Raw genomic sequence first — 142601 nt, forward strand, 5'->3', positions numbered from 1 at the left:
ATGTCTGCAATGACCTTATTTCCAAATAAGGTCACAGTCTGTGGTACTGGGAGGTAGGACTTCAAGGTCAGAATTTCAGGGATGCTATAGACTGAATATATCCCCCGAAAGTCATATATTGAAATCCTAACCCCAATGTGATGGTATTAGGAGGTGAGGCCTCTGGGGTGGTGATTAGGCTATGAGGGTGGAGCCTTCCAGAATGGGATTCATGCCCTTATAAGAAGAGACCCCAGAGAGCTCTCTCATCCCTTCTGCCATGTGAGGACACAAGGAGAATATGGCCATTTGGAAGCAGGCCCTCACCAGATACTGAATCTGCTGGTGCCTTGATCTTCCCAACCTCCACAACTGTGAGGAATACATATCTGTTGTTTATAAGCCATCCAGACTGTGACGTTCTGTTCTAGCAGCCTGAATGGACTAAGATTATGAAGAGACACGATTCAATCCATAACAATTACTCTGAGTCTCAGTTTCCTCCTTATAAAATAGGTCAAGAATTGTGAATGGGCTAATCTTGATGAAGTGATTATGAAATAAATGAGCACTTTATCTTTTTAAGTAAACACTTTAAATAGTGTCCCACACAAAGTGGGTCCTCAAAAAATGTTGGGCTAGCGAAAGACATGCCAAAGATTTCCAGGAGGAGTCCAACGGTGGGACAGGACGTGGAGAAAAGCCCATCACTATATCAAGTCCCTACTGGATAACACGGAACACACTGTAACCAACTTTACTGAGATATAAATTATCTACAATACAAGGCATACATCTGAAAAGTACAGTTTGATGACTAATGTATATACCACATAACCACCACCATCATCAAGATTCAGAACATATCCATCACCCCAGAATTCCCTTGTGCCCCTTTGCTGTCAACACTCCCATCCCTATCACCAACACCCCATCACTGTCCCCAGACCTTCACCGATCTGTTTTCTGTCACTATAGATTAAACTCATCTATTCTATAATGTTACATAAATGGACTCATACAGTATTTCCTCTTTCGTGTCCAGCTCCTTTCATACAACATAATGCTTTGAGATTCATCCACGTTGGTCTGTTTATCAGTATCTGTTCCTTTTTATTATATTAAATTGTATGGCTGGACCACAGTTTGTCCACTCACATGTTGATAGACATTTGGCTTGGTGCCAGTGTTTGACTATTACAAAGAGAGCTGCTGTGAACAATCACATACAAGCCTTTGTGTGGACATGTTTCCATTTATCCTGGGTAAATACCCAGGAGTGGAATTGTCAGGTCATAAGGTGAGCATACATTTAACTCAATAAGAAGCTACCACACTTTTCTACCAGCAGTGGGCACGTCACTCCCCAGCCTCGCCAGCAATTGGTATCATCTATCTTTTGGATGATAGCCATTCTAGTGAGTGTATAGTCATATCTCACTGGGGTGCTCATTTGCATTTCCCTAATGGTTAATGATGTTGTACAAATATACATGCATGAATGAGCTCTAAAGAAATAAAGGGTTGCCCAGGAGTCAGAGAAGAGACAGCTGAGAGTCAGGAGGTAGGCATGTGACCTGGTCCTGAAAAAGCTTGTAGAGCATAATGATGAGGGAGTATTAGGGGCTTTACTGACTCTGCAAGGCAAGAGATGAGGCCTAATGTCCTTAGTGAATAGATGAATAGGAATTGACATTTTCTATATAGAGCTGGGACTCAGGTAGGACCACACCCTAGGGAATAGGTACCAGGAAAACTTTGTCTACCAGCCCAGGGAGAATAAAAGGAAGCTTGTCTCTTCCTTGAACATAAAAAAAAAAAATTTTGATAATATCCAGTGTGGGCTAGGATGTGGAAAGACACATTAATTCATGCTGTTCTGGGGGTGAATATTTTATAACAGTGTTGGGAGGGCAAAGTTATACTAATATTATTAATATTTATATTGTTAAAATGTTATTTAAAACCTAAACATGCATGCTTATATTTATTTATTATTTTTGAAGTGTGTAGTATAAACTAACTAAAGGTAGCCTAACCAAAATGATGATGATGATGATGATAAATGGGAAGGGACATGCCATACCTCATATAATGCAAGGTCAAGCATTCCTCTCACAGGAACTAGGACCAGTCATCAAAAAACCATCAGAGAAACTAACACTACATTGTAAAGCAACTATACTACAATAAAAATTGATTTTTTTAAAAAGCCATCAGAACCTGGTAGTTCTTCAATACCTACACATCAGCTTCAATCTTCTCACTCTGCATCCATCCATATATTCATGCTCAATATTCTTTGAGCTCCTGCCATATGACGGCAGAATATATAGCACTGTGGTTAGCTATGTGAGAGGCAAATCTGTCTCTGCTTCTTTCTGACTGTGTGCTCTTGGGCAAGGGATTTAATCTCTCTGAGTCTCAGTTTTCTCATCTGAAAAATAGGAATAATCTTGGGACTTGAATTATAGGGCTGGTGTGAGAAAATGAGATAATAAATGCAGAGTGCCTGGAACACAGTAAGCACTCAAGATAGTTGGTGATTATTATTTTCTTTTTCTTTTTCTTTCTTTCTTTTTTTTCTTTTTTTTTTTTTTTGCGGTACGCGGGCTTCTCACTGTTGTGGCCTCTCCCGTTGCGGAGCACAGGCTCAGCGGCCATGGCTCACGGGCCCAGCCGCTCCGCGGCATGTGGGATCTTCCCGGACCGGGGCACAAACCCGCGTCCCCTGCATCGGCAGGCGGATTCTCAACCACTGCGCCACCAGGGAATCCCATGATTATTTTTTTCTTGCATGCAGTATGTTGGGAAAGAAATAAAAATGATCCCCTTCCCATTGTGCTTTCCAATCAAGGGACCAATGGCTTAAACCAAAGAATCGTTTGGCCCCAGTTCCAAAGGACAGTAAAGGCTCTGAAGTAGCCAGTTTGAGTGAGATACACTTCCCAAGCTAATCAATGGTGGCTGGGGAAGTTAGGAGGGAGGAGCAATCACATTGCACCAACATGGCTTCCTGGCCCATTCCTTTGGATGGGAGAATGATTCCCAAAGAGAGGGGTGGAGGTCATTGGGTTGTAGACAAGTAGATACTCCAAAAGATATCCACTACAATCACCATTTTCTCAACATTTCATTTCTAGTGTTTACCCTAACCTAGAGAGACAATTGCACAAATGCTCAGAACAGGCTTGTATCAGTTACCTATTGTCATGATAATACTGCATAACAAATAAGCACAAAATATCAATGGCACACAACAGTAAGTTTGTTGCTCATATGTCTGGGGTCAGTTGAAGATCAAATGGTTTTGCTGATCTTAGCTAGACTTTTTCACAAGATCGATGGTTGGCTGGTTGACCTTGGGGTGACAAGGGCAACCTGGCTATGCTCCACATGTCTCTCATTGTCCAGCAGGTTACCCTGGGTGTGTTCTCATGGTGATGGCATTGGTGCAAGAGTAAGTAAGCCCAGTCAAATACGCACCTTTCATGCATCTTCTTACCAACACTCCATTGACCCAAAGCAAGTCATATAGCCAACCCCACAGTCAAAGTGATAGGATGCTACAAAATTAATGGCAAAAGGTGTGGATACAGAGAAGCAGGAAGAATTGGTACCATTTTGGCAATCTAACACAAGCAGTGCTTGTAACGGCAAAAAAAAAAAACTTGAAGTAACCTAAATGGCCACCAACAAAAAATATGTTAAATAAATTATACCACAACATGGAATGGCATCTATATTAGTTTCTTATTACTGCTCTAACAAATTACCACAAACTTAGTTGCTTAAAATAGTATAAATGTATTGTCTGAAATGGGTTCCACCAATCTGAAACCTAATTGTAGGCAGGGCTGTCCTTCTCTCCGGGAGCTCTAGAAGAGAATCTATTTCCTCACATTTTCCAGGTTCTAGAGATGCATTCTTTGCATTGCTTGCCTCATAGCCCCTTCCTCCATCTTCAAAAGCAGCAATGTATCACCTTCAGATACCTCTCTCCCCCTGCTTCCATCGTCGCATTGCCTTCTGTCTCTAATCTCCCGCCTCCTTCTTATAAAGACCCCTGTGATTACATTGGACCCACCTGGATAATCTGGAATATCTCCTCATCTCAAAATCCTTAACTTAATCACATCTGCAAAATCCCTTTTGCCATATAAGGTAATATTCACAGATTCAGGGATTAACTCAGTGAAGGAGCATTATTTAGGATACCGCAGCATCCTCTGCAGTTGTGAAATAAATGCATTAAAATCACAAGACATCCAATATATCTTATGAAGTAAATAAAGCAGGTAACAGAACAGTATGTACAATATGTTCTAACTTTGAAAACTAATAGTAGTGTATACTTCTTTTTTTTTTGACTACGTTGGGTCTTTGTTGCTGCACGCAGGTTTTCTCTAGCTTCAGCGAACAGGGGCTACTGTTCATTGTGGTGCGCGGGCTTCTCATTGCTGTGGCTTCTCTTGCTGCAGAGCATGGGCTCTAGGCATGCAGGCTTCAGTAGTTGTGACACACAGGCTCAGTAGTTGTGGCTCACGGGCTTAGCTGCTCTGTGGCATGTGGGATCCTCCAGGACGAGGGCTCGAACCTGTGTCCCCCGCACTGGCAGGTGGATTCTCAACCACTGCGCCACCAGGGAAGCCCAGTAGTGTATATTTCTAAATAAATGTTTGAGAGGATTAATTGCAAATGACTAATATTAGTGAGCTCTTGGTGAAAGATTAATGGAGATCGTCACCTTCCAGTTTTTGCATTTCTAAAGTGTAGTCTTTCTTTCAATGTGTATAACTTTTAACAGTTATTAAAAAATTCAAAGGAAGATGAAATAGGGCTCTTTTAATCAGCTTTATTCAGGATAGTGTTGTATTTAGCCAGTTGAGGTCAAGATTATAAACCTTTGCTATTCTCAAAAAGACAGGAGATAACAAACGTTGGTAAAGATGTAGAGAAAAGGGAACATTTGTGCACTCTGGTGGGAATATAAATTGGTACAGCCATTATGGAAAACATAAAAAAATTAAAAATAGAGCTACCGTATGATCCATCAATCCTACTTCTGGTATATATCCAAAGGAAAGGAAATCTGGATCTTGTTAAGATATCTGTACTCCCATGTTCATTGCAGTATTATTCCCAACAGCCAAGATATGAAAGCAACCTAAATGTCCATCAATAGATAAATGGATAAAGAAAATGTGAAGTTAAGTAAGTGGCCTGAAACTTAGTGACAGCAGCACTGAGCTGTAAGTTTTGTTTTAGAAAACGCTTCCCTGATTTAATGTCACTAATGGAGACTGCAAAATCAACTGATGAGTATTATACTGGAAATCCAGGTGAGTAGGAAGTAAGGGGATAAGAGGTAAAACAGATTTGGCAGTCATGAGTATCTAAGTGATATTTGGTGCCAAAAGGCTGGATGAGCTCCCCTAGGGAGGTGAGGAGAAATATGTGTAGAGGAAAAGTAGGCAAATGGGGAGGGATGGGATAAAGAAGCAACTGAGGACAGCCAAAGGCAGAGCGGGAAAGAGCAGCATCTTGAAAGCCATGGGCTGGAGGAGATCCAAGGCGTGAGCATCAGGAATGCCAAGTGGTAAAAAATAAAATAAAATAAAAGTCAAGGAGGTTAGGGCTGAAAATTAGCCAAGGGCTTGAGCAAATATGAGGTCACTAGCGACCGTGGCAAGAACAATTTGAGAGGAATGGTGGGTCGGAAGGCAAGCAGCAGTGGGTTTAGGAGGAAGCAGCATTGCAGAATGCAGATACGGCTCAAAACAGTTGGCTGAAAAAATGAATAATCCTGCCTGATTGCTGCTGGGTTGTCATGACAACCAGCTAAGACAATGACGATGAATGCTTTTTCTTCAAATGACCATTTTCATTGAGGTATAATTTATATACAGTCAAATTCACCCTTTATTAGTGTACAGTTCTATGAGGTTTGAAAAATGCACAAAGTCATGGAACCATCCCCAAAATCAAGATATAGAAGAGTTCCATCACCCCAAACAGTTCCCTCATGACCCTTTGTAATTAACTCTTTCCCACACCTTCAGTCCATAGCAATCATTGATCGACCTGTCCCTATAGTTTTGTCAGCCCCAGGAGATCATATAAATGGAAGTATACTGTATGTAGTCACTTGATTCCGGGTTCTTTCACTCAGCATAATACATATGAGATTCCTCCATGTTGTTGTTTCCATCCCTATTTTTTTTTTTTTTTTTTGCGCTTCGCTGGCCTCTCACTGTTGTGGCCTCTCCCGTTGCAGAGCACAGGCTCCGGACGCGCAGGCTCAGTGGACATAGCTCACGGGCCCAGCCGCTCTGTGGCATGTGGGATCTTCCCGGACCTGGGCACGAAACCCGTGTCCCCTGCATTGGCAGGCGGACTCTCAACCACTGCGCCACCAGGGAAGCCCCATCACTATTTTATTCTTTTTTATTGCTAAATAATATCCCCTTGTATGTGGATTTACCTTGAAAAGTGTGAAACACTATAGAGAATCGTAAGGACTTCTTACTCTTGGCAAAATATATGCATGCAGGTGGGGAAATGTGTCTTCCTTTGGGCTCTCAGAGGCAGACTCTTAGACACTATTCACTGAAAGTCGTTGATTTTAGAGGTGGTTCCAGGGGACCCAGGAGGGGAATGGAAATTGAGACAGGGAAGGAAGGCAGCCAGTACAGAGCATGTTATCAAGCAAGTTACCACAGTGGGAAACTGGAACTCAGTCTCTCTGGGAGCCTCTGGGAAGCAGCATAGAATACAGATCTCAGTATTTTCCAACTGAGGAGCGAGAGAGCTGGGGTATTTATCCACCACTTCCTACCAGTCACTGGTTGACTGTACTTACGGAAGCTGTTTTTCCCTGGCATTTCTGGCCTGACTGTGTAGATCACAGTGTGTGCCTCAAAGGCCAGAGAAAGTCTCAGACAAGTGAATGCAGATGCTGGCCTTTGGAAGTTGGGCCAGGGTGTGATGACTGAGGATGAGAAGAGAAAAACTTGGCATTGACAGCACCTACGATAGAGCAGATCCACAGTCAGATCATGAACTATCTTCTCTTAGTTTTCATCTCTTTCTTGAGCTGTAAATATCAAATACTTTTATAGCGACTCAAGATGCTTTGCATGAAGACCTTCTAAATCATCTGTACGTCCTCTAATTGGGCTTGTCGCTCACAGCTAATATTGCTATATTTATAATTACTCGTGCCATATAGGGTCTAAAGGTTTATTTTTGGATCTGTGAGTCAGGCATGCATACCACAATTATGCACATTCATATCACTATTTATCTGTCTCTTTGGAAAAACAGGATGTCATTTCCCCCTTCTTCATTCTCCTTGCTGTGCCTACATCTGACCCTTTTCTGGCAGCCTTCTTGTTAATATTAATTTTCATGAGTATCTTCCATGAAGTTCATATTATTCCAAACATTCATAAATACATTGTTTCACTTAATCCACATGGTAACATGAGGACAACAGGGACCTCCTGACTTTTAAGCATTTTACAGATGAGAAAACTGAAGCTCAGACATGAAAAATCACTTAAGTTCCCACTGGCTTGTTTAGGATGCTTCTGGTTGTGAATAAGTAAAATCTCAAACTGCATTGGACATAAAGAGAAGTACTGGTTGCTGTGGATTGAATTGTGTCCTCCTAAAATTCATATGCTAAAGCCCTAACCCCCAATGTGATTGTATTTGGAGATAGGGCTTTTAGGAGGTAATTAAGATTAAATAAGGTCATAAAGGTGGGGCCCTAATTCAATAAGAAGTCCTAATAAGAAGAGGAAAAGAGAGAAATCACACTGTCTCCATGTTCTTAAACAAAGGAAATGCCATGTGTGGATACAGCAGGAAGGGGGCCATCTGAAAGCCAGGAATAAGAGCCCTCACTAGAAACTTAATTGACTGGAACATTGATCTTGGTCTTTTAGCCTCCAGAGCTGTAGTAAATACATGTCTGTTGTTTAAGTCACCCAGTGGATGATAAACCCAAGCCAACATCATAAATATAATAAATGAAAAGTAGAATGGGTTTTCAAGAGAGGCTTGGTATACTGGCTCAATGATGTCACCAATGGCCTAGTTTCTTCCCATCTCTCTGCCCTGCCATTCATGGTGTAGGCCATCCCTATGGTCACAAGTTGGCTGCCAGCTTCCCTGGAACTCCATGCTTCCTGTTCACAACTGGAGAGAGAGATAGAATGTCTCTGTCCTGAGACGCACTCTGATTGGCCCAGCCTATATCACATGACCACCTCTGAGCCAATGATGATAGACAAGTAAGTGGGTACCCTGAGGACAGCACTTGTGTGAATGTTTGATAGTTGAATTGGCCAGTTTTTTTCATGAACAATGATTTATTTAAAGAACAAATAACACGCTAACTCTGGTGATTCAGACTTGGGTGTTTGGCAGAAATTTTCTCAAAAATGAATGAAGTGGGCCTGCTGCTTCCAGGAAAACAACTGACAGTGATTGTTGCCAGTAATGAAATTTGAGCTTTCAGGAGAAAATTAGAATTTTGGAAGTCATGTATTTGTCACTGTGTTTGACAGTTTTCTAATATTGACTTTTCTGATGAGATTGGTGGTGATATTAAGAAATAGATTTTTTAATCATGTAATGAAATGTGTAGATGTTTGGAAAATCTACATAACTTAGTGAACTAATATTTTCCAAAAGACCAATACATGATGTCATAAAAAGTGCAAGGTAGAGCAATGGATTTTAATAAAGCAGAACCCGTTGAAATGGTGATTGTTCACTACAGCTAACCTTTATGAAACTACTACTCTTTGAATTTTAGTATAGTATAAAAAAGAATTCCTGAGTTCCTGAAAAGGCTATTGAAATGTTTTTTCCTTCCTTTTCCAACTTCATCTTTGTAGATTTTCTTCATAGACTTGGACTAAAACAAAATATCACAACAGAGTGATAAGATAGTTTCACAAATGAGAATACTGATGTCTTCTATTAAGCCTGACATTAAGGAGATTTGCAAATATGCAAAGTAATGCCACTTTTCTCACTAATTTTTTTTTTTTTTTTGGCTGCATCTGGTCTTAGTTGCGGCACGCAGGCTCTTTGTTGCGGTGCACAGGCTTCTCTCAAGGTATAGGCAAGATTGGTTCCTCCTGAAGCCTCTTTTTTTAGTTTGCAGAGAGCTTCTTTCCCACTGTGTCCTCACATGGTCATCTCTCTGTGCATCCACATCCCTGGTGTCTCTCTGTGTGTCCAAATTTTTTCTTATCAGGGCACCAATCAGATTGAATTAGGGCCCACTAAAATGGTCTCATTTTAAATTAATTACCTCTTAAAAGGCCCTATCTCCCAATACAATCACACCCTGAGGTACCGGGGGTTAGTGCTTCAACATATTAATTTGAGGGGGATACACAGTTTAGCCCATAACACAATGGTTTCATTCATCAAATGAAATTTGAAATAATATTTGCTGGCGAAATGAAAAATAATTGATCTAAGACCATCTAGATAATCCCACTGGCATTTTCATGTGTGTGTGTGTGTGTGTGTGTAGTTATATAATTCAAAGAGTACAAAAAGTCCCCGAAGAAAGGGAAAAACTTCTATATGCACCTCACCTTTAATTCTTTCATTAAAGATAATGTATTTATTAGGATACTAAGATAAGGTGCTGTAACATAGAGGCTCCACAATGGAAAGGCTTAGTGAAAATAGTGTCATTTCCCTTGCAAAACAGTCCAGACAGGGAAGTCCTGGTTCATGGGTGGCTCTGCTCCATGTGTCACTCAGGGACACAGATTCTGTCCATCTTATTGCCCTTCATTCTCTAAGGTGTTGTCCTCAATTGAAAGTTTGAAGCTGTCTTCTGGATCATGGGAAGGGGACACAGGGGACATTTCATGTGGCAGATTTCCAAAGATGGCCTCAGTAATATCCATCTCCCATCCCACGTGCTCTTCTAACAATGTCACCTTGGCACTCTTATGTGAGGTAGGATCCATGTCACCCTTCCTTGATCCTAGGTGGGCCTTTGTGACTGCCTCAACCAGTAAGTACAACAGAAATGACCCTGTGTGACTTCCAACACAATAAAGTCCAGGACAATAAAAATACCATGCACTTATGTCTTGTTCTCTTGGGGCGCTTGGTCTTGGAATTCAACCACCATGCTGTAAGGAAGCCTAAGCAGCCACATAGAGAGGTCACTTGTACTGAGCAACAGCCCCAACTGAGGTCCCCCCACAACCCCAACACTCAGCATCAACCACCAGACATGGAAGTGAGACATCAAACTTACAGATGAGTTCAGCCTCCAGCTGTTGAGTCACCTCAACCTTTAAGCTTTCCCAGCTGAGGCCCAGACACCATGCAGCAAAATCAAGCCATCTTTGTCATGCCTGTCCTGAATTCTTGACTCACAGACTTTGATAGCACACAGAATGGTTGTTATCTTATGCCATTACAACTTGAGGGTGGTTCGATAAACGATAGATAACCCAAACTTCCAGGAGTAGAAATTTTCTTATATCTTTTCTCCTCCCTGTGTTCCTACCGTTTTTTTATATACCTTTGCAATAATCTCATCATGGGCAGAACATATGTCCTCACCTCTTGACTTTCAGTTTAATCACATGACTTGCTTTGGCTGAGAGAAAAAGACAAAACAGATGCCCTTCCTGAGCCTAGGCATCAAGAAGCCTTGAGTGTCTCCCCTTGCTTTCTTGTGCCTCTGCCATTGTCACGGGAAGGACATGCCCAGGCTTGCTAATCCATTGGTCCCTGAAAAAGAATGAGAAACATGGGGAGTAGAATTCAGTTGCCCCAGTCAAGGTCAGTCAACCTGTAGAAATAAATGAAAATAGGTTATTGTCATTTTAAGCCCCTGCATTTTGGGGTGTTTGGCTACACAGCATTTTTGGCAATAGCTAACTGATACTGCAGACATTGCATGTATCACTTCTACTTATATCTTGTTGGTGATAACTTAATCATAGAGCCACACCTGGCTCCAAGAGAGGCTGGGAAATGTATTTTGGCAGCCAGGTGTCCAGTTTAACTAAATTATGTGGAAAATGGAGATGGAATTTTGGTAGACATCAGTTGCTGCCATGGGTAGCTGCTCTTAACAATGTGTTATTACTTCAAATATAAAACATCTTAGGCATCATGTCAATTAATTGTTTTGTCACAAATACCAGACTCTGGCTTGAAAACGTGATATTTATTGGAAGGATATTGGGGTCCACAGAATTGACAAGGGCTGAAGAACCATCCTGGTGACACAGGCAGGAGTGAAAAGTACCACCTAAGGCCAATAAGTAGAAGACACAGCAACCATCTTTTTATATGGTCCCCAGACTAGAAGCATCAGCATCACCTGGGAAATTCTTATAAATACAGAACCTTGGACCCCCCCCAAAGATACTGAATTTTAATGAGATCCCTTGGGAATTCATGTGCACATTAATTCTAAGAAGCTGTGTTTTAGCAGACACCATCTGTCTGGGACCCCACTGCTGTCACCACTGTGTGAACAAATTCCCAAGTGTCACTTAGCGTCACTCATTCAAAAGTCAAAGCCCCTTGGCACTTTCCTGGTAGTCCAGTGGTTAAGATTCTGTGCTCCCAATGCAGAGGACCCGGGTTCAATCCCTGCTCAGGGAAGTAGATCCCACATGCCGCAAATAAAGAACCCGCGTGTCCAAAACAGAAACATAGATCAATGGAACAAGACAGAAAGCCCAGAGATAAAGCCCCACACATATGGTCACCTTATCTTTGATAAAGGAGGCAAGAATATACAATGGAGAACAGACAGCCTCTTCAATAGGTGGTGCTGGGAAAACTGGACAGCTACATGTAGAAGAATGAAATTAGAACACTTCCTAACACTATACACAAAAATAAGCTCAAAATGGATTAAAGACCTAAATGTAAGGCCAGACACTACAAAACGCTTAGAGGAAAACATAGGCAGAACATTCTATGACATAAATCACAGCAAGATCTTTTTGACCCACCTCCTAAAGAAATGAAAATAAAAACAAAAATAAACAAATGGGACCTAATGAAACTTAAGAGCTTTTGCACGGCAAAGGAAACCATAAAAAAGACGAAAAGACAACCCTCGGAATGGGAGAAAATATTTGCAAATGAAGCTACTGACAGAGGATTAATCTCCAAAATATACAAGCAGCTCATGCAGCTCAATAACAAAAAAACAAACAACCCAAACCAACAATGGGCGGAAGACCTAAATAGACATTTCCCCAAAGAAAACATACAGATCGCCAACAAACATGAAAAGATGTTCAACATCACTAATCATTAGAGAAATGCAAATCAAAACCACAATGAGGTATCACCTCACACCAATCAGTATGGTCATCATCAAAAAAAAATAGAAACAATAAATGCTGGAGAGGGTGTTGAGAAAAGGAAACCCTCCTGCACTGTTGGTGGGAATGTAAATTGATACAGCCACTATGGAGAACAGTATGGAGGTTCCTTAAAAAACTAAAAATAGAACTACCATATGACCCAGCAATCCCACTACTGGGCATATAACCTGAGAAAACCATAATTCAGAAAGAGACATGGGGCTTCCCTGATGGTGCAGTGGTTGAGAGTCTGCCTGCCGATGCAGGGGACGCAGGTTCATACCCTGGTCTGGGAAGATCCCACATGCCGCAGAGCGGCTGGGCCCGTGAGCCATGGCCGCTGAGCCTGCGCGTCCGGAGCCTGTGCTCTGCAACGGGAGAGGCCACAACAGTGAGAGGCCCGCGTACTGCAAAAAAAAAAAAAAAGAGACATGTACCACAATGTCCATTGCAGCACTATTTACAATAGCCAGGACATGAAAGAAACCTAAATGTCCATCAACAGCTAAGTGGATAAAGAAGATGTGGCACAAATATACAATGGAATATTACTCAGCCATAAAAAGGAATGAAATTGAGTTATTTGTAATGAGGCGAATAGACCTAGAGTTTTTCATACAGAGTGAAGTAAGTCAGAAAGAGAAAAACAAATGCCGTATGCTAAGGCATATGTATGGAATCTAAAAAAACGGTTCTGATGAACCTAGGGGCAGAGCAGGAATAAAGATGCAGATGTAGAGACGGACTTAAGAACACAGTGGGGGAAGGGGAAGCTGGGACGAAGTGAGAGAGTAGCATTGACATATACACACTACCAAATGTAAAATGGATGGCTAATGGGAAGCAGCCGCATAGCACAGGGAGATCAGCTCAATGCTTTATGACCACCTAGAAAGGTGGGATAGGGAGCGGGGGAGGGAGACGCAAGAGGGATGGGATATGGGAATATATGTATACATATAGCTGATTCACTTTGTTGTATAGCAGAAACTAACACAACATTGTAAAGCAATTATACTCCAATAAAGATGTAAAAAAAAAACAAAAACCCACGTGCTATAACTAAGACCCCGTGCAGCCAAATAAATACATAAATAAATTTAAAAAAGGATTTTTTAAAAAAAAAATCAAAGCCCCTCGGTGAGAGCAAAGAATCAGCTGAGCCCAAGTCATGCGATTTTCCCAGCCTCCAAGGGGCAGGAAGAGGGAAGCTACTGGCACCGCCTCCCGTCACGACAATCCAATTTTGGGGAATTCTTCCAAAACAAGAAGGAGAGTTGAATAAACGTTTATTATAGGCTCCTACTCATACGAATCTTCCTATATATTCCTTTCAATTTATTCAGAAGGAACCATATTGAGCCAATTGATCTGCAGCTTGCATATGTTCACATAATAATCACCTTGTGGAACTTTCCAGAATAATGCACACTATGTAGATCTATGTCTTTCTTAAGAACTGCATTGGTATTCTATTGTGTGGAGGTGCCTTAATTTGTTCAAACAGTGTTTAAGGTGTCAAATGATGGACCCTCTCCAGTTTTAATCTACTTCGAACAAGGCTGCAATGAACATTCTTATCCCTGTATCTCAGCAAACTGTTTCAGAAGAGGAAATACCTAGCAATGAGATTGCCAGGTCAATGTATATAATAGCTATCATCTTTTTTTCTCCAGGAAAGTTGCACACCAATTTATGTTTTATTAATAATGTAGAAGTCTACCCATTTCCCCACATCCTCACCAGCACTTGGTATTAGCGAACTTCTTAGTTTTTGCTAATTTGATGAGTAAAGTATTTAAAGAATTCCCCCTGGAATACTGGTAATATTCTACATCCTATCTTAGATGGTGATCACACAAGGGCATACACACGTAAAAACTCACCAAGCTGTCGCTGAAGATTTGCTTAAGTTTACTCAAGAAGAGAAATGTAATCACCATTAAAGCTTCTGCAGAAAGACAAGAAAATCACAGGATGGTTAGAAACCAGGAATGAAAGTCAAGCGTAACTACATTTTGCTAAGTTAAATAAGTCAGTCACAAAAAAGACAAATAGTGTATGATTTCACTTATATGAGGTAGAATAATCAAATTCATAGTGACAAAGAATCGAATGGTGGCTTCCAGGGTTTGGGGGCAGGGAGAATGGGGAGGTGTTGTTTGATAGGGATAGAGTTTCAATTTGAGAAGATGAGAAAGTTCTGGAGATGGATAACGGTGATGGTTGCACAAAAGTGTGAATATATTTAATGCCGTTGAACTTAAAAATGGTTAAGATCGGGCTTCCCTGGTGGCGCAGTGGTTGAGAGTCCGCCTGCCAATGCAGGGGACACGGGTTCGTGCCCCGGTCCGGGAAGATCCCACGTGCCGTGGAGCGGCTGGGCCCGTGAGCCATGCATGGCCACTGAGCCTGCGCGTCCGGAGCCTGTGCTCCGCAACGGGAGAGGCCACAACAGTGAGAGGCCTGCGTACCGCAAAAAAAAAAAAAAAAGGTTAAGATGGTAAATTTTATGCTACATTTATTTTACCACAATAAAAAAAATTCAAGCATCTCTAACCACTACCTCTTTGCCCTGAATACATTGTGTTCTTAATGCTTCTTGGGTAAATTTAGTATTCAGCTAGCCATTCTTTTTTTTAATTGAAGTATAGTTGATTTACAATGTTGTGTTAATTTCTGCTGTGCAGCAAACTGATTCAGATATATATATATATTCTCTTTCATATTCTTTTCCATTATGCTTTATTACAGGATATTGGATGTAGTTCCCTGTGCTATACAGTAGGACCTTGTTGTTTATCCATTCTATATATAATAGTTTGCATTTGCTAATCCCAAACTCCAAATCCATTCCTTCCCCGCACCCCCCACCCCCTTGGCAACCACAAATCTGTTCTCTGTATCTGTGGTCTGTTTCTGTTTCATAGATAAGTTCATTTGTGTCATATTCTAGATTCCACAAATAAGTGATATCATATGGCATTTGTCTTACTTCCCTTCAGCTAGCAATTCTGAACGTTAAATTTCTTCTGGATGCCCTTTACTCTCTCCTAACTCTATGAGGACAGTCTTTTCCTAACCCTAGGGACTGGTTGTCTCTTCCACCTGGAGTGCTCCCACGACAACCACAGAGTATCTCTCAGAAACACAGGGCTGAGTGTCTTGCCAATGGCAGAACATCATGGAATTTCAGCATCACGTGTATTAAGAAATTGAAGAGCAGAAGTTCCTGGCCTTAGAAATCAGTGATCAGCCTAGGGACACATGGCACCTCTAAAAGTCCCCCAATCCAAACATCTGGTCTCAATTTAGGAATCCAATTGGTCATAGCTGAGAACTTTTCCTCCCTTCTGGATCATGAGGCTTTCCAAGTGACACATCGCCCATGAGGACATAGACATGAAGGATACATAAGCAGGGCAACAGAAGACTCTGGGAGGGGGGTTCTTTTTAAATAATATTTCTTCCATTATAGAAGTTGTCTGAGTCCATTTGGGCTGCTATAACAGAATGTCATACATTGGCTGACTTTTTAAAAAAATTTTATTGAAGTATAGTTGATTTACTATGTTGTGTTAATTTCTGCTGTACAGCAAAGTGATTCAGTTATACAGATATATTTCCGTTATCGTTGATAACAGGATATTGAATATAGTTCCCTGTGCTATACAGTAGGACCTTGTTGTTGATTGACTGACTTATAAACAACAGACAATTATTTGTCCCAGTTCTGGAGACTGGAAGTCCAAGATCAAGGCACCAGCAGGTTCAGTGTCTGGTGAGGACCCACTTCTTATTCATAGATAGCATCTTCTCGCTGTGTCCTCACATGTTGAAGGGATGAGAGATCTCTCTAGGGTCCCTTTTATAAGGGCACTAATGCCATTCATGAGGACTCCACCCTCCCAAAGGCCCCACTTCCAAATACCAATACATTGGGGATTAAGTTTCAACATATGAATTCGGAGGGACACAAACATTCATCCTATAACAGAAGAAATACTTACTAACCAGCTAAAATCTAAAAGATATAGAGAAATAAAAGCACCATTTGGGTAGAGAGATACTATTTTTAACTGTGCAACACCCATTACCCCCTTACTTTTTGATAGCTACAGCCTGATTTTCCTTTGGAGAACCACTCACCCCCATACTTTTCTCATTCCGTGTGGTCAGAATAAATCAGGTTGCATCTCTAGCTCCTGGAGTAAGCTCACCCCTCAGGAGGAACCCATTCTCTGGCCTCTGAGATTGGTTCAAGGGTGGGAGGTGACCCAAACGGAACCAATCTGGTAATGCCAGGATTTTGACTGAAACCAGCAGGAAAGAGATGAACTTTATTAATTGGTATGGATAAATTTAGATTTTAAAAGGGAATGTGAAATGATCAGGGTCCAGGATGCCATCATGAGGGGTTAGTCTGCCTGAGAATGAAACCTGAGTGGAAAGATGGAAAGAGATCATGTTTTGACAACATCCTTCAAGTATCTGGGTCCAACTGTGCCTGAAGCTATATCTATCCATGAACGTTTAGTAATGTGAGCTCATTAATTCCATTGTTTTGTTGTTGTCAAAAGCAATACAATTTCTGGGTACCCCCTGGGGGTCCAGTGATTTGGAATCTGTGCTTTCACTGCCGAAGGCCAGGGTTCAATCCCTAGTGGGGGAACTAAGATCCTGCAAGCTGCCAGGTGTGCCCCCCCCCCCAAAAAAGCAATACGTATTCTATTTCTGACCTGGGCAACCAACACACCCATCTTCCAAAGCCAACTACTGTTAACTTCTTGGCATTTTTCTCTTAAGGCTTTTTTTTTCTTTGCACTATTATTTGGGCTTTGTGACCACACTGTATCCATATCTGTGTAGAGCTATAGTTTGTATTCGTTGGTTTTTGAAGCAATCATGCCATGTAACACACAATCCCAAAATTTGTTTTCCTTGTTTACAGGTATGAGAGTCAGCAGGTTGTGTGACAGATTCGAATTTCCACTAAGGATGACCATGCCCCATGTTCAAAGTCAATGGAAAAAGTACAATAATCCAATTCAAGCAAGACTGCTAATGTGCTAATGGCCCAGACCTCAGGAATGAAAGTTTGGGTCACCCCACCAGGTAAAGAACCACAACCACCTGAGATGCTTGCTGAGGGCAAAGAGACTATGGAATGGGTAATAAAGGGTAATTATAAATACCAGCTATGACTATATGACCAGATACAGAAATGAGGACTATAACTGTTATATTTCTTTCTTATTTCATTACAAATATGTTTTGTGCATATATTTAGTAAGCAAACATCTTTGTTTTCTTTCTTTTCTTCCTTCTCATATCCTTTTATAAGATGTATTAACTTCACATCATAATACATAAATATTGTTAACTTTACATCACAATATTTAAGTTGCAGAATATCAAGAAGAGTGAACATCACCCAAGGAGTTTGCATTCTTTTCTGGGGAAGATCTTAGTGCATTTTCAGTTGTTTGCAGGATAATTACAGCATATTAGGCAGAAATACAAATTTATTATTGTCTTTATTTGGATATTTAGTATGGTTTAAGAGATGTATATGGGCGCCAAGTTGTCAAAGAATAGACTGTGATGGTTAATTTTAATGTGTCAATTTGTCTAGTTTATGGTACCCAGTTGTTTGGTCAAACACTAGTCTAGATGTTGCTGTGAAGATAGTTTGTAGATGTGACAATTTACAATCAGTTGACTTTAAGTAAATGATTATTGATAATGTGGGTGGACCTCATACAATCAGTTGAAGATCATAAGAGCAAAGACTGAAGTTTCCTAGAGAAGAAGGAATTCTGCCTCAAGACCCAACATAAAAATACTTCCTGAAGGCTTCCCTGGTGGTGCAGTGGTTAAGAATCTGCCTGCCAATGCAGGGGACACAGGTTCAAGCCCTGGTCTGGGAAGATCCCACATGCCGCGAAGCAACTAAGCCCATGCACCACAACTACTGAGCCTGCGCTCTGGAGCCCACGAGACGCAACTACTGAGCCCGCGTGCCACAACTACTAAAGCCCGCACACCTAGAGCCCGTGCTCTGCAACAAGAGAAGCCACAACAATGAGAAGCCTGGGCACCACAACAAAGAGTAGCCCCCACGCGCCGCAACTAGAGAAAGCCCACACACAGCAACAAAAACCCAACGCAGCCAAAAATAAATAAATTTATTTTTAAAATAAAAAAAATAAATCCTTCCTGAGTTTCCCACCTCCTGGCCTTTTCTACAGATTTCAAACTAAAGACCCTGACTTAAACTCTTGCCTGAATCACTCACTCTTATTGAAACCACTTTATTCTCACATCAAGTGGCAGAGTTGCAAGAGGGGTATGAAGAAAAGTGATTCTGCCCACTCTAGAGGGAGATTCTGCAAAGTCACAAGAGAAACAATGCAAAAGCAGAAACATGAGGGTGTTCATTAGTGTCTGGCTAGGAAAATAGTACTATAGAGCTTTCAAACAAAGGGAGATAAATACAGGGAATTGGTCATGCCTGGGTGACCAATGCCTGGGTGATTGGGGTGAAGGGGGGAGAAGCCAAATGGAGAACAGAGAGGCAACTCAGAAGTTAGCATCAGCAGGAATTGGCTACCACTCTTAGGGCTAGAGGGACAAAGTTTACCAGAGTCCAGAAACAGGGCTGTTCTGTGGGAGCTAATACCACATGGATTGCCCAGAAGGAGCTGGGACAAAGAAAAGGGTGTGCAAGTGGAGCTGGAAGCATGGAGGAGACACCACCACTGCTGTGGAGAAGCCAGAAGACCAGAGGGAGAAAGAGGAGATAAACCCCATCTCCTCCCTTGCCCCACCCTCCAATCTTCTACCACTGCCTCCAATTAGCCAACCTTCTTGGGCAAGGGAACCTGGGAAATGTAGATCCCTGTGACACTGGGCAAAGGGAGGAAGGAATGGATCTCAAAGAAAACAGGTGTTTAACCTTAGGACAAAAATATTAACAAAGGAAAGTAAGAAATGTGTTTCCTTAGAGATAAAAAATTATGCACATCTTGACATGACCAAACACATCTGTATGGACAGGAAACAGAATGTCAGCTTGAGAACTTTGGCATAACTGAAATAATATTGCCCAGCTCAGTTGTATTAGCTGGAATTGGACTTATTTCTCTTTTCTTTAATTTTCTTTTTTTTAAATTATTATGTATGTTTTAGGTGTACAGTATTATAATTTGACATCTATATGCACTACAAAATGATCACCACGACAAGTCTAATTCTCATCCATCACTGTACAGTTAACCCCCCTTTCACCCATTTTGCCCACCCCTCCCACCCTCCTTCCCCTCTTGTAACCATTAATCTGTCCTCTGTATCTATGAGTTATTTTTTTCCATTTTGTTTGTTCATTTTTTCTTCTTTTTCAGATTTCACACTGGTGAAATCATATGGTATTTGTCTTTCTCCATTTGACTTATTTCAGTTAGCATGAAAACTTCAAGGTCCATCCATGTTGTCACAAATAGCAGAATTTCACTCTTTTTTATGGCTGAGTAGTATTCCATTGTACATATAAACCGCATCTTCTTTACCCATTCATTCATTGATGAACACTTAAGTTGTTTCCATATCTTGCCTATAGTAAATAATGTTGCAATGAACACAGGGGTACATATATCTTTTCAAATTAATGTTTTCAAGTTCTTTGGATCAATACCCAGAAGTGAAATAACTAGGTCATATGGTAGCTCTATTCTTAATATTTTGAGGAATCTTCATACTGCTTACCATAGTGACTGCACCAGTTTACAGTACCACAACAGTGTAAAGAATTCCCTTTTCTCCGTATTTTCTACAATGTTTGTTATTTCTTGTTTTTCTTATAAAAGCCATTCTAACCGGTGTGAGGCAATAGCTCACTGAGGTATTCACTTTAATTTTCTTTCCTAATAGAATTTACATTGTTGACTGGGGATGGCTGGGTTCCAACAAAATCCACGCTCCCTTTCCCTAATAACATGGCTCCCCCGTCAAGGACTACATTTCCCAGACTTCCTTGCAGCTAAACTGCTCATGTGACTGATGCTCAACAGTGGAGCAGAAGTGACTGCCACTCCCAAGTTGAGGCTTTTAAGAAGGTGTGTCCTCTCTACGCCCTTTCTCTACTTTTATGGGACTGGAATAGCACCAAGGAGAGCCACTCAAGAAGTCATAGGTGGAAGATGTCAAAGCCACCAGTGGCCTGGGCCCCTGAATGATTACATGGAGGACAGCTGCCCACCCTCCTGGAAGAAGAAATAAACTTCTATCTTGTTTTAGCCATTGCTACTTGGGTTCTCTTTGTTAAAGCAATTTATCATTTACCTTAACACCCTGGAGTAGAACATGGAAGACATAGAATTTTGTTTCACAATTTACATAGCAGACTTCTTATCCTTTTCATAGTTCTACAGAATTTCTGTTAATTTTTTCCCCTTTCTGGGGAGTTGGGAGAAGCCAAATATCCTTCCACCTCCACCTTCACAGCCATGACTTGATGCTAAGTTATAGTTTCCCACATGGGTCTACCAAGAGGCAGTGTGGAGTAGTGGTTAGAGCCTCTGGACTCAGGCTGCCTGCATTCAAACTCCAGTCCGATAGTACTTATTAGCTGTGTCACATTGGATAAGTTATTCAAACCTGCTGCGCCTCTGTTTCCTCACCTATCAAGAGGATATACTAACAATACATACAGTCAATCCTCATTATTTTCAGACCCCATATTGTATACTGGCTTACCCACTAAAACTTATTTGTAGCTCCAAAAACAATACTGTGGCACTTTGGTGTTCATTCCTGAACATGCACAGAGCAGTGAAAATTTTGAGTTGCCCAATGAGCACGGTCCCAGCTGAGGTCAAACAAGGTGATGTTCTGCCCTTTTGTTTCAGCCCTCATACAGAAATGCCCAAAGGATGGAGACAGGAGGGGGCAGTGCAGCATTGTGCAAGAAGCTCTGGCTGTGGGCCCAGTTGGATGGAGTTTGAATCCCAACTCTGGCACTAGTTAGTGGGATGGCCTCAGGCAAGTCACTTAACACTTTTTAGCCTCACATTCACTTTTGTAAAATAATGAAAATAGGCTCTACCAGGATCAGTTGTTTTTAGGATTTAAGATTAGAATCTGTGTGATAGGAGATGTTTCCCTGAGAGCAATGGTTCAGAAGTCACTAATTCCGTGTTTGAGTGAATTCACAGAACATAACTCCTGCAAATAAGAATCAGCTGTACTTCATAGTATTGTGAAGACTGAGCTAATAGGTATAAAGCACTTAGAAGTAAATGCAACGTGTGTTATTGTAAGTATTAAATGAGGGAAACAGAGGTAAAAGCACTTGAAATCTGACAAAATTAAATGCATTAAGTTAAAAATTAAAATCAATTGCATTTTAATACCCTTCTTTCCCCCTTGTTCATATGTTTGATTTTTTTTTTTTTTTGCGGTACTCGGGCCTCTCACTGCTGTGGCCTCTCCCATTGCGGAGCACAGGCTCTGGACGTGCAGGCCCAGCGGCCATGGCTCACGGGCCCAGCCGCTCCACGGCATGTGGGATCCTCCCGGACTGGGGCACGAACCCGTGTCCCCTGCATCGGCAGGCGGACTCTAAAGCACTGCGCCACCAGGGAAGCCCCCTCTTGTTCATATGTTTGACTTCCCCTCTGCTCATCAAAATAGGCACCACAGTGCCAAGCGTGGTGCCTTGTCTTAAGTTGAATCCCTTGGAAGCAGAGCCTGAGACAAGGATTCAAGGGCAAGTAGTTTATCTGAGAGGTAGACACAGGATGCGTTAGTAGGAATATGAAACGGTGAAAGGAAGGCAGCTCACATAGGTGTGTCAATGAGCAGGTTACTACTGAAGGCTGATCCACTGAGAAACTTTGGAAGACAGCACCACTTTGGAACGTGTACCTAAGAGTTATTGCACCAGAGCAATGAGAAAGCTGGGGTATTTATCCTCCACCTTCCATGTATCACTGGAGGGCTGCTCATGGAGGTGTTTACTCCCCCACACATCTAGCCAATCTTATATATGGTTAGTGTGGCTTCCTGTAGCCAGAGAAAGCCCTCAGGTAGAGTCAAAGTTGCAGATAGTAAGAAGCCATTGATATATGTAGGAAAGTTGAAGGCCAAGGGGAAATGTACAGTCCACCCACAGCATCAGTACTCAATAGATACTGGTTGACTGAGGGGTTAATTGCGTAGGATTTTTTTGTCCCTTGTAAAAGTGAGGAGACACAATGATGGTAGAGGCCATATGACCTCAAATTGACTTTTTTTCAATCAAAATCGATAAATGCATAATCATTTTTACATTGGGCGGTTGAGAAGTTAGAGGCTTTGCATCTTGGAGTGGGAGCACCTGGCCCAAAGTATCACCTGGGAGTATTGTGTGTGTGTGTGTATGTGTGGTTTGCATGATTCTATTCTATGTATAAATTTGTAGAACCAGCATCACAATAAAGCTACTGCACTATTTCTTCTCCACAAACTAACTTCCTTGTGCTAACCCTTTATAATCATACACTCCCCTTCCTGAACCCCTGGCAACCATTGATCTGTTCTCCATCTCTATAATTATGTCATTTCAAGACTTTTATATAAATGGAATCATACCACATGTAACCTTTTCAGATAGACGTTTTTCACTCAGTGTAACGTCTTGAGATCCATCCCCGTTGTTCTGAATATCCATGGTTTGTTCTTTTTTTTTTTTTAATTGAGAAACATGGTTTTATTTGTTCTGCAGTAGTGTAAACCTCACACATTTTTCAAGTGGGTTTTCAAACAAGTTAAACTCTGAAACTTTTTTCTCAGGAAAAAAAATACCCAGAAATATAAAAACTAGAACCACGCACAAACAGGACTGCCTTAGCACACCCAAATCTGTCCCTATCTTGTGTCAGGCCCCCAGAATCTTCCTCAGACTTTTTCTAGGGACATGGTATACATTCTGCTGAGATTAAAAATAACATCAGAACAAACTTTAGCTCTAGAATACTGCTTCATATTTTATTGCCAAATAGGATTCCACCTGTGGGGCTTTTTAATCCTTCACACACACCCACGAAGACTACCCACCCTGCATGGGGCTGCTAAGTCCCTGTTAAAGACTATGAGCTTACAGCTATGGTGTTTCTAAGAGGGGTGTGTCATATCCCTTAGGTATGCAGGGTGGTGGGAAGGCAGGGGGGAGGGAGGGACAAAAAACACTGCTTGTTTTAATTACCTCCCCTTCACCCCATTGGTGAGGGAGGGATTCCTGCCCTAGGTTCTGGGCATGGCCAAAAACACAACACCCAACACTCGACAGATGAGATCAACAGCAGTTTATTAGTCACATATACTCACAGCCGGGGGGAAAAGAGGACACTGCATGCCACGCAGGGCCACATGGACATTGTACTCAGGAACAAAGTGAACAGCCAGCAGCTGTGGGAGGCAGACTTAGCAGTAACAAGAGGGTGAGGTGGCCCTTGGCTCCCATGGGAGAATGTGATTGGCTTGTTTGAATAATTCCAGGGGCTGACAGGGAAGTGAAACCCACTACTCAGGGGTAAGCAGGCACTGCGCCTGATCTGTTTGATAAGAAAGGTCTTTTGACCAGAGAGCAGCTTGCGGAGGGAAACTTATGATTAGGTCATCTGATGCCCCCCTGGTTTTGTTGCAGGAAAATGGGGCTCGAGGGGATGGTCATGTCCCAGGTCTCAGGTGAGTCCCTAGGACGGGCTTCCAAGTGAGAGTCCTTGGCTTCGTGCAGGAAAGAATTCAAGAGCGAGCCATAGTAAAATGAAAGCAAGTTTATTTAGAGAGATACACATTCCATAGACAGAATGTGGGCCTTCTCAGAAGGTGAGAGCAGCCCCGAAATATGGGGTGGATAGTTTTTACGGTCTGGGTAATTTCCTAAGCTAACGAGTGGGAGGATTAGTCCAACTATTTTGGAGAAGGGGTGGAGACTTCCAGGAATTGGGCCACCACCCGCTTTTTGGCCTTTTTTTTTTTTTTTTTCCGGTACGCGGGCCTCTCACTGTTGTGGCCTCTCCCATTGCGGAGCACAGGCTCCGGACGCGCAGGCTCAGCGGCCATGGCTCACGGTCCCAGCCGCTCTGCGGCATGTGGGATCTTCCCGGACCGGGGCACGAACCCGTGTCCCCTGAATCGGCAGGCGGACTCGCAACCACTGCGCCACCAGGGAAGCCCTTGGCCTTTTTTGATCGGCCTCGGAACTGTCTTGGCGCCTGTGGGTGTGTCATTTAGCATGTACTAATGTATTACAGTGAGCACCAAGGCCCACTGGAAGTCGAATCTTCCGCCATCTTGGGCCTAACAGGTTCTAATCAGTTTTTCTCGTATCCTCAACAGTTCTGTCATTCTTTTAAAGGTTGTGCCCTGCCCCCTTCCCTCCTTGCCCCCTTGCCTCCTTGCCTCCTTGCCTCCTTGCCAGATGTCAAGGCAGATTTTAGGCATCACACCACCTTGCTTCAGAGCAATCGTTTTGAGAATTTATTATGAAGTAACAGTAAAGAAAGGTAGAAATATTTCTCTTAGGGGCTTTATTCAAAATTGCTGCAAGTTGTACACAAATCAGTATTAGGTACCTGGTTTTTTTTGTTGTTTTTTCTTGTCTTGGAAAACTAAACTCCCAAGGAAGTGACATGAAATCAGAGAGAACTTTAACCTTGCTGCCTGGAGACCATGTTTCTCACTCATGGGGGAAAGGAGAGTTTCCGTGAGGGTTTCCTAAGGCGATTAGGCACCTGGCCGTCGACAATTCCTGATACTTAATGGACAGGCAGGAAAGCATGGGAATTTCCTGGGATTGACAAGCTGAGAAAGGGAAGCTTCAGATCTGTGATATTGTGATTTATAGTAAGAAATATACGTTATTTGATCTTCATCCTTGTTTCTAGCATAGAGCTCTTAAAACCTTGGAATTTCTGTGAAGAGAGTGATCGAGGTGTCTTTTGTTATGTTAGGGAAAGCACCCAAGGATGTGGGCTGGTTGCCAGTAGAGCCAGCCTTGTGATTAGAGGGTTTGAAATTTCACTCCCATCTCCCAACCTCCGGGGTGATTGAATTCAATTACCAATGACCCATGACTTAATCAATCACGTCTATGTAATGAACCCTCCAAAAAAAGTCAAAGATTGGGGTTCAGAGAACTTCCAGGTTGGTGAACCAGAACACTTCCAGACTCCACGAGGACAGAAGTTCCTTTTTCAGGACCTTGCCCTATGTATCTCTCTTCACCTGTCTGTTGAGTCATATCCTTTATTAGCCCTCGTAATAAACCTGTAATCTAGTGAGTAAACTAGTTTCCTGAGTTCTGTGAGCCGCTCTAGCAAATTAATCAAATCCAAGGAGGGGGTCTTGGGAACCTCTGATTTATACCCAGTTGGTCAGAAGTACAGGTAACAACCTGGAATTGTGATTGGTATCTGCAGTGGAGATACCACTGCAGTGGAGACAGAGCCTTTAACTTGTGGTCCCTGACGCTACCTCCAGGTAGATAATGTAGGAATTGAGTTGAACTCTGGGACATCCAGCGTGTTGGAGAATTGTTTGGTGGTGTGGGGAAAAAAGTCACACGTTAGAATTGGTATCAGAATCATTAGATCAAAATGCGTCTTTGGAGAGAGGCTTCCTCTACCTCCTCATTCTAAACCAGGTCCCCCAATTCTATTCCCTCGTCGTACCCTGAGCTTCACCATCAGAGAAACTATCACCATTTGTAATTACACACCATCCTCCTTAAAAGTGAGTGTCAGGAGATGGAAGGCACGTGGAGTTTTTTCATTGCCGTGTCATCAACAGGAGACACCAAGAACTAATACATATTTATAGAACAAATGAATGCATAAATTTAACACACACACACACACTCAACGAGAACACCATATGAAGATGAGGGCAGAGATTGGGGTAATGCTTCTACGTGTCAAGGAACGTCAAAATTTGCTAGCAAATCACCAAAAGTTAGGAGAGAGACATGGGACAGATTCTTGTTCACAGCCCTCAGAAAGAACCAACCCTACCAACACCTTGGTCCCAGACTTCTAGCCTCCAGAACTGTGAGACAATAAATTCCTGGTGTTTAAGCCCCTGAGTTTATGGTACTTTGTCATGGCAGCTATAGCAAACAAACACAGCACTCAGGAAATTAGAAGCATATGTTTGCCAAGCCTTGTCTAACATCTGTATAGATCAGTTTGGAACAATTGGAAAAACCACCGTCAAGTTACCTCTCAAAACACAGTCACTCCTCTCTCATCCTCTCTCTCTCCTTCTCTCGCTTTTTCTCTGGGTGATTTATTTTGATCATTTATTATCATATTCTAAAGCCTAAAGTTTTGAGCTCATATCACATCTGAAAAGTATTTTCCCTCAGAAAGACTCCAGAAAGGGGAAATACTCTTGAATTTCATTCAGCAACCAATAACACACACAACAAAAATCCCATCTGGGGTTTATTTTTCCAGCATAAAACTTCACTTATAAAATGTGACTTTATTGGCATGTTTAGGTTAAAATTTTTTCAGAGTATGGTTTTGAGGGGCCTGCAACAGTGCAAATCCCTTCCTTGGTTCTTAAGGGAGATTGTCACACATTGGCTTCAGGCTTGGCTGGATCCAGGTGCTCAAACTGTGTCAGGAATCTGTCTCTTTCCATTCTTAGCCTTGCTTCCCTTTGTGCTGTCTTCATTAGCTGTCAGGCTCTCCCTGCTTTAGGCAGTTCCATTCTCCAAGCTTAGCCACTATGACAGAAATCGGGGATTAAGTCTCATCGGCTTGAGATATGTGCTCATGGCTGAGCTATGAGCAAAGAGATAAAATACACTGAATGACCGGTCTTGGTCCTATACCCAGTTCTAAAGTTGGGTCTTCTCAAACCACATGGGTAAGAATGGGACAATGCGGGACTTCCCTGGTGGCACAGTGGATAGGATTCTGCACTCCCAATGCAGGGGGCCCGGGATCGATCCCTGGTCAGGGAACTAGATCCCACATGCGTGCCGCAACTAAGAGTTTGCATACCACAACTAAGGAGTCGGTGAGCTGCAATTAAGGAGCCCACTTGCCACAACTAAGACCCACCGCCACCAAATAAATACATATGTTTTTAAAAAAAGAATGTGACAATGATTCCTCAAATGAAAAGCAGAAGAAAGATATTGACAGAAGAAATAGAAATGCATGTTGGACAGGCAAACCCAAACCCAACAAATACCCACTATGCCTATGCTAAGTGAGTCATTAAGGCTTTACTAAAACATAGTGTTCATAAACTTAAAATAGAAATTTACTACTGTTTACAGAGCTTTCTAATTTGGTGCTCCACCTAGAAGTCTGGCTGCCAAATAACACCCCACAGCATCACACACACATGTACACCAATAGTAGGAATTTCCATAATTTCCTGAAGGAACATTTTGTCTTTGTGTTATCTTGAGTAGGCCATGGTTTTCAAATGCTGTTGTTTTTGCTTAGCTAATGATAAATTACTATGGGCTTAGCTTGTTATTATCAATTTAATTTGTCATGGGTTATTTGGCAAATCCTACAGTGTTTAATAACACTCATTTGCAGCAGCTGTACTTTTGGTCTATAATTTTTCAATAAGTAGACTTTAAGTCATGTATGCCTTGAGTGAAAATAGAAATCAGCTCTACTCGTATCGCTAAAGCAGATGTATGCACAATTCCCCAACTTTTAGGATGTGTTTAGGATGATGTGTCATTCTTACCACCCAATTGTTTTCCATTGGAAAGTGGGAACAGGTGGGGTCTTGATTCTCTCCTGGTTGTGATGGGGGACAAAAAAATTTTTTTAAAGCTGATGGCTTAGAGGACTTAGTAGATACCAGTTTTTATTTTTATTATTGAAGTATAGTTTATTTACAATGTGTTAAATTCTGCTGTACAGCAAAGTGAGTCAGTTATATATATATACATATATACATTCTTTTTTAATATTCCTTTCCATTATGGTTATCACAGGATATTGAATATAGTTCCCTGTGTTATACAGGAGGACCTTGTTGTTTATCTATCTATATATAATAGCTTACATCTGCTAAACCCAAACTCCCACTCCATCCCCCCCAGCCCCCTCCCCATTAGAAACCACAAGTCTGTTTTCTATGTCTGTGGGTCTATTTCTGTTTTGTAAATAAGGTCACTTGTATCATTTTTTTAGAGTCCACATATAAGCAATATCATATGATATTTATCTTTCTCTGTCTGGCTTACTTCACTTAGTATGATAATCTCTAGGTCCATCCATGTTGCTGCAAATGGCATTATTTCACTCTTTTCTATGGCTGAGTAATATTCCATTACACACACACACACACACACACACACACACACACACACACACACACCCCACATCTTCTTTATCCATTCATCTGTTGATGGACATTTAGGTTGTTTCCATGTCTTGACTATTGTGAATAGTGTTGCTATGAACGTAGAGGGTGCAGGTATTGTAGAAACCAGTTTCAATACATTGGAGAGTTTTTGTGGTAGAATAGTTGAGTATATGCTTGAAACACTGGTCTTAAATTGTGGAGGATCTGAAAGCTTGATCTAGACCAGGGTTGGAAAACTCCTGTAAAGGACCAGATAATAAATATTTTTGGCTTTGCGGGTTGTACAGTCTCTGTTGTAGTGACTCAAATCTAACTTTGTAGCATTCAAAACAGGCATAGACAGTAGGTATATGAATGGGTGTGGCTGTGTGCCAATAAAACTTTAAACAAAAATAGGTAGCCAGCAAATTTGGCTGGTGAGCCATAGTTTACCAACCCCTGGTCTAGGAGTTTGCACTTCCTTCTGTCGAACCCTTGAGGATGTTGCTTGTGTAAATTTCAGTGCCCAGTTTGGATACCTGAGAGCTGTAACTATTTTTTGGTAACAATTTCATGACTAGTTCAAGCCCCCATTCTGCGGGGGTGGTGGAAACTTCATCTCAGGCAATTTGAGGTGCTCTTCTGCTTGGTGGGGTGCCTTTTCTTGGTCCCGTAGTGCTGCATCTTAGTTTTCTGGGGCTTAGATGATGCCTAGGATGGGGATGAGGCAGGGAGAAAGGTAAACTAAGTTGCCAAGGCACTGTCTCTCCATGATGGTCCCACTGAGGGGCTCTTCATCATTTTGGTTCTTGGTTCCTGGCTGCTATGGGTTGAATTGTGCCCTCCCCCCCAAAAAAATATGTTTAAGCCCTAACCTCCAGTCCCTCCAAATATGACCTTGTTAGGGTCATTGCAGATGTAATTAGTTAAGATGAGGCCATACTGGAGTAGGGTGGGCCATTAATCCAATATGACTGGTGTCCTTTTAAGAAGGGGAGGAGATATACAGAGACACAGGGCGGACACCATGTGACAGCAAGGCAAAGATTGAAGTGCTACGGTTGCAAGTTAAGGAATGCCAAGATGGATTGCAGGCATACCACCAGAAGCTGGGAAAAGGTAAAGAAGAATTCTCCCCCAAAGGTTTTAGAGGGACTGTGGCACCACCAACATCTTGATTTCAGACTTCTAGCCACCAGAACTATGAGGAAATAAATTTTATTGTTTTAAGCCACCTAGTTTGTGGTACTTTGTATGGCAACACTTGGAAATTAATACATTGGCCAGTGCCAGTCACTGCTAGAGCCACCTCTACAGACCCACTGGCTCTCTGGACCCCATCCTTTGTCCCATATCCATTTCCCTCTTCTTCCAAAGTAATAGAATCATAGCCAGGAACCTAGTTGGTTGGCTAGACATTTTCCAGCCTCCCTTGCAGCTAGGTGGGATCATGTGACTGAGTTCCCACCAATGGGACTGAGAGGAAGTGACATGTTCTACTTCCTGGCTTGAGTCTTATGACAACACATACATTTCCTGTGTACTCTCTTTCTCCTTCCTGCTGGCTGGAATTGAGATGTAATGGTGACCTGGTGTTGACCAGAGGAACAAAGCAATGCTACAGGACAGTGGGTCATAAACATGGCTATACATTAAGTCTCCTGGGGAGCTTTAAAAGAAAACACCCATGCCCAGGTCCCACTGCAGAAAAATTAATTCAGAATCTTTAGGGGACTTCCCTGGTGATCCAGTGGCTAAGACTCCACCCTCCCAATGCAGGGATCCTGGGTTCAATCCCTGGTCAGGGAACTAGATCCCACATGCCACAACTAAAGGAGCCTGCATGTTGCAACTGAAGATCCTGCATGGTGCAACAAAGATCCCGTGTGATGTAACTGAGACTCAGTGCAGCCAAATATATAAATAAGTAAATAAATACATATTTAGTAGTGAAGAAGAGTGGCCCCCGCTTGCCACAACTAGAGAAAGCCCACGCACAGAAATGAAGACCCAACACAGCAATAATAAATAAATCAATTAATAAACTCCTACCCCAACATCTAAAAAATAAAAAATAGGGCTTCCCTGGTGGTGCAGTGGTTGAGAGTCTGCCTGCCAATGCAGGGGACATGGGTTCGTGCCCCGGTCCTGGAAGATCTCACATGCCACGGAGTGGCTAGGCCCATGAGCCATGGCTGCTGAGCCTGCGTGTCCAGAGCCTGTGCTCCACAACGGGAGAGGCCACAACAGTGAGAGGCCCGCGTACTACAAAAAAAATAAATAAAAATAAATAAAAATTTAAAAATAAAATGCAATCACAAAGATGATCAAACAACAAGAAATTTGTAGAAACAAATAAAAAGGGGCTTTAAGAGAATTTGTAAAAATAAAAATTTAATTGTTGAAATAAAAATTCAACTGATAAAAAGCAGATTAAACACAGCCCAAGAGAAAATGAGTGAACTGGAAGACATAGCTGAAAAAATAACCTTGAATGTAACACAAAGAGAGAAGAGATATAAAATGAGTCAGTAAGAGAAATGAAGAATAAGATGATTAAATCCAAGGTACATCTAATCAAAGACCTAGGAGGATCAAAAGAGAAAATGGAGGAAAGGCAACACTTAAAAAGATTAAGAACTGCAAATTTTCTAAAACTTATGAAAAACATAAGTCCTCTGATTCAAGAAGCATAACATATAACAAGCAGGATAAATAAAAAGAAATACATGCCTAGGTACATATTGGTGAAACTTTAAACACCAAAGACAGAGAGATCTTTAAAGCAGACAGAGAGAAATCACCTACAAAGGAATGTCAAGTTCAACATAGCAGACTTTCCAACAGTAAAAATGGAAGGCAGGCAGCAATGGAACAATATCATTACAGAGTTAGAGAAAAAAGTCCTTCTCCCCAAAGACCCTTAGCAGTTTTGGTGTCATGTGACCTGAGAAGTCCATTATTGAGGATCACGGATGGGTAGGACACCCATGGAAAGCAAGTAAGGTCCTTCCTACATGTGAGAAATAATGAGTTATTAAAATTAAAGCATTAATGTTAAAGCAGCCTCATTAGTATTCACAGTCTAGTTGGGCCTGGGCTTATTTGCCTCTAGAGTCTACTAATTGACCAATAAACTCTAAATTTTCAAAATAAATTTTGACTCAGATTAAGAGCCAAATGCATTTCCCTGAGATATACTCTAATGCCCAGATGGTAAGTGGTTACATTACTGAGTATATAAACAAGATTCTGAAACAAAGAAACCCAAGAAAACAATAGCACAAATAAGAAACAAGTTTAATTCTCTCTCACTTCAGAATCTAGAATTAGGCAGGTGCTTTGACACGGGCTCCACTTCACAAGATCATGTAGGGACCCAGTTCATTCTATCTCATTGCTGTACCATCTCTAGAGTATGTCTTCATCCACATGCCCATCCTGGCTTACCACCGTGGCCTTATTCCAGCCATCATGAGGAGGAAAAGAGAAAAAGTGAAGGGCAAACATTTATTTTTAAGGAAGCAACACAGAAGTAGCATGGATTGTTTCCACCCATATTTTATTGCTAGCACCTTGGCCACATGGCCTTATATAGCTGCAAGAGAAGCTGGGTAACCACGTACCCTACCAAAACTCAAGGAAGTTCTATTACCAAAAGTGCAAAGGGGAGGATTCCTAGGACAGAGGACAACGCCTGCCATGAAGGGAGGGGGATAAGAGCATGCTGGGGTTTACTTACAATTGTTTTTACTACTAATAATAATACCAGCTAACATTTATATATGATATGCCAGGCACTACTCTAAGTACATTATTTGTATAAACTCATTTAATCCTCAACTTTATAAGGTAGTTAAATACTATTGTAAATCTCATTTTATAAATGAAAAAAATTAAGATCTAGAAAGACTAAACGATGTGACCAGTGACACACAGCTAGTAAGTAGTACAGCTGGAGTTTTAAAACTCTAGCTGAAAGTCTTAAGAAAATCCATTTCCAAAGGTTACTTTGCATTTACGTGCAAAGTAATTATTTGGGGGAATGATAAGGACATTCCTAGGACTGTGAACAAGAAAGCTAGCAGAGCAAGTGATTTAGTACCAATGTTGCTGAAACTCGGCCTCTGTTCACCAGTGCCAAATGGAAACACAGAGACAGAGTTTTGGGTGAAGTAGAAAAGAGTAGCTTTTATTGCTTTGCCAGGCAAAGGAGGTCACAGAGGGCTAATGGTTTCAAGACTCCGTGACCCACCCAGGAAGGGATAGTGAGGAGTTTTATAATGTTCAAGGAACAGGGAATGATTAGCTTGTGGACAAATCTTGGACTGGTTGGCATCAAAGTGAAGTTTCAAGCATCATCAATCTTCTGGTTTCAACCAGTCTAGGGTCTATGTTCTTTCAGTTAGCAGTTTTCATCTGGTGGGGGTCTGTTTCCTGTAAAAACAACTTAGGAATGTGTGTCAGGCCTTTATTTATATCTTTCAGGGAACTGGGAGTTTGGTGATTCTGCTACATGGCAGAATTACAGCCTAAATTGTTACCTGTTCCCCAGCCCAACAGCTATTCTTTGTTTCTACAGCTTCACATTTCCCAATGATTAACTCCTGAGTCAGCCTTTTACTTCAAAAGACAAGGACACAGGGGCTTGTACACGGTTTCACCAAGAAGGCACACTCTTATTGAATATATCAAAAAAAAAAAAACTTTCCTTGATTCATCTCTAAAGGCAAATGCTTTGAGAGAACATAATCCATTCGCCCCTGGGATAAAGTCACAGCAATATCTATCTCAGGGTTTAATCCTTCTGCCAAATATGGGCTCTGTTACAAACCCCCTTGGCTAGAAATCTTCAGGATCCAGAGATGATTCCTTCCTGGTCCCTAACATACAGATGCTGAGAGCAAACATTTGTCCCCTGGGAACCTTGTCAGGGACAAATCTGAGGATGGCTTTTCTGCCACCGAACTACTTTGGGAATGAAGATCATTAAATGCTAATAGTAGCCATTAGGTACTTTGCAAAGGTAGCTAATCAGCCACCCACACGTGGGGAAGTATTCTAAATACACCACTGCTGCTGATCCCGTGGTGACTGCGGTATTATTCATCTCCCTCTTGACCAGGTAATTAGAAAGAACTGGATAATTGCCTTGGCCAAATAGCAGAGGCAGTGATATATCACAACCTGTGATTATCACAAGCTGTGTGGCAGGATCAAAGGTTGAAAGTGCTTCTGAGCTGAGAAACATCACAGTAAAGAATAATGCAATAACAAAGGCTGAAATTCATCAAGCCAGACTCTGGGGAAAGACTCTGATGCATGTGAAGTGGAGATGTCTAGAGTGGACACAGAGATGTGCAGTTGGAGAGTACATTTCCCTGTCTCCCTTGGGGCTAGATGCGGCCAGATGAGTAAGGACTTGCCAATTAAATGTGAGCCAAAGCGATGAGTGGCTTGTCCAAGAATTGGAATGTAGATGCATCTGTAACCCAGTCTGAATCTATCAGATGAGGACAATGCCCTAAGGAATGGCAGAACAACAAGAAGGGAACAAGCAGGATGCTGGAATGAAGATGTGTGGAACAGCTCTGCCCTGCCAACCTAGATGGCTCATGAAAGACCATGATGGGAAATAGAAACATTTGTCCGTGCTCTATGAGCCACTGTATGGGGGGATCCTTTTTGTTACAGCATCTTAACCTTTACCCTAACTAATATAATAGGATAGTTCATTTAATCCTCACAACAATACAGTGAGTTGATTACTTTTATCAGTCTCATTTTGCAAATAAGGAAAGTGAGACTCAAGGAAAGTTAAATAATTTGCCCAAGATCCTAAAACCAGCAAGTGGTGCAAACAGAATTGGAAGCCAGGATTATCATGTTCCAAAGCCCATGCAGAAGGTTCTGATTCAGTAGGTCCAGGGCAGAGGCGGAGATTCTGAGCTTCTAGAAAGTTCCCAGGTGGTACTGATGCTGTTAGGCCATGAATCACAGTTTGTGGAGCAAGGATTTCAACCACTCCACTCCCTTGCCTCTCCTAAGATTTGGGAGCTAAACTTCCAGATTCCCAAATTCTAGTCTCAGATCTCTAAATGACAATGAAGGGCATCCTAAAATAAATGTTTCCGTTTCTGTGCTGTTCCCTCTCCTGGAAATTAGTTGGATTCATAAATTCAGGGTTTTTTAATAGGCAAATTCTATTTCAAGCATGAGATTTCTCTTAGGAAGGTGTCACGCTTCCAAAGAGCAGTCACTATGAAATTGTGAAGTATGATGCCACTTTCTGGAGGTCTTGTGACAGCTGTCTCACCTTCTGTCTTTTCTAACTCTAGTTCTCTAACCCAAAATAACATTCACTGAGGCTGTTTCGAAAAGGTGACATAAGTCATTCTGTGCTCATTTCAACAGGAAACATCGACTACATGAAGGTAGAAGCACCCTCAGTCTGGAAGGATGTTATAATCAACTGCAAAAAACATTTCAGCTCCCAAAACACTTGGGAAATGTATCCCTACTGCAAACCCAACTCCAGCTTGAAAAATCAGCGCATTGCAAAAGTAAGCCAACTTCAGTTCACAGAAGAGAAATATAAATGGCCAGTAAGTGCGTGAAGACGTTCCATATTACTGGTAAATAAATGAAGTTTAAACAAGGTACCATTCTTCACTGGAAAACTAGCAAAAACTGAAAAGAAACATTAACACCCAGTGCTGTTGTTGGTAAGAAGAAATGAGCTCTGTAATTTACTGTGAAAGAGAGTACGTATGGGGAAATCACATGGTTGCAGGTGACAAGATCCTGATCCAAATTGCTTACTCAGAAAGGGAAGGGACAGGGAGATTTATCTATTGGTGACTCTGGGAAGTCCAAGGATGAATCAGGCTCCAAGCATGACTAGGTCCAGGGTTGTCATCAGAACTCACTCTATCTCTCAGATCTGCTGCCCATTGGGTAAGGACCTCCTTTCCTCCCTCCCATAACCTAACTGTGACAGCTATGGGCACATGGAATTGCATTTCTAGAAATGCAATACATCTAGACCCTTTGCATGTGAAGGTGGAATGTCCTCCCTCATGAGTGGAGTGTATTTCCACACTGCATCGACACTGAGCTTGACCATATGGCTTGCTTTGGCCAACAGGATGTTAGCAGATGTGAACAAAGGATTTAAATGTGCCTGCATGACCAACCAATCCACAACCTGAAGCGGGATCACCCAGCCAAGCCTTGAACAGATCAATTCTGAACCAATCTTTACCTGCAGACCCACAAGCATAAGAATAAAAGCTGATTTGCATAAAAAAAGAACGAACTAATGCCATTTGCAGCAGTACGGTTGGACCTAGAGATTATCAGACTAAGTAAGTCAGAAGGAGAAAGACAAATACCATATGATATCACTTATATGTGGAATCTAAATATGACACAGGACTTCCCTGGTGGTGCAGTGGTTAAGAATCCTCCTGCCAGTGCAGGGGACACAGTTTCGAGCTCTGGTCCAAGAAGATCCCACATGCCATGGAGCAACTAAGCCTGTGAGCCACAACTACTGAGCCCGTGAGCCACAACTACTGAGCCCGTGTGCCACAACTACTGAAGCCCAAACACCTAGAGCCCGTTCTCCGCAACAAGAGAAGCCACCGCAATGAGAAGCCCACACACCGCAATGAAGAGTAGCCCCCACTCGCCGCATCTAGAGAAAGCCTGCACACACCAATGAAGACCCAACGCAGCCAAAAATAAAATAAAATAATTAATCAATTTTTAAAAAGTACGACACAAATGAACTTATCTATGAAACAGAAACAGACTCAGACATAGAGAACAGACTTGTGGTTGCCAAGGGGAGGGGAGTGGGGAGGGACGGATTGGGAGTTTGGGAGTAGCAGCTGCAAACTATTATATATAGAATGGATAAACAACAAGGTCATATTGTATAGCACAGGGAACTATATTCAGTATCCTGTGATAAACCATAGTGGCAAAGAATATGAAAAAGAATGTAAAACTGAACCACTGTGCTATACAGCAGAAATTAGCACAACATTGTAAATCAACTATACTTCAATAAAATAAAATTTTTTAAAAAAGAATAAAGGCTTATTTGGAGTAAGCTGCTAAATTTTGGGTGGTTTGTTACATAGCATTATAGTACTAATAGTTGATCAATATAAAAAACATGGCTTCAGGGCTTCCCTGGTGGCACAGTGGTTGAGGGTCCGCCTGCCGATGCAGGGGACACGGGTTCGTGCCCCGGTCTGGGAAGATCCCACATGCCGCGGAGCAGCTGGGCCCATGAGCCATGGCCGCTGAGCCTGCGCATCCAGAGCCTGTGCTCCGCAACGGGAGAGGCCACAGCGGTGAGAGGCTCGCGTACCGAAAAAAACAAAACAAAACAAAAAAACATGGCTTCAGCATCCAGGAGCCACATGGCAGCTGAGTCATTATTCACACACCACCCAACGTTCAATTGCAAGAGTATCATTCATCATTTGCATCCAGAGCTGATACCAACAAAAGAAATCAAATCTCATTTTTAAATAGACCAAAAGAGAAATTAAAATATATATGGCTACTCTCATCAACAGTAGCCCTGCGTTCACTTTGCAAATTTATTTAGGTACTAGTCGTTGTTGCAGGCTACTTCCTATAATTCAGTGGTTTATAACTTTTTTGGAGTCACAGTCTCTTTGGAAATCTGAGAGCTATGGCTCCTTCCTTCCAAAAGGCACATCTTCTCACATATACGCTGTTTATTTTAATGCACTGGAAATTAATTTCCCTCATGGTATAGAAAAACAATGAGTGTAAAGCTATAAGCCTTTCTTATCCATTTTAAAGGCAAGTATTTTTTTGATTGAAGTCTAGTTGATTTACAATGTTGTGTTAGTTTCAGGTGTACAGCAAAGTGATTCAGTTATACATACACATATATATGTTATTTTTCAGATTCTTTTCCATTATAATCTATTGAATTGAATATAGTTCCCTGTGCTGTACAGTAGGACCTTGTTGTTTATCTATTTTATATAAAGTAGTATGTATCTGTTCATCTCAAACTTCTAATTTATCCCCCCCACCCTTTCCCCTTTGATAACCATAAGTTTATTTTCTATGTCTGTGTTTACAGGCAAGTATTAATGAATGCTTTCTAAGATATTTTGAAATTAATTCCAAATTGAGCAGTACAGTGACTGTATAACCACTAAAGAATTACTTTTTCCCCCAGAACCTCACTTTCTTCATCCAAAAAAATGGAGATTATTAATAGCACCTACATTGCAGGGTTGTCATGGGTGATAAATGAATTAATAATGAGTAAAGTGTTTACCACAGTACCTGGCATACAGTGAGTGTAGGACACGTTTATTATTGCATCTCTTTTGAGTCAAAGGTTTAACTACTCATTGTTCTCAAAGTAAAAGTTGGAATGGAACAGATTGCAAAATTCTTATGTCTACAGTTTGATTAATTTTATATATGTACACCCTTCTGTATGTATTTATCTACTTATGTATGTACAGCCACGTACAATCCCCTAGATCAAGTGATAGAAATTTCTAGCACCCAATAAGTCCCCTTCATGTTACCTTCCAGTCAATACCCCAAATTAGAGACAACTCACTATTCCAACTTTTACCACCATAGAATAGTTTTGCCTGTTCTTGAAATCCATATAACCAGAATCTTACAATATGTACAATTTTGTGTCAAGTTTCTTTCATTTTTTTATATTTTATTGAAGTACAGTTGATTTACAACATTGTGTTAATTTCTGCTGTACTGCTAGGTGATTCAGTTATACATATACACACATTTTTTTCATATTCTTTTCTATTATGGTTTATCACAGGATATTGAATATAGTTCCCTGTGCTATACAGTAGGGCCTTGTTGTTTTTCCATCCTACATATACCAGTTTGCATCTGCTAATCCCAAACTCCCAATCCTTTCCTCCCCCACCCCCTTCCCCCTTGGCAACCACAAGTCTCTTCTCTATGTCTGTGAGTCTGTTTCTATTTCACAGATATGTTCATTTGTCTTGTATTTTAGATTCCACATATAAGTGATATTGTACGGTATTTGTCTTTCTCTTTCTGACTTACTTGGCTTAGAATGGTAGCCTCTAGTTCCATCCATGTTGCTGAAAATGGCATTATTTCATTCTTTTTCATGGCTGAGTAATATTCCATTGTATATATGTACCACATCTTCTTTATCCATTCAACTGTCTATGGACATTTAGGTTGTTTCCAAGTCTTGGCTATTGTAAATAGTGCTGCTATGAACATAGGGTTGCATGTCTTTTCTTGAATTATAGTTTTGTCTGGGTATATGCCCAGGAGTGGGGTTGCTGGTTCATATGGTAACTCTATTTTTAATTTTTTGAGGGACCTCCACAGAGGCTGTACCAATTTACTGACAGAGGCAGTTAAGAACCGATGTTTCCCCTCTGCCCGACAACCTTGGAAACCATGTGCTCCATTTGGTACAGCTATAAGATGGAAGAGGGCTGTCCAACCTACTCCAACTGCACACAAGTAAGAGATAAACCTTTATTGTGTTCAGCCACTGAGATTTCAGGTCTTGCCTGTTGTAGCAGCTGCATCGCTTAATCTAACTAATGCCCAAGGAGAATCAGAACTCCGATTAATAGAAACTACCAAAGCTCTGCAAGTTTTTCCCAGCAGTTTCTGTGTCCTCAACTCAGAACTGAGCTGCCCTATGGCAAGGTTCTGCATCACTGATTTCTTAGGTCAGATTTTCCCAGAAGCAGAACCTGAAACAAAGATTCGGGTGCAAGTAACTTATTACGAAGCACTCCCAACATAACCATGAAGGGAGTGGGAGAAGCAGGACAGGGAAAAGGAAGAATCCACACACAAGGGTCCAATGTCAGGTGAAGTCCCAAACTCAGACTGATCCAGCAGGTATATAAATTATACCCAGGCAAAAGAGCCTGGTTTTTTTTTAACACTTTGGTACCACAGACTGAGTGACTTAAACAACAGAAATTTATTTCTCACAATTATGGAGGCTGGAAGTCCAAGATCAAGGTGCCAGCAGGGTGGATGTCTAATAAAGACTGTCCCCCCGGGCTTACCTGGTGGTGCAGTGGTTGAGAGTCCGCCTGCCGATGCAGGGGACACAGGTTCGTGCCCCGGTCCGGGAGGATCCCACATGCCGCGGAGCGGCTGGGCCCGTGAGCCATGGCCGCTGAGCCTCCGCGTCCGGAGCCTGTGCTCCGCAACGGGAGAGGCCACAACAGTGAGAGGCCCGCGTACCGAAAACAACAACAACAACAACAGAAAAAAAAAGACTCTCCCCGGGGGTTGCAGACAGCCACCTTCTCACTGTGTGCTCACGTGACCTTTCCTCGGTGCATGTGGGAAGAGAGAGCTATCTGGTGTCTCCTCCTATTCTTTTTTTTTTTTTGTGGTACATGGGCCTCTCACTGTTGTGGCCTCTCCCGTTGCGGAGCACAGGCTCCGGACTCGCAGGCTCAGTGGCCATGGCTCACGGGCCCAGCCGCTCCGCGGCATGTGGGATCTTCCCGGACCACGGCACAAACCCATGTCGCCTGCATCGGCAGGCGGACTCTCGACCACTGCACCACCAGGGAAGCCCTCCTCCTATTCTTATAAGGGCACAAATCCTATCGGATCAGGGCTCCACTTTTAATACCTCATTTAACCTTAATTATCTCATAAAGCCCCCATCTCCAAATGCATTCACATTTGGGGGTTAGGGCTTCAACACATAAGGTGGGGGGAGGAGGGGACACAAACTTTCAGTCCACAACAGACTCCTAAGTCCATCAGCAATTGGCCACCCAGGATGGGGAAGTGAGACAAACTCCCAGGTACTTCTGGTATTCTGTATGAGGAGCATGGCTCCAGTACTAATGAGCGACCCTCTGAAGGTCACAGGTGTGAGCAAGTAGCAGGTAAGCTTGAAGAAGCTGGGGGATGCACACACAGAGCTGGGGTCTATGTCTAGGTGGCAACAACATTTTATGCTACTCCTGTGCGAAATCAGTAAGAGATGCCTTATAAATCTGTTTTAATGGGGGAAGTAAATTATAATTGTATATCTGCACATTTCTGTCCCTGCACACCAGGCTGCAGAAGTCTCCTGCTAGAGTTTGAAATTTCCACAGAGTTAGCCTCCGATCTCCTCTTACAACCTGGCAACTTGACCAAAAGAATTCCTAGGTTTTTCACAAAATCCAAAATTGTCACCACAGGACCTTGATTTCCCCCTCATTCAGATGGTTCCAAAGTACTGCTGAGCCCTGGTTGATCTCCCTGTCAGATTGCTCTAACAGTGAGAAAAAAACCAAGAAACTTCCTCCTAAAGGCCAATCAAGCATTTGTCTTAAAATCATTTGCCTTGAAATCCAGGCAACTTCTGTGCAATAAGAAAAAAGAAACCATTTTCTGCTTCTATTTCTTGACCAACCCCTAGGAAGAGGCAATTGTTCAAGTCCTGAACTCCATGGATGTCAGTGGTTGGCACAGGAGCAATGATATACCTATCAGTGGGCTGGCAGTCCCTACAGAGGCTGTAACTCAGGATGTCACGAGCCACTCCATCATCCCCCGGAGCAACCAAGCCAGGTGTGGTGCCAAGCATCACAGGTGCTCCTGAGCTGGAAGACCAAGAGATTTCTTCCAGTTGAAGTTAGATTGGCAAGGAAATTCCTCAGTCTTTTACAGATATTGACAGCCTTGTCATTTCCAAAGTGGGGTCAGAAAATGGAAATTCTCCTTGGACGGTGTCCACGGGCACATAGTAGTTGTGCATTTGTTCTTTGCACTCAGAAACGTCTGTGGTTCCATCCAGTTGCACGTGGAACAGAGATGGGGAGCTGCCAACTCCTCCATAACCCTCTTCCAAAACACTAAAAAGAACCGTTAGCAATCCTGTGTTGATGGCAAACACAATTCTTTGGTTTTCTTCTCCTGCTTCAAATCACAAAGCAATTCAACCATTTCTAGGACACATAACTCTACTGGAGTCCTATTCCACGTGCTATAGGAGGGGTCAAGACAATGTCTTGTGTTGGGGCAATGCCAACTCCTTGTAAAGTTTTGCCTTTCTAAATTGTGCTTTCTACACACACACACACACACACACACACACACACACACACACACACAAGTTCAAGATGGATAGACTTAACATATTCAATCTACTTTGAGAGCATCTTAATTTGAATTCCCCCAGAAGCTGAGACAAGGATGTGAGATAAAATGACTATTTAGAAAGTAACCCCTGGAAGCGTCAGTAGAGAGTACAGATGTAAGACAGGGAAGAGAAGGCAGACAGTAAATGATGCATTGGCAAGAGAGTTACTGCCATGGGTAACTAGAGCTTAATCCCTCTGGGAAAGTCTGGCAGCCAGTGTAGAACACATCCCTGAGAGTTATCCCACCTGAGGGGTGAGAGAGTTGGGGTACTGATTCACCGACTCCAGTCAGTCATTTGTAGAAGGCTGCTCCCAGGGGGACTTTAATTGCCAAGTACTTCTGGCTGCCACAACGAAGGCAAAACAGACTCCGGTTGCAAGAGAAGACCTCTGATCAAAAAAAGGCAGGACTTGGGCTTCCCTGGTGGTGCAGTGGTTAAGAATCTGCCTGCCAATGCAGGGGACGTGGGTTCGAGCCCTGGTCCAGGAAGATCCCACATGCTGTGGAGCAATTAACCCCCTGCGCCACAGCTACTGAGCCTGCGCTCTAGAACCCGCAAGCCACAACTACTGAGCCCACGCACCACAACTACTGAAGCCCACGCACCTGGAACCCATGCTCCACAGCAACAGAAGCCACTGCAATGAGAAGCCCGTGCACCATAACGAAGAGTAGCCCCCGCTCGCCGCAACTAGAGAAAGCCTGCACGCAGCAACGAAGACCCAACTCAGCCAAAAACTAAATAACTTTTTTTTTAAAGGCAGGACTTGGCAGCTGGAAATGGGGCCAGTGTTCACTAGAGTGTTGAGGAAGAGGGAAAATCCTCAAGCTTCAGGGGATGAGAATCTTGCCACATAAGCAGCACCAAGCTTTTGTGATCCATCAATTGAATGATAAATAGAAAACTGAAAGGTTCAATGCACCAGGCAGGGTTAATTTAAGGTGGGAAAAATCCCTTCTTTTTTCAATTGTGGTACATCTACATGACATAAGATTTACCATCTTGACCACAATTAGGTGTGCAGTTCAGTGGCATTAAGTACTTCCATATTTTGTGTAACCATCACCACCATCTATCTCCAGAACTCATCTTGTAAAACTGAAACTCTATACCCGTTAAACACTAACTCCTCCTTCCCCCTCCCCAGCCCCTGGCACCCAACATTCTATTTTATGTCTCTATGAATTTGACTCCTCTAAGGATCTCAAGCAAATGGAATGATATGGTGTTTGTCCTTTTTGTGACTGGCTCACTTAACGTATCATAATGTCCTGAAGGTTCATCCATGTCGTAGCGTGTTTTGTTTCTTTTAAGGCTGAATAATATTCTATTGTATGGATATACTACATTTTGTTTATCCATTCCTCCACTGATGGACACTTGGGTTGCTTCCACCTCTTGGCAATTCTGAATAATCCTGCTATGAATATCTAGTACACATTTTGCAGGGTTGGTGTGGGAAGGACCCCAGCTGGAATCTGAAATCCAGCGTTGCACAGGTGCTGAGGCCATGCTTCCCATGGGCTGCCCCCACAAGTGACCGAGCAGGGGAAGGACACTGGGGCAGTCCAGGTCCTGGGAAACCAGAACTCCTCTGCAACAAGCAAATGAGCTCAGTGACCTGGCCAAATCTCTCAGAGCTACCCTGCAGTCTAAACTGTCTCCATCACACCTTCCTTCCTTCCCTCTCTCTTTTCCTCCCTTCCCTCTCTCTGCACATCACCAAGGGCTCCCCCAGCCTCCCTGGCTCCATCCATCTCATTTCCCCACATCAGCATGGCTTCCAACAAATTTCTTACATCGCTGAACTCATCTTGACCTCTGCATCTTGAAGATTCCAGGCTCAAAAGGGAAACCCTTTGACAAATACCGCCATTGACTTCCCATGAGCAAAATTCATGCTTCTATCGTCTTAAAACACACTAGGGTTACAGGATTTATCTGTAACAGCAGCTGTTGTTACCTTACTTAATACAGGAGGGAGTCGGGGTGCCACTTCCCAAAATGTTAAGTTCAAAACCACAACTCCAGGTCTGTGATTCATAGATCGGGAAGCTGCCACTGCAGCTGCTACAATTTCTTTTGAAACTCATAAAGCTAAGGGCTGGACACAGGAATTCTGCTAAGAAATAAAAATGAAAAACCAAGGTCTCACCAGCCAGTCACCAATTATGTTGCCGAAACTCAGCCTCTGTTCACCGGTGCCAAATAGAAACACGGAAACAGAGTTTTGGGTGAAGTAGAAGAGAGTGGTTTTTATAACTTTGCCAGGCAAAGGGCCCACAGCAGGCTAATGCCCTCAAGACTGTGTGTCCCACCCTGGAGTGGGTACTGAGGAGTCTTATTGTGTTCAGGGAGCAGGGTGTGGTCAGCTCGTGGACATTCTTCTGATTGGTTGGTGGTGAGGTAATGGGGAGTCAACATCATCAACCTTCTGGTTCCAAATGATTTGGGGTCTATGTGCTTGTGGGCAGCATACAGTTAACATCTTCCACCTGGTGGGGGTTTCAGTATCTGCAAAACACCTCAAAGGACATGGCTCAGAAGATTATCTATAGTCCTTGAGGAAGTACTAAATGTCCTTGACTCTGTTTAATGGCTAAAGTATTATTGTTTTGTTTTGCTTCACTGTTTTTCTTTCTTTCTGCATTTTCTCAATTCTCTGATTAAATTTATTCTTTTTTGTGTGTGTGTGATACGCGGGCCTCTCACTCTTGTGGTCTCTCCCGTCGAGGAGCACAGGCTCCGGAAGTGCAGGCTCAGCAGCCATGGCTCACGGGCCCAGTCGCTCCGCAGCATGTGGGATCTTCCCGGACCGGGGCACGAACCCGTGTCCCCTGCATCGGCAAGCGGACTCTCAACCACTGCACCACCAGGGAAGCCCTAAATTTATTCTTTGACTAAAGTTTTTCTACAGACAAAAGGCAGTCAGAGAGGCGGAGTCAATACGGTGTACTAGGAGGACAGGGAATTCGCATCTCCTCACAGCTAGGACACCTACCAGGCACTGGTGGGGGACCATGGACACCCAAGTGGATGGGAGGAACCCCCAGCGACTGGTGAGCTCTCCTTTTGGCTTCTTTCCTCCCCCCACCACCTTTTCTCTTTCTTCTGTTGTGGCCTTATTTTACCTTGATGCAGTTGTTTCAATTATAGTTTTATTTTTCCTAATATATTTTTTATCTTTCTAGTTTTATTTTGTGCCTCCCGGAGGTCCTCATCTCAGCACCAAGATCCAGCTCTATCCAATGGCCTGCAAACTCCAGTGCTGGATGTCTCAGGCCAAACAACCAGTAAGACAGGAATACAGCACCACCCGTCCAAAAAAAAAAAAAAGAAACAACAAAAATAATTGTTACAGGGCTTCCCTGGTGGTGCAGTGGTTGAGAGTCCGCTTGCCGATGCAGCGGACATGGGTTCGTGCCCCAGTCCGGGAAGATCCCACATGCCGCGGAGCGGCTGGGCCCGTGAGCCATGGCCGCTAAGCCTGCGCATCCAGAGCCTGTGCTCTGCAACGGGAGAGGCCACAAAAGTGAGAGGCCCGCATACTGAAAAAAAAAAAAAAAACTGTTACAGAAAAAGGAGCAAGGTAAAAACCTACAAGACCAAATAAATGAAGATGAAATAGGCAACCTACCTGAAAAAGAATTCAGAGTAATGATAGTAAAGATGATCCAAAATCTCGGAAACAGAATGGAGAAAACACAAGAAACATTTAACAAGGATCTAGAAGAACTAAACAGCCAACAAACAGTGATGGACAACACAGTTACTGAAATTAAAATACTCTAGAAGGAATCAATAACAGAATAACTGAGGCAGGAGAACGGATAAGTGAGCTGGAAGGTAAAATGGTGGAAATAACTGCCAGGGAGCAGAATAAGGAAAACAGAATGCAAAGAATTGAGGACAGTCTCAGGGACCTCTGGGACAACACTAAACGCACCAACATTCGCATTATAGGGGTCCCAGAGGAAGAAGAGAAAAAGAAAGGGTCTGAGAAAATATTTAAACTGATTATAGTCAAAAACTTCCCTAACATGGAAAAGGAAATAGTCAATCAAGTCCAGGAAGCACAGAGAGTCCCATACAGGATAAACCCAAAGAGAAACACACCGAGACACATATTAACCAAACTATCAAAAACTAAATACAAAGAAAAAATATGGAAAGCAGCAAGGGAAGAGCAACAAATAACACACAAGGGAATCCCCATAAGGTTAGCAGCTGATTTTTCAGCAGAAATTCTGCAAGCCAGAAGGGAGTGGCAGGACATATTTAAAGTGATGAAAGGGAAAAACCTACAACCAAGATTACTCTACCCAGGAAGGATCTCATTTAGATTCCACAGAGAAATTAAAACCTTTACAGATAAGCAAAACTTAAGAGAATTCAGCACCACCAAACCAGCTTTACAACAAATGCTAAAAGAACTTCTCTAGGCAGGAAACACAAGGGAAGGAAAAGACCTACAATAACAAACCCAAAACAATTAAGAAAATGTTAATAGGAATATATATATTGATAATTACCTTAAATATAAATGGATTAAATGCTCCAACCAAAAGACATAGACTAGCTGAATGGATATTAAAACAAGACCTGTACATATGCTGTCTACGAGACACCCACTTCATACCTAGGGACACATACAGACTGAAAGTGAGGGGATGGAAAAAGATATTCCATGCAAATTGAAATCAAAAGAAAGCTGGAGTAGCAATTCTCATATCAGACAAAATAGACTTTAAAATAAAGACTATTACAAGAGACAATAAGGACACTACATAATGATCAAGGGATCAATCCAAGAAGAAGATATAACAGTTGTAAATATTTATGCACCCAACATAGGAGCACCTCAATACATAAGGCAAAAGCTAACAGCCATAAAAGGAGAAATCAACAGTAACACATTCATAGTAGGGGACTTTAACATCCCACTTTCACCAATGGACAGATCATCCAAAATGAAAATAAATAAGGAAACACAGCTTTAAATGATACATTAAACAAGATGGACTTAATTGATATTTATAGGACCTTCCATCCAAAAAAAACAGAATACACTTTCTTCTCAAGTACTCATGGAACATTCTCCAGGATACACCATATCCTGGGTCACAAATCAAGCCTTGGTAAATTTAAGAAAATTAAAATTGTATCAACTGTCTTTTCCAACCACAATGCTATGAAACTAGATATCAATTACAGGGAAAAAACTGTAAAAAATACACACACATGGAGGCCAAACAAATCACTACTAAATAACTGAGAGATCACTGAAGAAATCAAAGAGGAAATAAAAAAATACTTAGAAACAAATGACAATGAAAACATGATGACCCAAAACCTATGGGATGCAGCAAAAGCAGTTCTAAGAGGGAAGTTTATAGCAATACAATCCTACCTCAAGAAACAAGAAACATCACAAATAAACAACCTAACCTTACACCTAAAGCAATTAGAGAAAGAAGAACAAAAAAAAAACCCCAAAGTTAGCAGAAGGAAAGAAATCATAATAATCAGATCAGAAATAAATGAAAAAGAAATGAAGGAAACGATAGCAAAGATCAATAAAACTAAAAGCTGGTTCTTTGAGAAGATAAACAAATTGATCAACCATTAGCCAGACTCATCAAGAAAAAAAGGGAGAAGACTCAAATCAATAGAATTAGAAATGAAAAAGGAGAAGTAACAACTGACACTGCAGAAATACAAAGGATCATGAGAGATTACCACAAGCAACCATATGCCAAAAAAATGGACAACCTGGAAGAAATGGACAAATTCTTAGAAAAGCACAACCTTCTGAGACTGAACCAGGAAGAAATAGAAAATATAAAAAGACCAAGCACAAGCACTGAAATTGAGAATGTGATTAAAAATCTTCCAACAAACAAAAGCCCAGGACCAGATGGCTTCCCAGGCAAATTCGATTAAACATTTAGAGAAGAGCTAACACCTATCCTTCTCAAACTCTTCCAAAATATAGCAGAGGGAGGAACACTCCCAAAATCATTCTACAAGACCACCATCACCCTGATACCAAAACCAGACAAAGATGTTACAAAGAAAGAAAACTACAGGCCAATATCACTGATGAACATAGATGCAAAAATCCTCAACAAAATACTAGCGAACAGAAACCAACAGCACATTAAAAGTATCATACACCATGATTAAGGATTCTTCAATATACACAAATCAATCAATGTGATACACCATATTAACAAATTGAAGGGTAAAACCATATGATAATATCAATAGATGCAGAAAAAACTTTGAACAACATTCAACACCCATTTATGATAAAAACTCTCCAGAAGGTAGGCATACAGGGAACCTACCTCAACATAATAAAGGCCATATATGACAAACCCACAGCCAACATCATTCTCAATGGTGAAAAACAGAAACCATTTCCTCTAAGATCAGGAACAAGACAAGGTTGCCCACTCTCACCACCATTATTCAACATAGTTTTGGAAGTTTTAGCCACAGCAATCAGGGAAGAAAAAGGAAAAAAAGGAATCCAAGTTGGAAAAGAAGTAAAACAGTCACTGTTTGCAGATAACATGGTACTATACATAGAGAATCCTAAAGATGCTACCAGAAAACTACTAGAGCTAATCAATGAATTTGGTAGAGTAACAGGATACAAATTACTGCACAGAAATCTCTTGCATTCCTATACACTAATGATGAAAAATTTGAAAAAGAAATTAAGGAAACACTCCCATTTACAACTGCAACAAAAAGAATAAAATACCTAGGAATAAACCTACCTAAGGAGAAAAAAAAACCTGTATGCAGAAAACTATAAGACACTGGTAAAAGAAATTAAAGATGATGAAAACAGATGGAGAGGTATACTATGTTCTTGGATTGGAAGAATCAACATTGTGAAAATGACTATACTACCCAAAGCAATCTACAGGTTCAGTGCAATCCCTATCAAACTACCAATGGCATTTTTCACAGAACTACAAAAAAAAAATTTCACAATTTGTAAGGAAACAGAAACGACCCTGAATAGCAAAAACAATCTTGAGAAAGAAAAGTGGAGCTGGAGGAATCAGGCTCCTGGCCTTCAGACTATACTACAAAGCTACAGTAATCAAGACTGTATGGTACTGGCACAAAAAGAGAAATATAGACCAATAGAACAGGATAGAAAGCCCAGAGATAAACCCACGCACATATGGTCACCCTATCTTTGATAAAGGAGGCAAGAACATACAATGGAGAAAAGACAACCTCTTCAATAAGTGGTGCTGGGAAAATTGAACAGCTACATGTAAAAGAATGAAATGAGAGCACTTCCTGACACCATACACAAAAATAAACTCAAAATGGATCAGAGACCTAAACATAAGACAGGACACTATAAAACCCTTAGAGAAAAACACAGGAAGAGCACTCTTTAACATAAATCACAGTAAGATCCTTTTTGACCCACCTCCTAGAGAAATGGAAATAAAAACAAAAATAAACAAATGGGACCTAATGAAACTTAAAAGCTTTTGCACAGCAAAGGAAACCATAAACAAGACAAAAATACAACCCTCAGAATGGAAGAAAATATTTGCAAATGAAGCAACAGACAAAGGATTAATCTCCAAAATTTACAAACAGCTCATGCAGCTCAATATCAAAAACACAAACAACCCAATCCAAAAATGGGCAGAAGACCTAAATAGACATTTCTCCAAAGAGGTTATACAGATTGCCAACAAACACATGAAAAGATGCTCAACATCACTAATCATTAGAGACATGCAAATCAAAACTACAATGAGGTATCACTTCACACTGGTCAGAATGGCCATCATCAAAAAATCTACAAACAATAAATGCTGGAGTGGGTGTGGAGTAAAAGGAACCCTCTTGCACTGTTGGTGGGAATGTAAATTGATACAGCCATTATGGAGAACAGTATGGAGGTTCCTTAAAAGACTAAAAATAGAACTACCATATGACTGAGCAATCCCACTACTGGGCATATACCCTGAGAAAACCATGATTCAAAAAGAGTCATGTTAAAAAAAAAAAAAAAAAAAGTCATGTACCACAATGTTCATTGCAGCTCTATTTACAATAGCCAGGACATGGACGCAACCGAAGTGTCCATCAACAGATGAATGGATAAAGAAGATGTGGCACATATACACAATGGAATATTATTCAGCCATAAAAAGAAACGAAATTGAGTTATTTGTAGTGAGGTGGATGGACCTAGAGTCTGTCATATAGAGTGAAGTAAGTCAGAAAGAGAAAAACAAATACCATATGCTAACACATATATATGGAATCTAAGAAAAAAAGGTCATGAGGAACCTAGGGGCAGGATGGGAATAAAGACCCAGACGTAGAGAATGGACTTGAGGACACAGGGAGGGGAAGGGTAAGCTAGGACGAAGTAAGAGAATAGCATTGACACATATACACTACCAAATGTAAAATAGATAGCTAGTGGGAAGCAGCCACATAGCACAGGGAGATCAGCTCGGTGCTTTGCGACCACCTAGAGGGGTGTAATAAGGAGGGTTGGAGGGAGACGCAAGAGGGAAGGGATATGGGAGAATAAGTATGCATACAGCTGATTCACTTTGTTATACAGAAGAAACCAACACAACACGGTAAAGCAATTATACTCCAATAAAGATGTTAAAAAAAAAAAAAGAAAAGGCAGGCAGAGGACATGGGTAGGGGTCTATTCTGGGAAGGCCTTATAGGGTCCTTCTCAGTTACAATTAGTCACCAGTACTAACAGTTGAAACAGCAAAGAGTTGGCCTCCAACCCACACCCCCCTTCCAAACCTAGAGTGCTTCCAGTTGGCTGGACCCAGTTCATCTCCAACATTCTAGCTGCAAGGGATTCTTTGAAAGGTCATGTTTTGCTGGCCAGTCTCTGCATTAGATATTAGAAGGGTGTTGGGATGGAGACTAAGTGTAAGTCCACCCATATCGACCTCCAGGCAGAAACTTCAAGACGCTTTCTGTTTTTGACATTTTCCAACTTGCACTGATTCCCATATAAACAAAAGCAGATGGCCCATAATCCTAACAACAGGTGTATTAGTCTGAGTTCCCCCAAGAGCACACTTGAAGACAATTATTTCAATGTGAGCAATTATTGGGGAGGTGATCCCAGGAAGCAGAGTGAAGAAATGTGGAATCAAGACGTAGAAGAGAAGTCAATAAAATGTGTGATACCAAACACTGTATTAATCAGTTATTGCTAAGTCCCAAAACTTAGCAACTTAACACACTTTTTAACCTAAGAGTTTCTAAGCGTCCCAAATCCGGGTTAGGAGGCAGGGATCGTTGGGGATAATCTTCGAGTCTGTCTTCCACAAGCACATCCCTACCCTTAGCAATGAGAGCTCAATCCTTCCAGAGCACTCTGAGAGACCATATAGCAGAGCCCTCAGAACTGACCCCCTGAGGAGTAAGGAAGTGGAATATCTATCCACCAATGCCTGTCCCACATTGTTTGAGGACCACTCCAAAGGCAATAATTTTATAGTATGTATTAGTCCTTTGGGGCATTACAACAAATTACCATAGACTGGGTGACTTATATAGAAATTTATTTCTCACAGTTCTAGAGGCTGGAAGTCCAAGGTCAGGGTGCCAGTATGGTCAGGCTCTGGTGAGACCCCTCTTCTGGGTTGTAGATACTGACTTCTCATTGTATGATCACTGGGCAGAAAGACAGCAAGAGAGCTCTCTGACCCCTTCTTACAAGGGGACTAATCTTATAGACAAGGACTCCACCCTCATACATAGCTATGTCCCAAGTCTCCACCTCCTAATATCATCACATTGGGAATTAGGATTTCAACATATGAATTTGGAATTAGGGAGGACATACATTCAGTCCACAACATCCACACAGGCTGAGGAGAATGGCCTTAGTGTAGTGAATTGAATGATGGTCTCCCAAAAGATATGCCCTAACCCCTAGAACCCGTGAATGTGACTTTATTTGGAAAAAGGGTCTTTTCAGATAATTAAGGATCTTGAGATGAGATCATCCTGGATTTAGGGTGGGCCCTACATCCAATGATTGGTGTCCTCCTAAGAAGAGGAGGTAACACATAGAGACACACATAGAGAAGAAGCCCACATGACAATGGAAATAGAGATTGGAATGATGTAGCTATAGGCCAAGAAATGCCAAGGACTGCTGGAAAACACCAGAAGCTACGAGAGCATGGCTTGTCCCTCAGAGCCTCCAGAAGAAACCAACACCACTGATACCTTGATTTTGGACACCTGGCTCCCAGAACTTACAGATTTCTGTTTTTAAAACCACTGTGGTCATTTGTTATGGCAACCCTAGGAAACTAATGCAGTTAGAGAGCTGAAGGCACTTGTGGTGTAAAAGGGAACTGTTTGCAAGTGACCTCCAAGACAGTAGCGGCACCAATAGTATCTGCTATAATAGAATATTTTTATTTTTATTTTTTTGTCTCTGGAAAATTGTTGCAAATGCAACCAAGAAATTATGAAGGTGACAGCACCTCTTTCCCTCGGGAAGCTGACATTGGCTATATTTCTGGCTACCTGTCATTTAACCTTCCATCTTCCTATGATCACCTTGATCTCCCTTTTATTTTTTTTAATTTATTTATTTTATTTATTATTTTTGGCTGCGTTGGGTCTTCATTTCTGCACACGGGCTTTTTAGTTGCGGTGAGCGGGGCCTACTCTTCCTTGCGGTGTGTGGGCTTCTCATTGCGGTGGCTTCTCTTGTTTCAGAGCATGGCCTCTAGGCTCACGGGCTTCAGAGTTGTGGCTCGTGGGCTTCAGTAGCTGTGGCTCGCGGGCTCTAGAGCACAGACTCAGTAGTTGTGGCGCACGGGCTTCATTGCTCCGTGGCATGTGGGATCTTCCCGGACCAGGGCTCGAACCCATGTCCCCTGCATTGGCAGGCGGATTCTTAACCACTGCACCACCAGGGAAGCCCTGATCTCCCTTTTATGGGGAAAATTCCCCACTGAGAATAGTCTTAGCATAATGGTTGTTCCAACACCAGCCTCCCCTCCTGGGGCAGGAATGGGACCCATGCTCAGTCAACATAAGGCTCATTGTTTTGACTCTTGGATGAGTGGCCCAGGGTCATTTGAAAGTGTTTGAAGGACAGTGGTAGGGTAGCATGTGGCCAGAGCTGTCTGCCAGCTCTATGACCTTGGCTCTAAATCCTCTTGCTGGCCCCCAAGGAGGAAGGCTCATCTAACACAGATGAGCTGAGGATGTAATTCCTATGAACTTTCTGTCCATCAAGAAAGTTCACCGACGTCCCGTGATAATACACAAGTGACCAGGAGAAGGGATGCACTGAGTCCTGCTGGGAACTTCCTCCCTCCCCACAACATGAAGTATTAGCTGGGTAGAAAGAAGAGGAAATCTGAACAGAACTGTGTTCCCAGACCTGGGCAAACTTGCTGTGCCCAACTCCTGTCTCTGGGGCCACTGTCTCTAGGTGACTGGGAGATGTTAAGGAAAATTCCATATGCCAATATTGACACCATTTCTCAGCCCTTCACTCTCAATGTGGGTTCTAATCCAGTAATGTGGGGGCTTCTGCCATGGAATGCAATTGTCTTTGCTTGGGTTCCCCCAGAAGTAGATACTGACCCAAGGACTCGTGGGCAAATCATTTATTCTGGAGGCGAACCCAGGAAACACCAGTAGGTGTTCAGGGATATGTGAAAGAAAGGGGAGGGCACCCGATACTGGTGCACAGATGAGCAGGTTTCCGCTGTAGGCAACTCTGGCCCAGCCCTGCTAGGAAACTCTGGGGGACTGCATTGGACATGCCCCTCAGAGTCATCCCACCTGAGGGCAGAGGGAACTGGGGTATTGATCCACCAGTTCCCATCAGTTGTTAGTTGACGGCTGCTGATGGTGACAGGGGTGGAGATGTAGCTGTTAGCTGTTCATTCCCAGGCACTTCTAACCTGCTGTGCAGGCTTTGGCAACTTTAGAGAAGCCTGTTGGGCAAAAGATACAGACACTAGCGGCTGGGAGTATCTACCAAAGGTTACGGCCATTCATCTTTAGCATCAGCAATTCATAACCCTCACAGTGTCCACTAGACCTCCAGAGAGCCCTCAGTTTCAGCCCTTTCTCCAAGTCTATCTCTACAGCTGTTAGTCAATTTTGTGAGCCTCTGATATTATTTCCATAAAACTCATCCTTTAAAGCTAGTATGCACAGGATCCATTTCTGTTGCATGCAGACAAAAACTCTGACTGCTGTTCCCTGCCCTCCTACATTTGGAGTGAAATAATCTGTAAATAACATAACTGGGCATGTAAAAACTTTTTTCCCAAAGATAATTTTCAAAGTAACACTAAGGAAATTAAAGGAAAAATATTTGTCCAGATTTCAGGGGCACCGCACATACTCAGGTTAATAGTCTCTGTTGAACTGCTACCACCCTGGTCCAGCCTCCACCATCTCCTACCCTGTCTAGTACAGTTGCCTCCTCTCTGGTCTCTGGGTTTCCACCCTCACTCCTCCCATCCCTATCTCCTCCCCACAAGCAGCCAGAGGGCGCTTGTAAGAACTTAAGTTAGATCATGTCCCTCCTCTGCTCAGAACCCTTCATGGCTCCCACCTCACTCAGAGCAAAAGCCAAAGTCCATCTTGTAGCCCACAAGGCCCTGCCTCATCATCTCCCTGCCTTCACCTCCTCCACTGCTCCCCTCGTTCACTCTGATCCAGGTTCCTCGCTATTCCACAAACGTGCCATGCCTGGTCCAGCCTCAGGGCCTTTGCACTTTCTGTTCCTTCTTCCTGGAATGCTCTTTCCCAGGTAACCGTGGGGATTGCTTCTTCACTTCCTTTAATTCCTTCAAAGTCATTGAGACCATCCCAAACCATCTGATCTAAAATTGCAAACAACCCTGTTTTAAAATGTAGATTTTATTATCATTCAGGTATGATTTTATATCATTCAGGTATCAGGCCAACAGATCAAGAGAGGACTGCCATGGAAAAGACACAGTTCCCAGCAGGAGGGAAGGCACACCGTGCCTTGAAGAGCCACCCAGAGAAGCACCAGGATTGGTCAGGAGGCAGGGGGAGCAAGGGGAAACATGGTGGTTTCATTGTGGTTTCTGCAGAAAGGAATGGGTGAGGCACAGTGAGCAGGCTTAGGCATGACTCGTCTGGATAATTTCAGTGGGTTCTGGGCATAGGAACTGTCCTTAGTTGTCTGGGATCTGGCTCTGGAATGATTAGGATAGGTAGATAGTGGCCCAGAGTGTTGGAACTGATAAAAAGAGGTGATTGGGGTGTGGAATCTGGATTGAAGTCCTTTACTAGCTCTAAGCATTGGCTAACCCTGGGAGGGACGGTCTTTTGAGACTCAACCAGGCCCCAGATGTCAAAGCATCAGAAACATGGTTAACGCAGAACCCCACGCCAGCACTCCATTCCCTTTTACTGCATGGTTTTTCTCCACAACAATGAACAATCCGTGACATACTGTGCAGTTTACTTCTTTACTTTGTTGACTGACTCCCAGACTGGGTGTCAGCCCCAGGAAGCACAAACATTTGTCTGTTTTAGTAGTCCCCGTTCTAACGCCAGCACCTAGGACAGCACCTGTCACAGTGAATTGTATGAATGAACTGATCAATATACTCCAGGAGTTATGGAATGATTACTCTTCAGCAGTTGGTAGTGAAAGTCCAGAGCCTGTATAGAATCTTAGTGGTTTCCCTGATTTGACCCTCAAACGCTGTGTCTCTTTGCATCCCCAGCAGAGCAGGAAATCTGCCTAGTATTCACAATCCAGTAATGGGGGAAACTGTATCCTGTGAACATCCACTTCTCAAACTTGATCCGTTCACAGGAGTGGGCATCTCTAGCTGGGTGATGCCCCTAGTTCTGAGCCAGAGGAAGGGGATGCTCCTCCCTGGAGGTGACTCTCGGTCACATTTTTCCTTCACCCCCTCCTCTGTCCTAAAAATAACCAGGATGCTGGAAGCTGTTGAGGCTGCATTGAGCTATTTTTAACCTTAGGATCTAGGCTGTGACCAGGCTGGACTTAGCTGCAGCAAAAACATGTCAGTGGAGAAGGCTCACCTCAGAGAATATTTTGAGCATCCTTATAACGTGCAAGTTACAATATCTGATTTAGTAGATGGTGTGAATTGAGAGTTATTGGGGAAGCAGCAGAAGAAAGAGTGAAATGAAAGAATTTATTCATTCATTCAGTGCCAGGCCTTTTTCTGGGTACTGGGAATACAGTAAGGAAAAAGCAGACAAAAATCTGTGCCCTGGAAATAAATGGGATGAGCTTAGAATATCTACTTGTGTCTGAAAGCAAGGAAAGGGCTTTTAAAGACTAAGGGTTCTGTCAAAAGAACACACAAACTAGCCTGAAGGGGCTCCCCCTGGTCAAAATTGGGATAAGATCCTACCCTGTTAGCCAAAATCCCATGTCATAAAAACCTTGCTTACAGATGTTAAATTCAATTTCTTACAGCTTCAATCAGAGCAATTAAATAAACAGACTGGGGGCTTCCCTGGTGGCGCAGTGGTTGAGAGTCCGCCTGCCGATACAGGGGACGCGGGATCGTGCCCCGGTCTGGGAAGATCCCACATGCCGCGGAGCGGCTGGGCCCGTGAGCCATGGCTGGTGAGCCTGCGCGTCCGGAGCCTGTGCTCCGCAACGGGAGAGGCCACAACAGTGAGAGGCCCGCGTACCGCAAAAAAAAAAAAAATGCGTGACAGGTAACTTTTAAAAATTGTGAATCACTATGCTGTACACCTGAAATGAATATAATATTGTGAATCAACTATACATTAATAAAAAAGAAAGTTCAAACTAAAAATAAAGACGTGTGTATGACTGGAAAACAGCTGGTAGGGCATCCCCACAGTTATCAGGGACCTAAGGGACTTCTAACTTTTCGCTCTCTTATTTTTGGCTTCCATCCTCATGGCCACAGAATGGGTGCTACACCTCCGGCCATCATACACATGCTCCATGCAATCTTAAGAGGTAAAGGGCTAGGGCATACCTGCCAACTGAGTCATCAACATTTGAGAGTTTACTAGAAGTTCCACTCAATAACTTTCATTCATATTTCATGAGGCCACTGCTATCTGCATTAAAGGTTAGGAAACGTGCTTTTAGCTGAGCACATTGTCACTCCCCGTAAATATGGGGAGTTCTGTTAGAGCAAAGAATAGGGGATATATACTGAGGATGCAACAAGCAAGCAATCTCTGACACAATAAGCATGCTGCATTTCCCTTCTTGCTTTTATTTCTTGCACAGGAATTCTGACCCATGGCCCCTTGCTCTTACCCTTCAGCGCATACCAGCCTGTCTTCCAAATACCAGAATGGAAGCTTTTGTTGCTGCTGAATCATGCTTTGCCACACACAAGCCACAGAATTAATAGCCTGGGGAGCAGCCCTCAACCAGTAACTGACAGGAATTGGTGGGTAAATACCTCAGCTCTCTCGCCCTTCAGTGGGACAGCTCTGAAGTGTACATGCCTTATGCTTTCTCCCATAGGTCCCCAAATAGACTTAAGCTCCAGTTGCTCCAGCAGGAAAACACACGAAACACGCCCTTCACTGTCTTCCTCCCCTTCCTCTCTCCTCCACTGGTGTTTCTGGGGGTCACCTCCCAAATAAATTATTTGACTTCAAATCCTTGTCTCAGGATCTGCTTTGAGAGGAGCTCAAACAAGAAAGAAAGAAAGAAAGAAAGAAAGGAAGGAAGGAAGAAAGAAAGAACCGATTCGAAAAGATACATGCACCCCAATGTTCATAGTAGCATTATTTACAAATGCCAAGATATGGAAGCAACCTAAGTGTCCATCAACAAACGAATGGATAAAGAAGATGTGATATAAAATGGAATACTACTCAGCCACAAAAAAGAATGAAATGTTGCCATTCACAACAATGTGCATGGACTTGGAGGGCATGCTAAGTGAAATAAGTCAGACAAAGACAAATACTGTATGATATCACTTATATGTGGAATCTAAAAAATAAAACTAGCTAGTGACTATAACAAAAAAGAAACACTCGCAGATATAGAGAAAAAACTAATGGTTACCAGTGGGGAGAGGGAAGTGGAGAGAGGGAAGACAGGGGTAGGGAATTAAGAGATACAAACTACTATGTATAAAATAAATAAGTTACAAAGATATAAAATACAACACAGGGAATCTAGCCAATATTTTATAATTATAAATGGAATACAACCTTTAAAAGTTGTGAATCACTATGTTGTACACCTGAACCTTATATAATAGTGTACATCAACTATACTGCAATTTTTAAAATTAAATTAAATTAAAAGATCAGGTCTTCCCTGTTGGTGCAGTGGTTAAGAATCCACCTGCCAATGCAGGGGACATGGGTTCAAGCCCTGGTCCAGGAGGATCCCACATGCCGCGGAGCAACTAAGCCCATGTGCCACAACTACTGAGCCTGCTCTCTAGAGCCCATAAGCCACAGCTATTGAGCCCACATGCCACAACTACTGAAGCCCATGTGCCTAGAGCCCGTGCACCACAACAAGAGAAGCCACCACAATGAGAAGCCTGCGCACCGCAACGAACGGTAGCCCCCGCTCGCCGCAGTTAGAGAAAGCCTGCATGCAGCAATGAAGACCCAACGCAGCCAAAAGTAAATAAATTAAATAAATAAATAAAGATCAGTGGCATGTCTACATGTCTGCTACAAAAGGGGAAAAGGTTTTGACCCCTTTTATTACCCTGGTAGTATCCAAACACTTCTCTTGCCATATCTAAGGTACTGAAAGTCACGTCTCTCTCTTTTCTCTAATAGAAAGAATAAACAGTGTTTGGTGTTCACCCATATGTTCTCCTCCATTTCCCAGACCCTCTTGCAGTTAGAACAGACCCATGTGACTCATTCTAGCCAACGGATTATCACTACCAGATGGAGGCAGTTAACAGCTGGTGTGCCCCCTCTATCCTTCTCTTCCCCTCCCAAGGTAGCTTTGGAAGCCTGTGAGAGATGGTGCTGGTGCAAAATGGAGGAAGGTTGGATCCCTGAGTCACTGCTTGGATGCAAGCCCTGCTAACCAGCTTCACAGGAATGAGAAACAGACTTGTGCTGGGCACAGCCACTAAAGTTTCCAGTTTGTTTGTTATCACCACTGAACGCAGCCTTACACTGACTAGTGAGCCTACTTTGTGGACAAAGGGAGAATTCTCAGGGAAATTTTGCAGACGTTACATGTCATTTTCCCCAGCTACAATTTGCATAATTCATTTTCCGAGAAGAATTCACAGACCTTAGTGAAGAACTAAGACCTATAGGCAGCAGTTTGCTGATCCCCTTTTCATGAGAGAGGAGAAATCATTTATTACATAGTGGATGCCATGGGGTCTCTTTAAAGGGGATAGAGCCAAGAGCCTCTCCTAGGAGTGAGGCACATAAATCAGTTCACCCATCTGGGCCTCAGTTTCCCCATTTGGAAGGCTGTATGGGAAAGTCTCTGCAATCCATTCTCCCATTTTAAAAACTTTCCTTGATTTTAATTTCAGTCTGAAAAAAATCTGGGGAAGGGGAGAAGAGAGGAAATTTGGAAATAATTACCCTCCGTATCGCAACCCCTGAAGATCACAAAAAGGTTATAGTGAGCATGGGAGCAAGAATTCTAAAGCTTCTCCACTCCTGGGGAACCTGCTATCCTAAATTTAAACTTGGCAGAGATGTTGGCAACATCCTCAGGCCTCTTTCTGCCAAGAAACTCACTGAAATTAACAAATGGCTTATTTGCTTATGTTTGGTCTGTCCTCAGTACAGGAACAGTTTTCCAGGCACATAACTGATGATATCCAAATTTACTTGCAGTTTTCTCCTCTCTGCAGTTGTGTCATGTCCTCAGTTTGAAAGGTCACGTTCATCAGATTGGAATATGAGAGGTTGGCATGCAGACATCTCATGTAAATGCCTGAATGCCTGAAGCAGGATAAGGAGGAAACAAACTTCTGCAGAAGAAAAATAATAACAGCTCAGGCACAGTCTTAGAGTTGTACATATATTAAATTTAGCAATATCCAACTTTTTTAACCACCTGAGCTCCTTTGCCGTATGTAATTTCTTTTGCCCAGACCATTCCAATAAATTTGTAACCCGTAATAATGAATTTATCATACAAAAATGCAAAAGGTGAAAATGGATGATCTAAAATAACACAAATTGTTAACACCCTGGTCTAAGCCTCCATCATTTCCCACATGGACCAGTGCTGTTGTTTCTGCCCAGGTCTCCTGGTTCCTGCCCTCACCCCTAATGGTCTGTTCCCCTTGCAGCAGCCAGAGGATGCCAGTGAGCACCTGAGTCCAGTCACTGGCCTCCCCTGCTCAGAACTTTGCACAGCTCCCACTTCATTGGGATAAAAGCCAAAGTCCTTCTCACATCCCCCAAAGCCCTGCACGGTCTGCCGCCAACAACTCCCTGCCCTCGCCTCCTCCCACTCTCCCCCTCACCTACTCCCTCCAACCACACTGACTTCTTTGCTGTTGCTCAAACATACTAGGCATGGTCCTACCTCAGGGCCTTTGAACTTGCTGTTCCCACTGCCTAGAAAGCTCCTTCCTCCCAGCTTCCTCATTCACCTGCAACAAGTTTACTCAGTTCTCACATTTCTAACCTACTTCTAACCCCCTGAAACTGCAACTCACTCCCCAGCACCCCCCGATCCACTTACCCTGTTCTATATTCTTTCTTCCATAGTATTTACCAACTTTTTCTTTTAGGAAATAACTTTTTATTTTATATTGGAATATAGTTGATTAACAATGTTGTGTTTCAGGTGTACAGCAAAATGATTCAGTCATACATATACATGTATCTATTCTTTTTCAAATTCTTTTCCCATTTAGGTTGTTATATAATATTGAGCAGAGTTCCCTGTACTATACAGTAGGTCCTTGTTGGTTATCCATTTTATTTATTTTTTATTTTTTTACTTTATTTTTGGCTGCATTGGGTCTTCATTGTGGTGCACAGTCTTCTCACTGCGCTGGCTTCTCTTGTTGCAGAGCACGGGCTCTAGGCGTGGGCTTCAGTAGTTGTGGCACATGGGCTCAGTAGTTGTGGCTCGCAGACTCAGTAGCTGTGGTGCATGGGCTTAGTTACTCCGCAGCATGTGGGATCTCCCCAGACCAGGAATCAAACCCGTGTCCCCTGCATTGGCAGGCAGATTCTTAACCACTGAGCCACCAGAGAAGTCCCTGGTTATCCATTTTAAAAATAGCAGTGTGTACATGTCAATTCCATGCTCCCTAACTATCCCTCCCCTCACCCCACCCCTCCCCTCCCCCGCCGCCGTAACCATAAGTTCATTCTCTAAGTCTTTGAGTCTGTTTCTGTTTTGTAAATAAGTTCATTTGTATCATTTTTTTTATATTCCGTATATAAGCAATATCATACGATATTTCACTTTCTCTGTCTAATTTCACTTAGTATGATAATCTCTAGTTCCATCCATGTTGCTGCAAATGGCATTATTTCATTCTTTTTAATAGCTGAGTAATATTCCATTGTATATAGGTACCACATCTTCTTTATCCATTCCTCTGTCGATGGCCATTTAGGTTGCTTCCATGTCTTGGCTATTGTAAACAGTACTGCAATGAACATTGGGGTGCATGTATCCTTTTGGACCACGTTTTACCACCTTTTAACATACTTTATGTCTCAGGAGGTTTTAATATTTATTTATTTACTTTGGCTGTACCGGGTCTTAGTTGTGACATGTGGGATCTAGTTCCCTGACCAATCTAGTTCCCCTGCACTGGGGGCATGGAGTCTTAACCACTGGACCACCAGGGAAGTCTCTATGTCTCGTGTTTATTATCCACCACCCTCCACTCGAATTGAAACCCCTTGAGGATGGGAGCTTTGTTTATTCACTCCTGTAGCTCAGACATCTAGAAAGTACCTGGCCCATAGTAGGTACACAGTACATATTATTGAAGGAACGGATAAATGAACAAATGAATGACTTGCTTTACAATATCTGACTTATGGAAATTTTGGAATATCTCAGTGTTGACTTTTTAATAGGTTTTGATTTTCTTCTTCCTCCCTATTGTTTCCTGTTTGAGTTCAAATCCCATCCTCGGTCCTCTAGAATACTCTCCACCCACAGGCATACAGCCCCCATGCTCCAACCTTCTGTATTTTTTGTTTGTTTTTTTTTTTTAGAAACTGTTTATTTTCCGTCAACCTACTTCCATTTTAAGAGTTTGTGGAAGAGCAGCTTAAGACCACTCAGTGGTTGTTCCTACCCATTCAGTGGCCTGAGCAGTGGGAGCTGCAGACCAGTCTTCAGTGGCAGGCTGAGCACTCCAGTCAGTGGGGAACTGCTGAATGGGCACACAGGGCAGCTGCACACCTTCGGACCAGTCCACCACCTCAGGCTGAGTAGCAGTGAACTCAGGAGCTGGAGCAGTCCATTCACCCTGAAAGTCCTCCTTGGTCACAGCTTTCTCAGCTGCCGCCAGCTCTTCCTTTTCAGTCTCTTCAGGATCTCTGTAGAAGTAGAGATCACGCATGACCTCCCATGGATGTTCACGGGAGATGGTGCCACGCATGCGCAGAACTTCCTGGGCAAGCGTCCACCACATCAGACCCACTGAGTGAGCTCCCTTTTTAGGATCGTACAGCAGGATACACCAAGTTAGTCTGAAAACAGAAAGGCTAAATAATTCCTGAGAGGTCCAAGATTAAGAAATCATGGAGAAAAGCAGAAGAAAACACAGGTCATCTTTAAAATGTTTTCATCTCTCCTTAAAGCTTTCGTACATTAAGATCATACATTTGTAGCAAGTATTACTATCAAACTCCACTCATTGGGCCAGAGACCCTTGTGGTGTTAGCGAAAAACTTGCCCCTCATGTAGAACACTACCTACACTTGTGAGTTCATCGGCCAGTGGCTGTATTTTTACTAAACCTGAATCTCATGGAATAGTACCAACACCTGGGCCTTTCTGGGGGCATGACAGCTCTGTAGGTTTCATATAAACAGAGATCGGGGTTTCTCAACCTCTGCACAGTTGGGTCCAGATCCTTCTTTGCAGTGGGGGCCGTCCTGCGCATTATAGGAAGTTCACAAGCATCCCTGGCCTCCACCCACTAGATGGCAGTAGCCCCCTCTGACCCCATTCATGACCATTAAAAATGTCTCCAGCTTTATTAAACTCTCCAAGGAGAAAAGGCACCCCAGGTCAAGAATCACTGGGTTAAATGTTCCTCGCAGATTACCAAACCCACAATCCAATAAACTTCCCAGATAGTGCTCTTCGGGTTCATTGTTAAGCTAGCACCATTTTCTTTTTATCCATGTGAGACAAAATCCAAGTGCACACTAGAGCCAAAAAGTCCCCAGCCATACCCAGAGGTGAGCACAACACCACTTCCACAACTTTCGCACCAAAATGGCATTAATCAGGAGGAAACATCAGATAAAGCCAAACTGAGGGGCATTCTACAAAGTACTCAACCTGTGCTGTTGAAAAGAATCAGGGTCATGTACAGCGTGGTGACAAAAGGTAACAATACTGTATTATATATTTGAAAATAAGATCTAAGGGAGTAGAGTGGATGTATGTATACATATGACTGATCACTTTACTGTACAGCAAGAAACTAGCACAACATTGTAAAGCAACCATACTCCAATAAAAATTAATTTTAAAAAAAGAGCTTATGGGGCTTGCCTGGTGGCGCAGTGGTTGAGAGTCCGCCTGCCGATGCAGGGGACACGGGTTCGTGCCCCGGACCGGGAAGATCCCACACGCCGCGGAGAAGCTGGGCCCGTGAGCCATGGCCACTGAGCCTGCGCATCCGGAGCCTGTGCTCCGCAACGGGAGGGGCCACAACAGTGAGAGGCCCGCGTACCGAAAAAAAAAAAAAAAGAGCTTATGTCCCTGGTAATGGTCTGTCCTATTGATAACCTCGGACCACTATCAGTGTTAACATAGATTAAAATATTCTATTGAAATTCTTGATTTTATCTGTCATTTAACAATTGAGGGATTTACTACTTGCAAGGCACTGTGATGGGGTATGGGGAATGATTATAATATTTGCTGAGCACACACTGTATGCCAGACACTAGACAAAGCCTTTTCTGTGGGTTATTTTGTTCAATCCTTACAATAATCTTGTGAGGTAGCAGCTGTCCCACCTCTCCTCACTACATATTACAAATAGAGAAAATGAGATGCGAAGAAGTTAAAGCTAATTTTTTTTTAATTTTAAGTAAAAAAAAAAAAAATCTTAGGGAGCAGATCTGAAAAGTTGTCTTCACAATAAAAAGATTTTTGAACTATGTGCAATGATAAATGTTAACTAAACTTACTATGGTAATCATTTCACGATACATACATATGTCAATAAACAAGGACCTACTGTCTAACACAGGGAACTATACTCAATATTTTGTAACAACCCATAAGGGAAAAGAATCTGAAAAATACACATATATGTGTGTATACATAAATATGTATATATGTATAACTGAATCACTATGCTGTATACCTGAAACTAACACGACATTGTAAATCAACTATACTTCAAAAGAATAAAATATATATATATATATATACATATATCAAATCATCATGTTGTACACCTGAAACTTACACAATGTTATATGTCAATGAAACTGTGAAAAATAATACATGTGTAAATGTATATACATATACATATAAAGACAGACAGAGACATAGGGAGGTGAAAATAACATGGAAAATGTTAATAATTGGAGAGTCTAGGTGACGTGTTTGTGGATGTTCATTGTACCGTTCTTGTAATTTTTCTATAGGTTTGAACATTTTCAAAATAAAATGTGAGAAGAACAAGTTACCTAGTCTATTGCCAAAATTTTAATTAATTCAAGTATGGAATCTGGGTATCAAAATGCCCCCCATGTTAGAGCTTAATAAAGGATATAGAGGAAGAATATTGGAGATTTTCAGAAAATACTTGGTTAGCAATACACATTCGCCATCGATGATGTACATTTTCCAATCTCTACCCACAAGCAAATTGTGTTGTCCAGATTAAAGAGCCATTTTTCTCCTCTGAAAGTAGGAATGCTTTCAAGATTTGCATAAACCATTTCAGGGCCAGGGAACCTTAGGATAGATGCGAATCTTGGAATGTGGGTTGTTAGAATATTTTGAAGCTGGTGAGAAAAAAAAGACAGAATATCTGCAAGACAAAATAGGCATCTGCAACTCCCGGTCAACACAAAGATAAGTAGAAACGTCTCTGCCCTTGTGGGAACAGATTGAGTGGAAGGAGTTGATGGGTGTGAAGGCGATGCTGTCAAAATCCCGAAATAAAGATGTTCAAAACGCCCTTTCACAGCATGTCAGACAAATGCCGCGTGGGGACCTCGACATCCCACAGTGATGGAATGTCAAGCAGAGATTTTGAGAAAATGAGAGAGTGCGGAAGCAATGCATGAAAACATACCCTTTTCCTCTCTTTCCAAATCTGGGTCAAAGTGCCCAGCTGTGGAACCAGGACGGTTTCTCTGCTGTCTGGGAAGCAACACCACCTTATCCAAGTCTATCAGGGTGCCAGAAGAGTTGGGCTTCCTATTATTAATTGATTTGTTTGATATACATTCATGGAGTGCTTACGTTCTAGGTGCTATGCTAAGCTTCGGAAAACACAGAGGATTCTGCCAGTTCCTGCCCTTGGAAGCTTGTAGTACAGTGAGGAGTACAAGAGAAGTAGTAACAAGAGTAAATAGTAACAAAGAGAAGTAGTAACGAGTGTGGTAGATTGAATTACTCGTCCCATTTCTTTACCCCTCCCCAAACCATACCCTGCACCATGGGACTTTACTGTCGTTCTCACGAGAGGTAGAATCCCTGCCCCTTGTGTTTTAAAATAGTGCATTTTAGGGGGAATTCCCTGGCCGTTCAGTGGTTAGGACCCTGTGCGTTCACTGCCATGGTCCGAGGTTTGATCCCTGGTTGGGGAACTAAGATCCCGCAAGCTGCCCAGCGAGGCAAAATAAATAAAATAAAACAACAAAATAAAAATGTATTTTAGAAAGCTTGACTTAGAGTAAGACCAATAGATCAGGAGATGATTTCCATTGAAAAGATAGTTTATTACTCCAAGTTCCCATAAGGAGGGGTTCATGACAAGCCATGTGAGGCCACACACGGATGCACCAGGGTCAGCCAGAGGAAGAGGGAAGGGGGAAGTGTGGGTAGGAGACTTTATTGTGTTTCCCTTAGGAGGAAACAGGTAAGGCTGGGTACACAGACTTGGGATTGGCTAGTTTGAGTACTTTCAGCAGTCTCTGGGCATAGATGCTGCCCCTAGTTGTCCAATACCTGGACTTGAGTTGATTAGGTCAGGTGGATAGTGGCCCTGAGTGCAAGAGCCCAATAAAAGAGGTGGTCGGAGTGTGAACTCAGGATTGCCCGGTTTGCACGTGAAAGGTACATTCATAGGCAAGTTGTTTATTATCTCTAGGAAATGACTAACCCTAGGAGGGGCAGTATCTGCAGGGTCAGCAAGACCCCAGATGTCAAAGCATCAGAATACAGAAAAAAAAAAAAAAAGAAGACATAGTTAATACACGTTGATACTGGGTCATATGCCCTGCTTTGGTCAATGGAATGTAGTGGAAGAATCACTATGACCTTTACAAGCCTAGACCTCAAAAGACCTCATGTGTTTCCACTTGCCCTCTTGTCTCTGTCGTTACCAGGCAGAGAGCTTCCCCCGGGGAACAGCTACTTCTTTGGCTGAGGCCCCAGAATAAACACATACAGAGTAGAAGTGGACCTGGATGCAATCTGCAGAGAAGCTCGTGCATGAATCCAGGCGGGCCGGCTGATCCTCACATGTCTCAGCCAAGTCCCAGTCAACCCTCAGACGTGGAGGCAAGATTAAAAGATAGTTACTTTTGGAACATTCACCAAAGTAGCCCATATGCTAGGCTGGAAAGCAAGTCTCAATACATTTTGAAAGACTGAAATCATACAGAGTATGACCACAGTGGAATTAAACTGGAAATCAACAACAGAAAGATAACTAGAAAAGTCCCAAGTGTTTGGACATGTAACCACATAGCTCTAAATAACCTATAGATCAAAGGAAAAAATCACAGTGGAAATTAGAAAATATTTTTAACTGGATGAAAATGTATCATGTAAAAAGTTGTGGAATGCTGCTAAAGAAGTGATTAGAGAGAAATTAGCTTTGAATGCCTATATTTCAAAAGAAGAACGTTTAAAACATCGTCATTTCAAGATACTGAGTATTGGGGGGTTCTTTTCTTATGCAGCAATAGGTGACTACTACAATAACTAGCATCCACAGTGTATACTAAATATCTTATAGGGACTTCCCTGGTGGTCCAGTGGCTAAGACTTTTTGCTCTCAATGCAGGGGGCCTGGGTTTGATCCCTGGTCAGAGAAATAGATCCCACATGTTGCAACTAAGAGTTCACATGCTGCAACTAAAGATCCCACATGTTGCAACTAAAAGATCCCACATGCTGCAAGTAAAAGATCCCGCATGCTACAACTAAAGATCCTACATGCCACAACTAAAAGACCCTGCAGGCCGCAACTAAAGATCCCACATGCTGCAATGAAGATCCCATGTGCCGTAACCCAGACCCAGCCCAGCCAAATAAATTAATTAAATAAATAAATATTTTTAAATAAATACCTTATAAATAATATATCCATATTTTTATATTATATCTAAACATATTTATATATTTATATAAATTTATTAAAACTTTATAAGTGTAATAGGAGGAAGATACTATTATTTTCTCCTTTTTTAGATGTATGTAAGCAGAGTCACAGAGTTTATGTAAATAGCTAATAAGAAACAAAAGCAGGATTCCAATTCAGGCAGACTGACTCTGGAGTCTAGGTTCTTAGCCACTTTGCTGTACTGCCCTTAGAGGAGAAAGCTAATTATTACCACATTGTGATAAGTACTATTAATTCACAGAGGTGGGAGGGGCCTAACTCAAAGGATAAGAAAAAAACTTCTGGAAAGAAGTGATGCTTGAACTGAGCATTGAGTACAAAAGGAATTACATAGATGACTAAGAGACAGTCAAGACTGATGGAAAAGTTGTGTAAAGGCCCACAGCCATGAAGAACACAGCACAGATTTGGCTGTGGCTTGCCCTTAGGGTAGGCATGAGTGGCAGCAGGAAGTGAAGTTGAAGAGCTAATCCAGACCCAATCAAGAAAGGTCTTGCAGGGCTTCCCTGGTGGCGCAGTGGTTGGGGGTCCGCCTGCCGATGCAGGAGACGCGGGTTCGTGCCCCGGTCCGGGAAGATCCCACATGCCGCGGAGGGGCTGGGCCCGTGAGCCATGGTCGCTGAGCCTGCGCATCCGGAGCCTGTGCTCCGCAGCGGGAGAGGCCACAACAGGGAGAGGCCCGCATACCACAAAAAAAAAAAAAAAGAAAGAAAGGTCTTGCTAAGAGATGAATGGATACAGAAAATGTGATATATATATATCACATATATGTATATACATACACACACAATAGAATATTACTCAGCCATAAAAAAGAAGGAAATAATGCCATTTGCAGCAACATGGATGGAACTAGAGATTATCATACTAAGTGAAATAAGTCAGAAAGAGAAAGACAAATATCATATGATATCACTTATACATGGAATCTTAAAGAAATGATACAAATGAACTTATTTACAAAACAGAAGTGCAGCATGGTCAAAAGAAAACAACAACAACAACAAGACAGTATTCGGGACTTCCCTCATGGCACAGTGGTTAAGAATCTGACTGCCAGGCTTCCCTGGTGGCGCAGTGGTTGGGAGTCCGCCTGCCGATGCAGGGGACACGGGTTCATGCCCCGGTCTGGGAAGATCCCACATGCCGCGGAGCGGCTGGGCCCGTGAGCCAGCCAATGCAGGGGACACGTGTTTGATCCCTGGTCTGGGAAGATCCTACATGCCGCAGAGCAACTAAGCCTGTGTGCCACAACTACTGAAGCCCACGTGCCCTAGAGCCCACACACCACAACTACTGAGCCCGCATGCTGCAACGACTGAAGCCCGCATGCTTAGAGCCCATGCTCTGCAACAAGAGAAGCCACCACAATAAGAAGCCCACGCACGGCAACGAAGAGTAGCCCCTGATTGCTGCAACTAGAGAGAAAGCCTGCGCCCAGCAATGAAGACCCAACACAGCCAAAAAAAACAAAAAGCAAAAAACAAACAAACAAAAACAGAAGTAAACACAGACATAGAAAACAAACGTATGGTTACCAAAGTGGAAAGGTCAGGGGAGGGGATAAATTGGGAATTTGGGATTAACAGATACACACTACTATATATAAAATAGAGGGACTTCCGTGGTGGCACATTGGTTAAGAATCCATCTGCCAGTCCAGGGGACACAGGTTTGAGCCCTGGTCCGGGAAGATCCCACAAGCTACAGAGCAACTAAGCCCATGAGCCACAACTACTGAGTCCACGTGCCACAACTACTGAAGCCCATGTGCCTAGAGCCTGTGCTCCACAACAAGAGAAGCCACAACAATGAGAAGCCCACAGACCGCAACGAAGAGTAACCCCCACTCGCCACAACTAGAGAAAGCCCATGCGCAGCAACAAAGACCCAATGCAGCCATAAATAAATTTATTTTATTTTTTAGTTGTTTTTTAAAAATTTATAAGGTTTAACCTTATTTCTGGATGTACCTTTGGAAGGGGGAGGGGGAGGAGGGAAGAGGAAGGGAGCAGAGGGTTGGGGGGAGGGGAGGGAGGGAGGGGGAGGGGAGGAAAGCTCTTCAAATATATATAGATATAGATGTATGTAGCTATATAGAGAAAGAAATGGAGATGGAGGTAGATAGATAGAGAAATAGATACATAGATAGCTACATAGTTAGATAACTAGATACACAGATAGATACATAGATAAATATTGGGTTGGCCAAAAATTTCCTTTGGTTTTTAAGTAAAAATAAGTCACCAAGAACTTTATTGAACAATGTATTCACCATTTTGTTCCACTACCTTCTGCCAATTTTCAGACAACTCCAAAATTCCATCTTCCCAAAACTTTTTATCTTTTTGAGCAAAGAACTGTTCCAGGTGCCTTTTATAGTCTTCCAGGGAATTGAAATTTTTTCCATTAAAAGAATTTTATAAAGACTGAAATAAATGGAAACAGATACACGGATAGACACACAGATACATAGATAGATGACAGACAGAAGTTCTATTGGTTCTGTTTCACTGGAGAACCCTAATACGAAGCCTATCCTAATACAGGATGACCTCAACTTAACTATTTACATTGCAAAGACTTTATTTCCAAATAAAGTCACATTCTGAGGTTCCAGGTGGACATGACTTTTGAGGGGACACTACTCAACCCTGCACAGATAGTAAATTGAAAACCCAAGGCAGACACTTTTTTGCCCCATGTCCCATGCCCTTAGCCCACCTCTGATTTCAACACAGAAGCGGCATAAGTTCTGTGCATCCACAATGCCTCCCACCTCAAGTACACTCCATGATAACTCCTTTTGCTGCCTCAGAGATTTTCTTAAGCTACAGAAGGCTCCTCTGAGTGCAGGTGCAGCCCAGGAGTACAGGGGAGATTAAGCCCACAGGAGGAAACTCTGAGCCCATGGAGAAACGGAGTCAGTGGATGAATGTCCCAAACTCCCTCCTACACAGGGCCCATATTGAGGTGTATTCTTCACCATGTGCCCGCAGTGATAACCAGCTCAACAATGCAACCTTTATTGGGGTTCCCTTCTTACTTGTCTCCCTCTCCCAGCTTCTCTGCTACTACTTCCTGAAGCCACTTTCCAAATAAACTATCAGAAAAACAAAACTAAGACACAATGGCAGAGAACACGTTTAAAGACGAAGAGTGGTCATGATGTCAAATGCTACAGACAGACCACAAATTATAGTCACAGTGAGACAAAAAAAGAAGAATTGGGATTTGGGGAAAAGAAAGCCATTTCAAATCACTAACTCATCCCAGGGCAAAAGGAGAAGTATTTGGTTCTATTCTGAAAATAGTTAATTAAAAGTTATAGAGAAAGGGGCTTCCCTGGTGGCGCAGTGGTTGAGAGTCCGCCTGCCGATGCAGGGGACGCGGGTTCGTGCCCCGGTCCGGGAGGATCCCACATGCCGCGGAGCGGCTGGGCCCGTGGGCCATGGCCGCTGAGCCTGCGCGTCCGGAGCCTGTGCTCCGCAGCGGGAGAGACCACGACAGTGAGAGGCCCGCGTACCGAAAAAAAAAAAAAAAAAAAGTTATAGAGAAAGTAAATAAATGTTTCCCTCTATCTCTACCTGTCTTATTTCTCTTCTTCCAACTTGTGGGTAAAGGTATTGGAGATATTCAGAAGAGCAGAGTTGCTAAGAAGACATGAAAAAACTTGGAAAACCCTCCTGATATGAGTTCATACCTAGGGACCAACCCATAACACCTGTGCTCATTCTAAGAGCGGGAAGAAAAATACAATTTCTCATCTTAAAAATCCAGGTACATTATGCTAAGCAAAATAAGACAGACACAAAAGAACAAATGTTGCCTGATTCCACTTATATGAGGTCCCTAGAATAGTCAAGTTCATAGAGACAGAAAATAAAGTGGTGGCCGCCAGGGGCTGAGGGGAGGGGAAATAGGAAGTTACTGTTTCATGAGTACAGGGCTTCAGTTTGGGAGGATGAAAGCGTTCTGGAGATAGAGAGCGGTGACAGGTGCACGTGATGGTGGTGATGGGGATGGAGTGTACTTAATGTCACTGAACTGTATACTAAAAACGGCTTAAATGATATAGTTTATGTTATGCCTATTTTGCCACAATTTTTTTAATCCAGGGAGGCGATAATAATTGTTTCAGGCAAGAACCATCATTAGATACTAAAATTAGTGGTCAAAAGTTTGCTGAGAAATAGGATATTTGCAGAATCTCAAAGCATTCCCCCCACAAGACAGTGTTTCATTCCTTTTTATGGCTGAATAATTTTCTATTGTGTGGATACACAACGTTCATCTATTTACCCATTGATAGATATTTGGGTAGTTCCCTCCTTTCGGCAGTTATGAACAATGCTGCTATGAACATTTGTGTACAAGTTTTTGCTTCCAAAGTACCTCTTTCCAGTTCCTTGGGGTGTATACCTAGGAATGGAATTTCTTCTGCTATTTTGGCAACTTATTTTGTAAGGCTGACATTCTTTCCAAATGTTAGAAAAAAATTAATAATCAAAATCCAGGTAGGATTTGTGAATAAAGTCACATTCGTGGAGCAAATTAGACGGAAAGGGTAAATAAAAGAACTCTTTCGGAGACAACGTCTAATATCTGGGTACGGCGACAGATTTCCTGTACCCTCCTGTGGGTGTCATGCGCCAGAATGGGTAATGCAGTTCGAAGCCCAACTGGTGAGAACCACAGGGACTCCAAGCCTTTCAGACACATGCGATCCGAAGCATCCGCCAACGGAGTTCCAGGCAGCAGTGAGGCGAGCAAGTTGGAAGGACATAGCAGGAGAGAGTGCAAACGAAAAGCTGGATGAAGCGACTTACGACACAGTGTCCTTTACACCAATGATTTTGAGAGCCTCCGAGAAGCTGGAAATGTCCTACCTCTGGAAGCTAGTAGTGGTGACTTGGGTGTATACAAATGTAAAAATTCATCGAGCTGTGTGCTTAAGATTTATCCATTTATGGATCTAAGTTATAGCACCAGCAAGCCTTTCCTACCACTGCAACTGTTCCCACCCCCAGCTAGCTGCTCTTCTTCAGTTTCCAAGACTCTCTGTCCACACTTTAAATTTGCCATAATTATATATACCAAGGGTTGATGAGCCTTTTTTTCTTAAAGGACCAGGAAGTAAATATTTTCAGCTTTTCTGGTCAAATGGTCTCTTTCGAAATGACTCAGCTCTGCCCTTGTAGCATGAAAGTAACCATAGACAATAGGTAAACAAATGGGCATGTCTGTGTTCCAATAAAACTTTACTTACAAACACAGGTGGAGGGCCAGATTTGGCCCTGGGGCCATAGTTTGCCAGCCTCTGATACTTACCATGCCTGAATTGCTTCACCTCCTCTATCAAGTGTAACTACCTTGAGGCAAGGGCAAGTTTTTCCATCCCTGTAGCTTCACCATCTGGTCCAGCACCTGACACAAAATAAATGATTGTCCACAAACAAATCAGTGAGTGATTTAATTGATTGTTTACTCAGCTTGCACCTAAATGAGAAGTGGGGAAAAAGCAAAGTGGAGTAATATAAGGGCATGACAGAGGGTGCAGCCCCACACAAGGCATAAAAAAACCTTCCAAGTAACTCCAATATTATGGGGGTTCTGGCTATTACATTCAATTCATGATTACTGAGTACAGAATTTCCTTTAGAGTGATGAAAATATTCTGGAATTAGATAGAGGTGATGGTTGTGTTACCCAAAAACTGAGTTTGCCTCTTGGTAGGCTATTGAGCTAAAAGGCACAACAAAGCCAAAGATGGGAAGAAGGAAGGATTGATTACCTGCAGCAAGTAAGGGGAACACTGGGGATATTTCCCAAAGCAGTGTCTCCCCAAACAGCAATATTGGGGAGGTTTTAAGCTAAGGGTACGTGCGTATTCATGAAGGGGCTTGAGCAGAGGAGAGCTCAGCATAGAATTGGAGCAAAGGTCGACAGAGTCCAAGCTTTAGTTGCCTGAGTCGCGAGGGTCAACATCATCATGCCATCCTCCACCTGGGTGGGAGCTTTAGTTCCTGCAGAACTCAAAGACACGTATCAGGTTTTTGTGGGGTTTTTGCGGTACGCGGGCCTCTCACTGTTGTGGCCTCTCCCGTTGCGGAGCACAGGCTCCGGACGCGCAGGCTCAGCGGCCATGGCTCACGGGCCCAGCCGCTCCGCGGCATGTGGGATCTTCCCGGACCACGGCACGAACCCATGTCCCCTGCATCGGCAGGCGGACTCTCAACCACTGCGCCACCAGGGAAGCCCTCAGGTTTTTATGTATACCCTCGAGGAGGAACTAGGACTCTGTTCTATCACCGAACTATTGTTTCTTGACTGCTTTTCCTGTGTTCCTGCATTCCCTCACTTCCCTGAAGATCACTGATTACTGAGACGTGTTCAAGGGGCAAGCACTGTGTCCAGGTTTAGATCACAAAATGGCTTAGGCCGGAAATGGCTTCACATGTCAGGAAAGCCAGTCCTGGGCACTTCCCTGGTGGTCCAGTGGTTAAGACTCTGCACTCCCAATGCAGGGGGCCCGGGTTTGATCCCCAGCAAGGAACTGGATCCCACACACATGCCACAACTAAAGATCCCACAAGCCGCAATTAAGAACTGGCGCAGCCAAATAAATAAATATAAAAAAAAAGCCATGCCTGGGACTTTCCAGGAGGTCCAGTAGTTAAGACCCCGCATTTCCAATGCAGTGGGTGCAGGTTCGATCCCTGGTTGAGGAACTAAGATCCCACATACCGGGGAGGCGTCACCAAGAAAGAAAAGAAAAGAAAGCCATGTCTGGTTCTCTTTCTCTGGGGACCCCTACCTTATCTGCCTACAGTTGCACAACCCTGTGAATGTACTAAACGCCACTGAATTCTTCATATCGAAATGGTTAACTTTATGTTTTGTGAACTTCGCTTCAATTTTTTAAAGCAAAAAAAATAAGTGATACACAAATGTGAAAACTTTGCTAAAAGGAAAAACAAAGGCTCCCTCTGGCTGCTGTATGGAGAATAGACTCACTACAAGGCAGGAGCAGAAGCTGAAGTTACCTAAGTCCTCCAGCTTCAGTCATGTTACTTTTGTTGGTTTCTGAAATATTTCTTGAGAGACACAGAATGTTTGGTCTCAGTGCTACTGGGACTGCTTAGCTTCTTGGTCTTAGGAAATGCCAAGAAATGAAGGTGCTGCCACTGGGTAAGCTGGTGGAGTCCACAGTTTGACAGTCTCGGACAGATACTGCCCCAGAGTTGGCATCTTGTAGTAGTAGCTAACACCCTTGTTTGTTTTTTTGTTTTTTGCTTTTTTTGGCTGTACGGGCCTCTCACCCGTCGCGGCCTCTCCCGCCGCGGAGCACAGGCTCCGGACGCGCAGGCTCAGTGGCCACGGCTCACGGGCCCAGCCGCTCCGCGGCACGAACCCGCATCCCCGGCATCGGCAGGCGGACTCCCAACCACTGCGCCACCAGGGAAGCCCAGCTAACACCCTTGTTGAGCTTGCTATGTACCAAGTACCATATTAATCTATTTACTCTTGAGCATACTCTTGGGAGCTGATGGGCTGTTTTGTCATCCTTTCTGCAGTAGACCCTCTAGTGCTACATGTCCCTTTCTTTCAGCCCCTTCTGCTTTCAGCCTCAAGGCACAGTTCCTGCCAGCTTCACGTGACCTCTTGCTGACTGTGTCCCATCTCAAGACTATGCCACACATCTTTTCACTTAATCCAGACTTCTCCAACCCTGCAGGCTGGAGGAAAGTGTGGGGTTGAAGACCCCTGGGGTGCAGCTTGTCACGGTTAACATCAACATACCACATCACATGTTCCCTAACAGGATATAATCAAAAGGACTGCCATAAACTTAAAGTCTGTGTCCTTCCAAATTTCATATGTTAAGAGTCTAAGTGCCCATGGAATGGTATTAAGAGGTGGAGCTTTGGGCTTCCCTGGTGGCTCAGTGGTTAAGAATCCGCCTGCCAATTTAGGGCACACGGGTTCGAGCCCTGGTCTGGGAAGATCCCACGTGCTGCAAAGCAACTAAGCCCACGCGCCACAACTACTGAGACTGTGCTCTAGAGCCCACGAGCCACAACTACTCAGCCGGCGTGACACTACTGAAGCCCATGCGCCTAGAGTCTGTGCTCCACAATGAGAAGCCCGTGCACCGCAACGAAGAGTAGCCCCCGCTGGCTGCACCTAGAGAAAGCCCACACGCAGCAACGAAGACCCAACGCAGCCAAAAATAAATAAATAAATAAATGTGGTTTTTTTAAAAAAAAAAGAGGTGGGGCCTTCGGGAGGTGATTAGGTCATGAGGATGGAGCCTTCATGAATGGAATTAGTGCCCTTATAAAACAGACCCCAGATCATTCCCTCAACCCTTGTGCTATGTGGAGACATAGCAAGAAGATGCCGTCTCTGAACCAGGAAGCCCTCACCAGATGGCAGATCTGCCCATCCCTTGTTCTCGGTCTTCCCAGCCTCCAGAACTGTAAGAAATAACTGTTTGTTGCTTAAGCCACCCCATCTATGGTGTTTTGTTACTGCAGTCCAAACAGACTTAAAACAAAGACAATACAACATCACTTCTATGAATTCCTGCCAGCAATGCGTAACCTCATACCTAGAACAGTCAAATCCATAGAGACAAAAAGTAGATGATGGTTGCCAGAGGTTGTAGAAGAGGGGAATGGGCAGTTAGTATTTACCGGGGACAGAGTTTCAGTTTGATGATGAAAAGAGCTCTGGAGATGGATGGTGAGGACGCCTGCACAACAATGTGAGTGGGGTTTTTTGTTGTTGTTTTCAGAGGGGTTTCTGTTTGTTTGTTTGTTTGTTGTTTTTCAGCCCTGCTGAAGTCTTGCAGGATCTCAGTTCCCCGATCAGGGATTGAACGCAGGCCACAGCAGTGAAAGCAGCAAATCCGAACCACTAGATGGCCAGGGAACTCCCAATGTGCGTGTATTTAATGCCACTAAACTGAGCACTTAAAATGGTTAAAATGGTAAATTTTATGCTATACCTATTTTACCACAGTGTTTTTTTTAATTGAAGTACAGTTGATTTACAATGTTGTATTACTTTCAGGTGTACAGCAAAGCTATTCAGATATAAATATATATAGGTATATATATTTATATATTCTTTTTCAGATTCTTTTCCATTATAGGTTATTACAAGATATTGAATATAGTTCCCTGCGCTATACAGTAGGTCCTTGTTGTTTATCTCTTTTACATGTAGTAGCGTGTATATGTTAATCCAAAACTCTTAATTTATCCCTCCCTCCCCCAGCCTTCCCCTTTGGTAACTTAAGTTTGTTTTCTTTGCCTGTGAATCTATTTCTGTTTTATAATTAAGTTCATTTGTATCATTTTTTTAGATTTCACATATAAGTGATATTATATGACATTTGTCTTTCTCTGTCTGACTTACTTCACTTAGTATGATAATCTCTAGCTCCACCCATGTTGCTGCAAATGGCATTATTTCCTTCTTTTTTTGACTGAGTAGTATTCCATTATGTATATATACCACATATTCTTTATCCATTCTTCTGTTGATGGACATTTGGGTTGCTTCCATGTCTTGGCTATTGTAAATAATGCTACTATGAACATTGGGGTGCATGTATCTTTTCAAATTAGAGTTTTCATCTTTTCTGGGTATATGCCTAAGAGTGGGATTGCTGAATCATATGGTAACTCTAGGTTTGGGGGGGGGTTGTTTTTTTGGGTTTTGGCTGCCCACAGGATCTTAGTTCCCCAACCAGGGATCTCACTCATGCCTCCTGCAGTGGAAGTGTGGAGTCTTAACCACTGGCCCACCACGGAAGCCCCTAGTTTTAGTTTTTTAAGGAACGTCCATACTCTTCTCTATAGTGGCTGCACCAATTTACATCCTCACCAACAGTGCAAGAGGGCTCCCTTTTCTCCACATCCTCTCCAGCATTTATTATTTGTAGATATTTTTGGTGATGGCCATTTTCTACCATAACGTTTTTAACTGATTTTCTGGGTGTAGAACTATAATCCTATTTCTACAAGCACTTGTAAAATAAAATAAAATAAATGCATAACCTCATTCTGAGGAAACATCAGGAGGGATATTCTATAAAATACGTGGCCAGAATGCTTCAAAAATGTTAAGATCATGAAAGATAAGGAAAGACTGAGGAACTGTCACAGACTGGAAGAGACAAAGGAGATGTGACACTAAATGAAATGTGCTGTCCTGGATGGGTTCCTGGTCCAGATAAAGCTTTCACTAGTGGAAAACCTGGTGAATTCCTAAGAAAGGCTGTAGCTGAGTTAACAGTATTCTGCAAATGTTGATTTCTTACTTTTGATAAATCTCTGGTTATATAAGATGTTAACCTTCAGGGAAGCAGAGTTAAGTATATAAGAACTCTCTGTACTCTCCTGGTAACTTTCCTGTAAATCAAAAATCATTTCAGGGCTTCCCTGGTGGCGTAGTGGTTAAGAATCCACCTGCCAATGCAGGGGACACGGGTTTCAGCCCTGGTCCAGGAAGATCCCACATGCCGCGCAGCAACTAGGCCCGTGCGCCACAACTACCGAGCCCATGTGCCACAACTACTTGAAGAACGCGTGCCTAGAGCCAATGCTCCGCAACAAGACAAGCCACTGCAGTGAGAAGCCCGCACACCGCAACGAAGAGTAGCCCCCATCCGCCCCAACTAGAGAAAGCCCTCACACAGCAACAAAGACCCAACGCAGCCAAAAATAAAAATAAATAAATTTTTAAAAATTAAAAAAAATAAAATCATTTCAAAATAAAAAGTTTAAAAAGACAGGCTTCAGGTTTTGGCCTTCAACCGATGGAGAACCTGATCCAGTGGATAAGTGTTCCTGCCTTCAGCTTTCAAACAGACATTGTTAGGAGGAATCTCTACCCTGTGGCCCACAGCAGTGACCGCAATAACACACCTTATCTTGGCTTTTCCCCCTTGTTGGTCATAGTCTCCTCACTCATGCTCCCTGGGGTCACTTCTGACAAGGACCCCTCTCTTTGGCCAAACCTTAGTTGGGCTCCTCTGAGCTCTCTCTGGCCAGCCCTTGTTCTTGTCCTTCTGAGCCCAGTTGAGCAAGAATCTCCCCACACTTGACACATAACCAAGTTCCCCTTAGTAACTGTCCATCCACTGATTCCCCCACCCTACCCATTGGTTATAACCTCCCAGCTGCCCCTGCTGTATTAGGAGTTGAGGTCATTCTCTCTCCCCTATTTCCATAGTCTTGAATGAAATCTTCCTTGCTTGTTTTTTTTTTTTTTTTTTTTTTTTTTTTTTTTTTTTTTTTTTTTTTTTGCGGTACGCGGGCCTCTCACTGCTGTGGCCTCTCCCGTTGCAGAGCAACAGGCTCCGGACGCGCAGGCTCAGCGGCCATGGCTCACGGGCCCAGCCGCTCTGCGGCATGTGGGATCTTCCCGGACCGGGGCACGAACCCATGTCCCCTGAATCGGCAGGCGGACTCTCAACCACTGCGCCACCAGGGAAGCCCTTCCTTGCTTGTTTACCACTGTCCAGTGCAATTTTTCTTTGACGCCTTCCAAATATACAACCTGATCCCAAGTCCTTGTCTCAAGGGGACCCAAACTAGGACAATCCCCATTTAACAGATGAGGAAAATGAGGCACAGAAATTAAGGTGTTCTCCCAAGGTCTAACAGTCAGGAAATGGTTGAGATAAGCCTTCAACCAGACAGCCCAGCACCAGAGTCTGCCTTCTTGATGACTCCACTATACTGCCTCTAAGAATTAAAGTATTTTCCCCTTTAAATTTCACTACTTTAAACCCAGGTTTGTATCCCCATGATTCCCTAACACAAACTCAAACACCATTCTCCTGCCAACTTATTCAAATAATGTGTGTAGGGCAGAGAAAAGTGACAGCTTGAAACTACTCTAATTTTACTTACAAATAATTTGGTTGATTCATGCTGTTTTCTCCAAAACCTTCCAAAAAAAAAAAAAAACTGGTAATCTGGTTGGTGTTACAGAATGCCAAGTTTGTCACATACATCTCTCACAACTTCTACAATTCTCCCTCGAAAGCAACACTCAAAAGCAGTCAGTCACAAAACTAGAGTAGTAAACAAGGGATATTCCAAGAGAGGAAAAAGTTAGCTTTCTAAAACAGATGGAATGAGAAAAAAAGGAAGGAGGAGGAAAGTGAAAGAGCAGCTTCTGGAAGAAAGAAACTTCAGTGTTCCGTGTTGTCAAGATCATTAACAGGGTAAAAAAGAACTAAGTTGCTATAACAGACACCCAAAAACATACCGGTATAAAGAATGCAGAAGTATGAACCTTATTCAGGTAACTGTCCTCAGGTAAGTGGTCCTGTTGTGCATAGCAGCTGCTCTCTGTTTGATCACTCGGGACCCAGGTACTTTCATTCCCTTGCTCTGCTATTGTATTAGTTTCCTAGGGCTGCTCTAAGAAACTGCCACAAACTGGGTCGCTTAAGACACCATTTATTCTCTCATAGTTCTGGTGGCCAAGAGTCCAAAATCAAGATGTTGGCATGGCCATGCTTCCTTGGCCTGTGATAACAACATTTCAATCTCTGCCTCTGTCTTCATGTGGCCTTCTTCTGTTTCTCTCTGCAGTGCTCTCTTCTTATAAGGACACCAGTCATATTGGAATAGAGCCCCCTTAATGACCTCTTCTTAACGTGATTGTATCTACAGAGACCGTATTTCCAAATAAGGTAACTGCTGAGACGTTTTTACCTACACTTTTGACACCAAGTGTATTTTTTCCACACCAATAACCTATTTTCCAACTCTCTGGACACCAGCTGGGTGTCCAACAATTCAATTCAGTTCTGACACTAACTACTCAGGGTTCATGCCAGATGCCAAAAGTTAAGGGCTCAGTTCCACCTCATATGCCAATCACAAATCCTGGGCCTCCTGTACTTATGACCAACCATCTATACATCAGGGGCTCGCAGGATCCCCTCCCTGGGTTCAATAATTTGCTAGATCAGCTCACATAACTCAAGGAAAACAGTTTAGTTACTATTACTGGTTTATTATAAAGGATATTATAAAGGATACTTTATACACTTAGAATAACTGAGGCTAGGAAATGATAAAATTTGGTCAAGGTCATACAGTCAGTAAGAGGCACAGGGAGGATTGGAATCCCTGCTTCTCTACTATGCAATGCTGCTTATCAAATATAACAGGACCCTTCTTCATCAACCAAAAACAAAACATTTACCATGTGTCTGCTTATTTATTCAAAAAATTTGATGAGCCAGTCCTTACCGTCAAGAGGTTCACAACTTAAAAAAAAAAAAAATCCCCAGCATCCAATCTCTCTTTATTCCGTTAAGTAATACAACCTCCTGAATTGTAAGGGTATAGATGGCCCCCAGCTAGAAACTACATTTCCCAGGAACCCTTGCTGTCAGGTGTGGCCGTGTGACTACGTTGAATCCCAATGGGATTCAAGCAAACATCAGAGCAATTTGGAGGTCATCTCCTTAAACACAAAACTACTCGCCTTAGACTTCCTCCTCCCCCTTCTGCTGGGAACTTGGATATAGAGGCAAGCCAGCTCCTACTGTGTATCTGAGGACAGACCCTAGGAGCTGGAGAAGCAACAAGATGGAAGGAATCTGGGTTCCTGGATGACATGATGGAGCACAGAAAAGAATTAATACCTGTAAGGCCAACTGGCCCGAGGCAGGGGAACGCAATCAGATTCACAGGTTGCATCAGACCGAAACTCTCCGGACCACCCAGCTCCAGAAACTGACCTGGAGACTTTCCGGACCACCCAGTTCCAGGAACTGACCTGGAGACTTTCCACCCGGCCCAGCCTTCCCGCCTTTCGAGGGGCGGGACTAACGGTCCCGAGACTGATGCAACCGGCACCAGATATTGCCACGATACCCGAAAAGACCACCAAATAAGGAATACCCTGCACCCTCCCAGATTCGCCACAGCCCTTTCCCTTCTTCCCCTATAAAATCTTGCCCAACCCTCGCCCGGGTGCGACTTCTCCGGCCCCTTTCTCTCGGACCAGTGAACCTCGCCCGGGAGCGCTCCCTAATAAAGCTCACTTGAAGCTTTCCTCTGTTTCACGGTGCCGTTTGTTAAGATCCGACCTTACAATACCCAATCCTACATGACCTTATTTGCCCTGTTTAATTTTAATCAAAGACTTGAGTCCACACAAAGTCTGTGGCATGAATGAAATGGAATGACATACTATAAAAGCTTGTTATAAACATTCCATAAAGCTAAAAGCCATGCAACTAATTACGGTAAAATTATTATGTGCAGGAAGGTAGCTGGCGCGGATGCAAACTTCATGCAAAGTTTCCATGAAAAAGGCATCCATTCTAACAGAATTAGAATAAGATGCACTGTCCTTCAACTTGAGGAACACAGCCTAGGCTGGATTTCAGCCCCTTTCCAGCGTCTCAGTCAGGCACAACATGAACAGCCATACACAGCAGTTTATATCTATATGCAGAAAAAGGGGGGTGGGATCTTGTATTTAAATGAATTTTATATAAAGTGAATCGTTTTGAGTGCACTGAGGAAGTTTTCTATTTAAAGAAATCCTGCTGCGAATTCCTTTGCAGAGAATGCTTTCCTAATGGAATTAGTCACCAATGAGTCATCTCTACAAAATTCAGATTCGTGATTTGGCCTTCGCAGGATATGGCCGGAGAAGTCAGATGAATTATAGATATCGGTAATAAATTATAGAGTACACGAAAGCAAAAGAGTTAAGAAAAAAATGGCACTTGGGTGTGAACCGGATGGACACAGGGAGATCTTCAACGTGGTCCCCACCAGCACCCGATCTGGGCCGGGATCCGCCCGCCCGTGGTTGTCATTTAATGGTCATGGGGATAGAAAATCAGCTTCTGTCCAATCGGAAAGTAAATGAACGAAGGGACAACAAAGAACAACTCGGAGAAGCGTCACCAAGTTGAGGTAAAAGGCTGTGAACGAACAAAGGAAGCCTAGGCCTTCAAGTTCTCGGCCCGCCACGCCCCGGTTGCCCTGACAACCGAGCGGGCGTCAGAGCAGAGCCTGGGACACTTGGCCAGCCTCCCAAAGGCCCCGGCGCACTGGCGCTCGCGCATGCGCCTGAGGACTGGTGTTGCGCTGCGGAGGCCGCACCTACCTTGGGCTCCTCAGACCCTGGCTTGGGTCCTGCTCATCTGTGAGAGCCTCGCCTGGCGTGGAAGCGGGGTCACAGGGAGAAGACACCCGCCTTCCAGACCGGCACCTTCCTTCACAGCTGTGAGACCGCACTCCAGGTCCCTGGCTAGACTCAGTTTCCCCATCTTTAGAGTGGGGATTCACAGTTTCTACCTCAGAGACCGAAGAAGATTCATAAAACTGGAAACAGGGCGGGCTCCGTGGTGAGCGCTCAGGGGCCTTCGTGGTGGGAGTAGTAGCGTGAAGGGATGCTCTTCAACAAACCGAGGAGGTGGGCATGTTCTCTTTTTACAGGGAAGGATACCGAAGCCAGAAAAATGAAGTGAGACGCACTCAAGGGGCTCAGCTAGTGCCTGGCAGAACGAGGAGGGGAAGCTGCCCACCCTGGGGTAACCCCCGTTGGAGGATCTAGGGGTGCGATGAGCCTTGTGCCGTGGCAGGAGTGAGCAGGTTGTGTTTAAATGTTGGGGGTGGGAAGTAGGAGCGAGGGCAAGAGATAGCAGCCCCAAATGCCCCGAATACCATCCAGATTATAAACGGGATGGGGAAAGTGATGGATTTAAGAGCCCAAAGATGCTTACCTTTTGAAACAATACCTTTGCTGGCAAATTCTTCAGCCCGCTTAGCATCTCCACCAGGGTCCAGATTCCAGTCTGAGCTCCCGTTTTGGTTCCTGGGCCTGTAGCGCAGCGTTTCTCTACATCAGCACGACTGACATTTGGGGCCGGATCATCCTTTGTGGTAGCGGGGACTGTCCTGTGCACTGTAAGATGTTTCTGTCTAGCAGTATAGCCAGCCTCGACCCGCAAGATCCCGTGAACATGACCCCCCCCCAAGTTGTCACAACCAAATGTCCCCTGGGGGACAACTCTCCCCAGCTGAGAACCACTGACCAGGGCCAAAAATTAAAAGACAGATAAATTTATTCCTTTTTCACTAAGTAAATTTTGAATTCATGAACCATGTTCTATGCCCCGAAGTATATATTAATTCTCGCTCTCTCTGGAGACCCTAAAAATAGCCCAATATTCTGGAAACTGGTTATCCCAATTGCATTATATGAAGTACAATGGATGATTGTAATGGACAGGTCAACTATGGAATAAGCGTTGGGCAAAAATCAGGAGACCTGGGTTCTGTACCAAGTTCTGCCATTACAAACTCTGTGGCCTTTTCACTTAAGCTCTCTGGACTGATTTTCCCGTCTGTCAAATGAAGACAGTGAGATGATTTCTAAAGACATGGAAACGCTCAGATTCTGACAAGATACCTCCCCCAACCTTGAAGTCATTTAAGCCACCCAGCCTCCCTCCAAGTGCCCCCTTCACTCCCAAATGTCTTTTGTTACTTCTCTCAGCCTCCTGGCCTGGTCCCTTAAACACATGTTAAAGAGTCAGTTTGGGGGCTTCCCTGGTGGCGTAGTGGTTGGGAGTCCACCTGCCGATGCTAGGGGATACGGGTTCGTGCCCCAGTCCGGTAGGATCCCACATGCCGCGGAGCGGCTGGGCCCGTGAGCCATGGCCGCTGAGCCTGCACGTCCGGAGCCTGTGCTCCGCAACGGGAGAGGCCACAACAGTAAGAGGCCCATGTACCGCCAAAAAAAAAAAAAAGAGATTAGAAAAGAGTCAGTTCGTCCAGGCTTTTGTTACCACTCAAACAAACTCATTATTATTCCTGATTCTAACAAGTAAATTATGGTGGTGTTTAACACAGCAGTGGCAGGGGCTTGTTTAAGCACAAGACATCCTGATGTTTGCGTGAGGAAAAATTAAATTAAATTAAAACTGGCCTTTTAAAATGGCCCATGAGGGCTTCCCTGGTGGCGTAGTGGTTGGGGATCCGCCTGCCGATGCAGGGGACGCGGGTTCATGCCCCGGTTCGGGAGGATCCCGCATGCCATGGGGCGGCTGGGCCCGTGGGCCATGGTCACTGGGCCTGCGGCGGGAGAGGCCGTGCTCCGCGGCGGGAGAGGCCACAGCAGTGAGAGGCCCGCGTACCGCAAAACAAACAAACAAACAAAAAAAAAAACACAATAAAATGCCCCATGATGTGATGCTTAAATTATAGGAATGTCCCAAGAATCTACGTAAGTTATTCTGACCTGGCTGGTCTTCGTACAAAAAGCCATAGATCATCCCTTTAATTAATTCTCTTCAGCATCCACCTGCCTTTCCATGTACTCTGCAGTTGCCATATTGGAGCAATGGGTCAGAAGATTCTATGACCTAACTTCAAAGAGCAGAAACTTGGAGGAATCAGGATCCTGCTCATAGAAAATGGTCTGCCCAGGATGATGCAACCTGAGCCCACCAGAATGTAAGCTCACGAGGGCAAAGATCGCTGCTGAGGGCCCGGGTTCAGTCCCTGGTAGGGGAACTAAGATCCTGCAAGCTGCGCGGCGCAGCCGAAAAAAAAAAGAGGGCAAAGGTTGCCCGTCTTGTTTATCACTGCATAGACCAGAGCTAGACACCTAGTAACACCTAGTAACCTCTGGTGCTTAGACCAGAGCTAGACACCTAGTAACACTGAATAAATGTGTCAAATGAATGACTGAACAAGGCATATTTGGGTAAGTCATCAATAAAGTCAATCTAAATATTTTGCTTGAGGTTTAAGATTATGTTTCAGCCTTCTAGGAAGTTTTGGTGTACTAGACAACATTTCCCTTTTTTTCCCTCCTCCCTTTTTTCTGTTACCCTCACCAGTTCTCTCATCTGACAAAGCATCTCCTCCCTCATCTGGGTCGGCTCTGTGTCATCAGCACACTTTCGGAGGGCGGCATTCACCTGTGTTCCTGGTCACAAAAGGTGAAGGAATCGATTACCTGGGGCTCATGGTGTGGGGGATGGGGGGCAGTTCTGTGGTCCCTGAGCCTGATTCCTGTGCCCCGCCCCTGCTGTGTTGCATCCTGGTCTTATCCCAAAAGCTTGTTCCATATGCTTCTGGTTCGCTGTTTGAAAACATCACCTTAACGCAGGTGAGTCAGACGGTGGATGCCTGACTCACCTTTTTTTTTTAAGATTTTTGTTTTTATTTATTTTGGCTGCGCCAGGTGTTAGTTGCAACACACAGGATCTTCTTTGCGGGATCTTTTTGTTGTTGCAGCATGCGGGCTTCTTAGTTGCAGCATACAGATTTCTTAGTTGCTGCATGCATGCGGGATCTAGTTCCCTGACCAGGGATCGAACCCAGGCCCCCTGCATTGGGAGCACGGAGTCTTACCCACTGGACCACCAGGGAAGTCCCAAGGCTCCGAGTTCTGAATTTCTCTTAGCGTCTCCATGCTTTTATTAGATCCATCTCAGAAGCAACAAAAGGAGAGACTTCCTCTTAAAATTGTCAATAGTACTCATTTCTTTTGGACAACACACTCCTTAAGGAGGAGAACCATCTGTAGTAAAAGTCTCTATTGGGAATTCCCTGGCGGTCCAGTGGTTAGGACTCTGCTCTTCCACTGCACGGGGCACGGGTTCGATCCCTGGCTGAGGAACTAAGATCTCACAGCCGCGTGGCACAGCCATAAATAAATAAATAAATAACAAATAAATAAATGTCTCCATTTGGCCAAGGGGGTGGTATGGGTAAGGGGGTCCATTCCATTTCTTCCATATTTCAATTGTCTGTATAGAGCAGTTACATCAAGCCTAACTCCCAAACATTCTTTTTTAAGATTTTAATTTATTTTAAGGGTGATATTCTGGACACACTTCTTTTCTTTAGGGCCATTTCTCCTATGGACAGTGTTTATCATCACGAATTGATGGAGTGACTCAACATAGATGTCCTAGATGCAAAAGACCAAAAGTTACAAGTACTGGTTGTCTCATGTCCATTTTGATACACATCAATTCATGTATTCAGTGGAAAGGGGAAAACCTATTTTCTAAGCCAAAGACTACAGAGTCAACATTGGTGGAATCTAGACTAAAGCACCAGGCATCATGCTAAGTGCCTTCCCAATGTTCTCCCATGAAACCTCTTCCACAACTCTGAATTTTAAGGATCATTCTCCCCATCTTGGGGTGATGAAATTGAGCCATACGGTAGTTAACAACTTTGCCCAGGTCACAGAATTAGGAAGTGATGGGGCCCGAATTCAAATCCCTAGATTTGAAGTTAAAATCTTTGTAACAACCAGTAAGCAAAAGATCATGGTCCAAACACAGGACCTCCCTGCATCCTATCCACAGCAGGTTTGCAGCTGCTTTTATCAAAAAGACTTGTAGATCTGAATTGTAGGTGCACTGAAGATAAAGATTTCACCTGTTTGATCCCTTGGACCATGGCTAAGCAAACCATCTGCCCTCTGCCTGATTTTACTTTTTATTCTTTTTTATTTTTGGCTGCGTTGGGTCTTCGTTGCTGCACGGGCTTTCTCTAGTTGTAGCGAGAGGTGGCTACTCTTCACTGTGGTGCGCAGGCTTCTCATTGCGGTGGCTTCTCTTGTGGAGCACGGGCTCTAGCGCACAGGCTTCCATAGTTGCAGCATGCGGGCTCAGTAGTTGTGGCTCGCAGGCTTAGTTGCTCCTCAGCATGTGGGATCTTCCCGGACCAGGGATCGAACCCGTGTCTCCTGCAGTGGCAGGCGGATTCTTAACCACTGCGCCACCAGGAAGTTCCCCTCTGCCTGGTTTTAGAAATACAGTTGTATTGGCACACAGGCACACCTGTTCTTTTACGTACTGTCTGTGGCTGCTTTCATTCAACAACCCCAGAGCTGAGCGGTTGCTACGGAGCTGTCTGGCCCACCAGTGTAAAATATTTACTATCTGGCTCTTTACAGAAAGTTTGCCGACGCTGCCTTAGACTCTAAGGCTTCAAGCCAGGACCGAAGCATGCGTTAGCCCAAATTCTGGCCCACCTACCTGCGACTGATCACAGCACCCTTGTGCTTATTGCCCCCGTGTCCTTCAGATTTGGTTGTCAGAAGGACATTATGAAGTAAACTGCATTTGCGGGCAATTAATGGTAAATAAGGCACCACTGCAACAGGGCCACCAAGAGAGCAGCAAATGCCTTCCTCATGCACTCTGTTGGTACCTCCCCCCAGCCGCAAGCAAAAATGCATTGAGTTATTCCTTAAAAGACTTAAAAAACCAGAAAAGCTATGAGTGTCTCTGCATCTCTGCTTCCTTGCTCTCTCCTTAAATTTCAAGAACAGTAGACTCCAAGAGATTGTCAAACCCTTCCTATGGCACACCAGGTCAACTAAAATACCAAGCAGCAGAGCCAAGAATAGAACCCGCTGCTCCCGAGAACCCAGTTTTCCTAAACCCATAAAGGCGCAGGCCTCCTTTAAAAGTCCTTTGAACCTGGTACAGTAAAAGCAGTGCCTGAGTTAAGCATGTCATTCTTCTTGTTTGGAGGTAGTTTGCAGATGCCATTGAACTCTTCAAGGTCCAGACCTTCTCCATGTTCTCTCTTGCTGATTACAGAGCCACAAAGCATGACGGGGCCTCGTGGCTTCAAGGTGCCCTTCCACCACTGGGAAGGGAGGCTCCCTCTCTCATTTAATCCAATCCTGTCTTCTTCCTCTTTAAAGACAGCAGCCCAGTTAAGTAGCTCTCACTACCCTGCGTGGGCTCAAAGCCCTCTGCATCGCCACACTCCTCTTTTCACACACGAGACGTATTTCTAATCAGATGTTCCTTTTCTTTTTTTCTTATTGAAGTAAAGTTGATTTACAGTGTTGTGTTCATTTCTGCTGTACAGCAAAGTGATTCAGTTATACACATATATACATTCTTTTTTAGATTCTTTTCCATTATGGTTTATCTCACAATATTGAATATATATAGTTCCCTGTGCTATACAGGAAGACCTTGTTTACCTGTCAGATGTTCCTTTTCAATATTTTTGTTTCCCCCAAAGAATTTAACTGCAGAATAAGCCAGGTGTCGTAGCTAACAATTGGAGGTGTGGCACTGAACTTGCTCGTTTTGCAGGTCCTCTCCTGCCCCTTCCTCTGGAGTTACAGGATCATGGCAAGGACACCAAGCTTCCCTGGGTGCCCTGTGTGCTCAGAGCCTGGCCACTGGAGAAGTGGCCCACGTAGGAGCTGGCCCTGTCCTCTCTGTCTTCCAGCTTGCACCGGGAAGAGGATTTGTCCGAGAAACCCAAGTGTTGTCCTGATCTCATCAGGATCTGACAGAGGCAGATATATAGGCCTGTCATTGAGTTTTCTGTTTTGTCTGCAGTTGATTTGAAAATGTGTCAAGCTTCCTTTTGTCGAGTTCTTGATTCTGCCTTTCATTTTCTCTCTGGACTCAGACCCCCTCAACCACCAAATCTGGAACTCTGATACTCCTGGGAAATGTGTTAAGTAACCTGCAAGCACAGCTTCATGTTAAGAGACCCAGAGCAGTAGGATTGCACACAGATCCATCGTCCTGGTTTTGTAGCCCCCTGAATTTCAGATCCTGTTACCTTGTTTTCCATAATCAGAGAGCTTGCGTTATTGACCAGCCTCAGTGCTCACTTGTAAAAGATGATTCATTTGGTTTGGACTTCATTTTTATCATTCTATAGCTATTTCATACTTTGCAGTTCTATCTACAGAATGAATTGTTTGAGGCCCCCTAGTCTTGGTGTCAGTTTTCACAAAAAATGAGGTGAACGATCTGGAGTTTGTAAATTCCACATACCAACACTGCATCTTAGACACAGACATTGTTAAAGTTCTTTTGCTTGCAAGAAAGAGAAACTTGTTCAGATTAGCTTAGTCAAAGAGGAGAGTTTATTTTAGGGATACAGGGATATATCAAGCCACTTAAGAACTGAAAGGTCTTCAGGGATAAGGAAAGTTTTTCTATTTCTTTCTCTGCCTCTCTATTCCTTTCTCTTTCTCTCTCTTTCCCTCTTTATCTCTATTTCTTTATCTCTCTCTTTCTCACCACACGGTTTTCATCTCTGCTTTTCTCTGCACGTGGCTAAAGATGGCTTCCCACTAAGTCCCAAAGTTCTATGTGGCTAAGTTTTGGGCTAAGTCCCAAAGTTCTATGTCCTCAGATTAAGCCACAAGCAGATTCCTGTGCATGTCTGGATCCCAGTTGTAAATTGCCAGGAGAAAATCCCATTGGCCCAGCTTGGGTTAAATCTATACCCCTGATCCAATCAGCTGTGGCCATAAATAGAAATGCTGCAGCACCCTCTGGAGGTTGGACGTTCTCACACAAAGGTAGGGGTGGGGGCTGGACAGGCACCCCAAATAGTTTTGGTCATAGTCACAGATTAAATAGAAAATGTCTAACCTATTGGGCCTGCTTTCTGAGCTGGTTGGTGATTGGGGCATGAAGACAGAGGTAGGCTTGAACCACAGACTCTTAGAGGTGGAAGGGAGCTGGAGGGCTGGCACGTGGAAGAGGGGTCGGTCCTCTGTAGCCCCCGAAGTTAGGAATAGGGCCACATAGTGGGTGCCAATAGCAGGGAAGTGGGTTTCAGTTTTATGTAAAGAACTTCCTGGTGCTTAGAGGTCTCCTCCTCCTTGGTCATTCTGCTCTTGTCCCCCAAAGACACACCATGATCTTGGAAGGCCCTTCCCGGCCCACTGGCTTCTCTCTTCCTCTTCAAACTGTTTTACAAATGCACTGGTAGGCATTTACTGCATTTGTTCCCATGGGCAGGGCTGAGATATCCCACTTTACAGGTAAGCAGACAGAGGTGATGTGACTTGGTCAGGGTCCCCAAGAGCTAGAATCCAGGTCCCTTCCTGTCACCCTGCCCGGCCTGTCTAATTGTCTTCCTCTCCCTGAGCCAGTTCCCTTGGTCCCACGGGAACTGCCTTGCGCTTGGCATCTTTATAGACAGTCTCTTCGTATCCCAGGCTGACGTTTGTTTCCATCACCTGAGCTGTGTTTGAGTAATAAGAGTGAGGCTCGGGACTTCCCTAGTGGTGCAGTGGTTAAGAATCCACCTGCCAATGTAGGGGACACGGGTTCAAGCCCTGGCCTGGGAAGATCCCATATTCTGTGGAGCAACTAAGTTCACGAGCCATGACTACTGAGCCCACGCACCACAACTACTGAAGCCCGTGCGCCTAGAGCCTGTGCTCCACAACAAGAGAAGCCACTGCCCTGAGAAGCCCGTGCACCTCAACGAAGAGTAGCCTCCACTCGCTGCAATTAGAGAAAGCCCGTGCACAGCCACAAAGACCCAACACAGCCAAAAATAAATTAAAAATAAATAAAGGATTTTTTTTAAAAAAAGAGTGAAGCTCTACACGTCCCTTGAAAGCCCAGGGCTCTCACACTTCTCACCAAAATATTACTCACAAGGGAGTATTTTGTGGCTTTTCTGTCACTAGCTCTTCTTTCAGGTGCAAGACAAGGACTCAACCAAAATTCAGAGGTAGCAAGCAAGATTACTGGGGTTTGAGTGCAGCTCCATCTTGTTCCTCAGGATCTGTGAGCATTCCTCTGCCCTGCCCCCCCCTTCCTCTGCCTGGCTTCTCTTTATCCAGCTCCGGTGTCACCCATCACAGGGGTCTTGCTCACCCTCACTTGTGCCCGCTCCCAAACACCCGACCCTTGTTAAAGATTCCTCCTGGTTCCCACAGCCCTTATGTTTAATGCATACAACCCAAAGCAGTGTAGCTCAGAGGTTAAAGGAACAAGGTTTAGTGTCAGCAGATGTAAGACAAATCCTCCACCTTTCACTAGCTGTGTGACCTTGGGCCAATTGCTTAATCTCTCTGGGCCTGTCTCTTCATTTGTAAAATGAAAACAATAGAGTATCCATCTCCTGGAATCAGCATTCCCTGAGGTGATTCATTCAATAGTGAGCACTGGTGAATGATGTCTGGTGAGTAGTGAGCACTCCATAGGCAGCACTATGATTACACGAGATCTGGCTTATGAGAGCTTTAGAACAGGGCCTGGCACCAAATAGTATAGTAATAGTAGCAATCGTAGCAGTACCGGTGTCATCATTTTTCACACTGTCTTCGATAAACTTCCAGTTGACATGCCAGCCTCATCAGTGAGAAAAGGGTGTGTCTTTTGCTCCATAATCCCCACGGCCTGACATATAGCAGGCACCTAGTAAACAGCTGTTGAGCGAACAAATGAACAAACAGATTTTGCTAAACTCTACAAGGCACAAAAGTACATTCAAAAGCCATTGCCCTGTGCAGAAGGTAAAATCAGCTTATCTGAAGGTTCTAAGACAAGGGCTGACCCACTTCTGTAAACGGCCAGACAGTACATTTTCAGGTTCCATGAGCCATAGGCGCTCTGTGACAACCATTCAATTCTGCCACTGTAGTGGGAAAGCAGCTACAGACAGGTAAATGAGTGGGCGCAGATGGATTCCAATAAAATTTTATACACGGACACTAAAATTTGAACTTCATTTGATTTTCACAAGTCATAAAATGTTATTCTTTTGATTCCCCCCCCCCAACCATTTAAAAATTTAAAAACATTTGTTAACTCGCTAGCCATTCAAATACAAGGGGCTGGTTTGATTTGGCCCAGGAGCTGGAGTTTGCTCCACCGCTTCAGCTGGCGAAATCCCGCTCTCTGGAGAGCATCATCAGAAAGGCGGTCCTTGGATTGGGTCAGGCAAAGTGGGCGGGGCCGAGGGTGGGGCATCGTGTAGTGCGCGCAGTTGGGAAGGGCAGGCCCGGATTGGTCCACTCCGGCGGCTGTGAGCGAGCGGCGTGTTCGACATTCAGCCAGTCAGCGCTGCGCTGCCGCCTCGCCCCGCCTCGCGCAGGCGTCCCTGTCACGCGGGGAGTGCGCCACGCCCCCTTACGCGCCCAGCAGGGACTTCCGGGACGGGCGCGGAGTGACGTCAGGAGGAGGGCAGGTAAGTGCAGGCGGGCAGAGGGGCGGCTAGGCCCGGTACGGCTGGGGGTCCGTCCACTGCTTCACCCGGCCTCGGAGCCGCCCTATGGGGTCGAACGCGCCGGGGGCCGCGGGGCTCTGGGAACGTGGGCCCGATGCTCGGAGCTGCCCGCCCCCCAGCCGCGACCCCCGACACAAAACCCCGGGCCCTAGCTGCGACCCCAGACCTGACCCTAGCCCATATTATACCTCTTCAGGTTTTCCTCATCTGGAAAATGGGACAGTAAGCCCGTATTTCTTTGGGTCTTGGTGAAGATTTTTTTAAATGATGCTTGTAAAACGGAAATAATCAGAACTACAAACGTTTAACTCAGCATCAGGCGCTCTTCCAGATACTTTAACTCACTGAGTCTTGACAGCAACCTCATCAGGTTGATACTTGTATAAACCCCATATTACAAATAAGATAACAGGCTCAGAGAGAGAAGCAGTTTGCCCAAAGTCAAGCCGCTAGCAAGCAAAGCAGAGTCGGGATCCAAGCCCAAGCATTATGCCCTGAGCCAGGGGGGTTTATCATTATTCTTGACACCAAGGACCAGAGATTTCTATACATCCACCCTGTAGCCCCACCTGTACCACTCACTGGGGTGATAAAACCACGGTAAGACCCCCAACTCCTGTAAGTGGAGTACTTACTCTGTGCAAGCATTACCCATGTTTGTATGTTATTTCATTTACAGCAACTCCAGAAAGTCCTCTTGCCGTCATCCACTCTTTACAGGTGAGGAAATATAAGCTCAGGGAGGCTCAGACATTGGCCAAGGTTACCCAGCTAGTGAGGAATGGAGCAGGGATTCCAGCCCATGGAACTGTGCCCCCAAAGCTTGGGTGGGCACTTAGCTATTTTGTTGGCAAAAGCATTTTTAGTTTGGAAGTGACTTTAAGAAAATCTGGTCCAGGGGCACACTTTACAGGTGGAGGATCCGAGGTGGAGAGGAGTTTGGGGGGATGGTGGAACACTTTATATCTGGGGCTTTGCACCCTGGCTCTGCCTTCCTATCAGCTTCTGACCCCTGGCACGTTACTTAAGCTCCCACGTCCTCGTTCGTCAACTGGAGATAATACTAACATAGTATAGAGTAAATGGGGCAATGATGTTGGACTCTGTGCAGCAGGTAGTACACAGTAACTATTAGAGAGCGCGCAGCTAAGTTTGCAGAAACAGACTTCCTGACTCGAGCACAAGGAGCCAGCAAACTACACTCACAGGCCAAAACCGGACCACTGCGTGATTTTGTACAGCCCACCAGCAAAGAATGGATTTAACTTCTTAAATTGTTGGGAAAAAATCAAAAGGAGAATAATATTTTGTGACATGTGGCAATCATGTGAAATTGAAATTTCAGGGTCCACAAATAAAGTTTTGTTGGAATGCAGCCACACCCGTTCATTTACATATTGTCTATGGCTGCTTTCTAGCAGTGACAGCAGAGTTGAGCCAAGTTGAGCTGTTGGGACAGAAATTCTGGCCCTCAATCGAGAAAATCTGCCAATCCCCATTCTGGACTACGCTTTAGTCCCTCATAGTGTCTCTCTTTTTTTTTAATTTTTTTTTTAATTTTTTTAATTGAAATACAGTTGATTTAAAATGTTGTGTTAGGGCTTCCCTGGTGGCGCAGTGGTTGAGAGTCCGCCTGCCGATGCAGGGGACACGGGTTCATGCCCCGGTCCGGGAAGATCCCACATGCCGCGGAGTGGCTGGGCCCGTGAGCCATGGCCACTGAGCCTGCGCGTCCAGAGCCTGTGCTCCGCAACGGGAGAGGCCACAGCAGTGAGAGGCCCGCGTACCACAAAAAAAAAAAAAAAAAAAAAAAAAAAACATAAAATGTTGTGTTAATTGCTGCTGTTCAGCAAAGTGATTCAGTTAAACATATATATATATGTTCTTTTTTTAATATTCTTTTCCATTATGGTTTATCTTAGAATATTGAATATAGTTCTCTGTGCTATACAGTAGGACCTTGTTGTTTATCCATTCTATATGTAATAGTTTGCATCTGCTAACCCCAAATTCCCAGTGTCTCTGTGTCACCCACACTGAGTCTTATGGAACCTCAGTCAGTTATCAGAGGTTGATGAAGTCAGCATTTATCAGGAGCTGTCCTGGGTGCCGGAGACGTAGCACGGTGGCCCCTGGCGGAGGAGACAGACTGTAAACAAGTAAACAGACACAGGGTGATGTGGTGGAAGCTCCAGGGAAGAAGTGACTTTAGATCAGGTGATCAGACGAGGCCTCTGACAGGGGTGATGTTTTAGCTGAGACCTGTGAGAAAGAACACTTGTGGGTGTTATCCTGTGTGTTGTAGGTGTTTAGCAGCGTTCAAGGCAGTTGGCCTGCACCTGCTTAGCTTTCGAAGGCAGCCAGGAAGCCAGTGTGACTGAAACAGCGAGGGAGAGGGAGAGGGGTAAAAGGTGGGCTCGGAGAGGCAGGCAGGGGCCCCATAGGCCGTGGGGAGGGGTTTGACTTGATTCTCAAAGCGATGGGAATCACTGGAGGGGTTTAAGCAGGAAAGTGATAGTTCAGATTTATATTTTCACAGATCCTTCTAGCCGTTACGAGGAGAACAGACCGTGAGAGTCAAGGGCAGAGCCAGGAGCCTAGGGAGGAGGTGACTGTACTCGTCCAGGTGAGCGATGATGGGGGCCATGGAGGGATGAGAAGTGTCAGCTGGGAAATATATGTTGGATGGAGAGTGGACAGGACACTCCCTTTCCAGACAGACAAACGCCGCTCCTTGGATGCCTCCTACACCTGCGGAGAGGATCATCTGAGCCGCCGCCACCACCACACACAGCCCACCGCATCTTCACAGAGAAGCCGCGACTGTCTGCCAGGCTGTCCAGGAGGCTGGCACTGGGCAGTGAGTCGGCAAAGCAGTGTCTCATCGTCTTTTCAGATTGGCTGAGTGGCAGCTGAGGACCAGTAGGCAGCTTCCAAGATGGTGAGTAGACAGGCTGTGCTCATTGGGTTTCTCTTCTGATCTTTAGGTGAAGGGAAGGTGTCCCCTGAATAGCCCTTTCCCTCCCCTAAAAGTCTCCTTCCCCACCCCTGAGCCCAAGCTCTCAGGTATTTTGAAACTCTGGATCATGGTCTTCGGGTGCAGTGGTTTTCAAACTTTGCTGTGTACTGAAATCACCCAGGGGGCTTTTTTCTTTTTTTTCCTGGTTTTTTTTTTTCTTAATGAGGTGGAATTCACATAACATAAAACTAACATTTTAAAACGTATGATTCAGTGGCATTTAGTACATTCACAATATTTTGCAATGACCACCTCTGTCTAGTTCCAAAACATTTCCATCACCCCAAAAGGAAACCCTATAACCAACAGCAGTCACTCCCGTTCCCCCACCCCAGCCCCTGGCAACCACCAGTCTGTTTCCTGCCTCTGTAGATTTGTCCATTCTGGACATTTCATATCAATGGAATCATGTACCATGTGTCCCTTTGTATCCAGCTTCTTTCACTTAGCATGATTTTTTCGGGGTTTACCCACATTACAGCATATATCAGAGCTTCCTTCCTTTTTATGGCTGAATAATATCCCATTATATGGATAGACCACGTTTTGTTTATCCTTTCATCCACTGATGGACACTTGGGTTGTTTCCACCATTTGGCTATTGTGAATGGACCTGTATGTACAGGGATGTGTATACACACGTGTTTTCTGGGGTTGCTTTGGAAAAGCCCTGTGTCCAGGCACCATGCCCTAGAGCAGGTCCTCTGTCAGGAGAACCTCTGGGCGTGGGTCCCAGGCATCAGTATTTTAGAAACTCCTCGGGTAGTTGTAACATGCAGCCAAGTTTGAGACCCACTGCTTCAGTGGATCGTTAAGTCAATAAGTCAATTCAGCAGTTGGCTGTCAGCATTTAAAAGAGAGATTCACAGCTGGGTGAGCATTCTTTCCTGAAACATGTGCTTGTGTATTTGGGGTTAAATATGTCTTACCTTAAGTCACAGTCCCAAAATAACTGTGAAAGCCATTTCTCTAGGAGAGTCTAACCCTTGCGGAATTTTCCACAGCGACGACAGTGGGGTTTGTTTTGTTTGTTTGTTTTTCTCTGGCTGAGCCGCTCAGCTTGCCGGATCTTAGTTCCCTGACCGGGGACTGAACCCAGGCCACGGCAGTAAAAGCGCTGAGTCCTAACCAGTGGACCGCCGGGGAATTCCCAACAGTGGGGCTTTTTCCCCCAAGTCACCAGTCCTCGATGGGACACAGAGCCCTGGGCCATCCTCCAGGATATCCCTGTCTTCCTTGTCCAGGTCTCGTCCCTCAAGGCTGCACAAGTAGGTCTCCTGTAGGACCCTCTCTGACTCACGTCTCTCTTCTGCTTTCCAGGGTGAAAGGAAAGGCGTAAACAAGTACTACCCTCCGGATTTCAACCCTACAAAGGTAAGGGGCAGGCTTCCTTCTCCGTGTCCACGATAGCATAGCAACCCCGCCGGGTAGGGGCCCCACGCTCTTCATCCCCTCCTGGAGTCAGAACCACAGCTGCAGAAGCCCGGGCGGCCCCCGAGGTCTCCCTGCCTTGCGCTTGTCACCTGAGTCTTGGGGCAGCCTTCCCTCCCAGGTGGTCAGTGTGACCCTGGTCAGTGACCCATGTAAACACCAGCATGCCCAGTGTCAGGTGTGGTGTGTTTCCAGTGGAGTCCAGGATGAGGTCCCACACACGGCCTCTGGGTCAGATCCCCTCACCCTCCCAGCTCCAGCTCGTCTGGCCTCCTCATTGTTCCCTCTGCCTGGAACCTCTCCCTCCCTCTGACCCCAAGACTCCTTTCCTTCCTTTAGGTCTCTCCTCACAGAGGGCCTCCCTGACCACCCTCTCGTTCTCTATCGCATGACCTAGTGCTTTATTTCTCTCCGTAGCCTTCTTAACTCCTCAATGCGTCACCCATTTATTTGCCTATTATCCATCTCCCCCTCTATTTATTTATTTTATTTCTTTATTTTTGGCTGCATTGGGTCTCCGTTGCTGCACACGGGCTTTCTCTAGTTGCAGCGAGCGGGAGGTACTCTTTGTCGCAGCGTGTGGGCCTCTCTTTGCGGTGGCTTCTCTTGTTGCGGAGCATGGACTCTAGGCATGTGGGCCTCAGTAGTTGTGGCTCGCAGGCTCAGTAGTTGTGGCGCACGGGCGTAGTTGCTCTGCGGCATGTGGGATCTTCCCAGACCAGGGCCTGAACCCGTGTCCCCCGCATTGGCAGGTGGATTCCTAACCACTGCACCACCAGGGAAGCCCCCCATCTCCCCCTCTAGAACGTCCGCACCTCAAGGGCAGGGATGTTCATCTGTCTCTTTGCATCTGTGTCCCCACACTATGGGCGCTCAGTAAGGGGCCAGTAAATGAATCATCATGTCCCAGCTATGTGGTCCCCTGCACATGACTCGGTCTTTCTACACCAGAGTCTCCCCATAGGTCCAAAGGGGAAACAAAACAACGTGACCTCCCAGAAACGTTGAGGGATTAAAGTGAGATGACACACTTAAAGTACCCAGCAGAGGTTTGCTGGTCTTGTCATCTCACCTGATCCCACAACACCTGGAGGTAATTATTATGATCCTCGTCCCCAGTTGACTCATAGGGCTGTGGAAGGCAAAAGGTGAGGTCACTGCCCAGGGTCACACAGCTCTTTTAGCTCCTAAATGGGAGAGGTAAGATGCAGACTCCTGTTTTCCTGATTCCAAGCCTACTTGCTTCACCAACGCCTAAGTGCCTCCCATTTTGCTGTTAACACTCCCAGCAGGACATAAGAATGAGGCCTCTCTCGGCCTGTGAGAGAGGGCCTGAGCTCCCCCAGCTCAGCAGTGCTAATCTGCTCCCTCTTCCTTTCCACACAGCATGGCTCACTCAACAGATACCATAACAGCCACCCTCTTCGGGAGCGGGCTCGGAAGCTGTCCCAGGGCATCCTCATCATCAGGTAAGGCCCTGGCATCACCTGAGGACCCCTGCCCTTTGTGCCACCTGGTGTCAACCTCAAGGAGCGTTCAGCACCCCCTGATTTTGCCCAGTGCTGCAGGGTCTTAATTCCATAAAGCAGAAAGTTGCTGTATCAGTCAGCCATTGCTGCATAACAAAACGATAAGCACATGTTAAGCACTCGTGTTGTTCACGAGTCTGCAGCTCAGCTGGATGCCTCTGCTGCCCCTGGCTGGTCTTGGCTGACCTGGGCTGGGCTGTCTCACATGTTTGGGGGTTGCCTGGCTGGGGACTGGCTGGTCCAGCATGGCTTTGGTTGGTATGACTGGGCTGTGTTCCAAGTCTCATCCTCCAGCTGGCTAATCTGGGCTTGTTCACACAGCAGCAGCCGGGTTCCAAAAGAGAGCCAGCAGAGGCATGCAAGGCTTCTCGAGGCAGAGACCCTGAGCTGGTACCCTGTCACTTCTGTCTCATTGATTCCCCAAAGCAAGTCATGATGCAGGGAGGGGGTGGGCAACACACTCCACCTCTTGACAGGAATGGCTGCAGAGTCATCTTGCAAAGGGCACGGACATGGGGAGGATAAAGAATCACAGCCATTGCTGCAGTCAAGCCAGGACGATGGCTGTTCCGGGGTTCTCCTCTGGCTATTCCGGGGTTCTCCTCGTATTTCTGGCCAGCACCCTGTGGGTCAGCCGTGGCGGGAAGCAGAAGCCCCTCTCTGCCTCCTTCTCTGCCTCATGAACTCTGCCCTCAGCCTCTGGGGTCCACCCTGGGCCTGAGCAGAGCATCCAGTGACAAAACCGTCAGAGGCAGGAACATCTATGGAAAAGTAGTCAAGATGCAAATCTCAGCAGTGGCCCCAAGAGTCACAGAGCTGAAGGTCACCTCCAACTCCCGCCATGCCTCCACACTCCAGAGCCAGCCACCCGCCCTGCCTTCTTTCTGTTTGCCAAGCCCTCATCTCACCTGTACAGTGTCTTAAATTCAGCTCATTATTCATTACTTAATGGTTCTGTTTTAAAAGAGAAGCTCCATTACTGCTGTTAATGGAAATTTACCAGAATTGCACGTTGCAAATAGAACTGGATGAAAGAAACCCAGGGACTTCCCTGGTGGGGCAGTGGTTAAGAATCCACCTGCCAATGCAGGGGACCCGGGTTCAAGCCCTGGTCCGGGAAGATCCCACATGCCGCAGAGCAGCTAAGCCCGTGAGCCACAACTACTGAGCCTGTGCTTGGCAACAAGAGGAGCCACCGCGGTGAGAAGCCCGCGCACCACAATGAAGAGTGGCCCCCGCTCGCCGCAACTAGAGAAAGCCCATCCGCAGCAATGAAGACCCAACGCAGCTAAAAGTAAATAAATAAATGTATTAAAAAAAAAAAAAACCCGGTGTCACTGCAACAACTTAGCTAAACTGGAATCAAACACCAGTGCTCCCTGAAGCCTGCTTCCTCCTCTGCTTGGAAACCTGTGTAGCTGACGTGGTGGGATATGGAAGACAGGGCAGCACCCAGCAGAGACGCTCGCCCAGACGGGGTCAGCTGGCCAGAGAGCCACGTGATGGGCCTGGCCTGGTTGCAGGAATGACCACCGTTCTTTACCCTCCCACTTGCACGCCCTTTGCAATGTGACTGCAGCCAGAGTCGCTGACCTGGAGATCCTGGGAGAGCCCACGTGGACGGGGACAAATGAGCTGTTCTCTGTTTGTGTAGATTTGAGATGCCCTATAACATCTGGTGTGACGGCTGCAAGAATCACATCGGCATGGGTGAGCTTCCGCCCGCTCCCCTGCTCCCCACCCTGACCCCCACCATTCAGCCGCACAGCCAGCGAGCCCCTTAACTGCTGGGCACCGTGAGAGACCGTCCCCGCGGGGGTCCCGGTCAGGAGTCGAGTAGGGGACAGTGGGCTCAAGTGCCTGGTGGGCTGTGGATGCCTCATGGCAGAGCGGTTAGGAGGCTCTGGGTTCAAATCCCATCTCTGCCACTTCCTAGCTGGTGACCCTTGGCAGGCGACTGAGCCACCATGCACCTCGAGTTACCCATCTGTGAAATTCAGGTGGTATGAGTGCCCGCCTGTGTGGCATATAAAGTGCTTAGTGCAAGGAATTCCCTGACGGTCCAGTGGTTAGGACTCTGCGCTTTCCACTGCAGGGGGCGTGGGTTCGATCCCTGGTTGGGGAACTAAGATCCCAGAAGCCGCACAGCGCCGCCAAAAATAAATAAAAAATAAAGTGCTTAGTGCACAGCATGTGGCATGTGCGAGGGCTCGTAAACTCAACCTGCTGCTGCCACTACCCTTACTGTTACCGTGAGCATTCAGACCCCTGATCGTGCCCACAGGTGCGCAGATGGATGGACAGACATGGGTCCGTGGCCCTGCTCAGCAGCCCTGAGGCCTGCGGCAGGTGACTCGACCCTCCTGGCTTCCGTTTCCTCCACTATAGTACAGGGATCCTCCGCCCTTCCCACGGCGCCTGGCCCAGGGCAGCAGCTCGCTCTGTAAACAGGAGCCGGCAGCTCTCGGCAGGAGGGTCCAGTGCAAGAAAGAGGGGCCAGGCCACCCCACTGCTGAAGTGGAATGACTCCCCCCAACACATCCCCTTCATCAGACCCAGCAAGGGGCATCTGCCCCAAAGGCCTCCAGGCGCTCAGGCGACAAAGAGCAGGGCGCAGCCTGACGCCACACATGGGTCAACCTCAGGGCCGTGAACAGAAGCAGCCCCCCAGAAAAGGAACAGCCGGCCAGGCCACACCACCAACCCCCCCAAGCTCTGTTTTTCTAGTTTAAGCTTTTTTCACTCAGTAAGCAAGATAAGAGTCAAGAATATACCATCTAATTAGTGAAAAAGGAACAAAAAACCTGGATTCTCTAGAAAAATAATAAAAGCCAACCTTTTTTTTTTTTTTGGCCACACCCCACAGTTTGTGGGATTTTAGTTCCCCGACCAGGGATTGAACCTGGGCCCCGGCAGTGAAAGCACGGAGTCCTAACCACTGGACCGACAGGGAGGGAATTCCCAAAAGCCAACCCTTCTTGCATGCTTGCTGAGCACCTGGCCCAGTGTTGAGCGATCCGTGGGTATTAATAGCTTCTGCAGTTCTCACACCAGCCCTGTGCGGTAGGCGTCATAGGCATCCCTATCCAATCGATGGGGAACCTGAGGCCAGACGGCCAGGGCAGCTGGCCTAAGGTCGCACAGCCAGTGGGGTGGCGCCAGGGTTTGAACCCAGGCCCTCTGGCTCCATCCAGCCCACCCTCCTCTGTGGCCTGAGCACCCATCCCGCAGCCTAGACATGGCTCTTTTGTGCTTGAATTTCAGTGTCCTCCAGAGGTGTCTCCCCTGCAGGGGAGTAAAATACCACCCCCATCTGCTCCCCACCCCAGGAAAAGACGCTGAGGGTGGCCTGAGCCCTAGCCTCATTCTCTCCCTCTCCTCCTAGGTGTTCGTTACAATGCAGAAAAGAAGAAGGTTGGCAATTACTACACGACCCCGATCTACAGGTAGAGGCAGCCTGGTGGGCGGCAGGGTGAGGGGGCTACAAAGGAGTCTGAGTCAGAGGGAAGTTTCTACCCTCTGCCTGATGATTATTCCCTGGGAGGTCTCCTGGAAACCATCATGGTCTGTCAGGGCACATCCTGCCTAGAACCCTTCATGGTTCCCACCTTCTTCAGAGTAAAAGCCTGAGTCCTCCCCGTGGCCCACAAGGCCCCGCAGGCTCTGCTCCGTCCCCTCAGGAGGGTTTGTTGAATGAATGAACGAACAAACAAATGAATGGATGGATGAACAAGTGAACAAACTCCAGACAGAAGGTCAGTGCCGGGGTGAAGGAACCATATCTGTCTCACCCACGGCTGTCCCCCAGACATGGAGCCCAGCATGTAGCAGGTGCTCCGTGAACACTAGTTGATGACACGCACGGATGGAAGGAAGCGGGCCACAGTGTCCTGACTCTAACCCATCACCCTCCGCCCTGCCAGGTTCCGAATGAAATGCCACCTCTGCGTCAACTACATCGAGATGCAGACAGACCCCGCCAACTGCGACTACGTGATCGTGAGCGGCGCCCAGCGCAAGGAGGAGCGCTGGGACATGGCAGACAACGAGCAGGTGCTGACGACAGGTGAGCGCCCAACGTGGGCTCCGAGCCCACTGCCAGCCCTGAGCCCAGCCCCGAGCCAGGGCCTTGAAGGCCCAGCCCCGCTCTCACTCTCGCAGAGCACGAGAAGAAGCAGAAGCTGGAGACAGATGCCATGTTCCGACTGGAGCACGGTGAGGCCGACCGGAGCACGCTCAAGAAGGCCCTCCCCACCCTGAGCCACATCCAGGAGGCCCAGAGCGCCTGGAAGGACGACTTCGCCCTCAACAGCATGCTGCGGAAAAGGTTCCGGGTGAGCAGGGCTCCGGCCCGGAGTCAGGACCCCGGGCAGGCGGGGGTGGCCTGGCATCACCAGCAGTGCAGCGAGGAGATCAAAAAGCAGGCTGAGACCCAGGTCCAGCCCACTCCCTACCACATCCTAGCTATAGGCAGGTCATTTCACCCGCGGTTTCCCCATTCACCACCACATCCCCACATCACAGCGCCCACGGAGGCATCTAGCCCAGCAGCTACTATTAAGCATGTGGCCCCTTCCCCTGGGGACTCTGGCCCTCACAGCAGACTCTCAAAGGGAAGAAATCCTCAAGCTGGGGCACAAGTGAGTCCCGACACCCCCCCGTGGCCGGGGCAGGCAGAGGCCCAGGAGGGCACCGATCAGCTCCTAACATATTTCATGGGCCCGCTCAGCTGTCCTGAAACAAAATCCATAGTTTGACAACCCACCCCCACGTAATTTCCACAATCATCCCTAGAGTCAAATCCCTAGAGATAAAAAAGGAAATTACCTATAAAATGTATAATGCCTATCTCAACATGTAAATGCTTGGGCCAGACACCTGTACCTGCTTGTAGAGCCACTGAGGGCGCAGGTGCAAACGCAGACTCCCGACCCCAGGGGCACAGGGTCGTAGCTGGAGGACACCCTAGGGCGTTGCTGTCAGTGACACAATGGCTACTACAATTGTGCCAAAAATACTCAGTGGAGCTAAGTCACAGGGAGTGGGGGTCTGGGGTCAGAGGAGTATAATAGACATGGGTTTTTTACCCTCGCGGGCATCCGACAGGGCAGTGGAACGTCCTTTGGGAACATGAGAACTTTTGCCTCTTGCCTCGCTTTGCGGGGCAGCTTACACCCCTGGAGCCTGCAAACAGAGCCCGGGCAGGAGCATCCCGGGCGACCCCACAAGGCACAAGCTCCGTATTCATCATCTTGCCACTCCCATTTTTTCACATCACCTTCTCTGATCATCCTGTGGTTGTTATTATTAGGAGTAAAATTGTGGGTTTTCTTACTAATTATTTGTTACTGAAAGTGTATCTCTCTGGCCAGGCCTCTGCCCAGAGCTGGTGTCCCCTGCCTTGTGGGCATCCCCGAATGGGGTCTAAGGACCCTCAAACGTAACATCCCAAGGAGCCCCATCAGTCCCTAACCTGCCCTGCCTGCATCCTCCCCTTCTCAGTAATGGAAGCATCTCTGTCCTTCCGGACACTCAGCCCATAAAGCCCAGAGTCAGCCTTGGTTCCTCTTGTTATAACCACCACTCCCCTCTCCCCATCTGTCAGCAAATTCTGGCAGGCTCTGACCACTTCCCAGCCTCCATCATCTCCTGCCTGGACCAGCACAGTCCCTCCACCCTGGTCTCCAGGGGCTCATGCCCTGTGTCCCACAGGCTGTTCCCCTCACAGCCACCAGGGGCCGCCAGTGAGCGCCTGAGTGGGATTACATCCCTGCTATGCTCAAAACCCTCCGTGGCTCCCAATGGCCAGAGTCCTCCCCTTGGCCCACCAGGCCCAAATGATCCTCCCCTTCCCCTCCTTACCCCCATCTCCACCTTTCCCTTGCTCATTCTGCTGTAGCCACATTGGCCGCCTCACTGGCAAGCACACTTCTGCCTCAGGGCCTTTGCACAGGCTGTTCCCTCCACCAGATACCCACATGGCTCCCTCACTCAGACACCTTTTCTCAAACATGATTTTCTCAGGATGCTGTCCCTAACTCTCCCCTCTACCATGCACACCACATTTAAAGTTGAACCTGCTGCCTATTTCCTACCCTCTTCCCAGCATTCTTTCTCTCCTCACCACTTTGTCTTGCTCACCCACTAGAATGTCAGCTCCACCAGGGCAAAAGATTTTGTCTGCTCACTGCTGTGTCCCTAGTGTCTAGAACAAGGCCTGGCACCAGAAAGACATTCTGTAAATATCTGTGGAAAGAATGAATGAGTGAAGAACCCAGTGGTACACATACTAATGATTGTGTCTCCTGCTGTTGAACAAATTCTATGTCCCGAGCACTGTGTGAGGCCTTTTCCTCGCATGTGCTTGAAGAGAAGGAAACTGAGACCCTGAACACTGGAGGGATTCTCCCCTCCAGCTCAGAGGGCAAAGAGGCACGGCTTTGACACCCACCATCCCTCCCCAACCCCTTCTCCCCAACACAGGAAAAGAAAAAAGCCATGCAGGAGGAGGAAGAGAGGGACCAGGCCCTGCAGGCCAAGGCAAGCCTGGACATCCCGCTGGTGCCGGAGACAGAGGATGACCGCAGGCTGGCCGCCCTGCTCAAGTTCCACACCCTAGACTGTGCGTGGGGGCCAGGGGGCGAGGGGGTCGGGGTGGGGGGAGATGGGGGGCTGCTCGGGCAGAGGGCGGCTCTGGACCTCCTCCTCCCCCCTCCCTCTCCCCATCCCCAGCATATGAGGACAAGCAGAAACTCAAGCGGACAGAGATCATCAGCCGCTCCTGGTTCCCCTCCAGCCCGGGACCTGGCGCCAGCAGCAGCAAAGCCAGCAGTGTCCTGAAGAAGCTGTCCCAGAACCGCAGATCTGCTCCCACGGGCTCCCCCATCACCGTGGGGCACCTGGGCATTGTGCGGCGGCGGTCCCGGGAGGTCCCAGAGAGCCCTCAGCACACAGCTGAGACCCCCAAGTCTGGGGAGCCACGGGTGCCGGAGGGGACCGCCCAGGACAGGCCCACATCCCCCCGAGACTCTTCTCAGGAGACAGCCAAGACATGCAAGAACAGTAGGCCACCAGGGCAGGAGGAGAGCTGTCAGGACAGGCCCCAGCCCCTGCCAGGCTCCTCCCAGGAGGCAGCCAACCCCCAGGACACACCCCAGCCCTGCAGCCTCAGCTCCTCCCTCGTGGCTGACTACTCCGGTTCGGAGAGTGAGTGATTCTGGGGGCCAGATTCACTCAGGAGGCCAAGACCCACCGAGGAGGCCCCTCACAGGCTGCAGCCCCTTAACCCGCCAGCCCTTGGAGAGCTCAGTGACCACCCTCCCCAGACCTCACCTCCTCACAGTAATGGAGTTGTTATTTATTTGGTCCTGGAGAGAGTGTCTGTGCCTTGTGGGACCCCCAACCTCCCAGCATTAAAACCCTGCTTCTTTGCCTCTGCCTCAGGTTACTAGATGGGCCCAGGAGCTATGCCTGCACCCCTCCCCCCGCAACCCAACTAAGCTTGCCCAGCATCTCATCAGCCAATGCTGATGCTGTGACCACAGCCTGGGTCCCCACCCAGCTTGATGAGAGTTGAAAGGTAGTAGCCCAGGCTGGCCTGTAATCGGTGCCAACTTCCTGGAGGAGGTGGCACAGGCTGGGTATGAAGGATGAAAATGGGACTGGACAGCAGGGGTGCTCGGGATCCAGGCCGGATGCAGAAAGGGATGGAGCACACAGGCGTGGGCTGTTCATTATCCCCCACCCATGGGGACACCCTGGAAGGGTCATGAAAGAGTCCCCAGCGTGTTGCTTCCTTTGAAGGAAACTAGTAAACTGAGCAAAAAAACAGCTGAGCATCCACCAGGTGACTCATGGCCCAGCACCTCCCCCTAAATCCTGGAGAAGGATCATTTCACAAATATTAACGGAGCACTTGCAGTGCACCAGACGCTGTCCTAGCCACTGGAGACGCAGTGGTGAACAAACCAGACATACGGACCTCTCGGGGCTGAGGTTCCGGCTGAATTCTGCTGAACTTGTAATGTGCCCTGTCCGGAGGTAGTGGTGGCCCCCAGCCCGCAGGCCTTTACTCCCCGCGGGGATGGGAAGGTCTCAAGGCAGCAGTAAGAGTCTGTTGGATCTCAGAACCCCCTTCTGGTGCCTTGCTCTACGTGAGGCCACAGGCAGCACTGGCTCTGGCTGAAGAAGTCAGGCACCTGAGGGTACCCACCTGGCACTTAGGAGTCTTGCTATAGCCAGACGCCAAACACAGGGCTTGGCATGCAATAGTTACCCTATAAATAGTGGCACCATTTTGGTTCCGAGGGTGCGGCTAACTGCCCAGGTTTGGCGGAGAAGGTGAAGTAGGACCCGGCGCCTGGTCGGCGGGTCGCAGGAGGCGGCGAAGTTGATGTGCGCACGCTCCTCCTTCCGGGAGAGGTCCCACCCCTGGGGCCGTGGCCTCGCCTCCGGCGCCCTTTCCGGCCCCGCCTCTGGTGCGCGCGGCCAGCTGAGCCCCGGGAAAGGTGGTGATCGCGGCTGCAACAGCATGACTTTGGAGGCGATCCGCTACTCGCGGGGCTCACTACAGATCCTCGACCAGCTGCTGCTGCCCCAGCAGAGCCGCTATGAGGCGGTGGGCTCGGTGCGCCAGGCCTGGGAGGCCATCCGCGCTATGAAGGTGGGGTCGCTCGGTGGGACCGGGGTGGGGGGCTTCCCATGCCTGCAGTCCCTGACGCCCCCATTTCCCCACCAGGTGCGCGGCGCCCCAGCCATTGCGCTCGTGGGCTGCCTCAGCCTCGCCGTGGAGCTGCAGGCGGGCGCCGGGGGACCCGGACTTGCCGCGCTCGTGGCCTTCGTGCGCGACGCTCTGAGCTTCCTTGTCACCGCCCGGCCCACCGCCGTCAACATGGCCCGCGCCGCCCGAGACCTGGCCGACCTCGCAGCCCAGGAAGCGGAGCGGGAGGGCGCCACGGAGGAGGCGGTCCGAGAGAGGTAGAGGGGCCTTGTGCCAAGCGCTGCTTTAACCGGCGGCTATTCATTCTTTTTTTTTTTGCACAACGACCCATGTTACAGATGGGGAAACTGAGGCAAAGTGCTCTTAGTCCAGTGCCACACAGGCAGGGCTGGGGCTCACCACCGGGCAGCCTGGCCCCGAGATCCTTGAACTCAACGCCCTGACTTTGACCTCCCTGAACGTCCCCAGCCCTATCTGCCCTTGGAGGCCCTTTTAAGTGCCACCTCATTTACCTAGTTTTTGCTTTTGAAGAATTTTGTTTCTAGCCCTCGTCCTCTCCCTGCTCTCTTCCCACTCTCTCCCTCCCCATCTGCTGCACAGATACTCTCCATGTTCCTTAACCCCCACCAGGGTCCCTTCTGCCTCAGGGCCTTTGCACACACCATTTCTGCAAGCCAGGTATCCATCTACTTAATCTCCTCTCCTTCAGATTTCAGGTTTGTGCCTTCCCCACCCCCCGTATAATACAGCTCATTCCTGTCCTCTGTCTCCTGACTCCGCTGCCTTTCCCTTCACTTTATTGTCTGTTCATCACCTGCTTCCCCCACCTCCGTGTCAGCTCCAGAGGAGCAGAGATTTTTGTCTTGTTCACTGCTGTGTCGCCCAGCCCCTGACGCACAGGAGGTGCTTAGTAAGTGTGTCTCAAGAGCAAATGGAGTTACAGTCAGGTGGCTGTGGCAGAAGGGTCCAGACCCACAGCTGTGAGAGGCTTTCAGCAGGAGGGCTCCAGGAGAGCGGTGTTGGGCAGGGAGGAGGGGCTGGTGTGGGCCCTGAAGGCTTGTGACTTGTGCTCAGAGTCCCCTGTCGGCCCCAGAGTGATCCGCTGGACCGAGGACATGCTGGCAAAAGACCTCCGGGACAATCAGAGCATCGGGGACCTGGGAGCCCGCCACCTCCTAGAGCGGGCAGCCCCCGAGGGCGGCAAGGTGACAGTGCTGACCCACTGCAACACCGGTGCGCTGGCCACTGCTGGCTATGGTACAGCCCTAGGTGAGTGGGCATCCGCAGGGATAGGGGAGGGCCCTTTTTGGATGCAAGAGAAAGAAACCCAAACCACTTTATACACCCCCCAAAATGTGAATTGATTAGTTTTTGTACAGAAACACTCAGGGGGTTGGCTTCAGGCATGACTGGATCCAGAGGCCCAAATCATAGCATCAGGGTCCATCTATCCGTATCCCTAAGATCTGCCCTCCTCCATGGTGGCATCACCCTCATGCTCCACTCGTCGGCCAGGGTTCAGATCACAAGAAAAAGAGCCTAGGGTCTCTATTCCGACAGTGTTAGAAAAGTCTCCTTGTATCTCGGGGGCTCTGATGGAGTCATCTGTCCATCTAGGATCAGTCACTCGATAGGCCTGGCCTGTGCCATGTGCCTAGAAAATGGGTGGGGGGAGTTCCCTGGCAGTCCAGTGGTTAGGTCTCAACACTTTCAGTGCTGTGGCCCAGGTTCAGTCTCTGGATGGGGAAGTGAGATCCCACAAGCCGTGCAGTGCAGCCAAAAAAAAAATTAAATAGTTTTTAAATAAAAATAAAGTTAAATTAAAATTTAAAAAAAAGAAAGTGGGTGGGATGTGGACTCCAAGAGGACTGAGGGGTAGGGCGTAGCCCCCTAAAGAAAGATTAGGGTAGCTGTGACCAGGACCAGGGGGACTGGGTCCTGGAGTTCAAGGCAGCGGATTCCACCTGATCCTAAATTCTCCAGGAGGTTTCCCTACCTGCCTAGGTGCCACCCGTGGGCCTGGGGACTGAGGCTCTGATGGCAAGACATTCATTCATTCACTCAACAAATATCGATGCTTAGTAAATGCTTATCTCCTGTGTACCCCATCATTCATACATGCATCCATTCCTTCAGTCACTCAACATTTATTAAGCACCTACTGTGTGCCAAGCACAGTTCTAGGAGTTAGGGACCCAGCAGTGGAGAAAGTAGATCAAATCTCTGCCATCAGGAGCAGGAAAATAGGAGGAACAGACACAGGAACAGAACAAATACGTATGATGCATTTGAAGGTGGTAAGTGCTAAGGAGAAAGAGTAGGGGTTGGCAGTGCGAGGGTTGCTCTGTGAGATGGAGGAATCCCGGAAGACCTCACGGAGAAGGGATTCTCTAAACACATCTGTACCAGGCAGAGAGAACAGCCACTGCAAGGGCCCGGGAGTGGGACTGCATGGTTTGGAGAACCATGCTGCTAACCAGTGGGCTGCCCTGCCCATCTGTCCCTTTGCATCTCATCCTCCTGGTGGGCTGGGCACCACAGGTGTGATCCGCTCGCTGCACAGCCTGGGCCGTCTGGAGTGTGCCCTCTGCACGGAGACCCGGCCCTACAACCAGGGAGCCCGGCTGACGGCCTTTGAGTTCGTCTACGAGCAGATCCCCGCCACCCTCATCGCCGACAGCATGGCGGCAGCCGCCATGGCCCACTATGGAGTGTCAGGTCAGCAGGTGGGGGGTGCCAGTCGGCAGGGCTCCAGGCATCCAGGGCCCGGTGGTGACTCCCGGCATCTCATTCCCCAGCTGTCGTCGTAGGAGCCGACCGCGTGGTTGCCAATGGCGACACGGCCAACAAGGTGGGCACCTACCAGCTAGCCATCGCCGCCAAGCACCACGGCATCCCCTTCTATGTGGCTGCCCCCAGCTCGTCGTGTGACCTCTACCTGAAGACGGGCCGGGAGATCATCATTGAGGAGCGTCCTGGCCAGGAGCTGACCCATGTCAGCGGGGTCAGGATTGCAGCACCCGGTAAGCCATCCGCTCAGAGGGGGGCACCATAGGCCTGGGCACCTCTGTTGAGGCACCCTGACCCCTTCACAGGCAGCAGGTGGTATTTGGGGTGTCATCAGCCTTCTGGGGCATGAGGTGCTCCTTCAAGCCATATTTTAGAGCAGACACGTCTTGGAAGTCACATTCAAGGTCAGAAGATACAGCTAATGAGTTGGGAAGCCTTGAGCGCATTGCCTTGCTCTTCTCCACCTCTGTTTTCTCACCTGAATAAGAAATAAGAGTACCACCTGGCCGAGTGCTTATGAAGAGACAGATATTTCTCAGCCTCCCCACACTTCCTGGCTGTGTAGCCTGGTTGCCTAAAATTCATCCCTAAGAGCCCCATGAGCTGTTTTCATGACCTACCTTATATATATACCCGAGGCGGTTCAGTGTAATTAACCCACGTGAAGTGGAGAACAGTGCCTGGCCCTTAGTGCTGGTTAAATAGTAACAAGTATGATCAAAAACCTTTTATAAAAAGGACCAGTTAGGGATAGGGAATTTGGGACTGACGTGTACACACTGCTATATTTAAAATGGATAACCAACAAGGAGCTACTGTCTAGCACGGGGAACTGTATTCAATATCCTGTGATAAACCATAATGGAAAAGAATATAGATAGATAGATAATAAAAATAGATACATTCATTCTGAAAAAATATATATTTTCTCGTGATTTTTTTGGTGCCCCTTCTTTCCTGGAGGCTTAATTATTTAGCACTGATCAAAACCCATAAGACCATGGAAAGCAGAGTTGACAACCCACCGTGTCCCTCCCCCCAAGAAAGCTGGGTAACACAGGCCCGGTGCAGTCTGGGGACCCCGATACTCTGTTCTGGCCAAGGATCACGGGAATGCAGACCCCAGGAGAACTTCTGATTTTTCCAAGAGAAGCCTTACGTTTGTTATATGTTTGAAAGCTCCCACACTTTGAAAGCTGGCAGCTAATTCAGTGGGCTTAAAAAACTGTGAACCAGAGAAAACAGAGTTTGCAGCCTCTTGTGTAAGAGATTGTTATTCATTCAGCAAATATTTTTGAGCACCTGGCCAGTGCCAGGTGACATGATAGGGCCGGGGAAACAGGAGTGAAAAAAAACATAAAAGTCCCTGCCCTCATAGAGCTGACAGTCCAGTGGGGAGACAGACAACAAACAAGATAAATAACAAAATTCCAGTGTACGTTAGAAGGGGGTAAAGGCTGAGGAGAAATAAATGAGGCACAGAAGGATATGGGAAGTGTCTGTGCAGGGGGTGGATTAGACAGGGTTATCAGAGAAGTTCTCACTGAGAAGGTGATATGTGAGAAAAAACCTGAAGGCAGTGAAACATCAAGTCATGTGCATATCTGAGGGAAAACATCCAGGCAGAGGGCACAGCCCATGCAAAGGCCCTGGGGTGGATTCTTGGAGTTTCCTAAAGAAATTCCTGGAGCAGGCACAAGTGGGTGGATGTATATAAGACTTTGAAGGCTTCTTCTTAGACAGTGACAATCCAGGAATGTAGGGGGTCTAAATTCATTACTGGTATCAAAACCCATGCCTTCATGCACTTTTGGGGTGAGGATCTCTAGATTCTCAAGGATTCCCCAATCCCAAAAACCACTGTGAGTGAGACAGGTGACAATAGCTTGAGAACTTTCAATGAGCCTAATACCTGCCTTTCTTGCCTCCCCCCTCTCCCCTGAAGGAATTGGGGTTTGGAATCCTGCCTTTGATGTCACCCCCCACGACCTCATCACTGGCGGCATCATCACAGAGCTGGGTGTCTTTGCCCCTGAGGAGCTCCGGGAAGCCCTAGGTGCCACGGTCACCCTAGATGGACCCCAGAAGTAACCAACCTAGCTGTCCATATCCTGCCCCCATTATTTTTATAATAAACTTATTGAACGGCCTGCCCCAAAGCTGACCTTGTTCCCCCAACCACAGTTCTTCCCAGAACAGAGAAAGCAGACAGGGCCTTTGCATGGCTCTTAAGATCCCAGCAGCTGAAGTCAAGCTGCCTGAGTTCATATCGCAGTTCCACCGCCTTTTCTTTTTCTTTTTCTTTTTTTAATTAACTTATTTATTTTTGGCTGTGTTGGGTCTTCGTTGCTGCGTATGGGCTTTCTCTAGTTGTGGTGAGCAGGGGCTACTCTTCGTTGCAGTGTGCGGGCTTCTCGCTGCAGTGGCTTCTCTTGTTGCAGAGCACGGGCTCTAGGCGCTCGGGCTTCAGTAGTTGTGGCACACGGGCTCAGTAGTTGTGGCTCGTGGGCTCTAGTGCGCTGGCTCAGTAGTTGTGGCGCACGGGCTTAGTTGCTCTGAGGCATGTGGGATCTTCCCAGACCAGGGCTCAAACCCGTGTCCCCTGCACTGGCAGGCAGATTCTTAACCACAGTGCCGCCATGGAAGTCCTCCACCGCTTTTTCTGTTGTGTGATCTTGGCCAAATCACTTCACCTCTCCATGCTTTGTTTTCCTCATTTACAAAATGGAGACAATACTAATACTTCCCTTTTTGGTTGCTCTCAGGGCTGGAATTAGGGTGACACCTCAGGTGCAAAATTTTAGAGGAGGCCCTGAGAAGCTCAGTAGTCAAGATAAAGAATAGCTTCATGCATTACTTTTGAAAAATCAAAATTAATGCAAAAACAATCCATGGTGAACAAAATATAAAGATATTAAATAGAATGAAACCCTGACCTTGCGTATCCTGACCCTACTCCCTTCACTCCTGATACCAGCCCTCGTGCCAACAAAACTTTATTTACAACATCAAGCAGCCAGTCCACAGGCTGTATTTGGACGATTTTTCTTTGTATTAAAATATTATTTTTGAATGTTGAATATATTTTTATCTTGATAACTGAAGTTCGGGGCACCCCTTAAATTTTGCACCAGAGTGCCTCACTTGCCTGACCGTAAGTCCTAGACTTGAAGTTTATGTATAAAGAGCACAAAACAGCATAAGTTTTATAAAGCAGATAAGCACCCAGTAAGTGTTAGCTTATCATTATAACCTTTACTTCGAAATTTTTGCGCAATGCTGGCTATCATCGACCGTCGTGGGTAGTGGTCACTTTAACTCTTTGCCACGTTGTATCCCGTGAGCCATTCCGCCCTCCGGCCCCACTGTATCCCATCGTGCCCTGCGTTTTTCGTCTGCGGCCTCCGACAGCCCCGCCTCTTCCGGTGCATGACTGATCATGGCGCAGGGGCAGCGCAAGTTCCAGGCGCGGAAACCAGCGAAGCGCAAGACAGCGGCGACAGCCTCGGAGCGGAACCGGGGCCCGAGGAAGGGCGGTGAGGAGCGGGCCGGGGACTGGGGGGCGAGGTGGGCCCGAGGTTCTCCGGCCTCACGAGAGCGCATCTCTCCCCAGGTCTCGTTATCGCACCCAAGAAGGCACGCATCGTGCAACAGCAAAAGCTCAAGAAGGTGAGTTCGAACGTGTGAGAGGCCCGGGATGGAGAACTCCCAGTGCTGTGAGCTTCAGTTTCCTCCCTTGTGCAGTGGGTACGGAAACATTACCTCCCAATCAGTGAGACTCCTAAACCCACGAGTGGCGCGCAAAATGTGTTCGGCACACACTGGCTGCTTTCGCTGAAATTGTCCTCGTTAATAGACCCCGAGAGGGAAGGCAGCCTGGGAAAGGGGTTGAAAACCCCAGCTTTGCAAGAAGACAGTGCTGGGAGCAAAGCGCAGTTCCATCGACAGCTAGTATATCTTCACCCTGAGCTTCTTAAAGAAGAAATGGTTGTAGTGATAGCACTTTTCTCCTAGCGTTGTAAGGATTCAATGCCATAGGACACCTGTAAAGCCCTGAGAACAGCACAGGGCTGAAATAAACGTTTTTGTGTTTGTTTTTAAGTGTAGCTTTTTCGTGTGCAGGTGAATAGGGTTGATCTTATAAAGAAGTTGCAAAGAGATTTTTGTTAAGGTTGCAAAGAGAAGTTACAAAGAGATCTGGTGGAGGCAGACCTGAATTCTAATTGTACAACACACACTAACTCACCCTATAATCTTGAGCAAATTGTTTAGAGCCTCAGTTTTTTGTTTTTTGTTTTTTGTTTTGACTGCGCTACACAGCTTTCGGTAGTTCCCCGACCAGGGATTGAACCCCGTGCCCCCTGCAGTGGAAGATGGTATCTTAACCACTGGATCGCCAGAGCCTCAGTTTTCTTAGACCTGGGAACCCAGCAACCTGCTTACCTCCATGTCTCAGCCGGAGGGGGAAAGTGTCTCGTGAGCATCTCAAGCTCAGTATGTCCAGAACCAGGGTCCTGATCCTACCCCCACTGTGCTCCCCGACTCCACCATGATCCTGCCACAGTCTCTCCTTCCAGATACTCAGGATTCTCCCTTTCTCTCACATACAGGTTGGATCTCGTCCTTTTTGCCTTCAGGATTAATCTAGATTCCACCCACTTCCCACCTCTCTGACCCCCCAACCTGGTCCCATCCCATCATCTCCCACCTGGACCAGGGCAGTCACATCCTCCCAGATCTCCTGGCCCCACCATTCCCCATAGCAGCCAGAGGGCACCTGTGAGCACCTGAATCAGGGCACTTCCCTTCTCTGCTCAGAGCCCTCGGTGGCTCCCACCTCACTCAGGAAGAGCCCAGGTTCTCCCCACAGCCCACAGGACCCGGCACGCTCTACTCCTGTCTTTTCCCTGCCCTCACCTCCTCCCTCTCTCCCTCCAGCCTCACTGGCCCCATAACTGCTCCTTGCCCCACCTCAGAACTTTTGCACTAGCTGTTTCCTCCGCCTGGATTCTTCTCCCAGAAATGTACACGGCTTCCTTCCTCCCAGTCAAGTCTGGCTGCAAGCGTTGCTTCTGAGCAGCTATCCCTGATGGCAACCCCACCCCATCCCTCACTCATCATCCCTTGTATTCTTTTCTCCATAGCAGCACTTGTCGTCTGTTATCCTTCAACAGTTGACCAGAGGGACTTCACTGGCGGTCCAGTGGTTAAGACTCTGCGCTTCCATTGCAGGGGGCGCCAGTTCCACTTCCGATCCCTGGTTGGGGAACAAAGATCCCGCATGCCACTGGGCGTGGCCGAAGGAAAAAAAAAAAAACGGTTTACCAGAATTTGTCACTGACAGCTGTGTTGTCCACACGCACTGCATGTCAGCTTCATGAGGGCAGAGGTTTTGCTGTGTCTTTGCTGTTGTTTCCCTTGCACCCAGGCGTGTGGTGACAGTCATGGTTGTCATGGTCATTGGAACTCACAGGTAGGGCAAGGGAGCAGTTTAGGTAATATGATTAAGCTACCAGTTTTGGACCCAAACACTTGGGTTCTGATTCCTGTGCCTTTACTTGCCTGCACCCCTATTTCTCAGAGCCCCAGTTCACCATTAGCAAAGCAGAGACAAGGGGAGGCTGCCCGCCTGGAGGCTGAGGCTGGGGACTCTGGGCGTGCTGGGTTCCAATCTCCCATCACTCACATGATTTGGGAATCCTGGGCAAGTGCCTCCTCGCTACATGTGCCTCAGTTTCCCCAGCTGTAAAGTGGAAATGGGCAGAGGTTTAGAAGCTGAGATCCAGAGATGAGAAGGGGTTTTTTCGGTGTGCAATGTTCCCAGGGTATGGGGCAGAAGCAGGACTTAACCCCCAGCCACCAGACTCTCAGGTGTTGTTTCGGGGGGAGTTGCTGATCCAGCCCCTTGTGAGCTCACAGGAGAAAGGGCAGCAGACCAGGCCCTCCCTCCCGCCTCAGGTCCCAGTCTGATTGTGCCATGGTTGCTCCCTCAGAACCTGGAGGTCGGGATCCGGAAGAAGATCGAACATGATGTGCTGGTGAAAGCCAGCACCAGCCTGCCCAAGAAGCTGGCGCTGTTGAAGGCCCCCACCAAACAGAAGGCAGCAGCCCCCGCCTCCTCCAAGACGCCTTCCTAAGGGGGCACCCAGCAGAGGCCATCGCCACAGCCCTGTCTGTGCTCAGACCTGTGCAGGGAGGAGAGGCCGTGCTCCCCAGAGCCTTGGGTTGCGCCTCAAACTTTACTGTAGCCCTGGCCCGTGAGCACGTGATCAGCAGGTCAGAAGTGCACTGGCTGGTTTCCCAGCGTGCCAAGCCCAGGCGAAGCGCAGGCCAAGGCCAGGAGGATGCCTTCACCAACTTCCTGTGTCCCCCTACCCCTCCCCACATCCTGTCTCCACTGGTTTAACCCGGAGCAATAAACCTGACTTTGTCATTCCTCCCACGGTCACATGCTCCTGTGAGCGGGACGTGCTGGGGCCTGCGGCCAGGTTCCCCGACCAGGTCATCCCCAGCAGTTTCCACAGGAGACTAGCCACGTGCCAGGGAAGGACGAATGGGCTTCTGCACCTCCAGCCTGGGAGCCAGGGGAGAGTGTTCTTTCCTCCTGCCTTGGGTGACTCACCTACATACCCTCCACGGACATGCCTGTGTCACCCCCTCTGCCGGGGACCGGCCAGGCAGCCTAGTGAGTCACTTTCCCATCTGCAGGACAGGTACTGACACCACCTTGTAGAGTCAAAATGCCGATTAAACCAGAATGTGCTTATAGACTTCTCAGTGCCACCTCGACCTTTAAAAAAAGTCATAAGTCATAACAGCAGGTATGAAGCACTGCCTGTGGCCCAGGCACTGCTCTGGCGCTTTCTACACATCACCTCAGTCCTCATGATGCCCAGGTCAGGTCACATTAACATTCCAGAGCAGGGACTTGAACCCGGCACTGGCGGAGCCCCAGTACGTGTTCTCGGCCACCCATCTGCTGCCTCTCTTAACAGACCAAGTTTCTGTTCTGTTCCATCCTGGGCTCCCCTCCCCTAAAATATCTGTGCCTGTGGGATCGGCTGAGCCACTGTCTTTGGAGGGAGGTGGGAGTGCAGTGGCTGTTACCCCGAGGTGGGTGACTGAACTCCCAACATTTTTCTTAAAAGCAAGGGACAGACACTGGAAAACAGTTTGGTGGCTCCTCGGTAAGTTCAGGCTGGAGTTACCACGTGACCCAGCCGTTGCCCACCAGGCACACACCCCAAGGGATCGAACACAGACTCAGTATCTCGTACACGTACGTTCACAGCACCAGTCATGGTCACCCAAAGGTGGTAGCAACCAACAGATGACTGGATAAGCAAAGTGTAGTTTATCCACAGGATGGAATATTATTCAGCCATAAAACAGAATGATACAGTTCACCATGGGTGAACTTGGAAAACATTCTGAAAGAAGCCAGACACAAAAGGCCACATAATGTGTGATTCCATTCATGTGAAATGTCCGGAAGAGGCAAAGCCATAGCGACGGTGGTTCCCTATGGGGCGCCAGGAACTGGGGGAAGGGCAGTGGGGAGTGACAGCAAATGAGTATGGGGTCATCTCTGGGAGGTGATAAGGTTTTGAAACTAGATAAAGTTGGTGGTTGCAAATGTTGTGAATGTGCTAACGGCCACTGAATTATACCCTTCTAAATGGTAACTTTTCCTTGTGAGTTTTAACCCCCGGAAAAGGCAGGAACGGTAATTTCACATGCAAAAAAAAAAAAAAATCCTGATTTACATCTCAAAAACACAGGAATTGTGGCAGCAGAGCCCTAATTTGATGGCGAGACTTCACAGTTTGGAGTTGTCTGGGGCCGGGGGCTCAGGGTTTCTGTTAGGGGGAGGAGAGGGGTGGAGGATGGGGCCCAGGCCCGGGACTGGAGGGCAGGGCTGCCGCTTGGTTCTGTGATGCCCAGGGTCTACCCTTCCTTGAGCCCCACCTACAGGACCTGGACCCTCCTGCCATCTGCCCGCCTCACAGCAGTCTCTCCCCTAAGCAGACAGCGAGTGACTTCTGCCCTTTGATATGGAGTCGCTTTGCACGTTGGGCATCTATTGTGCGCCTACTGCATGCCAACCTCTGGGCTAGGTAGAGCTGAGAACTGACATTCTAGTGGGGAGAACAGAAAGCAAGGAAGCCCCAGGCCACCCCCTCCAGACCCCCGCCTCCACCCAGTCCTGCCCCCTGGCCTTTTTCACCTCCTGTTCCTTCCCCCTCCCAGGTGTCCCCCGCTCCTGGAAGGGGTCACTCTGTGCCACTCTCGTCCGTTTTCTACTCTGCATCTTTGTTGTGTCTCCAGCACCTGGAACAGCGCACAATAGTTGCTCCAGGAACAGGTGTTTGTTGAATGAAGGAAGGAAGGAATTGTTTCTTTCTGCAAGGAACATTTTGCGTCTCTGTAAATCAGTTCTGACCATTCAAAGCGTCATCGCTATACAACACGTCCTTCCCTTCCGGGTTAGCTGGTTCATAACAGCGTCTTTGAACTATTTCACAGCTCCATCCATGAATTGTAAGCAACTGATAGCAATACAGAACCACTCTTATCTGCGCATTGTGGCCCACGCAGCTGAGGTTCCATCGACAGCCCTCCTCCCCTGTGGAAAAACCAATTTGCCTCCATTCGCACATTTATTTACTCAAATAGTCTGATCTGTTGTAAAAGTGCCCGTTTTCCGGACTCTCTTTTGAACCTCCTATAACATCTGCCTGGTTCCCACAGGAGTTCAATACAAAAAATCTTAACACGTGTTCGTCTCTATTTGTCGGTGAGAGCCTTGACTGCACCCGCTTTTGAAAATTATCTTTTAACCTTTCTATCTGGAATCTCGAAAGGGTGAGGGGTGGGACCGGCTGGGCTCTGGGCGCCATCTGGCGCTTCCCTCAGCCACCAGGAGGCGCCTCCAACCCGGGCCAAGCCCACTGCCGCTGGCGGCGCCCGGGCTGGCCAAGGACTCCTGTAAACTGGCTCCCTTTGTCCCTCTGACGCCAGCCCCTTTGAGGGGGACCCCAGGGGTGAGGAAAGGCATTCAGGTGTGACAGGTTTCGGATCTGGAATGTCAACCCACCTGTTCCCTCTTCACCCCACTCCCTCGGCCTCCCCAAACAGCCTCACTTTCCCACCACCTCCACCCTCCACCCCATCACTGACCTGGGTGACTTCTCCCTCCCATGCTAGGTCCTTCCTAGCATGTGGGTCCTGCCCACAAATCCCCCATTAGTGTCCCAGCCAAGAGCCCCAGACTTTGGGAAATCCCTACACCTCTTGTTCTCTTCAGCAAGTCCCTTTCTGAGCCTCAGTTTCTTCATCTGTTAAATGGAGACCCTAACACCCCTCCCTGAGTGTGGAAATGTGGGGCGCCTGAAGACTGTGACAGCTGCCTTTGTTTTCCTGGACGGGGAGGGAAGCCCAGTTCCAGCCACTCAGCCTGTCTACTCCCTGCCTTTTCCCCTGCCCCTCCCCACCCCCCAGGGCCAGGGCAGTCATTAAATGTTGCTTTTCAGACAATTATTCCTGCTCAAGCCTTTTCCTCTCCTGCCTCCACCTTCCCCCTCTGCCTGGAATGCCCATTTTTCCTGGCAGGGCCCTGACTCTCTGCCCATGAACTTGTGTTCCAAAAGGGAAGAGAAGAAATGTAAGAAGCAAATCTTGCCAGCTGGGCAGCCCAGAGGGGCTGCATCGGGACCAGGAAGTAAAACTGCCCTGGCTGGTTTCCTGCCTGAGTTAACAGGGGCATTGGGGTGCTTCAGGGGGGTAGCAGAGGGAGGGACCCTCAGAATGTTAGGATGGGGTGGCATAGAACTGGGGGGTGGGGGGGCCGTGGGCCCCCTCATCCCAGCCTTCAGAGTCACCCTGTTTCTCATGGGTCTTGATGTCAGTACACATGTGGGTTTGGGGTCAGGAGCTGTGGATGCCTAGACAGTGAGCTCACAGCGGCAGGCGGGATAAATGTGGTTCCATTTTCCTGAGGCCCAAACTCACTGGCTACACTGAGAAGGGAGGACTTACGGGTAGCTAGAACACCCCTTGCAACGTCACCCTTCCTAAAAGTGTTGCTAGGAAGAGGGTAGGCGTGAAACAGTCTTGGAGACTTCATCCTGGAGGCAACCCCCATTTTCCCAAGGGCCTTCCTGACTTCTCACATTCTCCAGGGATTGCTGTGTGGCCTTGGGCAACTCTCTGACCCTCTCTGGGCCTCATTGCCCTCATCTGTAAAATCGGAGGAACGGAATAGAATGTTGGTGTTTCCCAAACTGTGCATTTGATCCCCAGCCAATGTGACAAGACCAGCCCACCCACCAGGGCTTGAATGCTTGCCCTACCCTTTCCTGCTGTGGACCTAGGTTAAGTCACCTGACCTTTCTGTGCCTCAGTTTTCTCATCCATGAGATGGGGATGATGAAAATATTAGTATCGCTTGTGAGAGAATAAAATAAAACATCCTCACCCTGTGATGTCCCATTCTCTATTCCTCCCATACATCCTGTTCCACTGGCCTGGAGTGCCTTTTCTGATTCAGCATCTCAGGACAGCCACTGAAGCATCCTCAGGGACAAGGGCCAGCCACATACTAAATGCTGAAGGGGGCTGCTTGGAAAACCTGGACCCTGGGTCCTGTTTGCTAGGGGAGCACCTGAAAGACTTGTTTCACTGATGTTCTCCCTGCTTGTCTCCCCACCCATTTCTCCTTCCCCATAAGTCTATCTTTGCCTCAAATCCTTGCAGGAAAGACATGCTCTAATAAGTCTAAGGCTTCCCAGTCAGGCAAGAACTCCACCTCTCTAAGCCTCAGTTTCCTCATATGAGACATGGAGATGACATCCCCATTTCGCAGCACTGTTGGAAGGCTTACATTTGATAATGTGTCTGAACAGCTAGAGCACCACATAAGCAATCAGTACATTATTTTTATTGTTGTTTCATTGTTGTCATTGTGGTCAGCTTTGGTTTCTCAAGACCACTGCTGTCCCATAGAAATTACAATCCAAATTGCATATGTAACTTTAAACGCCCTGATACCGCATAGAATAAACTAAAATAAATACACAATGAGACAGGTGGAATTAATTTTAATAATGTATTTTACTTAACACAAACATCTAAAATAGTATTATTTCAACATGTAATCGATATAAAAAATTCTTAATGACATATTTTGCCGCCTTTTTTTTCTATTAAGTCTCCAAAATCCAATGTGTTTTACATTGACAGCACAGCCCAGTTCAGCTTGGTCCCATTTCAAGGACTCAAAGGCCACTTGTGGCCAGTGGTGACCATACTGGACAGTGCAGGTCGGAGGGAGTTTACTGAAGGGTGGGTTGGGGACTGGCCAGAAAATGCAGCTGTGAAACTGGAAATTCCTGGAAGGAAAAAGGCAGAGTTTCCATGTGGGGAGAGGCAGGGGGCAGCAATCAGGCCACTTAGGGGCCAGCTTCGGTTTTCCTGCTCTGTAGATCATTTCAGTGGAATGGGAGCAAAGCATGAGCTGGTTCATTCAACAAGTTATATATAGATTGAGTGACTGCTGTATGTCCCGAGGTGTTCAGGTGCTGGCAGTAAAGCAGTGCATCAGTTAGACAATTAGACTGCCCCTTGGAGCTCACCGTGGAGCGGGGAGAGACAGAAGTTAAACAACTGCTGAAATAGATAAAGAAACGTAATGATAACGGAGAGAAGTGTGGCGAGGGGGAAATGCAGGGTTCTCTAGCAACATGGAGATGGCAGGGGTGGTGGCGCCGGGGACCGGCGATGAGGACCACCGCCTGCTTCAAGGTCACATCAAGAGATGTGACCTAGACAAGCTGAATCAGAAAAAATAATCAGAGGTGGTCGGATTTGACATCTATTACGTTGAACCTTATGAAATTGCCGTTTAGTGTATCAAAAATTGTTGAAAATCAGTAATTTCATAGGACTTAACGTAATATATAGGGCATAGAATGGATTGGAGATTCTTAGCTTGGGGCTCAAGGATGGGCTTGGATTGGGCTCTATTTCTAGCGAGGGTGTCCGCAGCCCCCATAAACTCTACCAAGGGACCTGTGATCCCTCCATCCCGCAAAGCATCAAAACTTGACCCGCCGCCCAAAGAGGCTGAATTTCTCGTCACACAGACCAGAGGGAGGCGGGGCTGAGGGGCTGCCCGGGGATCCCGCCGCTCTGTCTCGCTCCCGGGCCGAGCAGTGTTGATTGTCCCCTCGCGGCGCCCGGAAGCGACCCTCAGTAAACAAAGCCTTGTGTGGGCGCAGCCCCAGCTGCCCGCGGAGCGCTGTCCAGCCCTAGTGGGGCGGGGGAGGAATGTTGTGAATGAACCCAGGACCCGCCCCGAAACTCCGCTTAAGGCCGGCGCCGGTGGTCTCCTCCCACTGTGATTGGTCTCCGGCGTCCCGTGATTGACAGCGCTGCTCGCTGAGCGCCCTGATTGAGTAGTCCCGAAAAGACAGGCAGTGCATACAACGAATGAACAGCAGTAACTTGGAGACGGATCTGGCGGTGCAGCCAATGGCGGAGGAGGGCCTCGGAGGCCGAAGGGGGGCCAATGGGGACGGGCGGTGGGGGCGGGACGACGGCCGAGGATAAAGCGGAGGCCGAGGCAGCTTCATTGTTGTGAAGGGTCTTAAAGGGGCCGCATCACCCCGCCGGCCCGGGGGTGGGTGCGGAGCGAGTACCGGGGCGGCCGAGCGCGGACGAAGGACAGGAAGGCGGGCAGGGGTCGCGGGAGACGGTGAGGCGGAGTAGGCGTCGGACCGACCCCCCCCTACACACAGGCCCCGCCCCGGCCCCGGCCAGGCCGGATGGACCCCCCCGCGGCCAAGCGGAGCCGGGACGGCCCCGCGGGACCGGAGGAGCGCGACGCCGGGGCCGGGGCAGTGCGCGGCCGGGGCCGACCCGAAGCGCTGCTGGACCTCAGCGCCAAGCGAGTAGCCGAGAGCTGGGCCTTCGAGCAGGTGACCGAGGAGTGCGGTGGGGAGGGACCCACTCCCAGCCCCGTCCCCGACATACCTTCTCCCCCTGTCCAGATTGCAGCCTCCGGACCTGCCTCCATTGGAGACACCCCCAGAGATCTCCTCCAAGATCCTTAACTCTGCCCGAGACATCCCCTCATCCTCCCATTTCACTCCTTCAAACCCTATGACCCACCCCCATCCCTTCCCCAGCAGCTCTGCCCTTCAGCCCACAAGACCCAGGGGTTCCCTCAGTGCCCCAGATCCCAACTCGGGGCACTTTTTCTCCTCCTGCCCCATGGTCCTCTCACAACCCTGGGTACCTCTCTTTTCCCACCTTATCCTCATCTCCCAATTAGGGCACCCCATTCAATCCTCACTCCTCTCTCCAAGTCCTACAACCTGCCCCCACTTGGGAACAGAGCAGATCTCAGCACCTAGAGACTCCAGATCTCTGTCCTACACCCCCAGTAGAGGACTCCCCCACTTATATAGAGCCTGGCCCCAAGACACCCCTTTCTGTCTCCAATCCCTGCCTCCAGCCTCCAGAACCTACCTGTCCCATGGGGACCCCCTTCTTCTCCTGCAGATCCTTCCCTCAGGCACTAACACTCACACACCCCTCAGTAATTCTGGAACTACCTCCCACCTGGGGCTGCCCAGCCCCTCCTGGCTGGTTGCAGAGATTACTCCATCGTCAGAGTCCCCCCTCCCCATTACCCCATGCTCACTCTCCCCTTGCCCCGCAGCCATCTCAGTCCTTCCAGAGTTTGGCAGCAGGTGTGGGGCCTGGGTTTCGGTACCTGGACAGGTGTACCTGGAATCCTGCCCCTATAACTTCTGGGGGGCCCTGCCAGGATGCCCCAGGGCTGGGTAAAGTCCCCTTTCCCAGCCTCAGTGTGGGTCCCCAAGGAGCTGGGTTGTGGCCAGGACCTGAGCAAGCCTTCCTTGGCCCCCACAGGCTCTGTCCTCTGTTTGGCTTTGGGGGGCTTTCTTTGCTCCCTGGCCTCTCCAGAGTGAGTCTGCTGCGACTGATGGGTCTGGGCCAAGTGTGGATAAGGCGGGCTCTGATTCACGGCCCGGAAAATCCCTCCTTAGTCATCTGCCAACTGTCCCCGAGGCCTGGGCCAGTCACTGGTCCTCCCACTTCCCTTTCAAACCTAGGACTGGGGGCTCTGAAAGGTCCCTGCCCCTTCATTGTGTGTGAGACCCCCCCAGAGTAATCCTAAAACCTTCTCCAGGGCTCCCATGTACCTGCCCTGGGCAGGTCTGGCCCTAGGAAAGCTCTTGCCCTGCAGAAACTCACGGAATCCTCTGCAGCCTTTTGGGAGTTGTTCTCCTTCTTTGAGGAAACTGGGGCACAGAGAGGTTGAGAAACTTGCCCAAGGACACTCAGCCAGTGAGTAGCAAGCCTGGATTGGAACGCAGGCTCAACCAGATCAGTTCATTGCCCAAAGCCCCCAGGGGTGAGCAGGACACCCCTCCCTTCCTGAGAACCCTTAGCAGCTGGAGCAGAGAGCCTGTCTTGGGAGCTGGAGCTCACCAGCTGTGGGACCCTGAACAAGTGAATTCACTCCGCCTCAGCCTCAGATTCCCCAGGCTGCAAAAATACTGGGTTGTTGCTATGAGAATTAAGGGAACTCGCACACATAAAGCATTTAGCACAATGTAGGCTAAGAACATGTAGGCCTGATCACTGGTCTTCTTATCACATTTGTCTTCCTTCCTCGTCCCCCCTCAAAGCCTGAGAGGTGAGACTACCTTACATTAGGACCCTGAGACCTGACATCCAGGAGGGAAGCCGCAGAAAGTTCCAAAACACTAACAATAGGCCAGGTGTTATTGTAAGCGCTGTACATATATTAGTGCATATGTAATATTCATGACACCCAGAAGGCGGGTGCTCTTAACATCTTCTTACACTCGAGAAAAAACAAAGCTCAGAGAGGCAAAGTGACTTGCCCAAGGTCATACTACTTGTAAGCAGCAAAGCCAGGATTCAAGTGCCAGGGTTTCTAACACACCGGGCCTTCCCACAGGTTGAGGAGCGGTTCTCCCGGGTGCCAGAGCCGGTCCAGAAACGCATCGTGTTCTGGTCGTTTCCACGCAGCGAGCGGGAGATATGCATGTACTCATCACTGGGCTACCAGCCCCCGGAGGGCGAGCACGATGCCCGGGTGCCCTTCACCCGTGGACTGCACCTGCTACAGAGCGGGGCCGTAGATCGTGTGCTGCAAGTGGGTAAGTGCCTGCCCCCTACCCCTGCCAGGGAGGCCAGGGGGTCCAAAGCAGACATGGAGGGCTGGGGGAGGTTCCAAATGTCAGGCTTTGATGCCCAGGGAGGGTTGTACAAGATACTATGAGCTCAAGATCAAGGATCTGCCTTGACCTCAGTCAGCTTAGTTGAGGCATAGGGGTAGAGGTGGTAGGATAGGGGGGATAGCAGGGAAGAAGGCAGGGCCGAGGCAGTGGGTTTTTTTTGTTTTTGTTTTTGTTTTGCGGTACGCAGGCCTCTCACTGTTGTGGCCTCTCCTGTTGCGGAGCACAGGCTCCAGACACGCAGGCTCAGCGGCCACGGCTCACGGGCCCAGCCGCTCCGCGGCACGTGGGATCTTCCTGGACCGGGGCACGAACCCGTGTCCCCTGCATCGGCAGGCGGACTCCCAACCACTGCGCCACCAGGGAAGCCCGAGGCAGTGGTTTTGAGGAGCGATTGTAAACCAGAAGTGAGAGGAGGTTCCAGACCTCAGACAGAGGGACCCAGGGACGCTCTGGGTCCAAGGTTTAGAGCCAGAGGTAAGGATGATCCTAGACCTCGGGCTGCAGCGTCCTCGGTGAGAGTGGCTCAGTGATGAGCGACAGTCTTGGACGTCAGGCAGAAAGACTCAGGTGGAGGTTGGGTTCAGAGGTTTAGGAATGGTCTCAGACCTAAGGCAACGAGGCTTCCGTGGGGTCTAGGGTGGAAGGGGGATCATCTGTGAGGAGTGGTCTTAAACCCCAGGCAGCAGGGTCCAGGTGAGGGGAAGGGGTGGAGGTTTAGAGCTAGCGATGAAAGATGATTCTAGACCTCAGGCAGCAGGGCTGAGAAGGGAACCAGTAGAGGTTGAGCCAGAAGGCAGGTGAGCCCTGGAATGCCATACCTCCCACGGGGGCAGGTCATGTCTCCCAGCTGGAGGCAGGGGCTCAGCCAAGATGACCCTCTCTGAACCCTGTCAGCCTGGGGGCCCCCTTGCCTGGACATGACCCAGCTGGCCATAGGCTCGGCCACCTCCAGCCGGTATGAGGAAGCCGCCGTCTCCCTGCATGACGCAGCCAGGGCCAGCTGGGGCCTGAGCTGCCCAACCAGTCGGATGAGCCTGGCATCTGGGCTCCCCAGGGGCCAGGGAGGGGTGGGGGGTGATGGGGTGACCTGGCCCCTGGCCGGCCACTTCAATCCCTCGCCCCCCAAGTATCTTTGGTATCTTCCCAGGAAGTGACAGGGCACCTGGAGCCTAGGCTGTATCCATGATTACCCAAGGGCTAAGAAAATCATCTTCAACAGCATTGCTGTAATAATATTATTCAGAGTTAGAAGAAGAACAAACATTTATTTAGCACTTACTATCTGCCAACAGTGTTCTAAGCACTTGCCAATATTAACCCATTTCATCCTCATTACAAACACATGAGGAGGATGTTACTATTTGTTCCCATTTCACAGATGTGGACACTGAGGCACAGCAAGGTTAAGTGACTTGTGCTAGGTTACTCAGCTGGGATTTGCACCTGGTCTTGCTGTGCACCATGGAAAAGATTACCCATCTCTGGGGTGACACAGCAGTGACAATTTGGTTTTGGTCTTAGGGTTCCACCTGAGCGGAAATATCCGGGAGCCAGGGGGCCCCGGAGAGCCCGAGCGCCTTTACCATGTCTCCATCAGCTTTGACCGCTGCAAGATCACATCCGTGAGCTGCGGCTGCGACAACCGAGACCTCTTCTACTGTGCTCATGTGGTGGCCCTGTCGCTGTATCGCATTCGGCATGCCCGCCAGGTGGAGCTGCGGCTACCCATCTCCGAGACACTCTCCCAGATGAACCGGGATCAGCTGCAGAAGTTCGTGCAGTACCTCATCAGTGCCCACCACACTGAGGTGCTGCCCACTGCTCAGCGCTTGGCGGATGAGATCCTCCTGCTGGGCTCCGAGATCAACCTGGTGCATGGTAAGGGCGCCCCAAGGTCTGATGGGGCAGGGAGGCCCCAGCTCACAGCCATCTCGCTTGCTCTGCCACAGGCATTTGTCACAGCATCCAGAGGTACCCCTGACTGTGGAATTCCCTTGTGGTCCAGTGGTTAGCACTCAGTGCTTTCACAGCTGCAGCCCAGGTTCAATCCCTGGTTGGGGAACTAAGATGCCCTAAGCCACGTGGTGTGGCCAAAAAAAACCCAGAGGTACCCTTGATCCATGAGCAGGGGTGGGGGAGCACCACTGCATGAGGTCAGGATCACACACCTCAGCAATTATACTCCAATAAAGATGTTATAAAAAAAAAAAAGGATCACACACCTCAGTAAGTGGCAGATCCTGGATTTGATCTGGCCCTGGGCAGATGAATGGTCAAGAAATCAGCCAGTGGGAAGATCCAGCCCCAGGGTGGGGGTGTCTCAAGATCACAGGAGCAGGCCTGAGTATGGGTGTGTGGAGGTCATAAGGAGTATGTGTGGACATTAGTGGGTGTCAGAAGTAGGATAGGGTAGGAGATAGACCGGGAGGTGTTATGAGTTCTGGGGTGGTTTGGAGCTACAAGTGTTGCTTAACTATAATGCTAGAAGGATGGAGTAGGATGGTGGGTGAGTAGACGGATGCATAGTGGGTGGAGGCATGAATGGATATTTGAGGGTGGCTATGGGTGGATATAGAAGGTGTTCATGATGGGGTGTTGGGGTGAACTGTTGGTGTGGAAAAATGGATGGAATGAGTGGATGGGTGATTTACTAGGATGATAGGTGAATAGGGAGTTGGTGATAATTGGTGGTAGGGTAGGATGGGATGGGCTTTGATTGGGGAGTTTGAGGTAGTGGACAGATGGGGTTGGTGGAAGACTGGAAGGACCAAGGGGTGCATGGATTGACGGTGAGTTGATGCGTGCGTGAATGTTCTTATGTGAGGACTAACATGGTGGATGGATCAAGTAGGTGGGTGTTTTATGGAGGATGTATGGATGGACCAATGGGCTGGTGGGTGTTTGGGGAGATACATACGAAGGGTGGTTGGTGGGGAAAGAATAGATGGAAAGTTTGGGTTCATTGGATGGATGGATAGCAGAGTTGTGTAGGTCAGTGGATGAATAGGTCAGTGGGTATTTTGAGTGGTTAGTACAGATGAGTTGGAAAGACAAATAGGGGTGGGTAGGTGGATGGATGGACTGGTGGGATGGGTATATAGATGTGAGTAGGTGGGAGTTATGGGCAGGGTGGATGATGGTCTAATGGGGTAGGTAGGTGTGCTAAAGGTTATGATGTGTGGATGGAAAGATGCATGGCATGGCACGGGGGTGTGGACGGATGGTTGAGTGGTTTAAATGGATGGGTAGGTGATGTTTGGGGTAAGATGATGGGTGGATGGATGGATGGGTTTTCAGGTGGGATGGATGGAATTCTGGGATGGTTTGGGTGATTTGAAGGACTGGATGACAGACACCCCCTCCCCCCAGCCCCAGCCTCAGCCGTCCCTCCCTCCCCACAGGTGCCCCAGACCCCACGGCGGGCGCGGGCATCGAGGACGCCAACTGCTGGCACCTGGACGAGGAGCAGATCCAGGAGCAGGTGAAGCAGCTGCTTTCCAACGGCGGCTATTATGGCGCCAGCCAGCAGCTGCGCTCCATGTTCTGCAAGGTGCTGGCTGGGCGGGTACAGGGGGGCGGGACTAGACTGCTGGGTGCCGGAGCCCCGCCCCTCCTCACCGTTTGGTCCGGCGCAGGTGCGGGAGATGCTGCGAATGCGGGACTCCAATGGCGCACGCATGCTGATCCTCATGACTGAGCAATTCCTGCAGGATCCGCGCCTGGCCCTGTGGCGGCAACAGGGCGCCGGCATGACGGACAAGTGCCGCCAGCTGTGGGATGAGCTGGGTAAGTCCCAGACCCCAGAGTGTGGCAGGCACCCAGGCTTGCCCACCTGAGATTAGGGTCTTGCCCACCTGAGATTAGGGTCTTGCCCACCTGAGATTAGGGTCTTGCCCGTGAATCCTTCCTCATTCATTAGCACCGCCAATGTATGAGGCACTGTACTGAACGCTGGGACTACAGCAAGAAATAAGAGAGATTAAATACCTGTCCTCAGAGAGCTGACACCTAGTAGGGCAGACGGACAAGAAAATCCCACAAGCCCATTAGACCAGGGGTCAACGCGTTTTCCATAGGGCCAGATAGTTAGTTTTGGCTTTTCAGGCCATTTGGTTTTTGTCGCTGTTACTCGATTTTATCTGTTGTAGCAGAAAAGCAGCCACAGACACACATAACAAAGTGGGTGTGGTAGCATTCCAATAAAACTGTATTTACAGACACTATTTATTTGAATTTCAAATCATTTTCACAAGTCACAAAATGTTCGTTTTATTTATTCCCCACCCCCTCCACCATCTAAAAATGTAAAAATAAATCTTAGCTTACGGGCCATTCAAAAACACGTAGCGGGTTCGATTTTCTCCACGGGTGGTAGTTTGCTGACCCCTGTGATAGATGGTGATAAGTGCTATAGAAAAAAAATTTTTTTGCAAAAGGAGTCCAGTAGTCTGGGTTTGAGTCCTAACTTCTGGCTTCCCGGCTGTGTGACTTTGAGCAAGCGATTTTACCTCTCTGGACTGTAAAGTGAAGAGATGATGAATTGCACCCTCAGAGGCCAGAGGTGAGGGTTGAGCAGAGACCAGTGCCCAGCACACAGCGGGCACTCCGTACGTGCGTGCTGCTCCTGCTGCATGAATGTTGAGCCTCCCCCGTGCCCACATTTGCTGCCCTCTCTCCCCAGGGGCCCTGTGGGTGTGCATCGTCCTGAGCCCCCACTGCAAACCAGAGGAGCGGGCGAGCTGGCTCCAGATGCTTACCAAGTGGGACAAGCTGGACGTGTGCCCACTGGAGGAAGGCAACTACTCTTTTGATGGGCCCAGCCTGCAGCCCACCGTAGCCCTCAGCCCAGGTAGGAGAGGGGTCCCCGCCACTCCCCCCAACAAACCATCACTACTTCCTGTGGCCCAGCCACCCCATCATGGCGCTCTGGGGGAAAATGGAGGCAGGGCAGGGGGGACCAGCCCTTGCCTGCCTCCCAGCCCAGAGGGAGTGCCCAGGGCAGGGGCAGCAGGCAGCCCGAGGGACAGCGATGTGAAATACTTAAGATGCCTATAGTTCTGGGCTGGTCTCCTGACTCAGTCTCCTTCTGGCCATGGAGGCAGGAATCAGGCAGGGGGTAGGGGAAACAGATAGAAAAGGAAACGGGTATTGAGAAGAGAGAGACAAGTAAAGAGAGGCAGAGATGGAGGGAGAGAGGGAGAGGGAAAGATAGAGAAGGAGAGGAAAAACTGGAGTGTGGAGGGAGAAAGATGGACAGAGAGTCACAGTTGTTCAAGATCAGTGGTCCATTCATATGAAGGAATATCTCCACTGACACACACACACACACACACACACACACACACACACACACACGCCTTTAAAAGGCTGCTGGAAGGATTTGGGGAGATAACACACACTCATCGCTGCACCTGGAGCCTAGCACCAAGCTGGCACTCAGTGGGGCAGAGCTGACCAGCGCCTGACTGCTAGGGCCCCCCTCATGGGGCTGCATTTGGGCGCCTCTCCCACAGGCCCAGAGGAGGAGGAGGAGGAGGAGGAGGTGGAGGCTGCAGGTTCCCGCCACACCGTGTTTGGCCGCGCCCTGCAGGCTGGGTCGCTGCACTGGAGTGACGCCCACCTGCAGAGGATCCTGGCCAGCGACTCCTACGGCCCCAGCCTCACAAGCAACGGGGGTGGTGACAAGCCAACCTTTGACCCCCAGGGCCGCCCACTCTGGCTGGGCGAGCCCTTCCCCACTGCCTGCGCACGTGTGGACACCCTGAGGGCCCACGGATACCCCCGCCAGGCCCTGCGACTGGCAGGCGCCATAGTCAACACACTCCGGCTGCAGCGGCGACATCAGCTTGAGACCTACAAGCAGCAGAAAAAAGGTGGGCACCAATATTATCATCGTGTCCTGGGGCCGCAGACACAAATGCCAACAGCTGGGGGCGGTGGCAACCTGGAGAGTCCGTGGGTACAGCAGGAAAACAGACCACTCTAGGTGTCTTGAGCAGAAAAAATCTAATGCAGGGGATTGAGGATTCTCAAAACCACTGGAAGGGCCGCAGGATTGAAAGCCAGGGAAGCCCCTGCTTGGCTTCACACACTTGAACTTCAGAAGCACACGAGGTTCAGCAGGCTGTAGCCCTCACAGGGGGGCAGGGCAGTTCCCAAGAGGACAACCCAGAACCTGCTGGCAAACCTCATGTCTGTGCCCTGCAGACAGCCACACACCTGCTGCCAGCTACTGCAGGAGAGTAATGGCCTCATTCTCTCCCACCTTCCACACCTCACACAAAGAAGTCTGGGAAATGTAGTTTCTATAGATCTAGCCACGTGCCTTTCAGGAACATGGACCCCGTGTGGCCAGATCTTCTGATTTTTCAAGAGAAGCCAGAAGTCCAGATTATCTAATGTGGAATTTACTGATTTTTTTCAATATGGGCAACAATTTGAAAATTGTATTAGGAAAAACAAAAGCTCACACTGTGTTGGCCCAAAAATGACACGTTTGTGGACTAGATATGGAGGGACAGGAGAGAGGCTACCAGTTGTGTTCTCTGGGTGATGGAGTTGAGTTGATGGGTCAGTTACCAGGAAATTGAATACAGGGTGTAATGGGGGAGAAATGGGGGCATTGGGATCTGAGCAGACCCCTGACCTAGCCTCAAGGCGTAGGGTTAGCCCCCCCAGAGGAGGTGAGAGCTAAGCTGAGATCTTAAGGATGTTTAGGAGTTTCCCAGGAGAAGAGGAGGGAGCCACAATGTTCCAGTTAGAAGGAACAGCACGGGCAGGAGCCCAGAGGCAAGGGAGAGCACGGCTTGTGGCAGGAGATTGGAGGATGGGCTTCCAGGTGGGGTGGGTGACCACCCCAGGGAAACTTTCATATCAGTCCTTGGGAGCCCTGAAAGCTGGCTGGGCCTGAGAGAGGTGGGAAGGATCAAGGGTTATAAGGAGGGGAACGACACTGGTTGGATGTTTTAGAAAGCACCCAGTTTAGCCAGGCCTGGGTCTGGGTGTGGGACAGGAGGCCAGGGCCGTGGAGGTGAGAGCTGCTGCAGAGCTCAAGGGGCAGAGAAAAGGGTGCTGGGTGGGCAGATGGTGAGTGGGCACTGGGAGGTTGGGCTTGGGGTTCAGGGAGAGGAAGCCCCCCCCGAGGGCTTGGTGGAGGGGGGCTGGGCATTGAGCCTTCTCTTCCTACCTGCAGAGCTACTGCAGAAAGGCTCCACCTGCATCACCAACATGGAAGGATGGGTGGGCCACCCCCTGGACCCCATTGGCTGCCTCTGCAGGGCACTCTTGGAGGCCTGTCACCTAGAGGAGGAGACCCTTGCCATTTACCCAGGTACCCACACTGGGGGCCCCTTGAGGAGGTGGGAAAATCACCACCTCTTGGCCATGCCCTCTTGCCCAGTACCCCTAGAAAGTGAGGCCACGCCCTTACACTTGGCCACACCCCTCGGCCAGTGCCAGGTGCCAAGAGGCTTAGCTTCTGAAAGTGAGGCCACCGTAGGCCTATCTGCTGTTGGAAGGTGGGCCCCACCCCCTGGTGTGTGCGGAAGCAGCTGGGCTCTCCCTAAACCTCCCCCCCCACCCCACACACAGTGTCCGTGTTTAAGGTCAAGGACCACTGGAGTCCCAGGAAAAGGGGTTCCCCTCTAACTGCCCTGGTGTCCTTCTCCCACAGAATCAGGCCCTGAGAAGCGGAAGGTGGCCTACCAGCACGTCCCGGTGCCCGGGAGCCCTGGGGAGTCCTACTTGGCAATGGCGCTAGAGGTGGCACTGCTGGGCCTGGGACAGCAGCGGGCCCTGCCTGAGGGGCTGTATGCCCAGGACAAGGTGGTACGCAACGAGGAGCAGCTGCTGGCCCTGCTGGAGGAGGTGGAGCTGGACGAGCGGCTGGTGCAGGTGCTGCGCAAGCAGGCGGGACAGCTGCTGGAAGGTGAGGCCCCACTGCTAGCCTGGCCGTTCCTGAAAGATAGGGTCCTGCCTCTGTACTGTAGTGGCCTGGTTGTTGCTGGATCGGGAGACCCCGCCCCTAGCTCCACCTCCTTGTCCTTACTGCCTTTCCACACCTTGGCAGTTCTTAAAAGGTGAGCTCCAGACCTTGGCCCCGCCCCCAGCAGTGCTGGCAGCCAATAACGGCTTTGAGTGATGAGGCCCCTCCCCACCCCCTGCCCACTTTGGAGCCAATGAGCCTAGTCGCTGGTGCCCAGCTAGACTTTGATTGGCTCTGCCCACGGTCCTGCCTTGTGAGGCCCCTCCCCTACTACAAAAGGAAGCTGGCTTGGCCACACCCCTGGAGCAGGTGCAGCCCCACCTCCACCCTCTGGCCCCACCCTGCGTCTGAGTCCTGCCCCCTATCCAGGGGTGCCCAGGGTCTCTTTTCTGTGGATTTTCCAGTGCTTGTCTCAATCTTAGTCCTGTGCTCCTACCGCCGGGACCTCTCTAGCCCCAGCCACTCTATCCTGAGTCTGCCCATCCCACACTCAGAGCCTGGGGTGTGGGGAGACCTGGGGAGGGGCCGTGCAAGCCCACACCCTGAGGCTGAGCTCAGGCTGCCCCTGCAGGGGGTCCTTTCAGCGGCTTTGGAGAAGTGCTGTTCCGGGAGAGCGTGCCCATGCACACCTGTGCCCGCTACCTGTTTACTGCACTGCTGCCCTACGACCCCGACCTGGCCTACCGCCTCGCGCTGCGAGCCATGAGGTGAGGAGAGGCAGCTGGGGACTCCCACTGGGCCGGGCAGGATTGGGGAATGGGAGGCTACTGGGAGCCACATCCTTCTGCCTGAACTCACAGCTTGGTTCATTCAACCTCCCTCATCCGGGCATTCCAGACTGCCCTGTGCTCTTGATTACACACTAGAAATGTCATATTATTTTGAATTTGAGAAATATCCACATGACACAGAATTCAGAGTCCTTTTCTAGGCAGGTTTGTCCCAACTTACCCAAAGCTCTCTGGAGGCAAGCAGTGGTACCACTTTCTTATCTATACTGCAAGAGTCCATATTTCTGCAAACCCATAATCTGAAAATGAAAAGTTGGTTCTCCTTTACTCCATGACACATACCGCACCTATTCTTTGCACCTTGTTTTCACTGAACATCTGCATCTTAAAAGCTATATCCTGTCACATAGCATGTGAACCACTGTAGGGATACACCAGGAAAAAACCAATCTGGAGCTGATAGACATTTACACTGTTTCCAAAAAGATGTTGCAATGAATAACCGGGTTATTTCCCATGTGCAACAGCAAATCATAGAAGCAGAATTTTAAAAGGCCCTGTCTCTAGTGAACCATGTCCAACAAATAAAGTGAAATCTGTCCCCCATCCTCTGATCCTATTCTCCAGAGGCACCTATTAACAATTCGGAGTGCATTTTTCCAGAATATTTGGAAAGAATCATCTGTTAGGAGCCATGCTTTAGAGAACACTCTTTCATGTGCTCGACTTTTTTCTAAGCCAGTGCCAGCAGATTACAGCCCACGGGCCAAATTTGGCCCGCTGCCTGTTTTTGTGCAGCCCATGAGATAAGAATGGTTTTTGTATTTTGAGATAGTTGGAAAAAAATCAAAACAATATTCTGTGACACATGAAAAGTATGTGAAACTCCAATTTCAGCATCCAGAAATAAAGTTTTATCGGCACAGAGCACCATTCACTCATTTCCTTATTGTCTTAGGCTGCTTTTATACAACAGTGACAATTGTGACAGAGACCAAATGGCCCACAAAGCTGAAAATATTGGCTGTCCAGCCCTGTGCAGAAAAAGGTGCTGACCCCCCCGATCTAAGTCTGTGACTCACATAGTGAAATAACTATGTTTACCCCCATTTTACACATAAACAGGCTTAAGGTGTGTCCCGAATTATGTAGCAAAGTCATTTAGATATTTGGAACCAGGACGGTCTTGACTCCTATTCCATGCTATTGATTACATTTAACAGCTTTGAAAAACTTCCTTAGCACAGAATGCATGTCAACAGTGAGCTGCTGAACAAAATATCTTAGGGGGGACGTTGAGTCATTCAACAAACATTTGTTGTTTACCTGCTGTGTGTCAGGCATTGTTCTGGTGCTGGAGAGGCAGTGTCGGTGAACCAAAGAGTCAAAAATTCCTGCCCTCATGGAGCTGACCTTGTAGTTAGGGAGAGACAGTAAATAAATTTTATAGGTAAACTATGCTGTATGTCAGACAGTGACATGCAAGAAAGGGGTGGAAGGAGTTGGGAGTAGGAAGTTGCACTCTTCCATGTGTTGGGCATGTCAGGGAAGAGCTTCTTGAAAAACATTTGAGCAAAGACCTGAAAGAGGTGAGGAGGAGTCACAAGAATGTCTAGGGGAGAGTGTTCCAGGCAGAGGGAACAGTTCGTGCAAAAGCCCTGAGGTAGGGCTGTGCCTGGTGGTATGTGAGGGATGTCAAGGGGAACAGTGACTGTAGCAGAGTGAGCGAGGGGTGGGGCCACATCAGGACACAAGTAATCCCCTTACGTCTTTATCAGCCCTTGGTGCGTGAATAGAGCATCATTTATTTAATCAACCCCACAGTGATGGGTATAAACAACACTGCAACGAACATCTTTTTTTTAAATTTTTATTGGAATATAGTTGATTTACAATGTTGTGTTAGTTTCAGGTGTACAGCAAAGTGAATCAGTTATACATATATCAATATATATATCCACTCTTTTTTGGATTCTTTTCCCATATAGGTCATTACAGAGTACTGAGTAGAGTTCCCTGTGCTATATGGCAGGTCCTTATTTATCTATTTTATATTGCCGTGAATATCTTGAACATACATCCTCCATCTTTTTGGATGCCCAGAGATTTGCTGGCCTAGGAGGGTAGGCTCTGGCTGAGGCAGGAGGCCTTTCTCTCCTAGAGAGGATGGAGACACCAGCCTTGTCTCAGGGCAGGGCTGCTTCTCTCCTCACCACAGGCTGCCCATACTGGAGACAGCGTTTCCAGCTGGAGAACCTCACGGCAACCCACTGGATTCCATCGTGAGCAACCGCTTCCCCCGCTGGTTCATCCTCGGCCACCTGGAGACCCGCCAGTGTGAACTGGCCTCCGCCATGCTGACCGCTGCCAAGGGTGAGGACAGCAGCTGCCCCCCACCCCCGTCCCCCTGTCCTCCTTTACCTTAGTCCCCTCCCTCCTTTCCCTCATTCCTTCCTGCCTGCTTTTTATCCTTTTGCCGTATCCCACCCACAGTTTTCCTTAAGCGCATTCTTTTTTTGGCCACCCCACACAACATGTGGGATCTTAGTTCCCCAACCAGGGATCAAACCCACGCCCCCTGCAGTGGAAGCGTGGAGTCTTAACCACGGACTGCCAGGGAAGTCCCTCCTTGAGTGCTTTCTATATGTACCAGGCACTGTCCCAGGTGCTGAGCTTGCAGCAGCGAACAACACTGTCCCAAATCCTGTGCTCTGTAGTGTTCATTCTAGTGAGGGCAGACAGACAATACATAAGGTAAAGAAGATAGTTACGCAGTGAGAGGTAATAAGTGATAAGGAGGGGAATAAAGCAGGTTGACACTTAAGCCAAGACATGACAGTGAAGGTGGAGTCATGCCAGCATCTGGTGTCTTAGCTCAGCTGCCGTAACAAAATACCGTAGACTTGGTAGTTTAAACAACAGGAATTTATTTTCTCACAGTTCTAGAGACTGGAAGTTCAAGGTCAGGGTGCCAGCATGGTCAGTTCCTGGTGAGGGCTCTCTTCCGGGCTTACAGACAGCTGCCTTCTCACTGCCTCCTCACATGGCAGAGAAAGGGAGAGCTCTGGTCTTCTCCTCTCCTTATAAGGACACTAATCCCATCCTGGGGATCCTAGCCACATGGCCTCCTCTAAACAAAATTACCTCCCAAAGGTACTATCACGCTGGAGGGTTAGAGCCTCAATATGTGAATTTTGGGGAGGACACAGTTCAGTCCATAGCATCTGGGAAGAGCATTCCAGGCAGAGGGAACAACCAGTGCAAAGACCCTGATGCTGAACTGTGCCCGGTTATGTTTGAGGAACAGAGAGGAGGCTGATGTGGCTGGAGCAGAGTAACAGAATTGTAGGATCTGGGCCAATGATAATAATAGTAATAAAAGCTCGCATTTGTGTAACTCTTGCCATGTTAAGGCCTTTACAAGTATAAGCTCACTGCAGCCCCGTGAGACACATACCATTGCATTAGTATTACCCTTTGTACAGATGGGGCAGCCAAGGTACAGAGAGGTGAAGCGACTTGCTCAAGGTCACACAGCTTGTGAGTGGCAGGGATTTGGACCCAGGTATCTGGGTCCAGAATCGGTGCCCTTGACAGTTAGGGGTCCAGTGGGTCCCTGGGTGGCTTCCTCCCACTGGAAAGGAAGGGGCAGAGGAGAGAAAAAGGGGAGTGCCAAGAGTGGTCTAGGTCTTCATAGAACCATTGCCAGGTGCCTCACCGTCCACATTCACACATTTGCACATTTGTAGAGGAACCAGTGTGAGCAGGTCAGGCAGCAGCAGGGGCTGGTGCTGGGTATGCCCACGATATCCTCTGTCCCTCCCCCAACCCCAGGAGACCCCAAGTGGCTGCACGCAGTGCTGGGCTCCATCCAGCAGAACATCCACTCTCCAGCCTTGCTCTTCAAGCTGGCGCAGGACGCCTGCAAGACTGCCACGCCGGCCAGTGCACCACCAGACACCACACTGCTGGGCATTGCGCTGGAGCTTGGCCTGCAGGTAACTGGCCGCAGGGAGGATGGGGGCAGGGGGCTGCTGCCTGAGGGCCGGCCAGGTGAGGGCCACTTGGGGGTGGGACCTGAGTGTGAGGTCTGCCTCTAGGGGCGGGGCCTGAGGGTAAGCATCGCCTCTGGGGGCACGGCCTGGATGTGAGGGGCACCTCTTGGGCAGGTCTACAGAGGAGCAGGGTGAGTGAGTAAGTCCTGAGAGTGAGGGAATGGAGTCACCAGTGAGGGTGGGGCCTATGAATGAGTGACTCAGTAGCAGAGCCTGAAAGTGAGAATCTACTTCTGGGGGTGCGGCTGAGGACAAGGAAAGGGGTCACGGAGCATGCAGGTGAGTGGACTGGCCACAAGAGAGAGCAGAACCTAAGGGTGCTGGCCTTGGGAGTGGGGCCTGGGGCTGGTGTGCCGTAAGAACCATGGGTGGGCGGACCTGAAACTGAAGGGGCAGAACCTGCCCGCAAGGAGCTTTCTTGGGGAAAGGGCCTGTAGGGGACTGCAGCCTAGAAGGAGGGGTCACCGCTGAGGGGCGGGGCTTGGGGATAGTCCTGTGAGTGAAGAGCCGCCTCTGGAGGGCGGGGTCTGTGGTTGAAAGTCATGGAGGCGGGGCCTGCAGGTGAGTGTCCAGGCCATCCTCAGGGGCTGGACGAGGGACAGTGCTGCAAGGGCAAGGCAGAGGCATGGTTGCAGCCTGAGGGGATAGACAGATATGGGGCTCATGGGGGCGGGGCCTCAGACGGTGGCCAAAGTAAAGTAACAGAATAAGGTACAGATTCGGGTGATACCTTCCCAGGTAGAACTGGCCAGCAAAGGGCTGGCAGGAGGCAGAATTGGCCTCTGAACAACCCCCTGAGGGGGGGCGGAGCCATTGTGGGGCACATGTGGGAGTTGAGATAAGGGTGGTGCTTTAGGCAGGTGACCCACTATTTAGAAACTTCCGGACAGGGCCTGGGGATGGGGCCTCAGAAGAGAGGCCAGCAAGGAAGGTGCTTATTGCGGGTGGGACCTGAAGAAGGCGGGACCTGTAGGGCAGGTGCTTTGTTTGGGGCTGCAGGGGGAAATCTGCTGACAGGAAGCATGGAACTTTCCAGAGAGAAGGGACAGGTTGGTTTGTGGTCCCAGGTAGGATCCATGGGGCCTCAGAATAACACCAACACTAGCAGTAATGGCTGGCATCAGCTGAGCACCTTGAAGAAGTAGGCACCGTGCAAAGCGCTTTACCTACATACTTTCACTTAATTCTCACAACTCGATGAGGTGGATACTGTTTTTACCTCCATTTTACAGATGGGGAAGCTGAGGTCCAGAGAGGTGAAGCCCCTTGCCCAGATTGTATGGCTCATTGATTCAGCCCTTAACTTCCAAGTTTCCCGGGGCCCTTAAGGATCCCCCGCCCGCCCCCCTTCCACACGCCAGCCCTGGCTTGGGTGACCCCCTTCTCTACCCCTCCCCATCCCATGCTGCAGGTGATGCAGATGACCCTGAACACCATGACCTGGCGTCGGAGGGAGATGGTGCGCTGGCTGGTCAGCTGTGCCACGGAAGTCGGTGAGAGTCCCCAAGGGGACCCGCCACCCACCTCCCGGTGGAACTGGGCAGGCATGAGGGAGAAGCAGAGCCATTTCCCCGACTCCAGCCTGTGCTCAGGCCTAGGCCAGGAGGGAATGTTGGGAGGGGGGACCGAGCTGGACAAAGACCTGGAGTCTGGCTAGGCTGAAGTGGCTTGGAGAAGGGACAGTCCCTCCAATGCCTAGCCCCCACCCCCCAGATCCCACCCAGCCCAGCTGCCCTCTCCTCCCTTGGAAAAGTAAAGTGAAGTTTCTGTCAAGCCAAGAGTGGCGGTAGAGGGGGTACAGCTCTAGCCTTGGCTGGTGGGGATAGTAGGTCGGGATAAACCCATGCACACAGGGTAGCCCCCTGTCCCATTCCTGACCAGTGTCACCCTGTCCTCTCCCACAGGCGTGCAAGCCCTGATGAACATCATGCAGAACTGGTACTCCTTATTCACACCGGTGGAGGCAGCCACCATCGTGGCAGTGACGGGCACCACCCATGCCACGCTGTTGCGGCTGCAGCTGGATGCGCCCCGGCGGGAGGAGCTCTGGGCATGCGCCCGCACCCTGGCCTTACAGTGCGCCATGAAGGACCCGCAGAACTGCGCCCTACCCGCCCTCACCCTGTGCGAGAAGAACCACGCGGCCTTCGAGGCGGCCTACCAGATCGTGCTGGACGCCGCGGCCGGAGGCCTGGGCCACGCCCACCTCTTCACCGTGGCCCGCTACATGGAGCACCGCGGCCTGCCGCTGCGGGCCTACAAGCTGGCGACGCTGGCCCTGGCGCAGCTCAGCATCGCCTTCAACCAGGACAGCCACCCGGCCGTCAATGACGTGCTCTGGGCCTGCTCGCTGAGCCACTCGCTGGGCCGGCACGAGCTCTCCGCCATCGTTCCCCTCATCATCCGCAGCATCCACTGCGCCCCCATGCTCTCCGATATCCTGCGCCGCTGGACCCTCTCGGCGCCCGGCCTGGGGCCCCTCGGGGCTCGCCGGGCTGCCAAGCCGCTGGGCGCCGACCGGGCGCCGCTGTGCCAGCTGCTGGACGCGGCGGTGGCCGCCTACATCACCACCAGCCACTCGCGCTTGACGCACATCAGCCCGCGGCACTACGGCGACTTCATCGAGTTCCTGGGCAAGGCCCGCGAGACCTTCCTGCTGGCGCCCGATGGGCACCTGCAGTTCGCCCAGTTCCTGGAGAACCTCAAACAGACCTACAAGGGCAAGAAGAAGCTCATGCTCCTGGTGCGGGAGCGTTTCGGCTGAGGGGCAGCTGGCAGGCGGTGGGGACATCCGCCTTCGCCCCTGCTTCTGTGGCACCCGCCCTCCATCACGGGCCTCAACACTGGAGGCCTATGTGGCATTTCAGTATTAAGTCAGGGAAGGAGCCCGGCTGCAGCTGGGTGGTCTGGCCTGCCATCCCCTCCAAGCCCAGAAGGAGGTGGGAAGCAGGGGGTCGCATCCTGCCACATGCGTGCCTAGGGCACATGCGTGCCTAGCGAGTGTGCAAGACGCAAGGATCAGAAGCCATACCACCACCCAGAGGCCTGGAAGGGGGTGTGTGCTTGTGCAGCCGGTATGACCCCACCCTGAGCACCCCAAAAGCAATAGGCAAGCTCTCCCTCCCCAAACCCACAGGTCTCCCTTGGGCTGGGGTGGATGAGCTGGGAGGCAGGACTTTCCAGAAACTGGCTCTCAGAGTCAACGTAGCAGACCCTCCCTGCAACCAACTCTGGGTGCCCGGAGGGCTTGCGTTAGGGCATCTAAACTCCTTTTGTACCCTCCCCTCACTGCCTCAGGGGTCCCACCCGCAGGCCTGCGCCCCCTCCAGGCTGCAGAGCTGGGACCAATGGCTCACCCCCACTGAAGGATTTGAAGAGGCTTCAGGCCTCAGCCACATACCTCACCACCCGTCCCGCCAGGACTCCCATTCCCTTGGGTGCCAGGGTCCCAGGGTGGGCTGGGGGCTCATTACTGTCCCTCCCCCTACCTGCTAGTCACTGGACATACAACTCAGGAACCGAGCCAGGCTCACACTGTCCTCCAAACCTGGTGTGTGTGGGGGATCCAAGCGCAGGCAAGCCAGGGACCCCCCCCTTCCCCCTGATCTAGAAAGGAAAGAGGCCAACATCTTAGCATTTTTTGGCCCTCTGTCTCTCCCTTTCTGATCCTCTGCCTCCCTGCTCTGCCCTTCGTCTTACTCCCCCTTCCCATATTTCTCTCCATCTAGCCTGTCTTTCTATTTGCATCCCCAAGTCCCAGCTGCTGTCTCTCTTTGGCCTCCCTTTCCCCCACCTTGGCCCAGGGAGGAGAGTGTCCCACCCCACAATCACCCTCCTCTATCTTTTCTCCTCTTGTAATTAAGTACAAAGATTACCACATTTTGTAACTTTTTTCTATTTATTGAACCATATATTGTATTTCCTTTTTTTTAAAGGTTGAACACAGCTTGTTCTTTTTAATTTTATTTTGAGACTAAGGCATGTTCTGCCCCCGCCCGCCGCCGCCGCCATTGTGGCCCCCTGCCAGGGCTTCCTTTCCCCCCCCCACAGAAAATCTCCAGCCTCTTCTCTGGGTACAGCTTCAAGTGAGGGGTGCAATGGGAGCCACTGCTGGTTTCCTCCAGTGGTGACAGTATGGATGATAGCAGACAGGGAGAGAGAGCTCACTATGAGCAAGCCGGGGGCTGACACCTGCGCTTTACACCTGTCATCTGTTACAACACCTGTCATAACAGCGCTACGAGTCGGTAGGATTAGCATTCCTATTT

General features: G+C 47.3%; 4 protein-coding genes, 1 long non-coding RNA gene and 1 pseudogene across 14 annotated transcripts; 4 read left to right on the forward strand and 2 right to left on the reverse strand.

Annotated features, from left to right (window-relative positions):
* Positions 1 to 26841: 26841 nt before the first annotated feature.
* Positions 26842 to 81459, reverse strand: LOC113608523 (uncharacterized). Its single transcript, XR_003428352.1, has 3 exons — positions 81415 to 81459; positions 73103 to 73157; positions 26842 to 27135 (listed from the first exon to the last, which is right to left on the reverse strand). It is a non-coding gene; the product is annotated as an uncharacterized LOC113608523 (long non-coding RNA).
* On the reverse strand, positions 62783 to 62943 carry LOC113609007 (uncharacterized; annotated as a pseudogene).
* Positions 81460 to 92677: 11218 nt separating the features above from the next.
* YJU2B (YJU2 splicing factor homolog B) lies at positions 92678 to 106189 on the forward strand. Of its 3 annotated transcripts, XM_027084939.1 has the most exons (12): positions 92678 to 92740; positions 93459 to 93499; positions 95319 to 95405; positions 95496 to 95720; positions 97119 to 97172; positions 98616 to 98698; positions 100413 to 100468; positions 102144 to 102204; positions 102682 to 102824; positions 102920 to 103092; positions 105242 to 105380; positions 105491 to 106189. In XM_027084939.1, the coding sequence occupies exons 4-12, from the start codon at positions 95718 to 95720 to the stop codon at positions 105970 to 105972; spliced, it is 1194 nt and encodes a 397-aa protein (XP_026940740.1). In that variant the 5' UTR covers positions 92678 to 92740; positions 93459 to 93499; positions 95319 to 95405; positions 95496 to 95717; the 3' UTR covers positions 105973 to 106189. The 3 variants fall into 3 exon arrangements, with proteins under 3 accessions (XP_026940740.1, XP_026940742.1, XP_026940741.1); XM_027084941.1 differs by lacking the exon at positions 93459 to 93499 and having other exon boundaries at positions 92711 to 92740; XM_027084940.1 differs by lacking the exon at positions 92678 to 92740 and having other exon boundaries at positions 92818 to 93499.
* A 122-nt stretch (positions 106190 to 106311) lies between these two features.
* On the forward strand, positions 106312 to 112431 carry MRI1 (methylthioribose-1-phosphate isomerase 1). The gene is made up of 6 exons (XM_027084938.1): positions 106312 to 107420; positions 107496 to 107734; positions 108571 to 108746; positions 110019 to 110195; positions 110276 to 110500; positions 112213 to 112431. Exons 1-6 carry the CDS (start codon positions 107151 to 107153, stop codon positions 112356 to 112358), a joined length of 1233 nt encoding a protein of 410 aa, XP_026940739.1. The 5' UTR covers positions 106312 to 107150; the 3' UTR covers positions 112359 to 112431.
* A 413-nt stretch (positions 112432 to 112844) lies between these two features.
* On the forward strand, positions 112845 to 117035 carry CUNH19orf53 (chromosome unknown C19orf53 homolog). The gene is made up of 3 exons (XM_027084942.1): positions 112845 to 113803; positions 113881 to 113936; positions 116261 to 117035. Exons 1-3 carry the CDS (start codon positions 113707 to 113709, stop codon positions 116402 to 116404), a joined length of 297 nt encoding a protein of 98 aa, XP_026940743.1. The 5' UTR covers positions 112845 to 113706; the 3' UTR covers positions 116405 to 117035.
* Positions 117036 to 122872: 5837 nt separating this feature from the next.
* Positions 122873 to 142279, forward strand: ZSWIM4 (zinc finger SWIM-type containing 4). 8 transcript variants are annotated; one of them, XM_027084945.1, is made up of 14 exons: positions 122873 to 123244; positions 125281 to 125482; positions 127085 to 127441; positions 128965 to 129044; positions 129199 to 129349; positions 130245 to 130412; positions 131077 to 131436; positions 132756 to 132893; positions 133236 to 133490; positions 134119 to 134254; positions 136497 to 136651; positions 138113 to 138276; positions 139745 to 139826; positions 140238 to 141237. In XM_027084945.1, exons 1-14 carry the CDS (start codon positions 123092 to 123094, stop codon positions 141095 to 141097), a joined length of 3261 nt encoding a protein of 1086 aa, XP_026940746.1. In that variant the 5' UTR covers positions 122873 to 123091; the 3' UTR covers positions 141098 to 141237. The 8 variants fall into 8 exon arrangements, with proteins under 8 accessions (XP_026940746.1, XP_026940752.1, XP_026940749.1 ...); XM_027084951.1 differs by having other exon boundaries at positions 122873 to 123021; positions 127161 to 127441; positions 128965 to 129113; XM_027084948.1 differs by having other exon boundaries at positions 122874 to 123021; positions 128965 to 129113.
* The last annotated feature ends 322 nt before the right edge of the window (positions 142280 to 142601 follow it).

The sequence above is a fragment of the Aethalodelphis obliquidens genome, unplaced genomic scaffold, assembly GCF_003676395.1.
Source record: "Aethalodelphis obliquidens isolate GAN/ISIS:26980383/991018 unplaced genomic scaffold, ASM367639v1 scaffold53, whole genome shotgun sequence".
In the NCBI taxonomy this organism is placed as follows: Eukaryota; Metazoa; Chordata; class Mammalia; order Artiodactyla; family Delphinidae; genus Aethalodelphis; species Aethalodelphis obliquidens.

Excerpts from the sequence above, each read along its gene's own strand:
- YJU2B (XM_027084939.1), top strand. Across the intron at positions 102,825-102,919 it reads CGAGCAGGTGCTGACGACAG|AGCACGAGAAGAAGCAGAAG; the intron begins GTGAGCGCCCAA and ends TCACTCTCGCAG. Across the intron at positions 105,381-105,490 it reads CAAGTTCCACACCCTAGACT|CATATGAGGACAAGCAGAAA; the intron begins GTGCGTGGGGGC and ends CCCCATCCCCAG.
- MRI1 (XM_027084938.1), top strand. The coding sequence starts at position 107,151 with ATGTGCGCACGCTCCTCCTTCCGGGAGAGGTCCCACCCCTGGGGCCGT. Across the intron at positions 107,421-107,495 it reads AGGCCATCCGCGCTATGAAG|GTGCGCGGCGCCCCAGCCAT; the intron begins GTGGGGTCGCTC and ends TTTCCCCACCAG. Across the intron at positions 107,735-108,570 it reads GAGGAGGCGGTCCGAGAGAG|AGTGATCCGCTGGACCGAGG; the intron begins GTAGAGGGGCCT and ends TGTCGGCCCCAG.
- CUNH19orf53 (XM_027084942.1), top strand. The coding sequence starts at position 113,707 with ATGGCGCAGGGGCAGCGCAAGTTCCAGGCGCGGAAACCAGCGAAGCGC. Across the intron at positions 113,804-113,880 it reads CCGGGGCCCGAGGAAGGGCG|GTCTCGTTATCGCACCCAAG; the intron begins GTGAGGAGCGGG and ends ATCTCTCCCCAG. Across the intron at positions 113,937-116,260 it reads AACAGCAAAAGCTCAAGAAG|AACCTGGAGGTCGGGATCCG; the intron begins GTGAGTTCGAAC and ends TTGCTCCCTCAG.
- ZSWIM4 (XM_027084943.1), top strand. The coding sequence starts at position 123,092 with ATGGACCCCCCCGCGGCCAAGCGGAGCCGGGACGGCCCCGCGGGACCG. Across the intron at positions 129,114-129,198 it reads TGCGCTCCATGTTCTGCAAG|GTGCGGGAGATGCTGCGAAT; the intron begins GTGCTGGCTGGG and ends GGTCCGGCGCAG. Across the intron at positions 139,827-140,237 it reads CAGCTGTGCCACGGAAGTCG|GCGTGCAAGCCCTGATGAAC; the intron begins GTGAGAGTCCCC and ends CCTCTCCCACAG.